Raw genomic sequence first — 144,179 nt, forward strand, 5'->3', positions numbered from 1 at the left:
CTTTGAGGCTGGGGCTGCGCTGCTGCAGCCTGGGAGGCGTGATCCCTGGAGCTGTGCCATGTGGCCCTCTTACTCTTGTTCTTGGAAACTCTGAACAGTCCTCTATCTTCCCTAAAATGTCACTTACGATTTTATACTGACTTTAAATATTCCTAACAACATCAAGTATCGCCTTTCTTCCAGACTTATTTGCACTTTATGGAAACTTGAGGCCCTGAACCAAACAAGTGAGGCTCTTCCTAGGGAGGGTCAACCTCTTACAACGTGTTCTTTTGGCAGAGAGGAACTCCTGTTAGCCAGCCAGCGATCACGGCGAGCATGAAGTGGATGTTAACTTCTCAGAAATCGCTGATCTATTTAGAGTGCATCCAGGGTAATCCTGTTATGAATGGCATCCTTATAAGAGCAGTAACTGATTTGTGCCATGTGGGTTAACCTCCTCTGCCGTGGCCTCCAGGTGTGCTCTGGTTTTGAAGATGTGTTTTATCACTGTCTTAGGAAAACCAAGAGTTGTGTCATGAAGGCAGGAATACATGGAAGCCACGTTTCAGTAAATTTTAAGTACCTAAGATGTGCTATCTGTATAAGAATCAAATCTTATTTTCTGAGGCAGGTAAATACTGAATGTCACATGCTCTTTTTGTGATCTTAGAGTAGAAAGTAATTTTGCACATTCAGTATTGGAAATTCGTAGCTTTCGAATAGGCGTCAGCTATGGTCTGTGGTACCATAAAATATGCATTAAAATATCTCACCAAATATCCTGGCATAAAAAATACATTTTGATTTGCATTTAGATTTAACTAAAACCACAGGGACTCAATACTAGTGGTGTATTACATCATTATTCTTTCATTATTACATCATTATTCTGTTTAAATCTCTATGATAAGAAGAGACAAGTACATGGAATCATATAGCTCATTCCAAAGTTAGATCCTACCAAATATTAAGAAGAAATTTTCTTGATGACTCTCAAACACAATTAATAAGTGGCTAGTGAATGACTTATTAAACGTAACCATTCGAGTGATAAAAGCTTTGGGAAATTCATTGATTTATATTTTAGTTTTAAGTGATTCAAATGAAAGTGAAGACTATTATAGACTACATTGCGAAAAGAATTTCCCATAATACTTACATATGATTTTTTCTTCTTCTCCATCAGTGTTTTTGAGTCATTTTAAATCAGACAAAATATTTGCTTTCTTTCTCAGTGCTTGCACGCTGTGCTATTTTCAGATTCTTCCCCTTGTCACTTAGTCAAGCTATTCCATATTTCAAAACAAATATCAGCCCTACTGGTACATAATTGCTGTTTATCTTGAGTTTGTTTTTCTGTATTTCTCATAATAAGAATGAAATAGTGAGGAAATGGGATTTGAAATAATAAAACCACCCAAGATAACCATCTCAGGGGGAGGTCCTCTGGTCAGCTGATCCAGTGATAGGACCCCATTCTGCTCCCGCTTCCATAATGGCCTCAGCAGGGGGGGCCTGAATGGCCCGGAGTGTGCAGTTGTTTCCTCGGTCACCACGGCAGCAGGGCTTGCTCGGGCGTTAAGTAGAAGGATAAATAAATTCCAAGTCTTCTTTTAAATAGAATAGCAATAAAGATCAGTTTTTGTCACCCAATTATAGTAACATGTAATCCTTTATGAGGGTTCCCTATGTGCGGTGTTCTAAGCGTTTTACATGTCTTATTTCATTTAACCCACTTCCCATCCCCGCCATGGTTTTCTGAGGAGAGCACCATGAATATTCTCAATTTTCAAGAGAGGCTAACAACTTGCCTGAAGTCAAACAACTAGTCTGGAGTGCAGATGGGTTGAATCCATGCAGTCTTTTTTTTTTTTTAATTGCTGCATAAAGGTATATGTTTCTATTTTGTCCACAGTATGGGAGAGGGCTCCAGGGTGGCTAAATGGATGCCTAGTGCTTTCAGGGAGAGGCTGAGGTGGAAGCCAGGCACCAGGGGAATGCCAAGGGGTCCCTCCAAGGTCCCTGGGCTCCAGAGGTTCCTAGTCACGCTAGAGTGATCCTTTCATAGAGATACCGGCCCAGCCCAGCCCGGGAACCGGCCAGCCTGCGGAGGTTAGCCAGGCAGTCGCCCATTTTCCTGATGGGTTTCCCCTCCTCCTCCAGGAAGTGGTTCTCCAGGAGGGCACAGAGATGGGGGTCTGTGCGGCAGAGCCCAGGACTTGCAGATTCAAAGGCCTGGGTCAGGTTCTTCTCTAGGACCATGGCGGCTTCCCTGGCATCCTGAGATTTACCCCACTCATCTTGGGAAGGCTTCTGCACGTCCTGGAAGAGGGCATAGCTGCCTGGCTGGTTTGCATCTTCAAGAGACGCTGGGCTCCCTCTCGCTTCTCTCGCAAGAAGTGCCCCATGCTTTTCAGAGACACATTGTCGAGGTGGAAATACTCATAGAAGCCCACAGAAAGGCAGGTGTAGGAGGCCCGCAGAGGCAGGCCCAACAGGCGCTGGGCAGCAGCCTCCCCTGCGGTGGGATAATTGTGATGAATTTGGGAGCTCGTGGTTGCTTGGCAATAAGGAGTTAAGCTCAAAAAGCGGTGTTGGCTGGTCTCAAGGCTAAGGATGGCTGAGATGGTTCTGAAGGCGGTCACTGAAAAAGAGGTCAGAGGGTGGTTGGAGGCTGGAAAAAGGGGCATTTCTGGGTCTATTCTGTCCAAACACTGAGGAAGAGACAGATTCTCCACTCTGTCTCCAATTCTGCCAAGGGCACTGTCAAATCCCATGCAATCTTGACCAAGAGCCCAGAGTAATGTCCTAGCATCTCGTGTTCTTAAAACTCCCTCCCCAGGAAATTATAATATGAAGCCAGTGTAAGAATCACTGACTGTTTCAGATTCAGGATCGAGGTGCTTCAACTCAAATGCTTTTAGGGCCAGGCAGGTAAAATTAATGAAGCAAGCAGGTACAGGCTCCATACTTTGAACTGCTTCTAAAATAATGGTTCTGAATCTTTTCCCTTAGATAAGTCACCTGAGGAGATTATTAAAAATGCAAATTAATGAGCCTCAGCCCCACACACCATTCAGTCTACATCAGAATTACCTAGGTTTTATTTTGAAGTGCAAATTTCTGGGTCCTGGAAATCATTTTAAGGGCTAATGCCACTTTAGGTGCTCTAACGTCATTTGAAATGCCTACTACGTTCTAGAATTCTGATTTTGAGCCTGGACTCTTAAATATTTTATTCATTCCAGAAATATTACTGAGCACCTATTATATGCCGGGAACTTCCAGGCACTGGGTAAACAGCAGTGAGCAAATCAAACTTCCTGCCTGTAAGGATCTCATGCTCTGCTGGAGAAGGAAACAGTATGAACAAATATAGGTCAGAGGGATAAGTGCAAGGGAGGAAAATATGTCAGGGGTCAGGATAAAGTGTGATGGGGTAGACTGTTTTGGTTTTTTTTTTAAATATGGCCAGTGGTGGCCCTTTTGATGGCGACTTTGGTACACAGGATGTGAAGGAGTGAGCCGGGGAGCTTGGAACAGCTCAACTAAAGCACCATAGAGGACAAAGTCCTTGAAGGGAGAGTTTGCCTGCTGTGTTGAAAAAGGCAAGGACACCAGCGTTTGGAGAGGAGAGGAGAAAAGTCATCATAATAGATGTCAGAGAGGCAGTAGGGAAATGGATCACATTGGGTAGTGAAGGCCGTGGTCTCATTCTATGTGACATCGGAATACATTGAAAAATGACAGTATCCGCCGTCCCTTTGAATGGGTCAGCCTGGCTGCTGTATGGAGGACATACCGCGTGGGCAGTTGCGGAAGCAGGAAGGGCAGCGGGGGCGCTGCGGCTCTGGTGCAGGCAGGAGAAGATGGCAGCGTGGCCAGCGTAGTAGCAGAGGGAGGGGCAAGAAGTAGCCCAATTCTGGAGGTATGTTAAAGAGCAAGCCACGATTTCTCAGGTGGACTATGAATGAAATAAAGGAATCAAGGTTGATGAGATCTAATGTTAGGGCATTCCGAGTTAAGCAAATCTGGTGTCGGTAAAACACTCTCCCAGCAAACTTCCCGGTGTGAACCTTGTTTACTTAGGATAAAGGGACCCCTTCCCTGGAGCACCGAAGGTGAAGGCTGGAGCATGAATCTCCCAAATGACTGTGGCTCATGAAAACCCTCTTTCTGCCTGACATGAAACCCTGAATACATTTTTATTTCATTATCTGTACTAGGAAAGGTAAGAAGAGTTCATTTTCTCAGTGATATTTATATCGGAAGGGAATTGACTTTTTAATTTTCTCTTGTTGTAATTCATTAAGGCTTTTCTAATAATTCCTGCATATGCTTTAATTATTAATAAAATCAAAACAAAAAAAAAGTACTTCAAAGTAAGAGTGAAAGGTGGCAGCCAACTGAAAATTCCCCTGCTCCACTTCTTCCACCTTCTGATCGTCCCTCACAATTTTGGAGCAAGTTTCTGCATTTTCAAATAATTATTAATAATCACAAAAATCATTATTTAGTGTGCTTAATCTAAAAATTCACTTTGTTAATCCTATTATTGAGGTAAATAAAAGGTTTGTATCTTCTAATAACTTTTTTTTATTTAATAAAAAGCAATGTAACCTGTTGGATTTTGCTTCAAAACCTGTAGCTTCCCATAGGTTAGGAAAGTTGAATTGTTTTAACCTTTTTTTTTTTTTTTTTTTAAATTTAGCTCCTGTCTTGTGCTATTTCTAAAGGTTGTATCTTATGTGTCTTTTATTGTAAACCACACCAAATTCTTTTTTGAGAGACACTGTATGAATAAAAAATGCAAATGTATGAGAAGACTTTCAAATACCTATTTTTGTACTCTATGTTCATTTAAGCTTTGATCATTGTACAGAAGTATTTATCAATTATTCCAAAATTTAAGAACAGGTTTCTCATTCTAGAACCTTATCTAATGAGGAATAAGCACATAGAATTTCCTATCCAATCAAATGAAACCACAAGGACGCCTATCGACTGCAAGCTATGTTTTCATCTGACTCCACAAGTTAATAACTTTGATTTTTTTAAAGTGTGTTACCTTTCCTATTAACTGCTACAGAAGTTTGGGACAGAAAGTCATTTAAGAGGTTGAACTAGACAAAAGCTTTTAAATTTTAGAAAGAATTTGTCCTACAATGGAGGACAAAAATCTGCTGAGGAACAGTTCTATGTAAAGACAAATTGGCTTTACCTGGGAATTTGTATTTCAAAGGGGAAAATCATTCTAAAGATATAGAAAAAAGGTATATACACTTGAACTTTAAGATTGTCCATGTAAAGGTACTTGTTTAGATTATGCAACATTTGATGGAATATTTTATGAATAGATAAAAATGTTTTTGATAAACATATACTCCAAATCTTCAAAGTATTATGAATAGATGAAGAAAACTTTTCACACAAGTTAAAAATGTCTTTCTTTGGCAGTTGTGGACTAGACTGCGAAGTAAACTACAATATAGTACCCTGCAAAGTGAACTCAAAGCAGAGAATAAATGCAAGCAACACACACACATACAGACATGCTACCAATGTGACTTTGTGGCCTAGATTTCAAGGAGAACAAACAGAAATTCATTAAGATGTTGCTATCATCTAAAAATAACAGAGGAGTTTCTGAAGTATCTATATTTTACCAACTGGCACATCTGAGAGCTCCCATATACATTGATGCATTACCTTATCATGTAATTGATGCCTAACACTTCTCAACCCATCAAATGCAGTTCTGAATGGATGGGACATTAATCTCCATGTAAGATGATCACCACTTTGAAACCTGAAGTGATCTCAAATTTCCTAACAGCTTAAATGACAATACTGCAGGGAAAAATAATACATAGTGCTACTGATTCATTTCCTGACTGCAAAAAGAAGATAATATCTCACATAACTGAGCACAGTGGAGAGTTCCTACTTAGTGAGTTCCGATACTATTTCCAAGTACCAGAGGGAAGAGATCATCATGTCCAGAGTTCACTAGATGACTAGTTCTCCATTTTCCAGGAGTAGTACGAGGCTTTGGTACTATTCAGAGATTCTGAGGAGACTGTGCAGGAACAGGTATTTTCATTTACCCTAAAATGATGTTCCAGAACTTCAGTGTGACATTATCACCTTCACAGAGCCTGAATTTCATGATAAAAAGTATTACAGAGGCACTTTCCTTTCTTACAGTAACATAATTCTTATCACAATGAGTTCTTTAAAGTATGAAAGAATATTTTGATGTAGCTATGTCATGGCAGATTTTAATCTGTATTAGGAAGTCTGGACAGGCTTTCAAAATTCTCATCACCTGAAAACCTCAGAAAATATTGTGAAACTAGATCCCAGGGGCTCCAGATTTATTTAAAGAGAAAATAACACCAGATAAAATACAGACTAAAATAACAATTATAAAATAGTATTACGAATAGCTATAATGTAACAAAGTTAACAAAAGAGGTAACAGGAATACATTCTTACAAAAATGTATTGGCATAAGAAGAAATAGAATAAAGAAAAAAAAAACATGCTGAGTTCTGGCCAAGATGTAGGCATAGGTAGATATGCTTCACCTCTTTGCACAACCAAAAGGAAACAACCAATTTAAAAACAAAAAACCAGAACTGCCAGGAAATCGAACTGTATGGACATTCGACAACCAAGGAGTTAAAGAAGAAATATTCATCCAGACTGGTAGGAGGGGTGGAGACTAGCTGGGGCAGAGAGGACATGCAGCAGGGTGGCAGCTGAGGACTGGGTGGGTGAGGCAGTGGCTGGTGGACCAGGTGGTCCCACATTTGCATGTGGATAAACTGGGAAGAACAACTGGGGAGCAAGACAGATGGCACAACCCTGGGTTCCAGTGTGGGGAAAATAAAGCCTCAGAACCTCTGGCTGTAAAAACTTGTATGCGTTATGGAGACTGGAGAAACTGCCAGCCTCTTCAAAGCTGGACTAGAGTTGCGCAAGCTGCATTGTTCCCTCTCTGATCCTGCTCCCACATACACAGTGAAGTGGGTTGCCTTGCCCTGGTAAATACCTAAGGCTCCACCCCTTACAGCGTAACAGGTGCACTGACACAAAGAAATATGGCCCATATGAAAGAACAGGTCAAAACTTCAGAAAAGAACTAAGTGATGGAGAGATAGCCTATCAGATGCAGAGTTCATCTGGTAATCTGGATGCTCACAGAAATGATTGAGTCCAGACATAAAATAGAGGAAGAAGTGAAGGCTATGCAAAATGAAATAAAGAAAAATATATAGGGAACCAACAGTGAAGGAAAGGAAACCAAGACTCAAATCAACAATTTGGGGAAGGAAGAAACAAACACTCAACCAGAACAGAATGAAGAAACAGGAATTCAAAAAAGTGAGGAAAGGCTGAGGAACATCTGGGACAACTTTAAATGTTCCAACAACCGAATCATAGATGTGCCAGAGGGAAAAGAGGAAGAGCAAGAAATTGAAAACTTATAAATAATGAAAGCAAACATCCCCAATCTCAAGGAAACAGACATACAAGTCCAGGAAGCTCAGAGAGTCCCAAAGAAGTTGGACCCAAAGCAGAGCAAACCAAGACGCATCATTATTAAATTGCTAAAGATTAAAAGAGATAAGGAGAAAATCTTAAAAGCAGCAAAAGGAGAGAGCTACCTACAAAGGAATTCCCATAAGCTATTAGTTGATTTCTCAGAAGAAAACTTGCAGGTAAGAAGGGGCTGGAAGTAAGCATTCAAAGTCATGAAAAGCAAGGACCTACAACTCAGATTTCTCTATTCAGCAAAGCTATCGTTTAGAATGGAAGGGCAGATAAAGTGCTTCCCAGATAAGGCAAAGCTAAAGGAGTTCATCATCACCAATCCCTTATTATATGATATGTGAAAGGGGCTTATCTAAGGAAAAGATGAGGATCAAAACTATGAATAGTAAATAAATGCAAAACTATCAACAACTGAATCTAAAAAAACCCCCCAAAACTAAGCAAACAGCTAGAACAGGAACAGAATCACAAAAATGGAGATCACATGGAGAGGTTATTAACAGGGAGGGGGAAGGGGAAGAATGGGGAAAAAGGTACAGAGGATAAGAAGCATAATTAGTAGGCATAAAATAGACAGGGGGAGGTTAAGAATAGTGTAGGAAATTGAGAAGCCGAAGAATTTATATGTAAAACCCATGGACATGAACTACGGGAGGGAATGCTGGAGGGAATGGGGGTACCAGGCTCAGGGGAATAAAGGGGAGAATAAAGAATGGGACAACTGTAATAGAATAATCAATAACACATATTTAAAAATACTACAAAAATAGAAAGTGAGATAAAATTCCTCACTAAAAACTTTCTTACACTGAGTAATAACAAGTTTCTCCCTGTTTATTGACATTAAAAATATTTCTATAAAGAGACAAAATCAAGTTGCAGGTATATATTTAATAGTGTGATGCTTTTTAAAAAAAGTATATAAACACATATATTTACATGGCTGTAAGAAAACAGTTTTGTAGTGCAATGCTATTTTTGAAACTTTTTTTTTTTTACAGTGGAAAACTAGACACCAAACTGAAAAGAACATCCTCCTCTGGGGTGCTACTTAGAACAGGCATGAATTCAACTTTACATACGTTGTTGTTTCAAATTCTTATAAATACATGACACAGTTATTAAAATGGAGTCAGACTCACAAGTAGAAAGGGGGATGACAGCTGAGGGCAGTTGGTTAGGGGGCGGAAGGACTGAGCGAAAAGGGAAAAGGACTCATGGACATGGGCAACCGTGGTGACTGCTGAGGGGGAAGGGGTCTAAGGTGATTAAAAGGTAGATCGCTGACAGCTGATAGCTGGAGACAGCTGACATACTCCAAATACCCGAATCAATAAAGCTATTGGTGAAAATGGAAAACTATTCTGGATAATGAAAAAGTTAATGAAACGTATGGTCAAATTCAAGTCATTGAAACAATCAGAAGCTAGCTCTCCCCCCATATACTAAGGAAAGCTTACACAAAGTACAGAATTGGCTGGACTGAGTCACAAGAAGTGACAAACTCATGCTCTGACTTCAGAAATAGAGTAGCGGTCAGCTGGGAAGTGAACAGGGCAAAGATTTTTGCCCATTTCTGTGATCTGCAAGTAGCTACACCACAGGATCTGCACTGATTTGCAAACTGGGCAGCCACTGAGCGCCCTACTGTGTGGAGAATGCTTTCTTAGGTGGCCAGGGATGTGTTAAGCTATTTCAATTCCATCAACACCAGTCCTTCTACATTCACTTAGAAACAACCCCCAATATACAACATAAGTAGCAGTAAAAAATAAAAACTGGGGAATGGCACATTGCATCTGGGCATGCATAGCTCCCTCCAATAAAGCAGTGTAATGAGGGTGGCCACAGAAAGAGCCTGCATGCAGCGCATCACATCTAGAGAGACACATACACGCTTCCACATAAAGAACAGTGCAGGGCCTTTAAGAATACCCAGGAGTGTCTAAAACAGTGCATGCTGCAGAGACTGGAAACTGAGGAAGAGGCTTTACAAACACTACTTTTTTAAATTCATGTAATTTAAAATATGACAGGCTCTAACAGTATTTGCATGGACAACAGAGGGAACAGGGCCCAAATCTGGGCACAATAAACTACCATCGAGTTGTTGCTCCAGAAATAAAATTCTATTCCTCTTGATTCCTGTTTAGGGTAAAGTGCGTACATCACCCATGAATAAACACTAGTGTTGACGGAACTCTTGTTTAAAATTGAAAAGTTAAAAAACAAAACAAATGATGACAATGTAGGGGTTTATAGAAAAAGGAAAACAAAAAGAGAGGTAGCCTATCATCATGAGGAGTTTCACTTTATTATTTTGGAGACAGCGCAGGTTGACACTGTGAGCCCGTGGCCCCTTCTGGCCCCCGCTCTTCCTGACTGGGTGCTTCCGGAAGGAAGAGAAAATCTCTCTCTCCTTTGCGACCCACGCATACCAGCAATGCTGAAACACACCTGTTCAATTTTAGGGTTTTAAAGGTTTTCCTAGAGTATATTTTGAACCAAGAATTTAAATCCCCCAAATATCAGCGTCAGTCTTTTCTCATGGTCTCAAACGAGCTGGTGAATTTGGTGATGGGGAAGGTGCATAGTTAGGTCTGGAGATGTGCTAACATATTTAAGAACTAGAACTTAGTGTTACCACAAGCAGAGGAGTCCGATATTCAATTCTTTTTGCCAACAAGATGTTAAAAGCCTTTAGGTTAGTGTAAGAAATCACATCAGTGACTCTTAACTTCCAACGTTACTTCAGGTATTTAAGGCAGGACTCTTCGCAGAAAGCCCCCTGCTCGCCATTGCTCCAGAATCCTGGAGCGGTGAACAGTGCAACCTCTGAACAGGGAGTGCGGACTAGCAGTTAATAATTATATGAACTTAGACAAGTCAGCTCATCAGTCAAGACTCAAGTAGTTTTCTTATCAGGAAAATGGGTTGTTGTGAAACTCAAATATATGTTAAGTGCTTAGCACAGTACCTAGTGTGTAGACAATCCTAAATATCTACTATCTTGACACACCTGCTTTGATTCTTTTCCTCACGTCATGCCTCAGCTCAAATAGAGCAAACGAGTGAAATGGATGAATTGTGCACATTTATTCACAATTGAACTAGAAAGATCTGTTCCTCTCAGTCTCTAGCAAATAATATGCATAAATCTCCACATATATACAGATATATAGAAGTATTTTTATAAAACTGAATATTCATGATTTTAAATTTGACATATTGTCATGTAAAAAGTGAACTATATACTGAATTACCATCTCATTTAATGTTCCACCTAAAATATATTTTACATAAGACTATTAAAAAAAGGATAATTTTAAGTCACTAACACTGTAAATCTGACCACTTAATTAAATTGAGGTGAAATGGAATAATTTCTAATAATCATGTAGAGAAATAAGCATTCAAAGCATATAATAATTCTGGTCCAAAAAAATGGATTTATCTTAAACTGCTCAATGTCAGCAGCCAAAGAAAGCAATTCTACCACTTCCACTTAAACCATTCTTTAAAAGTAGAGTGTAGCTCATTTGAACAAGCATTTTTTTATTGTAATCCTTTTTCAAAAGATTTTATTTATTTACTTTTAGAAAGAAGGGAAGGGAGACAAAACGAGAGGGAGAGAAGCACTGATGTGAGAGAGAAACATTGATCAGTTACCACTTGTAAGTTCCCTGACCCAGGACCGAACCTGTAATCCAGGCATGTGCCCTGACTAGGAATCAAATGGGCAAACTTTTGCTTTGGGGAACGACTAAGCCACACCAGTTAGGGCTGGAACAAGCATTTCCTTGAAGAGTACCTGTTTCAAGCAGATCCCTTTGTACAAAAACAAAACAAAATGGAACAAAACCACCAGCCACTCTGTACCTTGCACTCAGCCAAAGCTCAGATTTAAGGCAAGGTCATCTTCTAATCCCACAGTCGTAATAAAATCATCAACATTGCTGATATGAAAATCTAGGCAAGTAAAGAAGCTCAACCAGGGATGGTGAATGGCAGAGAAATCAGTGGTAAAACCAACAGGGAAAGAGATTGTAGTGTAGGGTAACAAAATAGCTTCTCTGAAAGGACTACAAAGAGTACACAAAAACAGTCTTCATTTATTCAATGTCTCTCTTTCTTTTAGAACCCTACCAGCCAGCATACCAGATATTTTTGAGCAACAGACCATTTTTAACTTACAAGAAGGTGTTAAGAGAACCCAATGTCTATTAAAAAATTTAAATAGTTAAAATGGAAAATGAACTATTGAACTAAATCTTTTACATGTTTTATGGCAATCACATAGGAAACAGTTACAATATTTACATATGCTAAATTGAATTTCAATACTAGATAACATCATCTGCAACTGTGGTGTCAAAAATCTGATAGCAAATTTGCTGCTCCGTTCCACTTGTGACATTATACGACTTGATGAAGCATTCCAACCATGGATATGTATCTACAAATCCAAAAGAAAATGTTATTTAACCATTAAAATTAAATAAATAACTCTGGTATATCTAAGTATAATACTTAGCTACAAATATTAACATTTACCTTGAAGCTTGAAATGTCAATAAATACACATCAAATATAACATTATCTACTTTTCCAAATTACATACTGGGTTCATGTTATTGTTTCAGAGCAATTCTGACTAATTTGAATTTTTTCTTAACTACAGGAAAAATAAATTAAATGTGGGATTTTCAGAATGTTTGACAGTGAAGGTAGTAAGCTATGTCATTCCCAATTTTTATTTTTTTTCCCCCTGCTAATTGCTTACTGATCTCCCTGTTTTATTTTATTTTTTTCTCTTGGTTGACTGCAAAGAAACTGATCCTGAAGTTCGAATCAGTGGAACCTCTTACTTTTTAAGATAAAACTACTTAAGTACTGAATCAAGGCAAAGATGGCAGCCACAGATGCCATTTCCAAGAGCTGCTTATGACCACAGTAAATCTATTTATAACATCTAGAAAAGTTTCTTAATATTTCTTTTCTTCATGTTTGAGTTTAAAAGACATTTATTCTAGTCCTCAATATTAGCAAGGGTCAAGCAAGACATTCACTCTCCTACACTGCTGGTAGAACTGTAAATAGGTAAAATATTCTTGAAAAGCAATTTTGCAGTATATATCAAAAGTCTACCAGGCCTGTGCTTTGATATGTATGACATTTTCATTTCCAGAAACCTAGCCAAAAGAATCCAAACAGCCAACAAAAATTAAAACTGACATCAAATAAAAGTATGCAAGTTAAACTTTGTTACAGATGTATAAAAACTTTCTTTTTAGAATCGTTATGAAATGCATAGACTGCCCAGAAGAAAATAAAGCCTGATTAAAAATAACCTATAAATGTTAAACTAACTGCAGCTGGTAAAATCTGCTAATGATGAAAAATTTTAGAGGAGTCCAACTCTCTTACTATAATTCAGATCTACAAGTTTCAATGAAAATACAGATCATGGTCACAAAAGGAAAACAGAGCAGCCGCAGGTGTAATCTATACAATTTGACCTAAGGACCTGGTTGATGAATCAAACGTTATATAGAAAACAACTAAAGCTGCTAAAAATAATTAATACAATAAAAAATTGTAAAATCTGAAACTAGTTAATATGGGACAGAAAATTCATCAATGAATTAAACTGGCTAAATGGAGCTTGTTACAGAAAATGTTTCTTATCAGCATTTCATCCCTGTTAATTTCAAACAAAATGCTATTATACATAAACACAGTATCAAATGTGCTTGTGATCAAAACAGTCTCTCCTTTATTATATTTCAAAATATTAATGAAAGTCTTTTCAAGAATTATGATTCATACCCATTTTATTCCTGCTGTTTAAACCAAAAGGTAGATTATACAGTAATCAAGTACTAATTAGCTATTTATTTGGATTCATATTTCAAAGTTTTCATACCTCTAAAAGTCCACAGATTAGACATAAGCTAGGCGCCATTTTTTAAAAAAAGAATGAATGGGATTGTTAAAATATTATTTCCTACCAATTTTTACTCCTGGAGGACAAAACATATTCATGATCACATCCATATTTTCCTGAAGGTAATCATTGGTCAGGATTTCTGATGCTGGAATATGGAAGAATTTGTCCTTAAAAAAATTATAAAAGAAAATATGAATCTTTTATTAAAATTATAATACAAAAGTAAAGAGGTGGGCAGAAGGAGGTTTACAACTGCATGATGACATTCTTTTGAGTTAATAAAGCTACTGTAATAATCATAACCTGCATGTCTCTTTCCATACAAACAACTGTAAACCTACTTTGCCCACCCCTGTATTTTAATACTATCTAATTAAAATTATCTAGGCTACATCACTCTATCGAGACTGCAAAATTCATACACTATAGTGCTAGTTTGAACTTTAATATCTGACTTACTACTTTAATTTAAAAACATTTTTGAGATACAGAGTCAAGTTAAAGTGCTTTGACTTCATGATAATAAAAATAATGATCACAAAACAGTGAGGCTTATCATTCTCTTGGTAACACAGATATTGAGTGCTTACAATGTGTAAAATTTAAAAGTATAACATATAATTTTTTCTCTTCTACTAGATTACAGGGAGAAAAGGGGTTTTGTTTGCTTTGCTCACTGCTACATCTCTATCACAAAAAATAGTATCTGGTACAAAGACGGTGCTCATTAAATATTTACTTAATACACGTAGAGTCCTTGCCTGCCTGGGGATACTGGGTCACACTGGATATTTAACAATGTGACTTAGAGTGTGGAGTTTGCATTGTATGGCATTAGCTTGACCTCTGGGAGGGGCTGGAGACTGAGATCAGTTCCGTGTATATTCAACCATGACTACATGACAGAACTCCAGTAAAAAACCCTGGACACTAAGGCGCAACTGCAGTTCCCTGGTTGGCAATACTTCATGTGTACGGTTACACATTGTTGCCAGGAAAGTAACACCGTCTCCTACTCTACAAAAGAGGAAAAATGAAAGTTCCACATTTGAAACTTTCCTGGGCTCTGCACTCTGTGCCTCTTCCCTTGGATGATTTTAAGTTGTATTCTTTAGCGGTAATAAACCGTAACGATGAATATAATGGCTTTCAGTAAATTCTGTGACACTGTCTAGTGAATGATCAAAACCAAGGGTGGTCTTGGGGACCTCTAAACTTGTGACTAGTGTCAAGATTAAGGATGGTCTTTGGGAACCCCCAAACTGGGAATGGTCAGAAACGAGGGTGGCCTTGTGGAAAGCGCCCTCGCTTCACCCAATGTAAACTATCACCCTCTCAATGTAATTTTGTTCCCTCTAATATGAAATGAGGAGGCTTAACAAGCCTAGTGAAATGCTGACAGATGCCTAGAGTGTGTGGCCATACCTCTGCCTTTGAGCTCCTGGAACAGAATTTCTGTGTGGTATAAAAAATGACTCTCTCTTGAAATTCTTATTTCTCAATTTTTCATTATTTGGATATTAAGATTTACAGTGTAATAGCAAAAGAGACATAAACACATAGAAAATTTAAGATCTATACACTCATATTTTATTTTTCTAAGTTGTCCTCAATCTTAGTAATAAGGTAGGTATGAATAAATATATTAAAATTCAAAAAGTATTTTTAGTTAGAAATATCTTCACTACCTCTGTTACTTACAGAATCCATGAGATAAGCTTCCAATACGCCCGTTCCATCATCAAGGGTAAATGTCATCACAAACACATGTTCAAGGGGTACAATACCCAATACTAGTTTAGAAAAAAAGATTAAACTATATGAATCTTCTATTCCTTGTAATCGAAGTAAAGTAACAGTTGTTTTTGGATAGTATGTACCTGTTAATCATTAATTTTGTTTACTAAAATAATTTGAGAGAAAGAAAAACTTACACATATGCTTTTTTGTTTTCTAATACTAACAGATGAAGCTCATTTTAGCAGGTTCATTTTGGAACATTATACTATACCTATATAGAGGTTAGGACTCATAGACAACTGTATCATCTTTGATTAACTATTAATATATCTTTAAAATAAGTACATCTTGATAGAAAACATAAAAATTGATTTATAGAATACAATCCATTGCATGTTAGTCTTATAAAAGACAAAATTAAAATACCAGAATACTTTAAAAATAGCATGCAGTTCAATACTTATGGTTACAAAATACGTCTCTCCCCTTTGTACTATCAGTATAGGGATCACTTATTTTTTAAAAGATGTCATACAGCTGAATGGACAGAACTGTCAGAATCTGGGATTTCATAATTTGGTAAGATGAGAAAAAAGAGGAAGAATTTATAGAGAATAAATCATTTGAAAATTTATAAGTTGAACATCTTTTTTGTGTTTGGAAATGGAAAACATTCAATGTGTTTACAGAATGGAGTATTTTTTCCACTTGTGGAATCAATATTTAAACAGAACTAATAAGGGAGCAAGTAAGAATAAAGTAGGGCATGAAGACATAACAGGAATTGTTAATACAGAGAAACAGATTTTTAGGATTTAAGGGGTCTCAATAGGTTAAAACTGTGAACTAAAACCAAAAAATATAAACATAACACCTACTCTGAGGGACCACACAGACAGACAGATAGCTGCATTTAGAACAGGATAGGGAGACCGAGGTGGAGAGCAAAAAGCTCATGTGAAAATAACCTGGAATTTTACTGGACCACAAACAAAATGAGATAGCAGTATTACATAGCTGAATTAAAAGAGAAGGAAAGCAAAACCAAGTATACAGATTGATGTCTACATAGTGTTCTTACTTAACATCATCAACAGGCTCTTGAGACTGCAGTGAAACAACATGTAATGAAACCAACTTTACCTGAGTTTAATTGATATTAACAAGAGTTAAGTTCCCAAGTCATCTTATCAATGTTATAACACAATGACATCGAACAAGATGACATTATTCAAGAACCTGCTGTACGACGAAATTTTCAGGCTAGTAGAAGCAGAGTGTCCAGTGTCAGGGAAATAAAAGTTTTGTTCATATTTTGAATTGGCCAGTATCTGCAGCCCTATTTCCAGCTTTGAATGGCAAACTTTGAAGAGATCACTGGGAAAGTCAAATCTTTACTATGGAGGAGAAATAAAATACGTAATAAGGAATGTAGGAAAGTACCAAAAAAGTGAAATAACTGCTTGGAGAAATAAAGATGAAATGCAGGTTCAACAGGTATCTTCAAACGTATAAAATCTGTTGATCTTATAGAAGAGGGAACAGATACACTCTAATAATTCCAGTAAATAGAATATGGCCCAGGTTAAAATTATAGGTACATATATTTTGCCTATTAAAAAATGACTAAAAATTAAGGGAATTTGTTGCTGCAATGTAATGTGTCCCCATCACTGAAAGAGTTTTAAGCCAAGGTGAGGTGACCACAGTTAAGAATGTGACATAAAAAGATTCTTGTTTCAGCTAAAAGACCTGTATTGGGTAAAAAGTTGTAATAGCTATTTCTAAAACTCTGATATCCCACAGTACTATGAACTGGACAGATTTTTCAAAAGTTGTATTTGTGATTGATGATTAATACTAAAATTATTTGAACATTAAAATATGAGTAAAGATTAAAAGATACTGGCAAGTGCTTGAAAGTTTCCAAATATTTTAAACATTTACTTTATATTTTTACCACAATGACTGTGAATGGTTTTACTTAAGGAAAATTAAACTTTTCTATGGTTTTACTATAGGCACAAACATAATAAGTGAAATCACCTTATACAAAGACAGTTAAGATTATAGGACATAGACACTTTAGCCAACCTTCTGCCACAGAAGAAGGAATCCATGACGTTTTATCAACCAGGTTACTTAGATTTTGTATTGGTCTCAAGGTAGAACACTTTTTACATCTGAAATTAATAAAACAAAAACAAATATTTTAAAATAATGTATTATAATTACTTATTATAACTCATTTAGTATTATAACTTATTTTTTGCTGTCCAAGTATGCACTGTTTAACAAGTAAATTAAACAAAATAGTACTGTACCTCCTATATGGTACTGTGTATATTACTAACAGAATTACTTTAAAATATAAGCTTTTTACAATAGAAGCAATAAAAAAAAGTCTAGCTCAGAATAAGCACCACTAAATTGAGAATAAGAAAGAGGTTTCAGGTTCAGATTATTAATTAATTTGGCTGATTCTTATTTGGAAAAATTAAAAAGTTTAAACAGTCTTTAAGAACTTTAATTTTATGGGTCTGTGAACAATAAAGTAATAGCCAAGGTCTTAATTCAATACAGCCAATGTGAGGAAATTATTCTGACTAAAGAAGGCATTACTGGCAATATTTGGGGTAATATATTCAGTAAGCACATATTTAGAAGTTTATAGTGTATGATGCCTATACTATAGTTACTATAGTTACTAAGTAACTATAGTTACTCTTCATAATTTAAATCAATTTAAAACTATACAATATACTAAAATTTTACATTAGTTAGTATATGTATTTTCATTTACTTATATATGAACATATTTTAAGCAATTTTTTCATTACACATCATAATGTTTAAGAGATAATAAAATATATACTTAAATAAATATATAAAAATCAATATTCAAAAGGTTCATGCAGATTCCTTTTCCTTTGCAATCTGGGGAAAAATAGAGGGTAACTATAACAAATAGTACCCCTTCCCAGCCTTCAAATACATCTAAATTTTTTTAACAGAAAAAGATAATTAAAAGACATTGATAACCATCAAGTATACAAATTAAATATTAATATACAAATTAAAAATTAAGGGTAACACATAAATAGGAGAATTCATTACTTCCAAAGTAGTAAAAGAGTATAATACTTAAATATAAATATTAAAAATATACTAAAATTAATTAAGGTAAGTGTTCAATTACAAACATTTGAAAAAGAAAAACCCAATGAAAGTAAAGAAAGAAAATAAAAATAAGAATAAAAAACAGTTGAGAGCAACAACAAAAACAAAAGTTTGTTGCTTTGGCAAGAAAGGCCAAGAAAAAGAAGGTGCAAATAATATTAAGTGGATTTTACAACAGGCGAAGTGGAGATTTAAAAATTACCAGATAGTATTATGAATTACTATATGTAAATTTCAATTTAAAAATAAATGCTTTTCTAGAAAACCTTTATTAATAAAACAGATTCAATAAGAAACAGAAATCCTTAAAGGATACAAAACTATTAAAGAAACTCAAGCATTATTTTAAATTCTTTAAAAAGGCATCAAGTCCAGAAATATAAGCTAAGTTTTATAGACTTTAAGGGTTTTGACAAACATTTTCTTACACATGACTGTATTAATATTCTAAAAATCTGTAAAACAAAAGAAACTAGACCTTAAAAGGTACATGACAGACAAGAAGTTTCTTGAAATATATATTAACTGACAAAAGATTAGTATCTCTCACACAGGAATAATTCTTATATTTAAATATAATCTTTCTTATATATTTTTCCACTACCATTTAGTCCCCTGCAACCCCCTTCCCCCCAGCAATCCCCACACTGTTGTCCGTGTCCAGGCGTCCTTTTTCCTTTCTGCTCACTCCCTCCACCCCATAACTTCCTCCTGCCCCTGCCACTACCTGCCATCTGTTCTTCATCTACGAGTCTGTCTCTGTAGGAATAATTTTTAAAATCAGATTAACACACAAACAAAAACAGAGGTCAATAACTCAACAGAAAAACAGGTAAGATATGTGAACATGGAATTCATAGAATAGAAAACTAAATAGCTAATAAACATGAGGGCTGTTTAAACCCTCTAGTCACTTAGGAGATGCAAACAAAAACACCATGAATACCATTTGATGCTCATCAGTCTTAAAAAAATGATGGTTAGACCAACACTGAGTGTTAGAGAAAACTTGGGAGAAAGTGAACTTTTTATATGCAGTTGATGGGACCATAAAATATTACAATCATTGGAAGAACAATCTGTTATTTTCCAATAAAGCAGAAAATATGCATACCACTAATTCTAATTCTAGGGAAACACCTTACAGTAACTTTCAAATTTTCTGACAAGAACTCACAGTTAGAAATTTACTTTATATCATGACCCACAATACACCACACACACACACACACACACACACACACACAGTTTAGAAAACAATTGTGACCCTTACTATGTACAAAGGTCTCTGTTATCCATTCTGATTCATTCCATTTTACACCATACCACACCATACCATTACGCCACATCACATCATTTAAAAGAAGTCCTGGGCATGATCCAATGAACTGATTTTACAACAAAGGAAATATGCAACAAAATATAAAAGGACTTTACTTATCACTGTGGTAAATGTAATAAATGAAAATAACACATACCTATTACTAGGGAATAGATTAATAAATCATAATATTTTTCATATGAAATAAAATACTATATAAGTATTAAAATAATTACTAAATCTACATGCATAATATGGAAGTATCTTGAAAATAATATTCAGTAGGGAAAAAAAGTTGCAAATGAAGAGGCATAATACAATATGAAACAGTTGACATAAATTTTAAAAACACAGTAATATGCTATATTCCTTCAAAGTTCACACATATATTATACTAAGAGAATACCAACATTGATGAGAAGAACTGACTTCAAGTTTGGGAAAGTAATTACTTCTGGGAAGGAAGTGTGTTCCTTCTGTTCTGCACAGTCTTATTTTTTAAAAAATAGAGACTTGAAAAATATGTTAAGATGTTAACACTGGTTAAATCTAAGTGGAGGATACTTAACTGTTATGATGTAATTTTTGATATTTTTATGTAGTTAAAATTAATTTTTAAAATTCCTAAAAAGAAAAGTCAATAAAAAGATATTCTGGCTTTCCTGATGACAAAGTAATGAAAAATCTTAAAATGCCTTAAAATTTGGAATGTTAGCATCATTTCTGTTTATGCTGAAAATGGGGGAAATGCTGAAAGCCTTATCAGAACTTTTTATTTTAGACTTCTAGTAAATGAAGGATATTCCAGAGCTTAATAACTAATGCTGGCTTTCCTGGTTCTAGACTGGCCAAGGCAACTGATACTAGGAAGGAAAGCAGAGGAGAGGGAGTGGAGAGAGCGAGCAAGTGAATGAGTAGGGGTAAGTAAAGGAGAGAAAGCCCATGTTAGTGGCTTATTAAAAAGAAACAACAGAATGAGAGACCTGTATTTTTGAACTATTGATAATTGTTAGATAAACAAAATAATGTATTTATTCAAATGGAACTTGACTCTGAGGTTAACAGACCAATGAGAGAGATAAAGACAGACACTGCGTACATCATAGTAAAAACAGCTCCAACCCAGGGCTTTGACTCAGTAACACACCAGGTTCCAACTTATACCTAAAGTTTTATGATATTTTGTATATGGAACAGAACCCAAGGCAATCTCCACAGGCCTACCAATTACTTCAGCAGTTACAATCAGAAGTAGTAAGTAGTTTCCAAATGAAATCAAGATTTACACATTATAACAATGAGTAACACTTGCTACAAATATAGGAGTACAAAGGAAGAGAGGTGGTATGACAAGATGCATTCTGCAATTCAAGGTTTCTCAAAACAGGGCACTTCCAAGGTTATTGCTTCATCAAACGGAAGGAAAAGGAGATTTTATCCCCATTGCCTCCTTCCAAACATAAAAATCTGCTTCTAGAACCTAATGTATTCTGATACGTTCCAATTTCTCAGTGGCAACTAATTTGTTAACTTTGTGCCACAGAAATTCTGGAATTCAACTGCTCAATTTTTACTAGGATGCACTCTGAATCTTTTTCTGTAAGTAATAGCTAAATCCTTGTGAAAGAAAACAAATTATAATTAGTCTCTTGGGTAGTCTTATATCTAGCACATTGTAGGTACTCAATATAATGCTATCAAAACAATAAATATATTTATTTAAGTACAGATAAAACCCAAAAATTTGACAGTAAAAATATAAAAATGCTATCAAAATATTTATTTAAATGCAAACATATAAAAATAAAAAATTAAAAATATAAATATATAAATAAATCTAGTATATATAAATTGGTACTAAGCAAGTATCTGTTGACAATACAGTAACAAGTAGGATGAAATAATTAAAGGAAAAAATTACTCTTAAAGAATTTTTAATTCTAAAATTTCCCAGCATTAAAACCATACCCATAGTGATGAATTTTATCTTGTATAAGGAATGGTGCTGAAAGGTCAAAGAGTTCTAGGTCTTCATGGCCGGATCTCACAGGAATTACACTGTGAAACTTGTTTGCAAGTTTGTAGATTTCACTTACTGTACCTCCTATTAAGTGAGAACAAATAAACCCTTCAGATTAGTACAAACATAACGTAGGCAAAATGAAGTACCTATCAAGTAACATATGAGGTGTAGTAAAAGATTAAAGAGATTGACAGAAAAAGACAAAGCCATGAATTTACAGATTAATACATTTATACATTTATTGTAAAAAATAATGATTTGTAAACTCAGGATCCTACACACTGATAAAAGAAACCACTACACAAAAATGCTGAGACTTAAGCAAATTATAAGGCTTGTGAAACTGTAACCATCTTCTTGAATTTATACAAGTTGTTCTTTATGTCAGGAACACTATAATTCAAAGAATCAAAAGAATAAAGTTGCAAGCCAAAGAATGACAGGATTCTCATTAAATTTGCTATATACTACTCATGTCTGGGCAAGGTTAGTCCTGAGTTTGAAATGAATTTTTTAAACTTTCAGGTCAACATTAAAGTTAAATATAAATGCAAACAGTTCATGTACTATGAATTTGTGTATAGTATGTGTTCATTTTTCTGGGGGAAACCAACACGATTACCCCAATTCTCTGACAGGGTGGGCATGAAGACAGTATGCCCAATGGTGCACCATCATTACAAGGTAGCATTACCTAGGATAACTCAAACCTACCGGTACATTTTCTGGTGTACTTTTTACTTATATTGATAATTCTTCCTCTCCAGGCAAAGAGAATACGATTTATAAAATATTTTGGTGTCTTTACCAAAATTTGCATAAAATTGGTAACATAAAATTGAACTGTGAGGCTGGTGCACTTCTAACATAGCAGACCAAAACATCCGAAAATATACTTCTGCAGAAAAGCAAAATGAGCATTGGCAAAAACTCTAATTCAACTTTTTCATACCTCTAGAAATTAACCAGAGGCTCCCAAAAATCCAAAGATAAGCCTTTTTTTCCAAAAAGTGAATAAAGTTTGGTAAGAACAGTGGCTTTGTGGTATTCTAACTTACTTGGTTCTCATCCCTCTTCTGCAGCTCTGTGACAACCGGAATTCTCGGTTCTTCCATGCCACACTGCAGTTAGGTCCTAGCCTCGGATTAGTTAGGGTTATAACAGTCAGAAACAGAGTAAAATAGTACACCAGCAATGAGATAGAAGAAAAAATCAGAAAAAAAAAAAAAACACCATTCGATACAGCAAGAAGAAAAGTAAAGTACCTAGGCATAAATTTAACCAAAGAGGTAAAAGACCTGTACGCAGAAAACTATACATCACTGAAGAAAGAAATTAAGGAAGACACAAATAAATGGAAGCATATACCGTGCTCATGGATTGGAAGAATTAATATCATCAAAATGTCCATACTACCCAAAGCAATTTATAGATTTGACGCAATCTCTATTAAGATACCAATGACATATTTCACAGAAATAGAACAGACATTTCAGAAATTTATACGGAACCATGAACGACCCTGAATAGCCGCAGCAATTTTGAGAAAGAAACGCAAAGTAGGAGGGATCACAATACCAGACATCAAACTCTACTACAAAGCCAATATACTCAAAACAATCTGGTACTGGCACAAGAACAGACCCACAGACCAGTGGAACAGAAGAGAAAGCCCAGAAATAAGCCCAGGTCTCTATGGGCATCTAATATTTGACAAAGGGGGCAGAAGCATAAAATGGAGCAATAACAGCCTCTTCAACAAATGGTGTTGGGAGAGCGGGACGGCTACATGCAAAAAATTGAAATTGGATCATCAGCTGACACCATACACAAAAATAAACTCAAGGTGGATAAAAGACTTAAATATAAGTCGCAACACCATCAAAGTCCTAGAGGAGAATATTGGCAGGAAACTCTCAGATATCCCACGCAGCAATTTTTTCACTGATATGTCTCCTAAAGCAAGGGACAGAAAGGAAAGAATAAACAAGTAGGACCTCATCAAAATAAGAAGCTTCGGCATGGCTAAAGAAAACATCAGCAAAATGAAAAGGGAGCCAACCCTATGGGAAAATATATTCACTAATGATACATCAGATAGAGGTCTGATCTCCAAGATAAATAAAGAACTCACTTGACTTCACTCCAAGAAGACAAATGATCCAATCAAAAAATGGGCAAAGGACCTGAGCAGACGCTTTTCCAAGGAGGAGATACAGAGGGCCCAGAGGCATTTGAAAAGATGCTCAGCATCACTAGCCATCAGAGAAATGCAGATCAAAACCACCATGAGGTACCACCTCACACCCGTCAGAATGGCCATCATAAACAGATCCACAAACAACAGGTGCTGGCAAGGCTGTGGAGAAAAGGGAACCCTAGTCCACTGTTGGTGGGAATGCAGACTGGTGCAGACATTGTGGAAAGCAGTGTGGAATTTCCTCAAAAAGTTGAAAATGGAACTGCCTTTTGATCCAGTGATTCCCCTGCTGGGACTATACCCTAAGAATCCCCAAACGCCAATTCAGAAGAACCTATGCACCCCAATGTTCATAGCAGCACAATTTACAATAGCCAAGTGTTGGAAGCAACCTAAATGCCCATCAATAGATGATTGGATCAAAAAATTATGGTACATTTACACAATGGAATACTACTCAGCAGAAAGAAAAAAAGAACTACTAAACTTTGCGACAGCATGGATGGAACTGGAGAGCATTATGCTAAGCGAAATAAGCCAGAGGGCAAAAGACAAATACCATATGATCTCACCTATAAGTGGAACCTAACCAACAATACAAAGCTGCAAGGAAAATAAGACCAGCAACACTGAAAGGAAAAGAAACCAACAGAGACAAGAGGGAAGGAGGTAGGGGGGCAGGGGAAAAGGAAGGGAAGGGGAAAGTCAAGGAACATGTAGCAAGGACTCATGGACAAAACCAAAGGAGAAGAGTTGAGGGAGGGAGGGAGGGAGGGGGCAAGGGAAAGTGGTGGGGGGTAGGCAGAGACAAATGTATTTGAAAAAATAAATAAATTAATTAAAAAAAAAGAAACAGAATAAAATAAAATACTGCATTTCGAGGAAACCCTGTTAAGTTTTAAAGTGCTTTCACATACACTTTCATTAAAAATCTCTAGGGGAAGTGTTATTACATTGGGGGAACTTAATTATTCAATAAATATTTATTGAGGACTAGTCATATGTCAGGTGCTGAAGATGCATAAATTAAAATAAATGTGTATCCTGTCCTTAGGGAGCTTATATTCTAAAGAAAACAATTCTATAAACAGATAAAAGACAAATATATGCCAAAAAGTCCAAGAAGAGGGAAGACTCCCAAATTCTTTTTATGAGGCCAACATCCTAACCCCACAAGCAGACAAAGAAACAACAAAGAAAGAAAACTACATGCCAATATTGCTGAATAATACAGATGCTAAAATCCTTAACAAAATATTGGCAAACTGCATCCAGCAATACATTAAAAAGATCATACACCATGATCAATTGGGATTCATCCCAGGGATGCAAGGATGGTACAATATTGGCAAATTAATAAACAGAATACATCACATAAACAAAAGGAAAGACTAAAATCACACGATCATATCAATAGATGCTGGAAAAGCATTTGATAAAGTACAGCACCCATTTATGATAAAAATCACTCAGCAAAGTGGGAGGAGAGGGAGCATACCTCAACGTAATAAAGGCTGTGTATGAGAAACCTACAGTCAACATCATCCACAGCGGGCAAAAACTAAAAACTTTCCCACTAAGACTGGGAACAAGACAAGGTTGTCTGCTTTCACCTCTTCTACTCAACATAGTATTGGAAGTTCTAGCTACAGTGATCAGACAAGAAAAAGAAAAAGAAATAAAAGGCATCTAAATTAGAAAGGAGGAAGTAAAATTGCCATTGTTTGCAGATGACATGATAGTATACACAGAAAACCCTACAGAGTCCACCAAAAAACTATTCGACCTAACAAAGGAATTTGGCAAAACGGCGGGATACAAAGTCAATATTCAGAAATCGAAGGCATTTTTGTACAACAATGATGAAATATGAGAAACAGAAATCAGGAAAAAATCCTATTTGCTATAGCAACAAGAAAAATAAAGTACTCAGGAATAAACTTAACCAAGGAGGTAAAAGAGACTTGTACTCAGAAAACTACACAACACTGAAGAAATTACGGAAGATAGAAATAATTGTAAGCATACACTGTGTTCATGGATTGGAAGAATTAACATGATCAAAATGTCCACACTACCCAAAGCAATTTATAGATTCAACGCAATCCCTATTAAAATACCAATGACATATTTCACAGATATAGAACATACATTTCAAAAATTCTTATGGAACCATAAATGACTCCGAATAGCCTCAGCAATTTTGAGTAAGAAAAACAATGTAGGAGGGATCTCCATACCTGATATCAATTTATATTACAAGGCCACTGTGATCAAAACCACCTGCTACTGGCATAAGACCATAGATCAATGGAATAGGACAGAGAGCCCAGAAATAAACATGTCTCTATGGTCAATTAATATTCACCAAAGGGGGCAGGAGCAGAAAATGGAGTAAAAATAACCTCCTCAACAAGTGGTGTTGGGAGATCTGGACAGCTACATGCAAAAAAATGAAACTTGACCACCAACTTACATCACACACAAAAATAAACTTAAGATGGATAAAAGACTTAAATATAAGTCACATCATAAAAGTCCTAGAGGAGAACACAGGCAGGGAACTTTCAGATATTCCACAAAGCAATTATTTTCACCAAATGTCCCCTAGAGCAAGGGATGTAAAGGAAAGAATAAACAAATGGGACTACATCAAAATAAGAAGCTTCTGCATGGTTATAGTTCTGGCTGGTGTGGCTCAGTGGACTGAGCGCCAGCCTGTGAACCGCAGGGTCACTGGTTTGATTCTCATCAGGGCACATGCCTGGCTTGCAGGCCAGGTTCCCAGTAGGAGGCGTTCATGGGGCAACCACACATTGATGTCTCTCTCCCTCTCTCCCTCCCTTGCCCTCTATAGAAATAAAATCTTAATAAGTAAATAAATAAATAAATAAAAAGCTTCTGCATGGCTAAAGAAAACATTAGAAAAATGAAAAGGGAACCAACCATATGGGAAAATATATTTGCCAATGATACCACAAAGAACTCACACAACGCCATGCCAGGAAAACAAACAATAGAATTAAAAAATGGGCAAAGGACCTGAACAGACACTTCTCCAAGTAGGACATACAGAGGGCCCAGAGACATATGAAAGGATGCTCAGCATCACTAGCCATCAGAGAAATGCAAATTAAAACCATAACGAGATATCACTTCACAGTGGTCAGAATGGCCATCATAAATCAACAAACAAGTGCTGGTGAAGTTGTGGAGAAAGGGAATGCTGTTGGTGGGAATGCGGACTGGTGCAGCCACTGTGGAAAACTGTGGAATTTCCTCAAAAAGCTAAAAATGGAACTGCCTTTTGGCCCAGCAATTCCACTGCTGGGATTATATGCTAAGAATCCTGAAACAGCAATTCAAAAGAACCTGTGCACCCCAATCTTCATAGCAGCATAATTTATAATAACCAAATGCCAGAAACAGCCTAAGTGCCCATCAGTAAATGAATGGATCAAAAAACTGTGGTATATTTACAGAATGGAATACTATGCAGCAGAAAAAAGAGAAGGACCTCCTACCCTTTGCAACATTATGGATGGAACTGGAGAGCATTACGCTATGTGACATAAGCCAGTTGGTGAAAGACAAATACCAGATGATCTCGCCTATAAGTGGAACCTAACCAACAGAAGAAACAAGAGAGCAAAAATAGAACCAGAGACACTGAAATAAAGAACTGATAGTAACCAGAAGAAGGGGGGAGAGGGATAACATGGGAAAGAAGGGGAAGGATTGAATGTGGGAAGGGGGGCGGGTAGGGCAGGGGAGAGTAAAGGGGGAAAATGGGGACTGTAATCGAACAACAATAAAAACTATTATGGGGGAGAGACAAACATAATACAAGAAGAAAAGTAGTTAAGAATCACTCAACTCTGCCTGGTGAATAAGAAAAAGTGCTTCTTACATGTAGGTGTTCATTAAATACGCTATGTGAATTGCTAAATAAAGGAAAAATTGATTTTACTTCTGAAGATGTACTGGAGCAGAAATTCTCAAGAGAATAGCAATGAAATGGGAAAAAGGCACTGAGAAATATACAGGGTTTAGGAATTGCCACCAGTTCAGTATGGCTGGAGGGTGGGATGCTGATTGTAGGAGATGAGACTTAATGTTTTGGGGATGAGAGGTAATTGAAGATAGGATCAGGAGCTACAGAGACTTTTTAATTCAAGCATCTTTGCACCCTTGAGGCCAACTTGGCTTCAGCACAGAATTCTGTGGGAGGCAGTATAACACAGGAGGACCCTAAGCCACACATGACATCCTCTTAGCTGGACCTACAAGGACTTAAAAAACCTCATAGGACCACAGGTTTGTTTTATTTTTATAGACTACAATTACCCTTACTCCATTTTTTGTATGCGTGTATGTGTCTATGTGTTTCTGTTTTTAAATCTATCTCCTCGTAGATTAACATATTGTTAATGAAATAAGATACCGCAATTTACTCATCTAAGTGGCCAAATGTTTTCAAGTGCTAATATATGACAAGGGTAGGGGAACAGATAATCTCATATACTGCTAAAGCACATGCAGCCTAGGATAACTAGGAATTGGGCAACATTTACTTAATTTCTTGTGTCCCCATAATTTATACTTCATCCAAAGGGGAGAGATGTTCACCACAGAGTTACAATTCAGTTCCACTACTTAACACCTATATTGGGAAAGACATGGGGAAAAGTCTGTGGTACAATACATATTTTAGATGAAAATAAGACAAAAGCGGGAAAGCAATGGAAAAATAAATATGACTCAAAATTTTATTTTTTAAAAATATGTCAAGTAATCTTGTTTCAAGAGTCCCTTCCTTGATTTAGATATTAATTGATGATATATAGTCCTGGCAGGGTTGCTCCGTTGGTTGGAGCATTGTTCTATAAACCAAAAGGTTATGGGTTCTATTCCTGGTCAGGCCACATACCCTGATTGCAAGTTTCATCCTCAATCTGGTTACTACCAGAGGCAACAGATTAATGTTTCTCTCTCACATCAATGCTGTCTGTCTGTCTCTCCCCTCTCTCCCCTTTCCCCTCTCTATAAAACCAGTAAACATATCCTGAGGTGAGGGTTTAAAAAAATGAAAATAAAAAAAGGTATCTATTTCATTCTACTTTTATGGAATAACAGTGACATCCAGTGGCCAAGATAACAGTAAGTATACATCATAAGAAGTCTCTTATTAATCATTACTCAGTTTGGTAATCACCTTGGATGTGATTAAGATTACATGCAAAAAGCCAACAAAATGAACAAAAGCAAACATCTGAGTGTAATGTACAATTTCAAAATGTCATTCAGATAAATTTATATATGTGCATATGTATATATTTGAATCTAGTTAGAGATAATATATTCCATTTTATAAAACTTAATTTAGTATTTTGTCTTTATATGTCCTATGTTGTCTCTAAAATATATTTAACAATAGTGAGAAAAAGACATAAGCTCTAATCTAATAAAAGAGTAACTTAAATACCTTACCTTCTATCAAAATTAGACAGTCATTTGAAAGTGGGAGAATACCGTTATTTTTCACAAAATGAATAGCTACTTTTCGTTCTCCTTGATCTTTAGTTGTCCAGACTTTTGAATCATATAATAATGTGTTTTGTAGTTTGGTATCTGGAGTTTTAGTTGCACTCTCTTGCAAAATTCGATCCAAATCGCCTTCATGTGGAACTTCTTGCCTAAACCATCATCAATGAAATGACAAAAAACCTTGGAAATCCAATTTTACAGATTACAATTACAAAAATTTATATGCTGATGAGCCAGCTACTTATTTTAAATGGAGATAATTCACTTTGCAGATTAAAGACTCTTATTCAGTAGAAAAATATTTGTATTTCATGATTAAGTAGCTTCCTCTCCCTAGTTACATTAACCATCAGCAACTTACTTTGTTTGGTGATATCAAGGTTACTAATCATAGCTGTTTCCAGCACCTATTTGTCTTCTTCTGTAAGGAACCCTAAACTTCCCAGTGGGATAAGAAAATGCAACAGTCCCTAACCTGTCTTCACTCCAGTTGAATAGCAACTTACCACCTAAGTAATTTCACTGTCACAGAGCATCTAAGTTACAAATCAGTATTTGTTTCAATTCCTTTTAAAAAGTCTTATTGTAAAGCATGATGAGAGTAGCACTGGCATGATCTGAAATCAAAAGGTTTGTCATGAACCAGCTGTGAAACTTTAGGTAACACCTCTAAACCTTTCTGAGGCAATTTCCTTATTTGTTAAAAAAAGAAAAGATTATAGAGGGCAGTTTTGCTTCACAAAGTTATGTGATTTTACAGCATCTGACAAACTGTAATTCGATAATACTTCAAAAATTACCTAAAATATATATTTTTTCTTTCCAACTACCACTGCAAATTCAAATGGGTAAAAGAGAATCCCCCCTTTTATTTAAGGAGATTTGATGATAATCACACAAACAGTAGTATACTTAGATTTTAGAGAGGAAAATACCATGTATTACAGAAACATAAACATAAACACAAAATATAAATACACAAATATAATGGAGATGTGTATATACTGGAGTGGGCAAAAGTAGCTTTCCAGTTGGAGTACATGGGTTTATTTTTATTATTATTTATTTACTATTATTTTATTATTATTATTTATTAATTGTATTATTTTTGTATTACAACTTTTAACCTACTTTTGCCCATGCCTGTATTTATACATTATATATTTAGAGGAATGACTGTGGAGCTAATAAGTACACAATCATTCTACTGTCTTATAAGTTTATATATTTATACATTAATTGAAGTTTAGAATAAAGACTTTGAGGTACTGAGAAATTCTAAATTACTAACAAGAATTTAAATTATATTATATTGTAGTTATTAAGCAGGGCAGAAATACTCATATTTCCAACAAGGCTTTCCTTTATTTTTTCTGAACATGATTTTTATTATATAACTTCTTTTAGGAAGTTAAATAAGTTTCCATTTCTTATTTTATTTACTTTATCTTATTTTTTCCCTCGCCATGTATGCCCTCCCTACATTCTTCTACCTCCTCTCACCCACTTCTTGCCCACAGTCACCACACTGTTTTCCAACAAGGCTTCCTATATCACTTAATTCAAAATTTCAACTAACCAGAAGTCTTTTCTAATTTAAGAATTTTAGTTATTTTGGCTACTCAGGGTAGTTTTTGGTTCCATACAAATCTGATGATTGTTTGCTCTACTTCATCTTTAAAATGCCATTGGGATTCTGATGGGGATTACAGTAAATCTGTACATTCCTTTGGGTAATATGGACATTGTAACTATGTTAATTCTTCCGATTCATGAATATGGATTATCTTTCCAATTCATTGTGTCCTTTTCAATCTATTTTAATAATGTTTTGTAGTTTTCAGCATGTATGTCCTTTACATCATTTGTTAAGTGTATTCCTAGGTATTTTATTCTTTTTTTGTTGCAATTGCAAAAGGAATTGTTTTTTTCATTTCTTTTTCTGAAATTTCACTGTTACTAGCATACAGGAATGCAGTGGAATTCTGTACATTAATTTTTGTATCCTGCAACTTTACTGTATTCGTTTATTGTTTCTACAGTTTTTTGGTGGAGACTTTTGGGTTTTTTATATGAAAAAAATTATGAAATCTACATAATCTTATTAACCAATGTCATCCCATAAATTTAACTTAAAGAATTTTAGTTATTAATGGTTTATTTTTAAGGATATTTTTGTGACAAATGTGCAAGTCTGCCCAAATAGTTTCATAGTTTATTTGTTTGCATTTATCAGAGCTACTAAATTGAATATCATATTTAAAAATATACCCTGCTTTTATTTACTATTACTAAGAAATATCAAAAGATTTACTTTCTAAGATTAAATATTTTTCTCTCAAAAATGTTACCATTTTATCAAAATATAATACATGAAAATCACAATATATTCATTGCTAGGACTTACACTGATGCATATAAAAATATACATAAACATATTATGAAGTGAAAGTTGTCTTATTATAGAAAATACTTACAGGGAATGACATTTAGGACAATGAAGTTTAACTGACTGAAAGAGTCTTCTGGGCTTATATGATCTCAGTTTTGCTCGGATGCGATATTGATGAGGAGCTTTTTGCTTCAGTATCGCACATATTGGGGTGTTCTCCAAATATTGATGATCTGTAAGTACTACAAAGAATTTTTAGATTAAGGTATAATAATCTACAAGAATAATAAGTATATTCGTGACATGAATCCCCTTGAAAATTTATACAATAAGATCCAAAAAGTTGTACTGTCAACCTTGTTAGTATTTTTGTCATATTTATCACTGTCTCCATCTGTCTTTGTCTCCCTCCACATATATATATAAACCTTACAGATATGTAATTCATTTCTGTGTGTGTGTGTGCGCATGTATACATACATACATATATATGAATCATTTGGGAATTATCTCCAGACATCACACCCCTTTATCCCTAAATACTTCAGTGTGTATTTCACAAAAACAAGAAATTGCAGTGACATAATACAGTACAATTTTCAACATCAGAATTTTTAATATTGATGTAATATTATCACTGAATCAGTAGACTTTATTCAAATTTCTCCAACTGACCTCATAATATTCTTATTCAGCATTTTATTTCTGGGTCAAGGATCCAATCCTGAACCATGTATTTCATTTACTTCTCCTGTGTCTTTGGACTTTGTTAATGTAGAATGGTTCCTCAGCTTTTCTTTGTTTTCCATGATATTGATGTACTTGAGAGGCCATTTATTTGGGTGTTCCTGGCTTTCCTCACAAAATGATACAAATTATGCACTTTTGGCAGGAATAGTATATAAATGATACTGTGGCCTTCTCAATGCATCTCATCAAGAGGCATATGATAGTGTTTTCATTCTTGGGGATGTTAACTTTCTTCAGTTGGTTAACATGGCATTCAAGAAATTTCTCCACTATAAACTTATTTTCTCCCCTTTTTAACTAATAAGAGAGTAACTGGGAAAATAGAAATATCCCAATCTTATTAAACATTAAAGATCCCGCTAGTTTCATTGGTGATTCATACAATTAAATCAATTATTATTATTATTATTATTATTATTATTGTTGTGATTATTTTAGAACCCTAGAATCTGCTATTTTTCCTAGCAGTCCCCGATTCCATTTAAGGAGGCATATTATTTATAAAACAGGATCTATGCACTGAGTGTGTTCTTTTCAATGGAATGCCATTGTTTCTATGGCCTTTTGTTGACAGAACTTGATAGAACTAGGACATACATGCATACATGTTCATACCTTTACTTACACACATCATCTGCATAGAATATATGTATGAATATGTATATGAGTGAATATATACAAATATACATCTATATCTATTTCTGTATCTATGAAACCATGAATATATACTGACACCTCAAATTTCAATACAATACCACGAACTTCTTTCTTCTAGCCTTCCCCCATTTCACAGTTACATATCTGTTCTCCAATAATGAGAAACTTGTATTTTATAATAGTACATTATAGAACATTAACGGACTTGTGCTTAAAATTTTTCAAAAACTTTTTAAATCTAAGTGGAATTAACAGAAAGAAGGCATGTGATAAATTAATATCACTGTTTACATTAAATTATAGTTTTTAGGCATATTGTAAGGAGCTATCTTATGGACACTCCTAAATTCATAATGTGAACTGATTAAAATTAATATATTATTTTACATTCTCAAACTAAAAATAAGCCCCACTGTACTATTAAATAGTATATGTTTTATGAATCTTACAGCTCTCTAACTTTAAATACATATTTAATGTAAAAACATGTATCTTTCTGGGTACCATTTTATGTGAGTTAGAATGAGATAAAGGAATAAAAGATAAATACAGGCCTATGAGTATTTTTGCCCTTACAGATATCCGCTCTCAGTATTAGATGGAAACGGATTTGTTGGTATGGGTAAGAACTGGCTTTATATGCTCACTATTATGCCCATATTTCAAAAGTGAAATGTGGTCTTACTTGTAGCTGATAGTTGTTGACATCTTTCTATCTCATATAGTGATACTGATCCAGAACCTATAGGAAATAGAAGGTAAAGGGAATTATACAGTTTTGGAATCTATTAAAAATTCAATGTGGTATGGAAAACTATACAACATTGCTGAGAGAAACTGAAAATGATCTAAACAAATAGTAAAATATGCCATGTTAAGGGACAGGAAGGTTCAATATTGTTCGGATATCAATTCTCCCCCAAATAATCTATAGATTCAATATAACCCTAATCAAAATTGCAAAGAGCTAACTGTAGAAAGAGACAGATTCTATAACTTAGGTGGAAATACAAGAATCTACAATAAATCTTGACAGAACAAAACGGGAAGACTTATAACCCATGACTTAACGACTTAATAAATCAAGCCAATACAGTACTTGTTATTGACCATCTAGCTAAATAATGATGTTCATTCTGAAATGTTTAGGAGGTATACTTATGTCTGCAACTTACGTGAAATGAATCAAAAAGTAAGATACAATAGATTGGTAGAATAAGAGAGATAAATAACAGGGGACATAGAGTAGCAGGTTAATTGGAAAAACAGATGATGAGTATGTAAGTGTTGACTGTACAGTTGTTTCAGCTTTTCTGTATGTTTGAAAATTTTTATCATTTTGGAAAAATAAAATGTGAAGGAACTAAAAGAGGTAGATAAATAAGCTCACTTAATTTAATAGGATGACTTGATAAACACCATAAAATAGAATTTTACTTTAACAAGAAAGCAAAAGTAGTTACGAGTTTTAAACATGCTTTCTAAAATGAAGAATTAAAGACTTTAAAAAATATCTATATTGTAATTACTTTATCTTACATTCTATTATATAGATATATAATAATATATTGTTTTTATAAGTTATGGGGCATGATATACGAACATATGCAAATGTCTTTCTTCCTCAATACAACTAATAAACTCCATAAGAATCCATGGCAAGAGAACAGGAATGAACAAGTTAAGCTGGCAAAGAATAATTCAATGAATCTGATTACTTAATATTTGCCATTCTGCATGAAGTGAAAACAATGGCAAAAACTTTAAAATTAGTCAAATAATGAGAAAATATGTGTAAAATATATACATGGTCTCCCATAAACTGATAAAGAAAAAAGATAAAGAAGAACCTGACAGAAAAGAGCTGACAATTCAAAGGAGTAAGAAGGGCCGATAAATACAATAAACTTTTTAAGTTTCTAAGTTCTTGGGGAAATTAAATATCACTTTATATCTGCCAAAATTCTTAAAAATTACATATATTGTTAACCTCCATTGCTCTCTTACAATGTTATTTGCATATGAATGCTATGACATTTTAGCATATGATTTGGTATAATTTATAAAAATAAAAATGTGCTTACTCTTTTATCCATCAACTTCACTTTTAGGAGTTTATTTTAGAGAAATAAAAGCATGAAAGTATAACTGTTCAAGGATGTTTAGTAAAGCATTATTTGTAAGAACAAAACACTGGAAATAACCTGAATGTCTATCAAGTGGAAAATGGCTGAATTAATAACATCAGATTCATATTACAAAATATAATACAACTGTTAAAAGAATAAGTTTGAACTATTTAAATATCCCAGAAAGAGGTCTATGATAATGCCACTGGTATAGGAGGGTCCCATTTTTGTAAAAATTTTAAACAGACGGAAAAGTCATGTCTGTTTATGTAAGATATATTTGTATAAACATGAAGGCCTGAAGGAATCACACTATACTATTAACTAACTCAGGAAGTAGCCCTAAAGGCACAGGAAAACTACGTAACTTCATATTATGACTTGTATTACTTTTGTAATTTAAAATTAATTTTAAAATCCTTTTAAAAGGAGGAAAGAGATTTCCAAAAGTGTAATTGCTAATTATGCTGTCTCCAAATGACTGTCAACTGAGCTAAACTGGCCCCCTAATGGCTGTTTGAGCAATCACAGCTCAGGGTAAAATGCCATCACCAAGGTGCTAAGAAATGTGGAGAGTTTTGGCAGAAAGAATGAAGAAATAAATTTAAAATATATGCAAAAAAAAAAAAAAAAAATCAGAAAACCTGCATTGGAATCTGACTGGCTGTGCCATCAGTTAAAAGCTAAGTAACCTTCCCTCATTTCACTCACAGCCTCAGTTTCCTTTCTGTAAAAAGTAGAAAATAGTATCAAGCTCATAGGAGTGCTGTTAGGATTAAATAACAATGCATGAAGGCACTTACTAAGTGTCTACCAAGCCATGTATATTAATTTAAATGCTTATCATTACTGTATAGAAAGACAGTAAATACCTATAAAATGATTCTATGGATCATAGCAGAGGAGTTAGATTATAAAATACAATATACATATATATACACACACAAGATAAAAACATGACATAAATTCTGGGTCCCAGAATGTTCAAAGAGCTATTAAGACAAAAGTGGTAAAAAAAAGAAAAATCGTACAAATTGAGTTTTAAAATTTAGAGATTTGAACAGTCACTTATTTGGATAGATAACAACATAAATGCATAATCAAGTGTTGATTAATTTTATAATTAGGTATTTGAGTAACTCCACAAAGTCTGAAAATCATGTATACATCTAAGTTATGATGAAAAAAATTCTTAGGCTGCTTGAAATACAACAGCAAAGACAACTTTTGTTCCTTTTAGATACTAACATGCAAAAAAATAGTTGCCTAAGGAATTAATACAGATTTTTAATTAATGAATAAATACATACATATACACATAAACACATATGCAAAAAATACTATGTATATCACAAATCAAGTAATCCATACTACCCCTATTTGAAAATCTAATTATACAAGTAAGGGCAAAACAATGTTTACTTTTTTTACATAGGACACAAAGATTTAGTGTGTTCTTTTACAATGAATATGGGTTTAACAAAAGACAAGAGACAGAGATAGAAAGATATTAAAATGGAAAATTGATGTTAATAAAACCATCTTACTTGGCAGAAATTAAACTGTCAATGTTAAAAATTGTCCTTACTTGTTGGTACGCTGTCCTCACATTCTGATTGACATATACCATCTGAACACTGATTGGCTGTCAAACTTGCACATTCTAAAACCCTGTAATTGAAAGAATATATGTGCAAATTGCATAAAACAAAGTCAATATGGTCAGTTTAGCTTTACACATAGGAACCAAGAACTCACTAAAATTGCATAAAAAATTCCGTTTGTGTGTATGCATTCCTCAGTAAAAGGTCTATATATTTGGAGTTCCAAGGACCCCCCAAATTAAAAAAACCTGAGTCTAGAAGGATACAAGGTAACAGTGGGATGATGAAATACTGGGAACAAAAACAAGTTGGTAATTTAATGGATAACATTCTCCAAACAATCTCTCTTGATTCAAGAAGTAAAATATTATGCTGCTATATATTACAGTATGAGGAAGTAGTGAAACTGATGTAAGATTATTATAATAGATGTTAAAATAGCCAGTTTAATTGATTTTAAAGTCATTGGTTTCAGTATATTAAAATTTAGAAAACATCTATGTCATTTCAATATACTGAATGGGATATTTTCTGTATTTCTTTGAAAATATGCAGATGTATTTTCCTTTCTCTAGAATACTAATCGCAAAGTTTCTGTACACAGAGACACTAGAAATACATAAGGAGAAAGAGCTGCATGTATAGCAAGATTTAAGGTAATATTCACTTTCTGGAGACATCTAAAAGTTTTAAAAATATGATACCCTGAAACACTTTGGTTACCTATCTTATCAGCAACACACACTTTAGAAAGGCCAACGCATGATCAAGTATGTTTGATCAAGTATGTTTGGAATGGTAGATATATATCACGGCATGATCAAGTATGTTTGGAATGGTAGATATGTATCAAGTTTTCCAAACTTCAGCTAAGCTCCAATTTCCACTCTTTGTTGCTGTCCTTGGAGAATGTGGCAAATGGTAGAACAGCATACACAAGAATAGACCTAAGCACGTTAAGTGGAAACCTTAGACTATATCCCTAGCTCTGCTACTATTTAGGTATTTGAGCCTACAATCACTTGACTTCTGTTTCATTTGGCTGATCTCACTAAAAACAAAATGGATAATGCCACAGAAGGCTATGAGGGTCAATGACAAGGAACCTATCAGATCCCCCTTACCATCTCATAACAATCATCTTGAAAATCAGTTTAATATTTTAATTTACATTTTTTAAAATAGGTATATAGTAAGCTTACTTTTTCAGCTGATCCACATCAGAGTTGCTTTCTGGTAAGACTCTGATTCCCCGACCGTAACTGGTGCCTCCATGGAGATGAAACTCTAGAGCTAACAATGTTGACTGGTTTGCTGAATTCACTGACTGAAGTTTGGTATGGAGGCTATAAATCCTAAGAAAGCTTCCAACCTAAAAAGAGATTATTATCTTTTTTAGAAAATAGAAAAAAATCAAACAGTTGCTGGTACTCAAAACATTTAACAACTATATGGAGTACAGCCCAACAACTAGGGGCGCTGACCAATCAGAAAAGATACTGGTATGCTATACTGGTGGGGTGTATACTGAATATCAACCCCGAAGACACTGTGCCAAAACCAAAATGGCTGTAGGCAGATGAATATATATTAAAAATGGGCCATATTTCTACTTTAGAGATATTAAAGTATGAAATAAGATTCAGCCCTGGCATTGGTTAAAATACAGCAGTTAAGAAACCCATACCCTAAATCAAGTCCAAGCCCTCTATTTGATTAATAAACTATTTGATTAAGGTGTCTGAATATAACTTGTATTAAGTATTTTAAGGCAAGATTTAACTAAGTATGACTACTAAAACACTCTCATTAGGAAAATATTAGAAAATAATTTAAAATCTGCTATATATCAAAACAATACATCCCTATTCTACAAGTTTATGAAAACTTTTACAGTAAACAATGTATCTGTATATCACAACGTGAATCACATTCTGTGATTTCAAATATAGGATTAAACAATAGTTTTGAACGAAATGTTCTATAGTTAATTTCTGTAAAGTTTTGCTAAACTTAATCCTAAAAATACCTTTAGTTATAGAGTACTTAATATGCTTTTAATGTAGAGGACTTAAAATGAGGAAAATGGAGATTGTCAAAGAAACTGACACCTACTCAAAAGAAGTTATATAACCTAAATCATATTTATTTTTATGAGGAGTTACAAACAAAATGAGTTACTAATTAGACATTTTAACTTATTTGCATAAGACAGCACTCTTTACTGCTGATGACTGCGGGAATACAATTCTCTTTTTTCCCTTCAAGGTCAGAACTGAACAACAGTGGTGAGATTCTATGCAACAGCAGCTATACAAGGGGGAACATAACGATGATGAGGTAATAAACCGGCCCCCCACCTCTCTTTATTGCTGTTTCAGTTAATTGCATTTCTGCTCCCCACACTCTGGATTTGATGCAGAGCAATGGGAGAACAAAAGTAAAGGGGAAAAATCCACATTCCCAGATGCTACTCATCTTCATTCCCAAGGGTCTTCATCCCTCCCAACTATGGATTTTGTAAGGTGGAGGTAAGGCAGTTAGTTTTGTCTTCTCTGACTTTTTCCACTAACACCTACATCACGGCAGGGGAGCAGGGCAGAGACGGCATGCGCACATACACACACAAAGAGAAACTGGCTCTCCTCACGGTATCCAAAGTAAGATACTAAAAGAAAATATAAAACAGTCTATTTCTATTTACTTTTATCTGACTTTTCTGAATATTTATTATAATTGGTGATTCTTTTATACTATACAGAATTACATACTATACATTAGTACAGTACATGTAAGTCCCACAAAGGACTTAAAGAAGGGTAAACACGAGGATTATCATATTCATAAATGAAAAGCTTCAAAGTTATGAAGATAATTTCCCCTTAATCTTTAAAAATCAATGGAATTTTGATCAAAATCTTCAGTGTCATAAAATTTGAAATGCTGCTCTGAAAATGTATATGAAAATGAACAGCCAAGACAATTTTGAAGGCTAAACTGGGAGTGCAGCTTTGACTTATGGAATATCCTTTAAAAATAAAGGTATAATAATTAAGACAGTCTAGTATTAAAGCAAATACATGTATAAATATAAATAAAGCCTAAAAATATAATGTCAAAGAGCAAAGCAAGTTACAGAATGACATATACAATGTACATTTTCAGGCAAAAATACATAAAAACATAATATACATGGATTACATACCTACATGTTAGGATATGTAGGAAAAGGAGATTGGGGAGCAAAACATGAGAATAAGCAGTGGTACAAAGAAGGCTCAGCATGTGTAGTTTTATTTTTTAATAATTAAAAGTACCTAAAATAAGCGTGGCAAAAACATTTAGAAATGTTAATTTGAATGCCAAGCACATCAATGTTATTATACTATCTTCTCTACTATTTTATTTCAAAATAAAACAAAATTTAAAGATCAAGAGAGAATTTATTTATATAAACAGGCTATAAAGATGATGGATTGTTATTTCCAGAAATTCCTTTTGGAGGCAGTATTGTATATTTTTTAAGCATGTTAACTATACTTAGGAAATATGCCAGGTGCTCTATTATAATAGACAAATATTGCTTAGCTTGTTAGTAATATAAGATTCCAGAAATTGGAGGGAGTCATAAACAATTATAAAAACTATAAAAATTTGTTACAAAAGCCCATTTCGATGCAGAAACATTAAAAATAGAGCAAGGTAAACAAGGGTATTAAGAAATCACTAGCCCTTTAAAAATAATTTAAAGATTCCACATAAGCTCTCATGAATTTCACTGTTTAAGTTTAATATTTTTAAAGACTCCTATCTATATGTCCGAAAATAAGCAGTCACATTATAGCTCTTGGGTCGCTGAAGGTGAAACATAATTATTACTACATGTATTACAATTATTTTTAAATTGTGCCAGGATAAGATTGGGGAATGAAAATACACTGTTTTAACTTCTAGACAAAAGGTTTAATATGTCTATGAGTGTGTGTGAAATGTTTAGGTAAGGAGATAACTTAAGAGCAAGATTTAGAATAAATGTTATGGGCAACTTAGGCTATAAAATGTGTTATATATATGTCAATTATATTTACTTTATAATTGCTTTAACTGTCCTCTTTATTTTCAAAAAGCACATTTTTTTCCTGTTCTTAGACAATAAAAATGTGTTTCATGTATTTTGGTAAAATAATGCAATTTTAACCAGTTGTCTATCTAAGTGCTGATAAAAATTCATCTGTATCAATGTCATCTGCCTCTGGGATATCTTAAATTAATATGAAATAGTTGAGATAAAGGTTGTCTCAGAAAAATAAAATGTGATGTCAATGTACATTATAAAGCCTACAGTTATATTACTTTTACAGAGAAAAATCCTTTTCATTTTTCTATAATGTTGCAGATAAATGTCATATCTTTAGGAAAAAATTTGGCACTCTGTATTTTAATTGTGTACTCACAGCCCCCTCTAGTGGGTGAGATGAAGCAGACAAAAAGGGAGATGGAAAAAATTTGAAAAATAATCACAGTACTCATTGATTCACTCATTTACCAGGAGGCAGTATTCATCCTTACTACATGGTCAGCACTGTGCTGGCTGCTATGCAGGAGTTGGATAGGGAAATCAGGATGACTGAGGGGAACAAAAAGACATATAGAAGCAGAAAGGGAAGGGCATTAAATAGTGAAAGTAGATGTAAAATGTAAATCTTTTTCACTAATAAAAGGAACCTATACTTTTAAAAGACTTTAGAACTAGCTTCAACATTACAATTTCTCAAAATAATCAGTGTACATAAAATCCGGGAAAAGCATCCAAGGTACATCTTCCACAGTCAATTTTCTCTAACATGTCAGAATTTGTGCTCACACATAGGCATAAAGAAATAAAGTACGGTTATCACCTTCTTAGACCCTGACTTTAAACTAATTTATTGATTTGAGTTTATTTGCAACACAATGTGCAAATGGAAATATTTCCTCCTCCAAGTACATGTATTTACAAAGGAAAACTGGGTACTAAAATTCAGTTCTAAAAACTTGAGAATCACTTTTAGTTTTTCTCCTATAAGTAGGCTGTATAATTTCCTGGAAGCAAGCTGTAAAACTAATTCCCTAAAGGTGGGATGGAAGCTGTTTGCAATAAAGAAAACCATTTCTTTATACTGGTTAAAAGAACTGGCTCTGGAAATACACATTGTAGATTCAAATACCGGCTTCACCGAAGTAGCTGTGAATTCTTGGGCTTAACCTGTCTGTTTTCTCATTTATAAAATGGGAATGATGCTAGTATCTACTGCACAGGATAGTGCGAAATACAGATGAAATGCTTAACAAATGCTATGATTATTATTGTTATTATTAATGATGTAATGCTTTGCTAGAAAGAGTATTTCCAAATAAGATATAATAAAATGAAAAAAACCCTTAAAATATTAAGCAAAAAATTCCATATATAAAGTGTACTTTTACCTAAAACTATATCCCTCAAACAGTGTATAATACATGCACACAAATGAAGACACACAATTTATGACAGACATGGATTAACAATTTCTTAAACTAATAAGTACAAAGGCTAGATTTTTATCAAGCCAAAAGTTAACAAAGCTTAATGTTTAAATTTACAAATATTTTATAAATCCCTTGTCATTTTAAAGCAATATAGCTTACAGAATAAATTATCTTTATTTTCACAGTAAAACTGCATATACATTTAAGATGTTCAGGAAATGTTCTTTACTTTTAAAAAGTTGTTCAAGCCATTATATTTTAATACATTAAAATTTTATTTTGAACATACATTTTCAAATTAAAAAATAAAGAAAATATAAATTTGGAGTTAATTTCTAGACCTCAAACATCATGTATAAATGTGATTTACCCCTCCAATTTACAAAAATAAAAAAAATAGTAAAGAGCTTGCTACTCAAGTTCACCTTCAGAGATTTCGCCACTTGAACATGGTTGTCATATACTAAAATGTCCACTGTCAGATTCTGCAGCCGATGGATGTGACTTAAATCGCCATGAAAAACAAGGTCTTGTATTAAGACTCTCCAGGATGGGTACGGTGGCCGGGTGCCATCCCACACCTGCCAGAGAAGGTAGAGCAAAGTTTAATAACCTTTTTGTAAAACTGTGCAGGTTAAAAGATTTTTATTTGCTGACAATGTAACTTAAAAGTAAATATCTGCTAACCTTTACATATGACATACCCTTTTCTGATTATAAAAAGACCTCATATGGAGAGGTAATATGGAAAATGTAAAGAAAAGAGATCAAACTACTATGACTGTAGAAAAAAATATTAACAAATTGTTGAACTTTATTTTTCTTCTGTGTATTTATGTATTTTTTTTAAACAAACTGGAATTATATTCTGCCTTTTGTTTCTTAGTGTATTGTTGAGCAATTTATCAGGGAATTTAAATATTTTTCTATAATATGATTTTCAATGGTTTCACATTATTTTATGGTATGGATTCAAATTTATTAAACTAATAATCCCTTTATTGGTCATTTGAGTAGTTCCAAATCTCTGTTATTTTAAATAATTTAGTAATTATCATACTGTATATAAACTTTTATAAGTAGTTCTGCTAATATTCTAAAGTATAAATTCCTAGCTTTTAGGAATGTTTGTTCAGTTCATTCTGATTTGGAAAAGGCCTTTAAAAGTACAGATAGGAATATTTTGCTTATGAATATAAATGAATAAACACCATGGGTTCTAGAATGGGAGAAGGTACGTTGAACTGCTATGCAAGCAGTTCAGGAACATGGGCACAAGACAAGTAGGTATGTAACCCCATCCTTAAGACATGAGCCAGCCTGTGCCGTGCTAGGGTTTTAAGATATAACCCAGGCTATGTTATACTATAAAAGTGTATGACAAAGACATCTGGTATGAGGTGGAATGCCTCTGCGTGTCAGAAGTTTGGCTGGACAAAAGTAAACAGGCTATTTGGATAAAAAACAAAAACACTACATTTCTGTAGAGCAGGTGTCTGAAAGTGTCAGATTACGGAGGCAGTGCTGAATAATGGTGACATTGCTAAGTTACAAATAAACAATTATGAGTTTGTGTCACTCATTCTGTTCCCTAAGTAATTCAAAAAACCAGTACAATTACTTTGGGAGCAGTTACATCATACCTCACATTTTTTTCCACTTGGATTTTGTTCTTTGACTGTTTTTGTGACCTTAAAATGGCTTTACAGACCACAATCCACAAGTCTTTTGAGGGAGAGAATGAGAGTACAGTGTTGCTAACTGCTTTTATGCTCCAGTTTTAATTGCCTAGAAATCAGACTTTTATCAAACATTCTTTACCAATTTGAAATGTTACCATGTATTGAATTATTATAGATATAAGACTGTTCCTGAGGTTCCTAATGTTTTCCATTGACCAGTCTTACTATAGCTTTAATTATAATTGCATTGCAGGTTTTAATATCTGATATGGAGCTCCCACTTGGTTTTCTTTGGTAATCCTTTCTCTTTTTATTCCTGATCATTTAATGTTTCTAATAAACTTCAGAATTATAATCAATGTAAAAAATGTGGTTTTAATTAAAATTGCATTTTATTTAAAAACACTAGGAAAAAATAAAAAAATTTTCAACAGGTCAAGTTTTCTTTAAGCTCCTCAGTAAAGTTCTGTAGTTTTCTTCACATTAGTTCAGGTATTTCTTGCATGAACTTTCTTATTTTACAGTCATTGAGACTTTGAAAGTGCTTTTGTTATCTGTTCTATTTATTAGGTAAGTATGAGAGTCATGTTTTATTGTTTTAAACCAGTTAGTTCACTAAACAATTTTATTTATCGAAATAACTTTTCAGTTAATTGTTGGAGTTTTTATATCTTGAGTACTTCTTCCATTTTCTTAATAGTTAAAATTCTCATTTCTTTTTCTTACCTTAGTGAATTCCCCAAGACCTCCTGTACATTTTATTTTATATATTTATTTTTTATATCAGGATGAACAACATTTTATAATAGAGAAATAGTGGGTCTCCTGTCTTGTTTCTGGCACTATTGACTCTAGAATTCAAACACTAAATACTGTTTTTTTTTACCATATGACAGAAATCATTTACCAAGAAGGCACAGTTCTATTTTTTAAAAACCCTTTAATGTGTATGCTATTACGGGCGTCTCACTTTTCCCCCTTTGCCCCCTTGCCCCAGGCCTCTCTTCCCACAGTCAATCCCCACACTGTTGTTCACAACAGTGGATGATGCATAATGTTCTTTGTCTAATCCCTTCACCTTATTTTGACCAGTCCCACCCTCCCCATCCCCTCTTACAGCTGTCAGTCTTTTCCTTGTTTTTGTGTCTCTGATTCTATTTTGCTCATTAGTTTATTTTGTTCCTTAGGTGCCAGTTATAAGTGAGATCACATGGTATTTGTCTTTTACTGCCTGGCCTATTTCACATAGCATAATAGTCTCCAGTTCCATCCAAATTGCTACAAAAGGTAAGAATTCCTTTTTCAAAAAAAAAATTTTCTTTACTGCTGTGTAGTATTCCATTGAAACATACCATGGTTTTTTTTCTCCACTCATATACTGATGAGTGCTTAGGCTGATTCCAAATCTTGGTTATTGTAAATAATGCCACTATGAACACAAGGGTGCATAAATTCTTTTGAAGTGGTGTTTTGTAATTCTTTGGATATGAAAAAGTGCTCAATATCATTAGCAATCAGAGAGATGCACATTAAAACCACAATGAGATACCACCACACACCTGCCAAAATAGCTATCATTAATAAGTTAACAAACTACAAGTGCTGGTGAGGATGTGGAGAAAAGGGAATCCTAGTGCACTACTGGTGGGAATGCAAACTGGGGCAACCACTCTGGAAAACAGTAAGGAATTTCCTCACAAAATTGAAACTAGAACTGCTTTTTGACACAGCTATTCCACTTCCGGGAATACATTAATTCTATTTTGCTAAGCATTTTCATAAATATTTTTTAAAAGTTATATTTATTTTCAGAGAGAGAGGAAGGGAGGGAGAAAGAGAGGGAGAAAAACATTGATATGCGAGAGAAACATTGATCAGATGCCTCTTGCACGCCCCCAAACAGGGACCGGGCCCAAAGCCCAGGCGTGTGTCCTGACTGGGAATCGAACCAGCGACCTTTTGGTTTGCAGAACAATGACCAATCCTCTGAACCACACCAGTCATGGGCATTTTCATAATATTCACTATTATGATAATGTAATTTTTAACATTCATGGAGAAGACTATAAGTTTCCTGAAATTAAGCCATTCCTGATTTCTAAAAATAAACATTTAGGTTTTTATATTTATAAATAAAACTAGGATATGTGTCCTTGTTTTGTGCAATATCTGAGCTCATAATCATTTTAGCAAAGTCAGTAATTTAAAAGTTTTTAATTAGATTTAAATTTTAAAAATAAAAGATAATTTAATGTAGACTCCTATTTATGAACATATATAACATTTTATGAAGTTTAAACTCCCTCAATATATGTAAATATTTCTTTGTATCCCTCCTTAATTTAGAGAATTCTTTCATCTCTTTAAAAATCACAATAACCTGAATTGGTATTTTAACCTTTTTGATTTATCATATTTTTCTGTTTTTTTTAAGAGTCACTAACTATGTTTAATGATTCCTACATATCTTTATTGTTAGGAAACAGGTAATTACTGTTTGGAAATGGGTACTTTCATTCATGAAGGTAAATTTTGCAAGAGCTATCAAAATTTCAAATGTACATATCCTAGAATCAGCAATTCTATTCCTAGCAATTTATGTTCACAACTCCATGAGCACCCATGTGGGATGACAAATGTTTAAATCAACTTCCTAAATCCATCTATAGGATGAAAGTTTTAAAAACATGCCATATCTCCATATGATACAAACAAAGCAAATGAATAGTGGCCCCCCTCAAAAAATTCCTGTCTACCTGGAACCTATGAATGTGATCTTATTTGGAAAGTGTTTCTGCAAATGTAGTTAAGTTAGGATAAGGTCATATTGGATTACAGTGGGTCCTAAATCTAATGTGACTGGTGTCCTTGTAAGAGACATAAGAGGAAAGAAGCCCATTTGACAATGGAGACAGAGACTGGAGTGACACATCTAGCAAGACAAAGAACGCCAGCAACCACCAGAAGCTAGGAAAAGGCAAGGAAGGATTCTTCCTGAGCCTGGTCCTGCCAAAATCTTGATTTTTGATTTCAGGCCTCCAGAACTCTAAAATAATACATTTATGCCATTTTAAACTGTCCAGTTTGTGGTAATTTGTTATGGTAGCCACCAGAAACTAACACAAGGAACCTTTTAGGTGGTTGTGTAGAAAAATCTTTATGATAAAAATACATTGAAAAAGCAAAGGCAGAGTAGTATGTATATAGTATGCTATCATATGTATACAAAAAGAGAAAAAAATATTTACATATGAACTATAACATGTCTGAAAACATATTCAAGCCCTGGCTGGTGTTGCTCAGTGGGTTGAGAGCTGGCCTGAAAAATGGAAGGTCATGAGTTCAATTCCCAGTCAGAGCACATACTTGGGTGGCAGGCCAGGTTCCCAGTTCGGGGCACGTGAGAGGCAACCAATCAATGTTTCTCTCAAATATCAATGTTTTACTCACTCACTTTTTCCCTCCTTTTCCTTCTCTCTTAAAAAAAGAAAAAAAAAAAGATATTCAAGTAATTTGCTTCAGTGATTGCCTAGTTTTTGGAAGAAGAGGCTGAGAAGATATGGTCAAGAGAGAAACTTCTCACTACATATTTAAAAACTTATTAACACTATATTCTTAATAAACTATCATAATTGATTTCTCTTTGAAACGACAGTATGTGGGGGGATATTGTCTTTTTTATTATCCAAGTTTTTGGTTTATAACATGTTTCAATTTATACATTTATTGATTCTAGCCAAAAGAATGTATTCTTTTAATGCCTCTTCTTGAGGAATAAATTTTTGCAGTAATTTTTCCATGGTAAAATTATTACCTTAAAATTCAAACTGTTTTCATTGTTAAATTACAAATATCCTATAGTGATTTCGATTACATTTGAGTTTAAAAAGAAATACACAATTACCAATAAAATAACTTTCACATTTTAACCCACAATTTTATTTCATAATGTGTTTGTTATAATACTGTTGATAAGAATCTAATCAGCTAATTTTAAAAAATGATTTAAACTTATTTGTAACTCCTGAGTTAAGTATTGTATACAAAAAAGAGAAAAGAAAAAAAAACCCCAAAAGGTCTTCACAAAAATTCCCATGTATTAATATAAATTACACAGTAAATTATAGCAGCTTTAAAAACTTATGATAATGAGTGTGATTTTTTAAATATAATATTTAGTCTTATTCTTAGATAAGTTATATCCTCTGTTTCCATACAAATAATTAAGTGATGAAAATAATAACAGTCCCTTTAATGTAATGATTTTCTGGTTTATGTTATTTTTTTGATCTCTAAACACCACTAAAAATTAGATACAAAAATTATCTACCAGCTCTAGCTTCCAAATGATTTCTAGCTGTTCAGAAACAACCAACCGAACAAAAAAAACAAACACTAGAAAGATGAGGCTGTGGATATCCAAGAAATATAAGAACTTAAAGTAAATCTAATTTAAGGGCTTACTGCTCAGAAAGCAAGTTGTGTAAATAGAATAGAAAAAAATGCGGATTAATGTTGGTAGGTCTACAGATATATTAAACCATGATTTTAATGCAAACCATTGGTGTAACATGTCTACTAATTAAAATGAATGTATCAAGGTTACTAACAAAGGGACCAATATTAATATCATATCCAGATTGAGGCAGAAAATAATTAACCTATATTCCATGCTGACCAGGTCTCATTTGTAGAATGTCTGGCTATTTTTCAAAAAATTTTTAAAAATTTTTTTAAACATAATTTTAAAAAATTACTTCTGGTTTGCAATAGGAAAACCAATTTCAGAAGGAAAAAATCACTTAAAATTTAACTTCCCAGAGATAAAGCGAGCACCATATTGCTATATTTTGTCAACATATGTATGCTATGTACATAAAACATTTTTAGTATATAAAAGCTGCCTTAATCACTAAATAGAATAACATGGATATCTATCTTAATAAGTATATGTCTACAATGTCATTTGATAGTCACAGAGTATTCCATAATACATAAATATTTCAAACAATTAATTCCCTATGGTTAGTATCTGAGTTTTTCTAAATTTTTTTCCTGTATGAAATATAAGACTAAATATCTTTTAATGTATTTTTCCACATTTTAAATTACTACTGTAAAATGAATTTATGAAAATAGAGTTGTTGAGTCAGAGAGTATAAAAGACTTGATATTTATTTAAATGGTCCTCGAGAAAGTCTTATTAATGTGATTTCTTACATTTACTTCTCAGTGCTGTATTTTAAAATAACATCTACAGGAAAGCTGTTTTCACTGATCTGAAAAGGCTATCTATAAAAATGGGATGCAACCTAAATTTTCTTGCTTTGGAGAGAAAAATGTAGATTCAGCCAGGTCAGCTAAAAGATGGCTGATTTTACCTCAGAATCTGAGACTTTTCGAATGACACAGTAGTCAAAAGATAGTGCATAGTTTTCTGCACAGCAAAGTCCTTGTTTTTGGAAATATTTCAGTAATTAGTAAATGCTTATTTGTTAAGGGCGTCGCTTTGGGCAGAAATTGTGACTGGTTGACGTAAGTTTCTTTTCTACTTTTGTTAGGATGATTTTATTGTAGCTTTAGCTTCAGCTTTTTCCTACCTGACTTATTTAACTTTCATTATAGCATGCATTACATTTTGAGAGTAATGTGTACATAAACATGCTATTTTCAACCTCAAAAACTTCACATCTTACTCAATGCTTTCTATCTTCAGCATTCCTTAGTATGGGTAAGGTAAGTGATAATACAGCTAAACCCCAGAATTTGTCCAAGCCCCACTGCACTCCATTTCTTGTCCCACTGCTACAAAGAGTCAGAAACTAAAGAAAAAAAACACAGGCGCAAGGCTGAAGCAGTGTTTGTTTAACTGCATCCTCCCTAGAATGAGCAGGTAAGGATAATATCAGACAACTGTCTTCTCCAGAAGCTATTTATAACTCAACTGGGTAGCTGTAAACAAAGATTAGATGGGTCTTACGTCACTTTTTTAATTCTGTTGATTTAAAAACCAAACAAAACATAAGGGCAATAAACACTTCAAAACTATCAATGATCTACCCATGAAGCAGGCAGAGAAATGACATAGGACAAAAACTCAACATCAAATGGCCAAGAAAGGAAATGAGAAAAAAAGCTACCTTGAGAGGGAATCAGAAATATGCATATGTAGAAGTGCAACTAAAAAACAGTAATATTTTTTAGTATTAAAATAAGAAATACATATTTTATTAGTACTAAAATAAGAACACATAAATATTTTATTAGTATTAAATGCATAAATATAACACAAACTATACTACATTTAAAATATAGATCTGATAATCCTATTTTTCTCTAAAAATATAGGATAAAGAAGAGAAATTCAAGAGTAAACTGCATGGATATCCAGGCTTATCAAAAATGGTTAGATTTTAAGTTCTTAATAATAACATGCAGTATGACTAGTTATTCCATCAGAATGCTAAAATATAAGCTCTTCACAGACATGCTGGTGGTGTCAACTTATAACTGCAAGTATCTAAAAATACCTACCTTTAGAAGAAATGATGCTCCATCCACTTCGGCTTTGCCCAAGAGCTGACAAGTCAGGTCAAAGTACTGCATTGGTTGAACATCACACAATTTTACTGATGTCGAAGAAGGTGAAATATGAGTAGATGCCCAAGCACGTAAGGTTTCTACCATCTTGTGGTCCTCAGTTGTAAAGTTAAAATTCTTGTTTGAAGTACGAGGTATGACAGGAGCTCCCAGAGTTCCCTCAAATGTCAAAGATGCAAAGCCAGAGCTGGTGATACCTTGAGTCTCATTTTTATATACTTGGATCTAAGAGAGTGGGACAAAGTGTAAAACAAAACAGAAACACACAAAAGTGCTTGCTGATGCAAAACTTGAGAGATTATAAAATTTTGCCAGTAGAGTTAATAGAGGGAATAATTTTTAAATGTTTCATTTATTTAGCATATGAAATACAAAATCAACTTGTCTCTATCAAGATCCCCAAGCACCATGTAACCTGTAAAACACTATGCAACCATGTAAACTGTAAAACACTATTCCTATTTTTTAAAGAGCTAGGTGTTAGACTCCCTAATTCCATCAAGCTTGTACTTTTACATTTATTAGTTTTAATTTATAGAAGGAAAAATAACAAGAGACAATTACTTAACAACCTAAGAGAAAACTAGAACACCTACAATATGTGTCTGAAGTCAACAGAATGCAGTTGAGGCTAGTTTCATCAGCCTGAAAGAGCTGAGATATGCCATTTTAGCTTTCTAAATTTTGAAGCTCAGTTATCAGATGCACATGCATTTATGATGGCTACATCTTTACAAAGCACCCCTTTTTTTGACCTTTTGACCTTATGAAATGCTCCCTCCTGATCTCTTGTAAATGCTTACATTAATGTAGTTATTTTATTTTCCTAATGCTTGCTGTTTTATCTTTTCTACAGTTTTACTTCCAACTTGTTTGCTTCACTTCTTGCAGAGATATGTTTGATTCTTGCTTTTTAATAAAAAAAGATTTATTTTTAGAAAGAGGGGAAGGGAAGGAGAAAGAGAGGGAGAGAAAACATCAACATGCAGTTGCTTCTCGTACACCCCCAACTGGGGACATGGCCTGTAACCAGGCACATGCCCTGACTGGGAATTGAAACAGCAACCTTTTGGTTTGCAGGCTGGTGCTCCGTCCATTGAGCCACACCAACCAGGTCTGATTCTTGCTCCTTATCAGTCTATTTTTTCCTTGCAAATTATGCAAATTTCCTTAGTCTATTTACATAAATTTAATTATTGAATGGTTATATTTAAGTCTATTATCTTACTTGTTTTCCTTATTTCCTTTAAAAATGTTTTTTTATTCTTTCTTTCCTGCCTTATTTTGAACATATTAGTGTTCCATTTACTTCTTCTTAGCTATGAATGAATCCTGAACATCTCAGTTGACTTGTAATATTATTCTACTACATACCTCCTAGTTTCCATTTTTCACATCCCATGTTACATTTTTTACTGAGAATGTAATAACTTCTTAAAGTCAGAATCTTTCAGTAGTATAATTCCTTTTAACCATCTGACCCATCCTTTGTTCTGTTACTGTCATACTTTTCTACATATTTTATATACCTCACCTTTCAATATTATTGTTTTACTTCTAAATAGCCATTTATCTTTTAGTAAAATTATAATTAGAAATTCAAAACACCGTCTTTCATACTCACTCATTAATTAACAGCTTTTCATCATTTCCTAATGATCAAGTTTCTAATAGCGTTCCTCTTTACCCTGCATACCACCATCCTTTACCATTTTCTTTGTAGTAAAGATATGCTACCTATGGGTCCTCTCATTTTTAATTACATAAAAATGTCTTTATTTTGCCCGAATTTGTAAGGTATTTTCTCTGGATACCAAATTCTAGGTGAATAAATTTTTTATCACCGCCTAAAATCCATCATTACTTTGTTCTTCAGGTGTTGTTATTCATGGTCAAAGATGACTGGTATCACTGTTTCCTAATATGAAATATGTCTTCTCTACAACAGCTGATTTCAAGATTTTATCTTTTTGAATGCCACCATGATTTGTTTAGATGTGCCTTTCTCTCCGGTACTGTGCACAGAGCCTACCTCGTTTCTTGGTTCTATAAGTCAGTATCTTCCATCAATTTCAAAAACAATTCTGGTCCTTATTTCTGTAAATATTTTTTGCATTCCTATTCTCTTCTTCTGTATCTCAAATGACATGTTTTACCACATAAGATTATTCCATAGGTTCCCTAAGGCTCACTCAATTTTCCTTTAATCCTTATTCTTCGAGTTACATAACTTCTACTGATTTATCCTCTTGTAAATGTGTAATATATCCAATCTGCTGTTTAGTCCATCCAGTAAATGTTTCATTTCACTTCATTTGCTGATCTTTCCAGTTACTCAATTTCTATTAGGTTCTTTTTTAGTTTTCACTCCTCTACAGAAATCTCTTATCTTGCATTAACCACAGTTTATTTAATTTACTGAACTTATTTTGCTTAATTCTTTGAAAATATTTATAACTGCTTTAAAGTCTTGTTTTAAAATCTAATATCTGGGCCACTACGAGGCTGGTTTGAAGTATCTAGGATTTTCTTTTTCTTGACTATGGGTAATATTTTCCTATTTCTTTTCATGGCTACTATTTTTTCATCTTTACTAGACATTGTGGATGATGTACTGTAAAGGCTCTGAATTTTGTTATCTTCTCCTGACCAACATTGATTCTTGTTTTTACTGGACTTCAGTTGTTGGATCATCGCCTTGCACACATAAAGGCATAGCTTTATGCTTCATTAGGAAGAATCTGTGGAAAGCTCACAGTGTTTCCCCAAGTCCTTCTGTCTTGGTGGGACTTATCCTGCAATATTATCTTCCCCATAAAACTTGTTTTAGGCTTCGATAAACACATCTAGTAGGCTTTCCTCTAGGATTTGATCCTTTGTGAGGTGACGCCTTTGTGTCTCAGCTGACTAGCCGACACATTAAAGAGATACTAGTAAGTTTATCTCTGACTAGGTTAGACCTCCAGCATCCCACTGCTACACCCAGAGTATCTGTTTCATGTTTAGCCACTACGTGCAACCACAGAGCAGCTCTTCTAATCCTTAGGTAGTCTTATCCTGTCCACGCACAGCCCAGCATTATCCAGGTATTCATGGGCAACAACCCTACCTAGCAGACTTTTGGCTGTCCCCCTTGGTGTAACTCTGTTCTCTCTGGTGAACTGTCTCGAAGATTCCGGCTGCCTTGAACTCTGATCTTGGCTGTGTCAGCTTAGCAGGACCACTATTTTCTGCTTGCACTTCAGTGTGCTGTGCAACGGCTGGAAAACTGACCCCAAGCAGAGCTATGGAGACCATGTGGCTTACCTTATCAGTTTCTCTTTTCTCTCTGATCACAGCTGCCTGTTTGTTGTCCAATGCCTGAAAACAGTTGCCTCATATATTTTGTCCATTTTTGTGGATCTTTATAGCAGTAGGGCTAGTCTAGTACCAGTAATGCCTAAGTGACAGAAGTTCTCTGCAGATTCTAATCATATTTGTCCTATAACTGACCAATTAACTTGTTTTACACATATTTAAATGGGTTTTGTTTGTTGTATATGTATGTGCAGCTCTTTTTTGATTTGGGCTTTACTTAAATTTCCACTGATTCTTGGTTCTGTGTTCATCTTTCTTTGTATCACCAATTCCATGTCCACTAGTCCATACTGTTTACCAAAATCTTCTTCTGCCGACCATTAGGGTAACCACCCTAGTCAAGCCATTCCCATCTCAAGATTGTAAAACTGAAATAACCCCGTAACAGATCTACTTTCATGCCTATTCCTTAAAAATCCATTCACTGCTCACAGAAATGAGTGTTTTTTTCAAGCTATAAATCAAGCCATTCGATTTAAAACAGCCTAATGACTTCTCATTGAATAGAATAAAATCTAAACAGCTTACTTATAACAGGCAATATATGAACTAGCCTCCACCTTCCTCTCCAGTTTCATCTTCTACCACCCTCTCCTACAGTTGTTGACTATGATCCATTATGGCCTTCTTTGTGTTCTTACAATATCAGGCTCATTAACTATCCAAGGTTCTTACTACACATATTTTCTCCCACCTGCCTGGAAAACATTTTTCTTCCTATCTCAACAGAACTGTTCATCCCCATCATTTGGGCTTTGAGTCTTATGCCTCCTCATTAGAAAGACCTTTTCTGATTCTGTTTTACTTCTTTCCTAGCAGCTATCACTGTCTGAACTTACCTTGGCTTACATGTTTACTTTTAAAAGCGTCTATCTCCCTGCATTAAAACTCAAGACTATACAAAACAGGCACTCAAAAAATGTTTGTTGAAAAACACAAACAGAGAGACCGTGATTCTGTTCTATTTATATTTTCACTATTAACCATGATCTCCAAATTGTGATGAGCCAAAAAACCAAAAATAAGCAAACAAAAAGAAACCCAGGGGAAAAAAACAAAGCACACAAAATAGGTATTAAGAAACCCTGACAAGATGAGGGATGTTTGTATTTTTAATGGCCTTGTTCAAGTTAAAAAAAAAACAACAACCCTTTTAGGGCTATTCAAAACTAGATGAGCTATCAAGACAAAGAGCGTGAGACACATTGTTAGATCTAAATAGGAACATTTCACAACAATAAAGAAATCAATCTTATAGGAAAAAGATCTTAATTTAAATCTATATGACAATGCTCAAAATATAAAAAAGCATAAAATGTAGTTAATAAGTGAGCCTAAATCCAAGCAGAAATAGATACATCTGCCAAAGTAAAGTCTTGAAAAGATGCTCTCCAATAACTCACAAAATAAGTATGCACAAAACCAGAAAGAACACAGGTCTGAAAAACACAATTTACAAACATGATCTAATTTATATTTATGAGCATAATACCAAAACAGATTCACTTGAGTGTTCACAGATCATTTACTAAAATTAACTATATGCCAGGAAAGTGATTTTCAACCAGTGATCCCCAAAAGGCACAATGATGTTCAGCAAGAAAGTTAAAACATGCAATACCTGAGTATCTAGTTAGGGTCACTGACCTATTTTCCCTTAGACTGTCCAAAAAAGAAAAAAGAAAAAGAAAAACCTAATAAGACGACAGCCATACAGTGTGAATGACTAAATTATACCTATTCTTTTTGAGATTGGCAAAAAATATATTTTTAGTGTGCTGCAGATTTTAGTTATTAGTTTATGTGTGCCATTGATGAAAAAGACTATAAACATTCACAAATTTCTAAATATTGAACAGTTCAAAGTATGTCCTCTGACCAAAATATGCAGCAATAATAAAAAGCTAACTATAAAATAACCTAAATATTAAAAATGAATTTCTAATAAAAAATAATTTATAATAAATAATTTAAAGTATATTTATAAGTGTATTTTAAGAAGTATGTTGATTTCAGAGTAGCAATCAACTGGAAATTAGAAAATATATTGAACTGAAGGATAATGAAATGAACACATTAAGACTTCTTGACTAAAACTAAAGTAGTACATAGAGAAAAATTTATAAGCATAAGTGAATATTTTACAAATTAAGAAAGGCTGAAGATCAGAGATTCAGACTTCCCCTTCAAGACACTACACAAATATATCTCAAACCCAAGGAAAGTAGAAGGAAAAATTAAGAAAAACAGAAATATACAATAGAGAAAAATCAAAGTGAAAAGCTGGGATTTGGAAAAGGTTAATAAAAATGATAAACCTAGAAAGACTGACTTGGAAAAGAACAAAAGAAACAAATTACAATATCAGGACTGCAAAAAAGGATTTATCATTACAAATCCTAAAACATCTAAAAATAAATGATATTATGACCAACTTTATATCAACAAATTTGACAATTCGGATAAAACAGACACAAACTTTTCCAAAGTTAAGTTTACCAAAGCATTCTAATTGGTTACTAAAAACCTATCAATCAAGAAATCACCAGGCATGGATATCACCACCAGTGCTTTGGCCCAAGCATTTAAGGGAGACAAAACAGAAATCTTGCACAAACTCTTCCAGAAGTGAAAAAGTGGGGACATTTCCTGTTTTCATGAAGTAGCACAGCTTTAATTAACCAGGAAATTTTAAAAGAAGAAAATTACAGATCTAAATATAAGATAGAATAACAATAAATGACTTAAAGGAAAACTTAGGAGCCATCTTCAGAAGATAGAGCAAAGAGTTCTTCAACAGGACATAAAAAGTACTGACCCTAAAGGATGCACTGCATGAAGACAAATATTTCAGTTCTCATCACGTGTGAGAAATAAGCTATTCTGTGAAGTCTGAACAAACCTGTAATAGAAATTAAAAAATTTCTATTGTACTCTTTATGCACATATTCTGTACTATTCATCTATTCTTAGGGAAAAAGGAACTGACAGATCAAGAGAGGTAATTCCCACCATATCTAAGAACAGAACACACATGGAATATTGTGCTCCTTTGTAAGCATGATGTTGACCACGAGGGACACAGACTAACCAAAGTACTAGAAGAAAAAGAAAACCAAGATCAAGAAGGGGTTGCACAGAAGCCCGTGTAAGAAGGGGAAAAGCTAAAGTGACAAAAATGCTTACAATCTAAGGTACTGAAAATAGTAAAATACTGGAAAGCTGAGTTTTAAAAAATCACATACTATTTAATAGATTTACTTTTTCTATTAAGGGTTTTCTTATATTTAATTATTTAACTGCTAGCATACCTTTAAAAAATACCTAAGTCTGTTCATATTTTAATGCATTTCTCATAAATTATGATCAACTTCTTTTGATTTTATATTTAATATCAATGTTTTCATTGTACCTGAATTAATGTATAAGCACACAGGAAAGAAAAAATACTCTCTCCCAATACTTGTACACTTCTGTTGTTGTTGACCTAAGACTTTTTTAAAAAATAAAGTTGGGTGTCAAATTTTACATGGAAAAGATTTAAAACATTATTCTATGTTTAGAAGCAAGAAAACAGAGCACAACCAGTCTGAATCATGGCATCTAATACATTTCTGTGGAAAGTGGGCAGGCAGTTTGTTCAAATGAAGAGATTTCCTAATATAAATTAACTGAAGTCTGATACTACTTACATTTCTTCTTGTCTCTTGTAATGCTTGAAGTCATCTTTTAACAAAGCAACCATGTAATTAGTGCTAACTAGTTTCAGTGAACAATACAGAGTTCTCTTCAAAAAAATAAAAGTTCTAGACAGTATGAATTATACCTTCAGCCTGTGAAAGCGAACAATATCTCCATTTTTATAAATTATTGGAAGGCTTTCATAATTTCCACTAAAGAGCAGGCAGGTTAACTTTACATTTGTCTGGTCCACAATTGTAACAACTGAACAATAATCTGGAAAATACAAAAATATTTTACCTGATTGTTAGTATTTCAAAGGATTTGACAAAAGAAGAATAAGCTCAGTTCAAAATATCAAACAAACTTTATCCCTCCCTTTAATTAAGTCTCCTGAGAATAAGATAAAAACATAGACCTTTTTTTGCTCTCAAAATGCACTACAAAATTATTTTGCAAGTGTTCCACAAAAACTAAATTTTGTCAAACAAAAATTAAAATCTTAATATAAATTATCTAGAATGGCAATAACTCTTTATTACTTCAAAGTTAAAAAATCATGATGCAGGTAAACATATTAAATATAATACCATTTATGAAATAAATAAAAATTTAGAGTGAAAGCAAAAGACTAGAAGATATTTGCAACAAATTTGATGATGAAATCAATATACTGCATAAAGATCTTATAAAAACTGGTTATAAAAGCTAGAATTTCACAGTAAATATGTGATTCAAATGAGCCAACAATTCATTGAAAACTATACATATATGAAAAACAGTAACTTCAAATACTGGTGGTAATAAAACTGTAACATATGCTGCCTTTTAATATGTTTCAGATAATTCCACTCAAAAAAATTGTGCTGACCTCCTATCCTTCCTAGTAGTCTAGTAATTACAACATACTGATAGAAAAGAATAAACCTAGAACAGTGAAGGAATAGAAGGGAAGAGAAAAGTAGAGGACAAAAGATATCAACATATTTCAGGAAGATGGGAAAGTAAATGGTTAAGGAATAAAATGAACAAAGGAGACTGCGAACCAGAAAATATTATAAAATGGCTACCGCCATGATGGGAGCCACTGAGATTAAGAGTGGAAGTGATAAGTAGAGGCAAAATCAATGATAATTATAAGTTTACACATAGAATAGAACCACTGTTTCAGCATCCACCCATTCTGACCTCTACTCCCTGTAAAAATAACTTCATATAAGCAGGCACAGTATCTTAGTCTTTAACCCCATCACTTTCTGGAGCATAGGCTGTTTTCCATGTGTTTCACTGATTTACCGGAAGTGGAACCTTCTAATGTGGGTGCTACCACTCAGAATCCCTCCTTCATTATCATGTAAGTGGATCCACAGCCTGATAGCTCTCTCTCCACTCACCCTGAACTGACACTTTCAAGTACTGTCTCCATCAGATTCCCCATTCAAGGAACAGATCAAGTTGGAAAAGTAAACTTACATACAAAACAAAGGAGATAAATTTCTACAACCCAAAATAAACCTTATTTACATTTTAAAATGTAAAGACAGTAATTACCAAAAACAGGAAAAAAAAGAAAATGGGAAGGAAGGAAACTGGGAACTGGAAGAGAGGGGTGAGTAGATGAGCTCAAGAGTGAAGGGAAAGGGGAAGGAAATGGGAGAAGAGGGAAGAGAAGGAAGGCGGCAAGGAGGGAAAACAGAAACCTGATTCTGTGAGGGGGAAATAACTCGGAGAACATTAAAAAATACTTCAAAATAAAAACAAAATCTTAATAAGCATCTTTAAAAAAAGTTAAAAGATAATATGCTCATCTAGTTTATATATTAACAGGATCCACTGACCCTAACTTTAGTTTTTGAGTTTCATTTTTCAGTAGTGCTAATAATTTTAAGGAGTGTTGTACCATGACTTTTTTTGGTCTTAGAAGTCTTCCAAGATCACTAAAAAAAAATAACAAATTTTACTTTTTTAAATACAATAAAATATTCATATGGCATTGTCATATGGCTCTCACTGTACTTTTTTAAAATTGAAGATACATCATGTGATTTTAGTCATCTATTTCCCTAGTATATCATGAAATATGTTGCTATTTGATTATCTTACTAATTACTTCATCATTACTCATATCTATACTAAAAAAGACAAAACTGATTTTAAAACTGGGAAAATAATGAAATTGACTAGAAGAATGATATAAGAGAAATTAATCATTACTGCACTGCATCACTTAAAGAACTATAACACAATTCAACAAGATATAAAAGGAATTTGAAGACACTGCCTTTGGAGTTTCTTTTTTAGCTTTATTTAAATACAGTTAAGAATTCAGAACTGAAAAAGTTTTGCCAAGTCACAGAGAAGAAAACTGACAGACGAAGTCCTTTAACCACACTGAATGAATAAGAAACCAAATACAAAGACAAGGAATCACTTTAGATTCTACTGATAATGATGAATGTATTTTGAAAAAACCACAACCTCTCTGAAGGTTTTAAGTTATGTAAAAAACAAGAACAAAGAGGAGTTTAGCCTAACAAAGTCCAATTCAGGTACACATCATCAAACTTTGTTTTTACTTTTTTTTGTTTCTTGAGAGCTTCTGCAAAATCACATATCGCAAATTTATTTGTAATTGTGCAAACTCAAATTTCATATTTGTACCAAAAAACTATTTATTACTTATATTTACAATGTTATTTTTATTGCTGGACTTCTACACTAGTCCTCTCATTTTAAATGCTTCAAAATGAGACAGTTTTGTAAGTTGGGAATATAAGGCAACAAAACTGCAAATTTAATAGGCATAAATAATAATTAATAAATTTAAATATCAGCCAGGATGAACTGACTGAGGCAGTAATATAAAATCTCCATGAGATTCGCATAATTTTTAAGAGTATAAAACGCTTGAGAACCACTGATTTAGAGCAGCAACATTACATGTTATGAAAATAAATATTCATGAAGTATATAGATCACCAGAGACAAAGTCTCTTGCAATTTCTATCACAAATTACAAAAAAGTAAATAGTGGCCCTTCCCTCGTCCCAGTTCAGAATAAAAAGCAAATGAGGTTTAAAAAAAAAAAACAACCCATAAATAATGAATTGCTTGAAAGTAAAACTCAATCAGCCTGAACAGGTTCACAATCCCTCAACTTGATTCCATGGAACAACAGTTTCAGCAAATAAGAATCCAAGTGCATTAAAAAGGGTCCCTTGTTCAAGTAATTTCAAATGAAAATATCTTAACCATAAGCAGGTTCCTTTACTGAAATTTTTCAGAGGTTATGTGCAAATATGCATTGTGGTTCTCAAGAGATCAGTAAGTATGCAGAATTTCCCCCTTTTTCACAGAAAGTTTCACAGGACTGGTATTTCCTTTCACTAAAAAGGCTTTGTTAAAAGCTTATGTAGATTAGATCTGTAAGATATTTTAAAAGAAGTATTACTGAGAAAGTTGAATAGTTTAAAGCCTCATAAAGCCTCACTTGAAGAAAAAGGCAGCTACTCAACAGTAGAGTTTACTGCTGTCTTAAGACATTCTCTTAGGGAGTTCTTGCCTCTCCATTACTTACCCTTTTAATAGTCTACAGACACTTGTGTTTCTTTTTTGCCTTTTTATCTCCTTTGTTACTTACAAGAGTGCAAAAAGAAATTAAGAGTAAATTCCCATTTTAGTGCTTCATGAGGGCAAACTAATTTGACTTCTCCTATCCCTCCTGCAGCTGATTAGAAGAGGGATGGCATCCTTATTTGCCCAGAAAATGAGCAGGGGGCAAGTGCCATCTTACAGAATGTTTCCCAATGTGTGTGAACTATAAAATTAAGTACCCAAATAAACTTTGAAGCAACTGGGTGAGATAAAAACCTGGGTAAAATATGTAACCTTATAACTTGTCCTCAGTAATGCAACCTTTGTGGCAGGACCCAAAACTCCCCAAATTATCTTCTGGAGGGCAAGCCTCTTGCAGTACAGGCTTCCCCCGACACGGTAAGTGCTCCAGGAACCCATCTGTATCAGTGTACCAGCTGGAGTTGCTGTGAGAGGCTATGTTCGGCTGTCGTGAATCTTCTTTGAAGGCTCTTTCAACGTATTTGCCTGTTTCATACTGGGGGATTTACGAGCATGCCTGCCCACACCACGCTGAGTGTTCACCAGTCTTTGACCAAAAATGGCATGATCCCTGGGCCCCATCCTCCCTCTTCACCTGATCTTGCCCTGAACAACATTTTTTTGTTACCCTGGATGAAAAATTCCTCCAAGGTAAATGTTTTTCTAATGTGGGAGAGGTGAAACAAAAAATTGCAGAAGCACTAAAAGGCTTCATTTTTGATGAGTTCAAAAATCGTTTTGAGCAGTGGAAAAAAAAATCTCCATGGATGTATTGCATCAGATGGAAAGTACTTTGAAGGTGACTAAAGTTTAAATGTGTAAGAATAAATACACAATTTTTTATAAATATATTCTGTTTTTTGGGGTCCCTCTCATAGCAAAAGCCCAAAGGCAATCAGAAATGTCTAATTTAATTTCCATCTTCTTTATACTAAAGTTTATAGATATGTTTTTACAATTTACTACAAAAATTAGTATTCTGAACCAATAAAATAAAAAAATCAAAGCTTCTAACTTTTAAAGGCTGTAAAAAATATAGTTTTTTATTATCATTATGGACAAATCATATATCCATAAATTTGTACTACACATTGTGAACTTAAGTGAATCAACATGAACAAAATCCCATCCATTTCATTGTATGTTAATATTTTCCTGAAAAAGTTATAAATTTCAAATTCTAGCTATTGATAGTTATGGTGAAGTATTTAGGGATGATATGGACTGATATATTCAACTTACTCTGATGTGTGAAGTGAATCAAAAAAAGAAATGAATTAATGGATCCACTGATGATAGGTATATGGATAGTTGTATAATTCCTTCAAATAGTCTGTATATTTAAATATTTTAATAATAAAATGATTACAAAAACAAGGCTTTATATTTTTAATTAAATAATTTATGTATAAAGTATGAAGTTAAGTAGAACACCTTTATAGAATCTTTTGATCCATTAACTCCTCAAAAAACCCCGAATTAATCCTATCAGAATTTAAAATAAAGGTTCATAAACTTATCTCTAAAGTAGCAAGAAAGAATGTAGCTTACAGTATTATGAAGGATAATAATAAATGAATAAGCCATAGTTTTGATCTTGGTTCTTTTCTCCATGTGGAGTGTTCGATCTGTAACTCTCCATGAATCTTACTTTTAGTGATATAAGGTGGCTGTAGATGATGGTGCCAGTCTTTCCAAAGTATCATACACACTGCAAAACTGGGAGGAGTTATCAGAAGCCTGCTGTATGCTAAAAGCTGAAGAACAGCTGTGAATGTAGTGATGGAGACTGTCGAAGTACACAGTCTGTTTATTATTAGATGATCATAACTATTTCTAGTGTTTACAGAAATTCATTTGGATTTTGCAGTTCTTATTCCATTGCTGATACATGCTCCCCATAATCTTTTGCTTAAGCCTAATTTGTATGACTCATATAAAGGATGAATCTTTCAAATATTTAGCCTAAATTAGTAGCTTTCTTACCATGATGTTTCTGCAAAGCAGAGAATATGTGTTTGGTTTAATTCATTGACTCCACATCAATGAATTAAACTATGCTGCCTTATTTAAGTAATTAGAGCAATGTATACTACGAACATCTGGTAGGGTAACTAAGGAAAATGGAACATAAATTGCACTCAAAAAGAAATACTGCACAATGAAAAGAGAAACTAAAAAACTATAAAATTCTCCTGTACACTTATTTCTCAGATTTGTTTAATATCTCCACTTCTGCAGCTCTAATTTTGGACTACTGTTATAAACCGGAATTATTTTTCCTACCTTCAGGTTTTTTTCTCTCCATAACAAAATACAAACAATTCCATCATGTCACTACTCTTATAAAAGAATTTCTAGTGCTACCACAGTATCTATGGGTATTTCTGAGTTGTAAAAAAAAATGAATATGTAAATACAAAGATGTGTATATAGTTAATTACAGAATTATTAAAATATTATTTCCTTAACATCAAGAACTATAAAAGTATCTCTTATGAAGTTTAATTGTTAGTATATTGAATCTAACTTTATAAGTATTTTCTTTGTAGGTACACATCACGCACACATTAGTTCTATTCAGTTACTGAGCTGAAGGCCCTGACAAGAATTATGATAGCGGTAGTCTTCAAACTATCATCTACCTGCTGCAAAGTAAGCTCTTTAGAATAGCATAACTAAACATAAAGATGTTCTTAGATCTCTTAAGGTTATCTATAAAATAATGAGGTGTTTCAAAATAAAATACCATTTTACATACTTTGTTTTGTACTTAAATATGTATATACTTATAAAAAAAGGAAACAAATTCAGATTCATGAAACGAGTGTCATTTAAAAAGATCTGTCTCATAATTCGCTTTCAAAGACAACAAAGTTAAGGAGCATCTAAATGAAATATTAAATAGCTTTCAGGTGCTTTTACTTAGCATTAGATCCATGACATGATTGGAAAATATGCTATCAATTTTAACAAATACTAAAAATAAAAAGGCAAACTACCAAATATGTTTTACTTAACTACTCTAAGAAGTGAAGTGTTATACCAAATACATACATACATACATACATATAGTGCTTCAATAATGACTACACAAAAGGGAAAATATTTATTTCCCATGACTCATTTTTTAGTTATTCCCAAATAAAGAAAAATAAACTTGTGAAATTAGAGACAACTTACAACTTCATATTTTAATAATAAAGTTAAACCAGTGTGAAAGACACATGATCGAAGCCAAGGTGGGGAAGGACTGAGGCGGGGGGAGGTGGAAGAGGGTGGGGCAGGGGAGAGTGGTGGCCGGTAAATGGAGACAAATGTATTGGAACAATAAAAAAGTTAAAAAAAATTTAAATGAAAGATAAAAAAATAATAAAGTTACAAAGCTAAGAAGTTAATTTGACAGTCTATTTTCTTAATCGCTATCGTCACTAGGGAAGGGAGGGACAGTAAAAAGACCTTTGATAAATCAGTATCCTTACTTTACTTAACGAGTGCATAGTATCTAAAATATATTCAAAGTTTTGATAAAGTATTGACTTTAACCACTTTCATGTACTAGTAAGACTTCATATTTAAACTGTTGGCAAAGTATTTAACTACTTTAACACTTAAGTAATACTTGCTGTAACTTGATATGAATATGGAAAAGTTAACAAATGATAAATTAAGCCCTATGTTCTGCAATCTTGAGCAATTCACCTAATTTCCTCAGTATGATTAATTGTAAATTCCCTTAGAGTTTTATTGTAAGAAAAAAATGGTAGTACATCTAAGCAAGGTCTTTAATCAAAGAAGCATCCATGCATAAATTATATAATCCCCTAAAAAACACCTCCACGAAAGCTGCTTCACCTCCATTTTATCTACCACAGCACTGTTTTAAAAGTAATCAGTATTTCCGCTACTGTTTTCCATTTATATAAAAGTTTATTATTGAAACAAAGACCTTTATACAACAGCACTCCTTTTATTATTCTAGTATGAGGTTGCATAATTTCCCTTCATGTTTTTATTATATTTCAAAAGAACATGGGAAGTTGGGAAGAGCAAAAAGCATAAATACTATAATATAGATCCATACACACACACATACAGGGAGAGATAAATTAAATAAAGAGGTAGATAGGTACACAGATAGGTATTCCATGAGTTCACAGATGTTATTCTGGAATTACGAAGACTAGCAATGTTCTCCACTTTCACAAAGTTTATATTTAAAATAAGGGAGACCAATTAACAAGAATATTTTTTAAAATACCTATAAAAGTATATTGATATTGACTAATAAAAATGGATACCTGCTACATCAATGAACTTCAAAACCATGTGCTAGGTGAAAAAAGGCAGAAGCAAAGAACACATGTTCTATGAGTCTTCTATATGAAATGTCCAGAAAGACAGACAGACAGAAAGTGAATTAGTAGTTGCCTAGAACTGGGGATGGGAATGAAGATTGACTGCAAACAGAATGCAGACTTTTGGGTATGGTGGTTTTGTTCATGCCTTCCCCATGCATCAAAATAAAATTCACTCTTCTTGGTTAAATCAGTTAGCATCAACCATCCAAATGTTAGCCCTGAGATTTTGTTGGTATATCTTAGAAGATACTACATCACACTTAGTATATCCTGTAAAGCATAAACAATCACTGTGAAAGACATAAAAGAACTTAGTAAATAAGAGCTAAAATATTATTTAGAGGGCCATGCCCCTGAAGAATACAGACAATACAAATTTCACAGAACAAAAGGGTAAACACAATTTCAGTTTAGTACCATGGTATGTTTCTAAATTCCTTTTATTCTTAATTTTATATTAAAAAACATATCATTAGCTAGAGATGGAAGTGAAATTAGCCCCTCATAAACAAAGTCGTCTTCATAACTTTAGAGACTTTTATGGTTTAAAAGTATTAACAGGTTAAATCACCCAGAGATCATACCTATTGTGGAAAAAGGACAAGTAATAACATTTTTAGCAGAACTTCAGTATCTTTTGCCTGGATTAGTATTATGAGGACTTCAAAAATTTCCCAATAATTTCATAAACATAAATTAAGCTATGTAGTATCTTATTAGATAGGCAAATCCAATCAGTTGCTAACTTCCATTGGCCCTACTTCCATCTTATTTTACAATCATACCTGTGTCTTTCTTAATGTCACAGCCCAAGTCTAGGTCCATTTTTAAAAAATCTGGTTATTGTAATAATTTAATAGCATTCCTTTATCTCCACCACTTTTCTACAGTACTATCTTACCACCACCACATTGTTTTCCTTCAGTCCTGCACCCTTCTCCTAAAACACCTCCACGTAATTTCTACTGCATACCGAATAAAGTCTTAGGGATTTAGCCAGGAATGAGAATGAACATAATCTGACACTAATCTATCTCTCCAAATATATTCTCCACCATTATTCTTCAAGCAGTTAACATTTCAGACAAAAAGAACTTCAAATTCCTTATATAAATTCTGCAGTGTCCTATGTATATGTTTTCTTAATACACTATGCTGCCTGAATGTTTTCAAGTCAAATCCTAGCTCTGTCACTTCTGTGACCTTAACCAAGCCTCTTAAATCCTGTCTCAGGTTTTTCAACTGTAAATGGGAATAAGTACAAGAATCTAATACACAAAGTTTCTGTGAAGATTAAACAGTACATTAAAAATACTCTGATAAGTGAGATATAATTACATGTAATCTTCAAGGTCTCACACATTCAGAAAGTCCCTTCTCACCAAAGCCTTCTCATATTCCCACAACTATAAGTAATCCTCCTGTTTTGACCACCCTGTTGCAATTATTTGTCCTCTTTCACAGCACTCAACAGATCCGACATCGCCAAGTGGTTGAAAATCTTATCGTGGAATTACCGGAGCCACATACATGTCCTTCACAGAAGAATTTTTCAGTTGCAACTTAAATTTGTTTTTATATGATCACTGACTGATGTCTCTACCACTGCACTGAAAACAAATGATAATGACTAGGTATTGCTCACCATTAATTCTCTAGGGCCTCTTTGGCTCCATCTGGCAGAGAAGGGGAGCTCAACTAATATGAGTGAATATTGGTTAAATGAATGAATGCATGAATGCATGACTGACTGAATGAAGAATAAATGCTATATACTAGAAATGTAGTTTAAATACACAGATACATCAGATCCTTTCTCCCTTAATAGCTCATAGATAGTATTACTCAAATTTCAGTATGTCCTATTTCTTTGAATTTGGAAGTAAAAAGTTATACTGATACAGTCAGAGTTCAAACAGTAGATTTATTTTGGTCCAGAAATTATCACAAATTAAAAACTATTTTGTAAAGGTTAATGTGATTCAATCAGCAGAATGTTCTGATTATTAAACTTATATCCCTAAGAAAGATGGAATATCTGAGTCCCAAAACACAGATTCTGTTTCCAAAATCTTAGGAAGAAATAAAGCAGTAAAAGATAAATCTGCAATTTCTCGGGTAACATTATTTTAAGAGTTTTTCTTAAAATTTTCCAAATCTGAGTTATCCAAATAATTCGAAAAATAGGTGAGTGATAATTTGTTCATACATTAAATAATGAAGGACCTATATATACTAAGGATCGTGCTAGATGTGCTAGATGCTGTAGCAGGCAGAGAAACCAGTGTCAAATAGGTAATTAAATCAGTGTGCCCAGTACAGTAACAGGTACTTTGAGAGCACACATGGGACAGGAGGTATGCTGGGATGGAGTAGGGATGAATACAGTATCCTTAGGAGCAGGATTTCTCAACTTCAACAGTCCTGACAAATTGAACTGGATAATTCAATGGTGGGTGTAGGGAGGCGCTATCCTATGTGTCATAAAGTATGGAGCAGCATATCTGGTCTCTACCCACTAGATTATAGTTTTGCCATCTCAGCTGTGACAATTAAAATTTCTTTAGACATTGCCAAATATCTTCTGGGGGTCAAAATCACTCTGAATTAAGAACCAATGCTTTAGAGAAATATCTGTTCTGAGTTCTAAAGAGTCACCACTTAGCCTGGTAAAGAAGAAATAAAACATTCTAGAAAAAGAGTACACTAAGTATAGGACCTAAATTCAAGAAATCAAAAGTAAGCAAGGCATTTACGCAGAGGCAAGTATTTCACTAGGGCTACTTAAGTCCAATGTGTTGGATACGAGTCTAATAATTTTGATTATAATGATCAGTAAGCTGCTAAAACAGAAGGTATCCTTTTATGATAATGAACAGCAAAGAATGGTCTCCTTATAGAAACACCGCAACATTCCAAACTGCTCAAGTTTAACCAAATTGCTTGTCTAAAACAGAGAATTTTAATGGAGTGTAGGGTAGGAAAGACAAATAATTTAGGAAGGAATATAGAGCATTCAAGAGGTAAGGTAGGGAGCCACAGGTGGTGTGCCCCATTACGTGGCACAAAAAGGTTCAGAACTCAAAATTTAGGGAAAAAACAAAAAAGGAGAGGTAAGTGATGACAGGAAATGATATGCTGACTATTCTCTCCATTTCTCTCAACTCAAATACAGTGGAACCTCAGGTTCTCAATGTCATTCTTTCCAGGAGGCCGTTTGAGAAGTGATTTGTTCGAAAACCAAATTCCTTTTGTTTGTCCCCTGAGAGACACATGACGGGTCATACAGGCATCAGCATGAAAGGGTTGCTGGGTAGAGAACCAAAGTCCTGTTGGACAGCCAGGACACTTTTTCCTTGAAGAGCTTGGTTGAGAACTGAATTGTTTGAAATGGGAGACATTCAAGAGCCAAAGTCTGACTGGAGAACAAGCACAAATGATGTTCCCTTTCCACTTCCTGTTTGCTCACAAAGTGAGCAGGCATGATGACATTAATCAAGTCAGAGCAAACTATATACTATTAACGAACCTGGAAATGTTTTATGCCCTGCACACCTTTATCTTATTTAGCAAGAACAGATGAAAAGAAAAGAGTAAATGTGTCTCAAGCTTAAAAGAATATTAAGCTATTTTTAAAAATCTGAGACAAAGCTAAAATTAAACTTCTTTATATATGTTACCTAAGAAAATACGATGTTATCTGTGCAAGGCCAAAAACTATATATATAACTCTATCTAGACAGCTCTGCAAAAGAAAAGTAAATATGAGGCTTTCAAAGAAGATCATTGTTGTAAAATCTCAAAATCCTATGAAGGCAGCAATGACCTTGTCTTCCTATGTGAAAGAAGCCATAGCATGTATCCCTGATAATTCATTATCAAAATCAATCCTTTTTGAAGATTTTATTTATTTATTTTTAGAAAGCAGGGAAGGGAAGGAGAAAAAGAGGGAGAAAGACATCCATGTGAGAGAGAAACACTGACTGACTGCCTCTCATACACACTCCAACCCAGGGCTGAACCTGCGCTCTGGGCATGTGCTCTCAGCAGGAACCTTTCACTTCATGGAAGGGCGCCCAGCCAACGGAGCGACACTGATCAGGGCATCAAAATCAATTTTAATAATACAATGGCCTTTTATTATATGCTGTTTCCATCACTTTTGAGAAATTCTCAGTTTTCATAATGAATTCCATCACAACAGGACTGACAGAATTCTGCAAAAATAAACTCTACAACTCCTCCAAGACTGCATATAAAGCTTGGGAGATAAAGCAGTATGCTACAGGTCATATGTAATTATTATTACTAAGGATGAGAGAAAAGTCTTTAAAAAAAATTTTGTCTAGAAGGATGTTAAATTGCACCAAATTGTCTCTACCATATTAAATTGAACATTTATAAAATAAATTTTAATAAAAAAATTCTATTTAATAATATATAACAGAATAAACTTTTTCCATCCATCTCAATTCAAATGGCATAAAGGTAATTTTCCTCCCCATAAGTAGTTATATATATCTATATGTAATATTTAGATTTGCATACTCCTAGATTCTCGATATATAGTATAAAAAGGCACAGCTGTGGATTGTTCCTGTACATTTATTCTGGTAGTTCTCAGCAGTAATACTAATAAAGTTGATCCTTTCTTGAACACAACAATCACTGCTATTTGTCTGATTTACTGGCAGTATGTTGAAGGCTGGGTTCTATCAACAAAAATAAAAATATAACGAGTTATAAGGTAGGCAGTTTTAAAGCTTTACCGTCTTGCTAGAATCAAAGACATCTTACTATATCTTAACATACATTTTAGAGTTTCAATGAATATACTCAGATAAAATTGACAACATTTTAATTCAGTGTCTCAGAAGAAATAGAGAAACCATCTTTGTCATAACAGATGGCTTATTATTATTCATGATTTTTTTTAATTTTTATTAAGAGGCTGGATCCAACAAAACATACCTCATAGATGTAGGATAATTATAATATACAAAAAAATACTATAGTTCCCCAGTGCTTTCATTATATATTAATGACTTAATAATCCTGTTAAAGAAAATTATTATACTAGTAACTTAAAAATTAATACTGTTATCAATGTTTTAAAAACAGCTAAAATTTCATTCTATTTTAGAAAATAATATATTTGCTGATTAATTTACTGAAATTTTATCAAGAGATGGATATTATTACCAGAAAAGAGGCTTATTTTTAAATTTGGTAGGCTAATTAAAGCCAGATGGAAGAGAATCAGTAGTGATCACATCTTCACAGTGAATTCCCAGAATAGGCACATGTAAGATTCAGGGGGGCGCAAAAAATTGATACTAAAAAATTACTAAGGTGAAAGGATGCAAAAAGGTATGTGGAATGGTATGATGGGGCAGGGAATGCAGACTTGGAAAAAGTCAAATGAAAATATGTGAGAATTACTTGTGTAAACAAAAATTTCTCTGCCTTGACCTTAATGTTTAATGTTTCTCTTTCTGCTAAAACAGAAATCCTAAAGAGTTTCCATAAAACATCCCTTCGTGGCCTCCAGACTTAGTTACCACCTACATCAAACTTCTCATCTCTCTATTAACAGGATTCACGGGGCCATTCTCACATGGACTAAGTCTTCACATTACACATTAACAAAATAATCTGACGACATGAAAATAAAGATCCCCCAGCAGCCACCCCACAAAAAAGCAGACTTAAAGTTCATTCTACAATAAAATTTTCATATGTATAATTTAATAAATAAAATCTTGTAAAAACATGAATTCGATGAGAACATGTTAGGGTCCCCAGCATGAGCAAGAGCTCTTGGCATGTAGTAAAGACAGTTTTTCATCAACACTACCGCTGCACATTTTTAACATCTCTAAAATATGGCTACATCTCACAAGTGACAGTGAAGCATGGCTTAATTGGAAGCACTCTTCTCTTCTTAATGATACATAAAATAATGCATTTTACAAACGATGTTTCAGATTAAAGAGAGTAATAAATGTTAAATTTAGTTGAACTGAATTAAACCAAAGGGAAAATGTAATGTCTAGTAACTCTCAGAAAACTGAAATTCGTGTCTTTTGAGTCACTCTTTTATGTTAGTCTGTTTAAAAGCTCACATTATTATATAAAACTAATAGTATGCCTTTTGACTGGATTGTTTAATCCTTTTATATTTAAAGTAATTACTGATAGGGAAGCACTAACTATTGACAATTTAATTGCTTATGGTCTGTCTTGTAGCTCATTTGTCCCTTGTTTCCTGTTACAGTCTTCTTTCATGTTTTCCCTGATTCCTTTCTCATTTTCTTTCAAGTATCTTCTATAGGTATTTTTTTTGTGGTTAATAAGGAGTTTATATAAAACCTCTTACAGTTTCAACAATCTATCTTAAGCTGATAAAAAATAAACTGTCACATACAAAAACTTCACACTTTTACTCCCACATATATACTTTATGTTGATACCACAATTTATACATTTGTATATTGTGCATCCATTAATTTATGTTTACAGGTCATTATTTTTTATAGTTTTGACTTTTGAATTCTAGGCCAGAATTAAAAGGGGTTTTCGTATCACTGCTACAGAATAATAGTATTCTGTATTTGTCTATATATTTATGTTTTCTAGGCTTTTTTATGCTTTCATTGTTGTCATGTTGCTATTTGGCATCCTTTTCTTCATTTATTCTTTAGAATCTAAAGACCATACTTGTTTGATAAATAAAAATACCAAAAACATATGTGTGAGTGGTGGCTGGCAATTGTAAATCAGAATTGAGCTCCAAAACAGGGTACTGAAGAAGCTGTGTTCCTGAAACCAATAAAGCAACTCCAGTCCATTAAAATCTTGGCCATTTTTAATACTTACCAGTTCCTCTGCTTAAATATGGAGGCTTGAAGAACTTCACAACACCATAGACATTGACAATCATGCCAGCCTTGAGTTCATTCAGGGGTGTATAGATATAACGTGTTGCTGGAACCTAAAGAAAGACAGTGACTATATCAATATTAAGTATTTACATTTTAGAATCATGTTATGATCAGAGATGAGTCACCTAACAGCATTTTTTTCCTTTTGAGTGGCTAAAAAGAGGCTGAAATCTGAAAAAGGAAATACACAGCTTAAAAGGTTGTATATAAATAAATGAGTATTAATTTTTCAAAAAAATAACTTTGATTAGAAATGGTAAAATTTATAAACAATTCTAAGAAATGCCACTTAAGAGATATTGGTTCTGGGTTTTAACCTTAAGTAGTATCATTTCAGAACTTGAGGGATATTTTTTTTTCTCATACTGCTATAAGGATATTACTTTTAGGACTAAATAAAACCAGGTTTTGATTATATGTGGTATAAAGATTAAAAATGGTAATAAGAAACAAAAATTTTCTGAAATAACTGTATATAAGTTTGGAAAGAAAAGGGAGAGTGATTCACAAGGATATGTCTGCATATTAGTCAAACAATCCATAAAAGGGTTCAGACATCTGGTCCCATCACCCTCTCAATATACTACCTTAATAACTCTCTCCCCAATGTAAAAACAAATGAGGAAGTCCAGCACAGCTCAATGACCATAACCATTATGGTCATCCAAGTAATGTGCTTGTTAATTACTGGCCAAGAAAGAACTCCTTAACTATAATTTAGCTCTCTGTGTAAATAAGCCAGCATATGTGTGCACAGCAGCTAAGTTATACTCTAATGTTTCAGAATACCTAGGCTTTTTGAAAAACCATTTTTGCAAAGTTAAAGGCTCCTTCGTTTACTTCTGCTTTATTTATGGGTTCATGGATGTGTCATATATTTGAAGCTGACTTATTTATAAAGACTCTGAGAAATGCTAATGTCTGGGGTTAATTTTTTTTTAAAGTACATCCATCCTTTAATTGGCTATACTGTCCCTAAATCACAAATTCAAATTATACCATTATAGAATTATTAAGAATTTAAAACCTATATCTAGTAGTCATTGGCAACTAGAGACAAAATCTCTGGATTCTGTTTGTCTATTAGAAACTAGATTTGAGAACACAGCAGAACATGAATATTAAACTTTATCAATATATTAGCTTCTTTCCAGTTTCACTCAGCTACAGTAGCTCACCTGTAAAAATGAGAACCTTCCTATTGCTACAACAAAATTTTACAAAATACTGAAAAAAGTGATTAAAAAAAGAAGAGCAAAATGTGTGACACATATAATAAACCACTTATTATATAATTCAACACATAATAATCTTTTTAAATACAAGCTGATAAAAACAAAAGAAATATATTTGCTGGACGTTTAAAAGTAGAAATTCCAATGTCTTTGCACAATAAAACTTTTTAGTTTTCTTATGCATGTAACTTATGCAAAATAGCAGCAGATATTCCAGACAACAAAACAGCCAGATGCTAATTACTAGGTAAATATATAACTTGAATGTAACATCAGATATCAAAAAGTAGAGATTAGCCGTGGCTGGTGTGGCTCAGTGGATTGAGTGCTGGCCTGTGAAGCAAAGGGTTGACAGTTCGATTCCCAGTCAGGGCACAAGCCTGGGTTGCAAGCCAGGTCCCCAGTAGGGGGCATATGAGAGGCAACCACACATTGATGTTTCTCTCCTCTTTTTCCCTCCCTTCTCCTCTGTCAAAAAAAAAAAAAAAGTAGAGATTATGTTTTCCCATTGTACTGTTTCAAAATCAGACTATGAAGTGGATCAAATACACATATTATATATGTATGTATATCTATATGTATGTATATGTGCAGGGCTGTGTACATATTCTAAATTAAACTAAATGTTGTCTTACCAAAGACATTGACTCTGAAGGAAGATCTATTACAGATTTAACATAAACCTGGAAAATAAAAAGGAAAGGGTTTATTTATATACAAACAAATTCCAATGTGATTACAGACTTTTAATTGTAGTAAAACTACACATGCAATTGTGTATAATATTCAGATTCATCAGAATGCTATAAAGTTATGGCTTAATAAGAGTGACATGTGCAAAGTTATCTCAGCTAAGCTTCAGCCTAATTCATCAATTTTAATATCAGGACAAACCCTGGCCCAATAAAGCTCTTGTGCATTTTAGGAAAAAACAGGCAGACATTGGCCTTAAGCACAGGGCTTGTCCCAGCTCTGCCTCACAGCCTTCCTCACATATGCAGTCTCCAAATGTCTGTGCTGGGGATGGAGGGTTAGGATGGAGAAGGGAAAAGGTAAAGACAAAGAGGATGAGCACCTTCATAAAGAATAAAATAGGAGGAAATCAGTTTAACCTAAAAAGGCATACTTGATCAATTTAAAGTGAAATCAAACAGATCATCAAAAGAGGCTGGTGGTATAATTGTGAAGACTAAGTTCAGGTCTGGAGAGTCTGTGGAGTTTTAAAATGTTCATCAATAACTAACTATCTGTAAGGGAGTTTTCTTTCCTATCTGGAGTCAGACTAAATAGTTTATTTGCAGATTTACAGAAATACTACTTCTATTTCATCATCTTAGCTCATTAAAACCATAACATGAATAGAGAGTAAAGGTTATACACTTACATAAACAGTTGAGTTGAAGTCCTCAAATGCTTTCAAAAATAAGCAATGTTCACCATCTCTGTTTGTAGATGAAGACAAAACAATAAATGCAGCCACTGCAATGGTGTCCTACATTAAAAAAAAAAAAAAGATTTTGATTAACAAAATATCTAATTGTGAATGACATATAAATCCTTATTTTATATTATTTAAAAACAGGAATCATTCTATAAAATGGAAGACTGGTTAGCCTAAACTTGTTTAATGCTTTCTGAATAAAAGGTTGAGCCTACCATCTCCTATAACAGTATCAACAATGCAGCCATAGATGGGAATAAGGTCTTCACTTCAGGGACCAGGAAAACACTGACTAAATCACTTGAAAAAAAATTTTTATTTAGTGGGACTTCAAAAATCAATCTTTATCTCAATTTATGTCAATAAAGTTGCACAAATAAACACAATGAAGGGAAAATAGATGCTCCAACAGTATTAAGAATGGAATTTAAATGAAACAATCTCAGAGTAGAGAGACTACATTGAGAAAGACATCTCTTTAATACAAAAACTCTGCATTGTTACAAAACTAATATATGTGTCTATAAATTCAGGGTATGAGACATAAATAAGAAATTTCCATTTATAAACTAGTAAGAGCAGAGATTTTCCCTTCTACTTAGGTTTACAATAGTAGGAAGAAGCCATTCTCCATTTATTCCTCTCATTCTGTAGCTAAATCTCCTTATTTCCCAAATACTGAACATACCTAAATACTCAATGAGTTCTGTCTTGATATATATATATATATATATATATATATATATATATATGTACATGTCTATATGTTATATAACTATATAATTATATGCATAATTATATAATTATACATAGAGAAGTTTATATGTGTTTATATAAAATTATCTTACTCCTCTAATATTACCACCCAAATCTTAAAATACATAAAAATTCCTGGACTTTAGGCAGCTTCCTTCAATAATCTTAATCTCTTCCTAGTGGAAGTCTTACACACAGAAGACTAGCTTTGCACACGGAGGGGTCTGGTGTCAATTCCCAGGATTCACTATTTAGACCCACTACCTAGGCTGTGAGTACCTTGACGCCAGAGGTCTGATTTGTATTTACAGAGTCTGGCAGGCCCACCATAAACAGGATGTGAGTGAATGGAAGGATCTTACATTGCCTTTCTAAAATCTCTGGCCCTATGCAGATATTTTAGCTCTGCAAATTTCTGCATTCTTTTTTCTTCAGGTGAGACTGTCAATACAATTGTGTCTGTGCTGATAATGCTCAATAACCACAACTCTTCACAGTTAAATGGGAGATGATGTTATTTCTCCCTCTATGTTTCTACCATGTTTCAGGCATGATTTAAATGAAAAAATTAAAATTTTAGTCAAAAATTGAAAGTTGTTTAATCAGACTAACACAGGAAATAGAAGTAGGTGAAGTCACTGGCTTATCAGTTCTAAATTCTCTTAAAAGCACACAAAAAATAATCTATCTTATGTTGTTGTCTCTTTACTTTAAAAAGTCTTAAACATAATTATAAATACATTAAATGCAAATGTTAGAACAGCACATTTTTCTATTTTTATGTATAATCTCAACTTTTTTTAGAGTGTTTCTTTAATGATGGAAAAGACATTTTAAATAAAGGGAATAAATCACTAAAAGCTGAACATCAGCATTCGTAAGAGAAATTTACTGTACTTATAAAAATAAACTTATATTTGACTATACATAAACTTCATTATAGTCCCTCCATTTCATCCCAACCAATCTTACCTGTTTTATCTCCACATACTTCCACTCAATACTATGCATCAGATTCTCTTAAATGCCTACTGCTTTTTCACATATACACTTTGCTTATTCTGAGGCACCATTTATAATAAATAGCATTTTTCTCTTTTGCACATTATCTGACCCTGTCTTTTAAAGACCAGACTAAAAATGCTTTTTCCTTGTGAAGTCTAGCTTAGATTTTTGTCCCTTTTCTGGAAAAATACTTTTTTTCCTGTGAACTCTCCTATCAGCATTTTGATAGTTTTTGTTATTTAAAAACTTTTCTTAATGTTTTTAAAGCCCTTAAAACTCTTTATTAGGAGTAAAAAAAAAAATGTATTATCCATCTGTATATCCCCTTTAAGTGACTGGCAGAGGCTTCTGTTCTGTTTATAGTTAGTGCTCAACAAGTGTCTGTTGAATAATGCAATTATACTGCTAAAAACTGAATTACAGATCTAAACAAAAGAGGAATAAATGACTCTTAGTGGTCAGTTTCCATGAATTTACAAGGCTTTAAAATTAATTCACACAGAGAGGATAAAAAAGACAAATATATGGGCGGGCGCAAAAAAAGAATTTGTTTATAAAAAAATTGTGTATTTATTCTTAAATGTTTAAACTTCAGTCATCTTCAAAGTGCTATCCATTTGATGCCATACACCTATTGAGATACTTTTTTCCATTGCTCAGAAAAGTTTGTGAATTCATCACTTTTGATGCCTTTTAGTGTTCTTGCCATTCTTTGTTTCATCTCTTCCACACTGGCAAAGTATTTCCCTTTGAGAGTGTTTTTCATCCAGGGAAACAAAAAAAAAATTGCTCGGGACAAGATGTGGTAAATAGGGAGGGTGGGGCATGCGGGTCATGACATTTTGGGTCAAAAACTGCTAAACACTCAGCATGGTGTTGGCAGGTGCCCTCATAAACCAACCATGAAATTGGTAAACACATTGGAAGAGTCTTCAAAAGTAATTCACTGAAGCTGAACACAGCCTCTCAACACCAGCTATTGCACTGATATCGATGGGATCCTGGAGCACTCACCTAGTGGGGGAAGCCTGCACTACAAGTGGCTCGACCTCTTGAGATAATTCTGGGGTTTCTTTGGGGGGTCCCCCCTTGAACAATAGGCAGTATTAGTTTTTATAAACACTCATTAGATTTAGTTAAAAATTAGATTTACTATGCATTATTCTAAGTTCTAAACTTCTGAGAAAGCACACTGAAGCCATTAAAATGAGAATGGGAATTACACAATATTCCGCTGTGTCAAAGTAGATGTTTTCTCAATTTGCTAAAAAAAGTATTAGGAAACATGCCTGAAAAGAATACTGTGCTACAAAAAGTAATGAACTGGCTAAAAAGTTAATTACATTTTTTTCTGTACAATGGCTCTAGCAGTGCTTAGTTGTATTTAACTTCATTCAAAACAATTGTTAGATTATATTGTGACAGCTGTCATATCAAAGTGCATTTTAAAAGAACGTAAAAATTGGTGAATTTTTATGCAGTCATTTTAGTATTGAAGATGGAAGATACACAACATTTTCAGCATGTTATGCTTTATTATTTCGAGAAAGGTAAAGACACAACTGAAACACACAAAAAGATTTGTGCAGTGTGTGGAAAAGGTGCTGTGATAGATCAAACGTGTCAAAAGTGGTTTGCGAAGTTTCTTGGTACTATTGAAATTTTGGCCAAATAATTCTTTTCTGTGGGGTTGCCTTATGCACTGGAAAATGTTTAGCAGGACCCCTGGCCTCTGCCCACTAGAAGCCAATAGCGGGATAGAGTCAACATACTCAAAATATTGAAATCAATGAAGTTGATGGTCAAAATGAAAAATGAGTCTTTTATTTTACAAAAAACAAAAACAAAGAACATATACAGGCTTTTCGGCCACCCCCATAATAAGGCTTTACCAATATAAGTGGATGAATATTGTGTGAAAACATTATCTGGTTTAACTGAACTCTGGACTTAGGATACTGAGAGATCAGCAAATGGGTCATTTCCCTTCTGTTCGTGTACTACCTGTCACAGCATCTTAGAAAGTGTAAGCCCTTATCATTAAAAAATTTCGTATTTAGTTTAGGCAATAGGAATATTACTACAGCAAACCAATCTAAGAGAAAATGAATGAAAGCAGTAAAGGGCTTTTTAACATGAATGACTGTTCTTGAAATATCAACAATTAAATGGCAAAAAAAATCATGCAACTGATTTGCACATTAACAAATATGGTTTTTACATGCTATTATCTCCTAATGAAGAACATAGTCAGCAGTAAAATAAAAATACAAATAAATAACAAAAATGTAAACCACAAAACAAGTGTATTAATTTGCTAATTCCTAATAGTCAATATATTAAAAATTCTCAAGTTGAAACTGTTAATGAGCAGGAAAACAGCACAGATAATATGAAACAATTGATAATCCAAAAATAAAAACACTTATCTGAATTTAACAGACATTAAGTAACTGGAACTACAGTGACCTTAGAGATTGTCATAGGTTATTGTGTTTTAAAACACTGCTAAAGAGAGAAATCTGACATCGTTGATAGTGTAATGGTCAACAGAAAATGTGTCTCTAATGTAAAAAATGTGTTTTGTGAATATTAGCATTTTTCTGATCATGTAACACCAGGACATAATTGGAAGTAATATATGTAATATCACAATGACCACAATCTTTAAATGGCCTACAAATCACTATATAATCTGAGGCCCATCCACCTCACCAGCCACAAATTGTGACTCACTGTGGAATCCCATCTTTTCAGTTCCTCAGCCTTCAAGGATCTCACTCAGGGCCTCTAAATATGCTGTTCTTTCTTACTGATCCACTATCCCAGTACCTCTGTGCTCATTTCTTCTGCTACTTTTCTCATTCTGCTATTTAATCTTCTTACTTACGTATTACATCTGGATAAAATAACTTCCTAATAGTTATTTAATTCCATTCTTCTCCATTGAACACTTTCATAATGGCAAGGTCCATAACTGTCTTATTCAGTTAAGATGTCACTGACATTTAGCATAAAGGACAGAAAACATTCACCAAATGTTTAGACATCAAATGAATTACTAAATATATGAATGTAAACATAAATACAGAGAAAGAATACCTTCACTAAATTTACATAAGCTGTACAAATACTACAAAACTTACTTCATAGTACCTTAGCATTGTAGAAATTGAAAATGACATTCATGTTTTTCAGAAAATAAAGGCCAGAGAGGATAAATGAATGGCCTACGGTCACATGCAGGTAATTAATCATATATCAAGAAAAGAATCCAGATCTCCTGACTTCCAAGACAGTCACTACTCTACTTCCACTTTCACAACTAAATCTTACAGGGATGAGAAAAATGAGTGAGTATCTAACTTGATAGATTTGTGATAAAATATTTTTTAAAATTTTCAATATACTTTAGAAAAGTCTTCCCTATTTTATATCTACCTATTAGATGTTAAAACTTACTTTAAATGAAAGCTAAAACTAAAACAAATGTCTTATATTGAGGGAGGTTCAATTAGAACATGGGTAGTCGAGCAAAATATATCATTAGTCCAGCAAAGCAAAACTAAAACTGTTAAAATTTACTTTTTAATGTTTTAGAATTTTTGTTCTATTCAAATACAGAGCTAACCTTAAGGGAATAAGCAAATGACCAGGTGAAGAAATTGAAATAGAAAATTCACTGTTTTATGCAGAAAGTTTTACCTTTGATTTGCAACAATCTTTAACCTTAATACTATAAACTGTAAACAGCCTATTTAGGACCTCCCAAATGATCATCACTTGTGGATTTTAAACCCAAAGAGATTTTAAAGTAAATTGTGAGTCTACTTACCATTGTATCTTAAAAAGGAGAAACCTTGACTTACCACTATTAATATCCTCTATTTTCTGACAAGTATTAATTAGCTAGTATAGTACTATTCTAGTTTAATGAATATCTATTTTAAAAATTTCAATAGAAGAAAACAGTTTTCACTAGTCAGGTAAAATTCTAATAGCTAATATACTGTACATATTCTGCAGATGCACTGTGCATGTTTTGCTAATACCTGTTTCTCAAATAAAAATTTAATAAATATTAGAATCTTAAAGGACAAAGATGAAAATGTATTTAAAATACAAGCAAACAGCCCGGGCTGGTGTGGCTCAGTGGACTGAGAACCCACCTCCAAACTGAAAGGTCACCGGTTTGATTCCCAGTCAGGGCACATGCCTGGGTTGCAGGCCAGGTCCCTGGTTGGGGGCAAGCAAGAGGCAACTGCTTAATATATCTCTCACGCATTGCTGTTTCTTGCCTTCTGTTTTGCCCTTCCTTCCCTTCTCTCTAAAAGTAAATAAATTTTTTTAAAAAAGCAAACAGATCCCTAACATTCAGTAACATGAATTTATTTTTAAAATTCATCTCTAAGATGTCCAATGTACGTTGTGGAAAAAAGCAATTTACAAAATTGGTAAAAGATATACATATACAAGCTTATATATATGTATGTGCATATATAGATATCCACACGTGTACTTAAGTGTACATTTTACATATATTCATAAAAGCTGAAAGGATACAAAAAAAAAGGTAGCAGCAGTTTTATCTAATAATAGGACTAGGCAACGGGAGTACACTCGGGGGAGTGGGACAGCGTCTGCTTTTCCAGCTATTCCCTTCTATATTGCTGGAATGGTTTGAAAACTATGACCACACAAGAACAAAATCTAAGCCAAAAATATTCAAGACCTAATTGAAGTCCACTATACCTCCCTGAAACAGAAAAACAATGTATGTATGGACATGGAGTAGTTTCTCCACTTACATAACAAACTTTGGCTTAGAATGGTTATCCTCAGAACAGTACTAATGACCATCACCAGAGGGTTACTAAAGGTTACTACTGATATGTTTAAATGATAAACATATGGAAGCACTCTCCAACCCATAACATTCCATACAATATTCTTAGAAAAAGATTAGGAAAAAAAATTAATCATATAATATATAAAAGATTAGTAGTAGAATATTTTTTAGGAAAAGATTAGGAAAAAACTGGTTAAACTTTAGAAGTTGGCTGTAAGAAATGTTTGAAAGGGAACAATGTTTTCTATACCTATTCCTTAAGCAGAATCTATCTAATAGCCCATTAAGTATAGCCTTTTTACCACCTGCTATTAAACTATGTAAAACAAAGGATAGAAAACGTTCTCTGATCTACTTAAATTACTAGAAAATAGCATTTGCAATCTCTTTTTATCATTCCACTTCAAAACATCCAAACATGCTAGCCAGAACCTCTGTACAAGTTATAAACCTTCCAAAAAACATACACACGCTTGTGCACACACCGCACAGTCAGACACACCCAGGAATAATGAGAAGGAACTGTAAGAATAGAGAGATCCGTGCACTTAGGTAAAATAAATTTTAAAATATATATGTAATAAGTATAATACACCGATACCTCTCTCATATTGGCGCTACCTAGACTATTTCTCCCAAAGATATTTTCTATTGTTTTTAAGGAAAGTTTCAAAAAATTCTTTAAGACCTTACAATATCATATTCATATTTGCTCTTATGTTCATGAACATAAGATTTTCTAAAACTAATGCAAAATTTTTATAAAATATGAATTTTTATTATGAAATCATTTTTATTTCTGTATAATGTGGGCACAGAGCTATTTACTCTTAGAGTTCAATATTAACTAAACACCAGGATAGAATCACATGAAATTCTGCCCTTAAAAAGCAGGGGTTTTTGTTAATTTTATTAAATTTACTGGGTTGACATACATTAAAAAATTATGTAGGTTTCAAGAGTACAATTCTATAAAAACAGTTGGTGATTGTGGGTTCATGGATCTCTCTGAGAATGAGGTAAGAGTTACAGATGCCCTTCTCAGAGATGAAATTTTTAAAAATACATTTACGTACACTTTTGATTGATTGAAGAATTTTTTCTTACAGATCTAAATACTACTGGGTGTTCACTGGAGATCTCTACACCCTACACTACTCATCTTCATCTACAAAGTGCTTGTCTTTTCCCAAAAGATTAAGTAGGCTTTAGTTGTATAGCTGGTTGACTCCTAAAACAGGCTGCTAGAGGCTCTTCCTGATTAGGCTTTCAAATGGTCTTTTCTTCCTGGTAGGAATTTTAAGCAGATTGTTTAATTCCTTTATTTAAAAGAAGTTACTTACCTACAGGGGAGTTGCCCTAAGACTATTACCAGCTGACTTCTCAAAAGAAACTTTGAGGGCTAGAAGGGACCCACAAGAAATATTCCAAGTCATGAAAAGCAGGGACCTATAGCCAAGATTGCTCTATCAAGCAAAATATCATTTAGAATCAAAGGGCAGGTAAAGAGCTTCCCAGACAAGAAAAAAACTAAAGGAGTTCACCATCACCAAACCATTATTATATGAAATGTTAAAGGGACTTATTTAAGAAAAAGATTAAAACTAAGAACAATAAAATGGCAAAAAAAATACGTATCTGTCAACAATTGAATTTAAAAAACAAACTAAGCAAACAAGAACAGAGATAGGATCATGGATTGGAGAACTTTTTGATGGTTGCCAGATGGGAGGGAGATGAGGGAGAATGGATGAAGAGGTGAGGGGATTAAGAAGTACAAATAACATATTTTGTGAGTATAATGCGCACTTTTTTGCCCAAATTTTTTAGGGATAAATAGGGATGCACATTATACATGTGTATAATGATTACATACTATGGATATAATAATCCCGTGTATAAAGTGCACAAAAACGTGGGTGCCAATTATACACAGGAGCGTATCACACACAGCAAAATACAGTAGGTAGTTAACAGAATAACCATAGGTGTATAAAGTACAGTATAGGAAATGGAGTAGCCAAAGTTACACGCATGACCCATGGACATGAACAATGGTGGGGGGACTGCCTGAAGGAGTGGGGGATGCGGGGTGGAGGGGGGCAAAGAGGGAAAAATCAGGACAACTGGAGTAGCATAATCAATAAAATTTAAAAAAGAATTGGGAGAGAAGAAAAGCAACTTTAATGATCTTAGGAAGTTGGAAGGAAGTAGACTACAATTTCCTGGACTAGGTACTTTAAATCACTATAAATGTTAAAAATGTACTTTATAGAAAGAAAAGAATTCATCTGAAATAAGAACATAAAACTACATTTCATATATATTTAATATATTTTATAATCCATGAAAAGTAAATATTACTAATTCAATATATTAGGGCAAAACTTGCCTATGCATACTTAGTGGCCTGAAGAATGAAGAAGCTATTAATAGCATTTATATGTTTTGCTTGTGTGCGTGGGGAGGGGAAGGGGGGGATAGAAATTCAGAGAAAATGTTTAGCTTAGTATTAACATGTAAATTGGTCAGTAAACTTGTTTTTTCACTTTCCCCTATGGCAACAAAGCGTTTAGTAAAGTTTTCTAGCTCAAAGAAAAAAATGTTATCTTTCTAAATACATGTATCTTTCCGTGAGCCATCTATTACTTATTCTCACTTTCATTCATATTTGCTCCCTCCCTTCTCCATTTCATCATTTCTGAAGAATATCTTCCTTAAAAAATGGCATAATTTTGGGTTTTCTTAAACACTGAATTCTTAATAATTAAAAACTATCATAAATATTAACTATTTGAACTAAACTGAAAAAAGTCACGGCTTCAAGGACAAATATTACATTGTAATAATAGGAACAGGTCTTTACTGGACCCATCCACAAAAGTGCCTCATCAAACTAGTTATATAGAGCTAGTGATTCCTGCCCTACCAAAATGGCCTGAAGCCGACTGCCAAGTAACACTTATTTTTTAGTATTATTTGCTTCTATAATTTCGCTGTGCCATACCAACTAGATTAAAACTACATCTCAAATCAAATTTTTAAAATTGTATCCAAAATTACTCTAGTTACCATTCTGAGAGAAACAGTCTAACTTTTCTAGGAGTTTTGGGACATGAATTACATGGCCACTCTCATTTCCTCAAATTCTAAAGTGAGATTTTAAGATATACCACTGACTTAACAGCAATTTTTCAGAGGGGGACAAATCACTATACTGATTCTCCTTTTCTTTGTTCCTATTATAAATTAGGAAAAAAAAATAATTCACAGCCTCTTCACAGCTTTAGCAAGAAAGATAAAATTTGTGTTTGGCAATCTACTCCCAAAATTCTTGTACAAGAAAAAAATTTTTAAAGGTAGATGTTCTGACAGTTTCCAGGAAATGATCGTTTAGACTCCAGAGACAGGTTTTGCAAAAATAGTACCATTTCTCAAGTCCATCAAATTCTCTGTAAATCATCACAACATCCGAAACTCCAGTATGCTGGAACAATTCAGAAACCTCAGCTAATCCAACCACCTTTGTATTTGATTACATTCAGATCTGGAGATATTTCAATGGTTATTCAAAATCCAACAATTAACGAGAGGAAAAGCAGGGATGAATAACCAAATTCCTAGGCGCACGTCCAGGTGTCCTTCCTCTATCCTACTCTTCCTCATCGGGGCTGTACCTAATTACAGTAAGATAGTAACTGTAACACCAACAATAGTTGCTGTGTACTATTTTCCTACTAAATGCTCAGTAGATAAATCTCTAATCTTCACAACAATTCAGAAAGGTATTATTATCTCCAATATCAAGTTAAAAAAAAAGGTATTTTAAAATTAATTTTTTAATATTTAAAATTAAAAAAAAATAGTTAAAAAGAGGTTAAAGGCTTTGCCCAGGTCACACTTGTAGGGATTAACATTCTGACCACCCTGCTGTGCTTGGAACAAGCACTCATACTCCAGAGCTCTTTTTATTTGCAAATTCCTGGTCTAGAACATTCTTACCCCAAATATCTGAGGGATCGCTTCTTCCAAGTCTGTTCAAAGGTCATCTTATCAGTCTTTCTTTCACCACCAGATAAAAATTTATCTTCCCCTCCCTTCTCATCTAAACACTTCTGTCTTCCGCTTTTTTATTTTCTTCACTGCATTGTGTGCCACTTGAAAAAATAAAATAATTTATCTGGTTGTTTGTCTTTTTCCACTAGAAAGTAAGCTGTATCAGGATAATAACTTTGCCTATTTGGATCACCAGTGCCTACCTCATAAAAGGTGTTCAATAAATTGTTCGAATAAATGTGTAAATGACTAAATGAATACATACTAACTCTTTTACATTCTCTAGAAAACACAGATGAACTCAGGAGTAATATTTAAAATACCACAAATAGAAGATCCAGTTCCTACAAAGCCACAATTCAGAGGACAGATAGGCACAGGTATTTACTCACCAGTATGCCAGGCCCACCAATCTGGCAAGGTCTCCCCCACCGTGGGAGAGGAAGTGGGGTGCAGAGCGAAGTGCTTCTTCACATCAGGGAGCACTAACTAGAAAGCCCAAGTTTTGAAAAGCTCCAAACAGGTATTTGCGCTGTCTACAGAATTGTTTGAATATTTTAACAACCTATACAGCCATATACCTGTACATAATGGTTGAATATCAGTCCTGGACACACTCTTCATACCCACTACTATACAGCACTACTATACAGGTAATTCACCTCCCTGGAAAAATGCCAAACCCATTCAGCCATTACTAGATACTATACAGACCACTAGAATCCTATCAGTTGATAAATGAAGAGAAAAAAAATTTAAAGGGATTACAAGATGGCGTTCAAGCTTGCTTTTTTAAGAGAAATACTAATATTCTGATGCAAGAAAACCAGGTCCCAAGTATTACCATAAATTTCCAAACAATCCATGTATTTATATGCTCATTTGATTACACCAGCAACAAAAAAAGAATTTTGTGATTAAAGCTGACTTTTGGAGGCAACCACTTCACTATAACTTGTATTTTTTGTTATGTAAGCAACCTGCCACGATATTTCCCTAAATAATTTAGAATATAGAATTTAAATGCTTTTTCAAAAAAAATCTTAACAGGTAAGAATACATTTCAGAATATGCTGATAGATTTCCTCCTAAAAGTGACAGTAATTTCCTAGGCAATGTATTTGCATTTCATAGTACCAAATGAATGAATATAAGACACATAGGCTATACCAGGTTAACAAAATTTAGAGGGAACAGGTAATAACCAAGGACAGCTGTTTTTATTTAAATATTTACTTAGTGTACAAAAAGTGGGAAAAGTTAATGTTCAGGTTTTCTGAATATTCAACTTTAGAACTTAAGGAATAATGTTCTTATAGACTTATATGATAAGCATTTTCTCAAAAACTAAAACCTACTTTTTGCCAACCCACAAACACACACATATGCAACTGATCAATTCTATTGCAATTCCACAAATTTAAAACAAACAAGCAAACAAACAAAAACAGCTTTGGTCTTTATATATCCAGGTTAGATTCTGAATTACTATCAAGTTGCCAAACTGATTTCCCTACTTCAATTTCCCCTGATAGAAAAAATAAACAGGAAAATAATTTATAAGATAATCAGGGAAATTGGAAAACTGACGATGTATGATTATATAAAGGAATTACTGTTAAATTATTTTGGGTAAAATAATAAAACTGTATATTTATGTATGTATACAAATAGCGAGGAAGACATAGATATACATAGGTGTGTGTGTATATATACACAACATATTTCATAGTTAAAAAAATTGATGTTAATATTTCAGTAGTATAATTCTGTATGGTATATATTCATTTTTATATATCATGCATACATATAACTGGAGTCTTTCTCTTTTAATACTAAAATTTTTATGGTTTAAATTATATAGTTCCTGATACTTGCCTTAAAATAATCTGTGGCAGTAAAATAAGTAGATGATGGAACAGATCAAATAAGATAGCCCGTATGCCCATAACTACTGAAGATGGATGATGGGCATATGGCCATTCTTTATATGAGTCTCTCCACTATATATAAGTGTGTGTGTGTGTGTGTGTGTGTGTGTGTGTATATATATATAAATAATATGTTTGGAATTTTCCATAATAAAAATCTTAACAATAAATAAAAATGTTCCACTAAGAAACAAAGTTGCATACTACTTAATGTTTTTCCCCAAATCCTCCAGGCAGATTCTGTTGATTGAGGCTGCTTTACATTAGTTAGTTATCACCATTAGTTATCACCATTAAATGATATTTCCATTAGACTAGAGACAGTGCTTGGCCTTAGGCAGTCCTTAGGCCAAGCCCTGTACTCATTTTGGTTGCACCAGAACCTAATACAATGTCTAGCAAAAAGTCAACCCTTAAAAAATGTTTACTGATCTTAAATAAATGTAAATATTTTTTAAAAAGACTGAGTACAGAGAATCTCATTTAACTGTGATTTTACAGAAACCATTATCTTCTATGTTATTTACTTGTTGGTAACCACCACAAATCAAAAAGAATTAAAACTGTATACCTAATATTCCTACATTTCTTTAGAAGTAGTGTTTAGCTCTAAACAACTAATTTGAAGACCCCTTGCGAACTTAAAACATTTAATAGCTACATGCTTCAACATTAGTTAACTGCTGAATCTAGTTTTCCAAATACTAGAGAATTTGCAATCAACATCAAAAATATCATGATTCTTAAAAGAAGTTAATTTTAAATTATTTTAAATACACGTGTGGAAAAAATATGTAAGATTATACACCAAACACCGGCTAATTTCTGGAGATGTGCTGTCCAATATAATAGCAACTAGTCATATGTGGTATTTAAATTAAAATAAAGGAAACAAAATGAAGTTTAAAATTCAGTTCCTCAGCTCTACTAGCCACATTTCAAATGCCCATTAGCCAAATATGATCAGTGGCTACCATATTGCCAATGAAGATCTAGTGTAGTTTCATCATAGCAAACAGTTCTATGAACACTGCTATTCCAGAGGACGCAGATCACAAGGGACTCATTTTCTGTTACATATCTGCATTGCCTAAATACCGTGTAACATGCATGTATTTATTTTTATTGAGGCAAAATATAAATAATGTAAAACTTGCCATTTTAACCATTTTTAAGTTTACAATTCAGTAGCATTGATTACAGTCATGCTTTGCAACCATGACCACTTCCAAAACTTTTTATCATCCCAAACAGAAACTCTTCAACCATTAAGCAATAATTCCTCATTTTATTTACTTTCCATCTCTCTGCAGTTGCTGATTCCATGTATTCATATAATACACTTATATGATTTATATAAGTGGAATCATACAATAGTTCTCCTTTTGTGCCTCGCTTATTTCACTTAGCATGTTTTCAGGTTCATTCATGATGTAGCAGGTATCAAGACTTCATTCCTTTTGATGGTTGAATAAGATTCCATTATATGTATATACTACATTGCTTATCTATTCATTCACTGATCATCAGCTGGGTTGTTTTCACCTTTTGGCTATTGTGAATAATGCTACAATGACTATAAGTGTACAAATACCTGAGTCCCTGTTTTCAATTCTTTGGGGTATATACCTAGTTGTGGGATTACTGGGTTATACCATAATTCTGTTCATCTTTTTGAAGACCCACCAAACTTTTCCACAGTGGCTGTATAATTTCACACTGAATAAACTTGGCACCTTTGTCAAATATCAACTACCCATAGATATGTGTGTTTATTTCTTGACTCTTAATTCTATTCCATTGTTGTATATCTTTATGCTTATGCCATTTCCATATTGATTACAGTATCTTTGTAGGAAGTTTTAAAATCATGAAGCATGAGTCCTCCAACTTTTTAATTTTTTTTCCAAGTTATTTTGGAATTCAAGGACACTTGAAATTCATTATGAATTTGGGAATCAACTTTTCCATTTCTGCAAAAAAGGTCATTGAAATTTTTACAGAAACTGCATTGAATCTATAGATCACTTCAGCTAATATTGATAGCATACTGTTAAGTCTTCCTACCCAGGGAATACATGTCTTTCCATTTATTTAGGTCATATTTAATTTCTTTTAGCAATGTTTTTTTAACATTCAGTGAACAAGTCTTCTGCATTATTGGTTAAATTTATTCCTAGGTATGTTATTCCTATAGATGCTATCATATATGGAATTATTTTCAGTTTCCTTTCCAGATTGTTCATTGTTAGAGGTATAGAAACACTACTGATTTTTGTGTGTTGACTTTACACTCTGCAACACTACTGAATTCATTTATTAGTCTTAATAGCTTTCTTTTGGGTTCTTTAGGATTTTCACATATAAGATCATGTTATCTGAGAATGGAGATGGTTTTACTTCATCCTGTGCAATTTAGATGTCTTTTATTTCTTTTTCTTACTTAATTGCTTTAGCTAGAACTTCCAGTACAATGTTGAACAGCAGCAGTGAAAGCAAGCATCCTGTGTCTTATTCCTAACTGTAGGGAAAAGCTTTCAATCTTTCACCATTGAGCATGTTGGTAGTTGCGGAATTTTCATAATTGCTCTTTATAATGTTAAGGAAGTTCTCTTCTTAGTTTTCTAAGTGTTTTGATTATGAACAGGTATAGGATTTTATGAGTGCCTTTTCTGCATCAATTAAGATGATCATTTCTTTCTTCCCTTTATTTGATTATTATGACGTACTGCAATGATCAATTTTCTTATTTTGCACTCCAAGGATAAATCCTGGTCATGGTATCTACTCCTTTAATATGCTGCTGGGTTAGGTTTAGCATTTTGATGATGATTTAGCAGGCATGCATTATTAAAACAATTATAAAAAATATTACAAGCATACAGACGATTATAGTTCATATTATTTCTTATTAAGAATTTTTTAATTGAGGGTTACACACATTTAAGACATTCTACTGAATGCTAAATTAAAATGAAGTGAGAGGAAAAATTGTCCCTTTTTATGTTAACATTAAGTATTACTGATCTTAGGACTGCTGCAATTTTAAAAATGCTGGTTCTTTAAGTATCATTTCTTACATGCTTGAAAATATATAATGAATCTCTAAAAATAAAAGTCTACAAGATGAATATAGCATCAATAAAAATTCTAAATCTACTACTAAAACAATAAATATGAAAATATTTTACCCCTTCAGAGAAAACTTTTGCACAGTCCTTTGCTAATTTTCCAAAAAATAATACATTTATGGTGTTACTTTCCAAATCTGAATTTTCTTGTTCTAGAAGAGAAACACACATACACACAGAAAAACACTTATTAGATACTGCAGTTTTTTACACACAAGAAAACTGATGGCAACTACATATTCTAAAAATAAGTTACTTCAAAATGTAATTATAACGAATTTAAATGTTTATAATTCACTTTTAGTTTACTATAATATTTTAATTTTAAAAACAATGAACAGAATGCTACTGGGAATAAAAACCAAAATTATAAGTTTCAGCTAAAATACACTTTATAAAGTTCTATAAATATCACATTAACATCACTTAATGACCACTTTCTTTTTATTCCCCATGTTTATAAACAAAAGAACCTGAACCAGGTATTAATTACTCAATTTTATACAACATTTTATCACTCTGCAAATATTTCATCTTTACTGAATTCTAGTAATCTACAATGATTGGTGTATTAAGCTTTAATCTAGGTAACAGAGGTCTTCTCCCCCAGCACCCATATATTGAAGAATAAAAGAGCTGTGCGTAGTTAGAGATCAAGCTATATGTAATTCTAAAAATGAAAATTACTTGGGCATAAGAAATGAACATTTTACAAGTAATCTCATTTGGATCTTCTAGGCTTTGGGAAAGAATCTCCATAATCTTCATTCTCCAAAAGTTACTTCTATAACCACTGCAGGTGGGCTGAATGCTAAGACTCAATTATACCATCGTATAAATAAAATTGTCCTTTTGTGTGCATTTATGTATATGTGTATATTTACATACAAAGTTATCCATTTGTAGATTACAAGCAGAATATTAAATAGAAATGGAATTATATACCTTGCAGTCCGATCTTCAAAATAGGTGTTCTGTTTCCACCATAAGTTAAAGAAGAGATACGTGAAAGTTTTCCCTAAAATAAGAGAATAAGGATTACACAGAAGAACCAAAAGAGCTTATTATAACACCTAGCTATAAGTAAAAACCAAAATCATTTTTTAAGGCAACTGACTTTGATCTTTTAAGAAATTAAAGTACTATGTTCAAATTAGCATTTTTAATACATGAAAATGATTATGTAGAAGAAAATGTGAGGCCAAGAAATACTTCAGGTTCATAATTTAATTTCTTAAGCTTATTAGCTAAATATTATTGATTCCTCATTTTATATATAAAGATGAACTAGCTCAACTTCTGCTTTATTTTAGCCTGTAAAATTGTTCTCTACTAAAGAAAAAAATTAAGAGTTTGCTCCTAGAAAAAAAATTAAAACTTATTAACAAAAAATGTTATAGTACAAAATGATGATCTCATAAATAAGGACAGTGCAGACAAATCAATGGACTAAGGCACAAATACTGTTTAGTCCTTGTTCTGCGTCTGTAACTAACCAACTCTGTCAGCCAAAAAAGTTATTAGAGTCTCAGAAAAAATTAAAGTTTTAACCTGGGCAGTTTCTATAATTTCTTCTGGCTCTAAAATTTAATGATTCTATAAGCAAATATAATATAGGGCTTTTTGAAAACTTCTACACAGATATAAAATTTAATAAAGTTTAAAAATAGATTCTATAATGCATATCTCTCAAACTAATGTTGCAGACTTTGATATAGCTAACAATAAAGATAACAGCTATGTTCATAATCAATTTTACCCAAAAAATGAAAATCAGGAAAAAAATTGAGTATCAGCTGTAAATAATGATTCAGTTGAAAGTAAAGGTAAATAGTTCCACTAAGGAGGTAGGAAGCTGGAAAGAACAAGAAAAAGTTGCACAATGCAGAAATTCAAAATTTTTCTTGACCCAAGTCAGAAAACAATCAAATAACCAAAAATCAGGAAAAGAGAAGTTCCTCCCATGAGAGATGGGAGGCAAGTGATCTGAGGTCATAGGGCAACAACTAGCCAGAAACCTAAAGAAAGAGATTTCCAACGAGAGATGGACAGTAAGCACTTGCTCCCTTGAGGTAAATGGCAAATGTTGCCTGACATCTGTGAGAAAAATTTGTCTCACATTTTAATGAGCTGCTAAAGGCCAAGTATAGGCTAGTAAAAAAAACACGGAAACTCTGGGAGCTGCACACACAAGGGGATTCACACCAACTTTTGAGCTCTTCTCCACAAACTGGACAAACTCCAGGCAGGAGCAGCACAAGAGTGGTGGTAGCAGTTAGTGCAGAAAAGGCCAGAGTCCCCGCCTGGATCTTTTTTCCCTGTCTTTCTTTCAGAACCCAGTCCCCATCTGCTGGCACAAGGTCAACAAACCTATGAATCTTAGAACTTTGGTGAAAACCCAGTGCAGCTGAAAGAGAAAAACAGAAGAAAACTAATACATAAAATGTCATTTCATTTGAAATACCCGGGAAAATGGAAAATATAACAGAAGCATACAAGATAAACAAACGTCTATTAAAGAATATTGATTAGAAGGGCCAGACATAAATGTAGCAGTACTTCTCTTACTTTTGCTCTGGAACTCATTGTACTAATAAGCCTCTCACCTCCCTCCTCTTATTCTCTTAGTCCCTAGCTTAGATGAACAGTAATGAAAATGAAAAATTTACTAAGTATGCATAACAGAATATTGGATATTGCAGAAAAAAGTTCAGTGAACTTAAAGGCAGATCAATATAAACTAATTTAAAAATCTCCACCAAAAAAGAAAACAATAGCGAAAAAAAGGAACAGTACCTCAGAGACCTATAATATAGTAGCAAACAGCCTAACATACAAACATACATGTAATTGACATCTGGGGGAAGAGCAACAATGTGGGCGAGAAAAAATTCCATGGAACATTAGCCAATACTTTCCCTAAATTGGATTAAAAATATTGCCTTATGTATCCAAGTAACTCAATTACCAAAAAGCAGGAGAAATTCAAAGAAAAACCACACCTAAACACATGACTATCTAACTGCTAAAAACAAAAGATACCTATTCTGAGTTATGAAAATTCTTACCTGAATATATTTCTTGCTATAATCACAACCAGGCTGTAGGGATCTGAAGTCTACTTTGTGCAGTTTTTTAAGCGGCTCAATTTCAGGCACCCCATTGACTTCTTTTATTAATTCAAGTGGCATATCAGATCTGCTTTACAAAGCTGTCCAAAGCAAATTCAATCAGAGAAGCTGATATCTTGCTGCTGAAAACAGACGTTGTTTTATACAAAATGTAGTCAATAATTTGCTCTAAGATTCTCTTAGTTTTTTTCCCCCCCTTTAAGTTAGTTATCACTGTTGGGGTTGAGGGCGGGAGAACAGATTACGCTATACTTTTATTACAAGAATCAATATAAGCATTCTCCTAAGGCACTGAAATCTAATATTCCTTTATTTAGTTTTGTATTTTAAAAAAGTACCTCTAAAAGTCAGTTTTAGGATCTGTGAAAACTGCTCTAGGAAAAGGCTTACCACTGTGCTTTAAAACGTACAAGCTACTGGGGAGGGGAAAGGGAGGGCTGTGGAAAGTTTCGGTTTCATATTTTCAATCCCGTTTGCAGTTTTAATATTGTGTACGCAAACTGTACACCAAAAGCAAATTACTCCAAAATATATCTGTTGCCTCCTCCCTTCAGCCGCTATACAATGGGGAAAAAAACTATTAAACTGACGTTTACTTGCGCATTGTAGGTTCAATCTTATTTCTCAAAACTCTTAACTGGGACATGCACTAGGGTCAATACTTAATTTTACGTGTGCGCACCAACCTTTCCCTAGCCGGCAGAGATACGTGAGGGAGGGGATTTAGATTAAATTAAGCAGCTCCCAAAACGCCAAGCAGCGTGCTGAACACAGCTGGCTCACGATAATGACATGCAATAACTATATTTAATACTGTTTTAAACTAAATCAGCGTCTTTATATTACTAGTTCAGGTCCAACCCACGCAGCAAACTCCACACCAGATCAGAAATTTACTCACCGCGCTCTAAACCAAAACTAAGCGTTTAGACGGGCGCGCCTGTGACGTCACAGGCACGCTGGCGGCGCAGTTCCACGCATGCGTACAGGGACGCTAGCGCTGCATTGCGGCTTGCTCCCTTGCCACCAGAAGACAGAGCTAGGCTCTGTGATGTCCTGTGTTAGGGCCACGTTTAAGAATCAACCAATGAATGCATAAATGAATGGAACAGAAAATTGATGTTTCTCTCCTCCATTCATCTCTCAAAATCAGTAATAAGTCAATCTTGTGACCAATTAAAAACTACTCCAAAACCAGGGAAGGATTTGAGATTCTGTTTGATAGACTGGAAGCTCTGGTGGGCAGGGCTGGCACTCCCCAAGCGATGACCCAGATGGACGTTCTACAAAGAAATAGTTCCAGCAATAAGTAATGCTATTTCAGACAGGTTTGGTTAACCTCTTCACTGGTTGGTAGGGATATGATTTGTGGTATAATAAATAAGATACTATTCACTGAAAACACAAAGTGGGCCGGGTATTCCTTCAGCAAAAAGGACTTACTGGGGCGCTGGGCTGGGGCGTCGGGAGAGAGAGGGGCGAGGATTGCAACTCAGGACCTGCATCTATGACAAGCCTCTTGCAAGAAGAGAGCCAGATAATAGGAAGGTCTTTCATATAGGGGAAAAGGAAGTTCAGGGGAGGGTGACCATTACCATTAGTTCTGTTAAAACCATAAAGTTCTTCTGCAGAGCATTCAATACTAAGGTAGGATGTGAGAAGTCCTCCAACGGGCCCTTCACGTTCCTGTCTTGGTTAAGGTCTCTGTGATGAATTTGCACAAGATACTGTACAATGTGAACCGTCTGCTAATTTATAACTCATGGCTCTAATTTTATTTCAGTGAAACCAAGACGGACTAGTAAACCAAGCTAAGCAGAATAGGGAAACTGAGCCAGATTCTTAAACAGCCAAGCAGTATACAGCCATCTAGTAAATCGCCAAATCTTATTTTCTGTAACCAAGGACACTTAAGAGTAAATTTATGCTTCTCCCCAACAAGAGGGTAAATAGCTTAAATCACCCCTCTCAGCCATATAACAGAACGGCAATTAGTGCCATTTTGCCAACCACACCCAAGGACAGATGAAGTTAAGGAAATAAATCCAATTTTGGCACATCAGTATAAAACTGATAAGTATTCTATTGAGATCCTCCCCAAGACCTCTCCTGAACCCCTATACCTTTAAAAACTTTTTTTTTGAGCGGAAAGTATTCAGTGTTAGCCTATCTTCCCTTCCAACCCTGTAATCATATACATTGCATAAACCAGCAGTGACAAAGCTTTTTTTTTTTTTTAAGAAAAACTATGCTAAGGAAGGCTTAAATATTCCTCTTCTGGCCTCACTTGGCTCAGAAATAACTGTTCCTCCACACTGGATCATGATACTTTCACTCCACCATTAATTATGTCTTTTCTCAACATATTTTCAACTGTTTCTTCTTATTCTTTGCCATCAGCATTTATTCTTTTTTTTTTTTATGGCCATATTTTTATTTCAATTTTTTTTTCATTTTTTTTATTTTTTTTAATTTACTTTTTAAATACATTTGTCTCTGCCTCCCCCCCACCTCTTTCCGTTGCCCCCTCCCACCTTCCCTCCCTCACCTCTTCCCCTTTGGTTTTGTCCATGAGTCCTTGCTATATGTTCCTTGACTTTCCCATTCCCTCCCCTTCCCTGCCCCCCCCTTCTCTCTTGTCTCTGTTGATTTCTTTTCCTTTCAATGTTGCTGGTCATATTTTCCTTGCATCTTTGCATTGTTGGTTAGGTTCCGCTTATAGGTGAGATCATATGGTATTTGTCTTTCGCCCCCTGGCTTATTTCGCTTAGCATGATGCTCTCCAGTTCCATCCATGCTCTTGCAAAGTTTAGTACTTCTTTTTTTATTTCTGCTGCGTAGTACTCCATTGTGTATATGTACCATAGTTTTTGGATCCAATCATCTACTAATGGGCATTTAGGTTGCTTCCAAGACTTGGCTATTGTAAATTGTGCTGCTATGAACACAATATTGGGGTGCATAGGTTCTTTTGTATTGGCGTTTTGGTGTTCTCGGGGTATAGTCCCAGCAGGGGAATCGCTGGATCAAAAGGCAGTTCCATTTTCAGCTTTCTGAGGAAATTCCACACTGCTTTTCATAGTGGCTGCACCAGTCTGCATTCCCACCAACAGTGGACTAGGGTTCCCTTTTCTCCACAGCCTCGCCAGCACCTGTTGTTTGTGGATCTGTTTATGATGGCCATTCTGACCGGTGTGAGGTGGTACCTCATGGTGGTTTTGATCTGCATTTCTCTGATGGCTAGTGATGCTGAGCATCCTTTCAAATGCCTCTGGGCCCTCTGTATCTCCTCCTTAGAAAAGCATCTGCCCAGGTCCTTTGCCCATTTTTGGATTGGATCGTTTGTCTTCTTGGAGTGGAGTCGAGTGAGTTCTTTATATATCTTGGAGATCAAACCTCTATCTGATGTATCATTAGCAAATATATTTTCCCCTACAGTTGGCTCCCTTTTCATTTTGCTGATGTTTTCTTTAGCTGTGCAGAAGCTTCTTATTTTGATGAGGTCCCACTTGTTTATTCTTTCCTTTATGTCCCTTGCTTTAGGAGACATATCAGTGAAAAAATTGCTGCGTGGGATATCTGAGAGTTTCCTGCCAATGTTCTCCTCTAGGACTTTGATGGTGTTGCGACTTATATTGAAGTCTTTTATCCATCTTGAGTTTATTTTTGTGTATGGTGTCAGCTGATGATCCAATTTCAATTTTTTGCATGTAGCCATCCAGCTCTCCCAACACCATTTGTTGAAGAGGCTGTTATTGCTCCATTTTATGCTTCTGCCCCCTTTGTCAAATATTAGATGTCCATAGAGACCTGGGCTTATTTCTGGGCTTTCTATTCTGTTCCACTGGTCTATGGGTCTGTTCTTGTGCCAGTACCAGATTGTTTTCAGTATGGTGGCTTTGTAGTAGAGTTTGATGTCTGGTATTATGATCCCTCCTACTTTGTGTTTCTTTCTCAAAATTGCTGCGGCTATTCAGGGTCGTTTATGGTTCCATATAAATTTTTGAAATGTCTGTTCTATTTCTGTGAAATACGTCATTGGTATCTTAATAGGGATTGGGTTGAATCTATAAATTGCTTTGGGTAGTATGGACATTTTGAGGACATTAATTCTTCCAATCCATGAGCACGGTATATGCTTCCATTTATTTGTGTCTTCCTTAATTTCTTTTTTCAATGTTGTATAGTTTTCTGCATACAGGTCTTTTGTGTCTTTGGTTAAATTTATCCCTAGGTACTTTATCTTTTTTCGTGCTATATCGAATGATATATTTTTTCTGATTTCTTCTTCTTCTATTGCACTGCTGGTGTACAAAAACGCCTTTGATTTCTGAATGTTGACTTTGTGTCCTGCTGTTTTGCCAAATTCACTTATTAGGTTGAGGAGTTTTTTGGTAGAGTCTACAGGGTTCTCTATGTACACTATCATGTCATCTGCAAACAATGATAGTTTTACTTCCTCCTTTCCTATTTGGATGCCTTTTATCTCTTTCTCTTGTCTGACCGCTGTGGCTAGGACTTCCAATACGATGTTGAAAAGAAGCGGTGAGAGCGGACATCCTTGTCGTGTTCCCGATCTTAGTGGGAAAGCTTTCAGTTTTTGCCCGTTGAGTATGATATTGGCTGTAGGTTTTTCATATATGGCCTTTATTACGTTGAGGAATGCCCCATTGATTCCCATTTTGCTGAGTGTTTTGATCATAAATGGGTGCTGTACCTTGTCAAATGCTTTTTCTGCATCTATCGAGATGATCATGTGGTTTTTGTCTTGGCTTTTATTGATGTGTTGTATCTCGTTTACTGATTTGCGTATGTTGAACCATCCCTGCATCCCTGGGATGAATCCCACTTGATCGTGGTGGATAATCTTTTGAATGTATTGCTGTATGGGGTTTGCCAATATTTTGTTGAGGATTTTAGCATCTATGTTCATCAGCGAAATTGGCCTGTAGTTTTCTTTCTTTGTAGGGTCTTTATCTGGTTTTGGGATCAGGGTGATGCTGGCCTCATAGAAGGAGTCTGGGAGTCTTCCCTCCTCTTGGATTTTTAGGAATAGTCTGAGAAGGACAGGGGTTAGCTCTTCCTTAAATGTTTTGTAAAATTCTCCTGGGAAACCGTCTGGCCCTGGGCTTTTGTGTGCTGGGAGTTTCTTGATGACTGCTTCAATTTCCCCAGCTGTTATCGGTCTGTTCAAGCTTTCTGTTTATTCCTCCTTCAGTGTTGGAAGATTATACTTTTCTAAAAATTTGTCCATTTCATCCAGATTTTCAAATTTCTTGGCATATAATTGTTCATAATAGTTTCTGATGATCATTTGTATTTCTGTGGTATCAGTTGTTATTTCTCCTCTTTCATTTCTGATATTATTCATTTGGGTCCTCTCCCTTTTTTTCTTGATGAGTTTGCTTAAAGGCTTGTCAACTTTATGAATCTTTTCAAAGAACCAGCTTCTGGATTGGTTGATCCTCTGAATTGTTCTTTTTGTCTCTATGTCATTCAGTTCTGCTCTAATCTTGACTATTTCCTTCCTTCTACTTGCTCTGGGATTTATTTGTTGTTGTTTCTCCAGTTCTTGAAGTTGTAGTGTTAGGTCTTTTATTTGAAATGTTTCTGTCTTTTTAAGGTAAGCCTGTATTGCTATGAACTTCCCCCTCCGGACCGCCTTTGCTGTGTCCCATAGGTTTTGGACAGTTGTCTGTTCATTATCATTTATTTCCAGAAATTTTTTGATTTCTTCTCTTATCTCATTATTGACCGATTCATTGTTTAATAGTGTACTGTTCAGTCTCCATGAGTTTGCAAGTTTTTGAAGTTTCTCTTTGAGGTCGATTTCGAGTTTCAAGACCTTGTGGTCTGAGAAAAAGTTTGGTATTATTTCAATTTTCCTGAATTTACTGAGGCTTGCTTTGTGTCCTATCATGTGGTCTATCTTTGAAAAACTGCCATGAGCATTTGAAAAGAATGTGTATTTTTCTTCTTTGGGATGTAAGGTTCTATATATGTCAGTTAAGTCTCTTTGATTCAGTGTGTCATTCAGTGCCACGATATGTTTATTAATGTTTTGTTTGGAAGATCTGTCCATTTTTGACAGTGGGGTGTTGAAATCCCCTACTATCAGTGTGTTGCTGTCTATATCTTTTTTGAAGTCATCCAACAATTTCCTTATAAACTTGGGGGCTCCTATTTTGGGAGCATATAAGTTTACAATGTTGATGTCTTCTTGATAGATTCTTCCTTTAAGTATGACAAAGTGCCCCTCTGGGTCTCTCTTTATGGCCTTTGCTTTGAAATCTACTTTGTCTGATACAAGTATGGCAACCCCAGCCTTTTTCTCATGTCCATTTGCTTGGAATATTATTTTCCATCCCTTTACTTTCAATCTGTGTAGGTCTTTTGCTCTGAGGTGGGTCTCTTGTAGGCAGCATATATGTGGGTCATGTTTTCTTATCCATTCAGCTACCCTGTGTCTTTTGATTGGGGCATTGAGTCCATTCACATTTAGAGATATTACTGATAGAAACTTACTCATCTTTTCTCTTTGTACTTGTGTTCCTCTCTGTCTCATTCTTTTCCTTCATCTGCCTAAACCAGTCCCCTTAGCATATCTTGGAGTGCTGGTTTGGTAGAGATGTATTCTTTTAGCTTTCTTTTGTCTGGGAAACTCCGTATTTCCCCTTCTATTTTAATGGAGAGCCTAGCTGGGTAGAGCAGCCTTGGCTGTAGGCCCTTGCTTTTCATGGCTTGGAATATTTGTTGCCATTCCCTTCTGGCTTGTAGTGTTTCTGTTGAGAAGTCAGCTCCTAGGCATATCGGGGCCCCCTTGTATGTTACTTTCTCCTTCTCCCTTGCTGCCTTGAGGATTCTCTCTTTGTCTTTGACATTTGCCATTTTAATGATGATGTGTCTTGGAGTCGACCTCCTTGGGTCCCTCTTGAGTGGGGTCCTCTGTGCCTCCTGGATCCATGAGAGCCTTTCTCTCCTCAAATTAGGGAAATTTTCCATCATTACTTTTTCGAGGAGGTTCTCTATTCCTTGCTCCTCTTCTTCTCCTTCTGGTATCCCTATTATACGGATATTATTGCGTTTCAGGTTGTCCTGCATTTCCCTAAATGCTTCTTCATTCTTTTTGAGTCTTTTTTCCATTTCTTGCTCTTTCTGGGAGCTTTTTTCTACCTTGTCCTCCATCTCACTGATTCGATCCTCAGCTTCATCCAGCCTGCTTTGGATTCCTTCTACTGTGTTCTTCAATTCAGAAATGGTATTCTTCATATCCTCTTGTGTCTTCTTGATAGTTTCTATGTCCTTTTCCAGGCTGATATAGTTTGCTGTAAGATCCTCATAGTTTCTCTGCAGTTTCTCATAGTTCTCTTCGAGCTGGCCGAGCTCATGGAGCTTCCTTAGAACCATTGTTTTGAATTCCATATCTGATAATTCCCTTGCCTCTATTTCATTGAGCTCTCTCTGTGGGGAGTCCCCTTTTCCACTCATTGGAGGGGAACTTCTTTTTCTTCCCATTTTTGTGAGAGTCTGTTAAGTATTTTTGTCCTTTACTTTTCTTTCTGGGCTTGCCTCTGATGATGTCAGTTGTTGACCCTATACAGCCTTAGGTTGTTTGAGTCTTTCAGGAGTCTAATGCCTGTGTCTGACTCCTGCTTGGAGCAGCTCTGTGACCCCTTCGGTCAGGGCTGAGCTATTTTTTGGGATCTCTCTGCGCTCTCACGGGGGCTCCTTGAGCGCGTTCCCAGCGGGGCAGAGTCCCCCACCGGCCTGGGCTCGCATGTGCTTGCCCCAGACCAGGGGGCTTATTTGCGACCTCCCGTACTCATCTGGCCTCCCTGGCACGCGAGCTTCGCGGCACTGGTCAGTTTAGGGTCTTCTATTGTGTGTTTTCCCTGCTTTTGGCTCTTTGGGTGCGTTGCTTGCCCTCGCCAAATGGGGACTACGGAAATGGGAGGAAATCAGCTCTAGGACTCTCCAGTTAATCCTGTTTCTGTCTCTCCTCTAGGGACTCTGGGCAGCTCTACTTATTTTGTGGGCTGCTCCGCAATCGTGGCGGGTAGGTCAATTTACGCCTGCCCTTGCCCCTCTGTGCAATCCCTCGCAGGCCGTATGGGTGCCAGTCTGTGTGAGGCCTTGCCGGCAGGTGCAAGCGTTCACCAGCCCGCGTGGGTCACACACACGCTCGCCAACCCACGCCGGTCACGGTCACTCGGCGCAAGTGTGCGCGCCTGCTCTGGGTGTTTTGGGGGTGTCTATGTTTGCTTTTCGGCTTTTGGCTCTTTGGGGGTGTGGCCTCTTCCTGTGCAATGGAGACTTCGGCAAGGAGAAGGAGTCGGGACTCCTGGTTCCTCCTCCCGTTCTTTCCCCAATGCCTCCGTGTCTAGTCTCTTCTCAGGGGCCTCTGGGCAGTTCTGTGACCCCTTCGGCCAGGGATCCAACCCCTGTGCGGACTGCGTTTCAATCGCAGGCAGTCTGGTTCATGCGCGCCCCGCTTCTGCCTCTTTGGGGTCGTGCCTTTCCAGCCCACAATGGAGACTACGGAACGGGGAGGGAGTCGGGACTCCCCGGTTCCTCCTCCCGTTCTTTCCCCAATGCCTCCCTCTCCGGTCTCTCCTCCAGGCTCTCCCAGCCAGTCTGCACTCAGCCCCACAGATCATACCCGTACAAGCTGTGTGCGGAGCGCACAAAAGGCAGGTTAATTGATTCCCTTATGCCTGAGCGAGATGGTAGCTGCAGAGTGGGAAGTGCGTTATCACCCGGGCTCCACCGGCCGCTGTGTCAGTTCTCTTCACAAAGTTTTCCTCACCAGTCTTTTCCCAGGCACCAGCCCACCCTGCTGCCGCCTGTACCCAGCGATCAAGGAGGGTGGCTGCCGCTGCAACTTTTGCGTTTGCCCTTTACATGTCTTTTTGCATCCCCAGCCACCTGTCGCTGGCAGAGAGCGCCCCTAAGCTTTTTGGGGTTGCGTTTTGTCTGTATTTTCTCGGCTTTAGCTGCTGTAGTTTAGGGGTTCCTGTTTATGATTCAGACCCCGTTCTTCTCGGGGGACGCTAACTGGCCGTTTCAATGTCCCTCTGGTGCCAGTGCCCGAGCGCACCCAGCCCACCCTCTCGAGCTTCCGCCGCAATTCTCACCCGTTGGGATGTGTGAGAGTAGAATCCACTCTCCGCGGCACCAAGGCTCCTCTCCCACTATCGCTCCACTGTTTTCCAGGTGATTACTCCATTATTTAGTTGCAATTCCAGTTTGGTTTTGGGAGGAGGTCAGCGTGACTCCCTTTCACTCCTCCGCCATCTTTTCTGATGGCCATATTTTTAGAGAGCATTTATTCTTCCACAGCCTAAGCTTATTAAAGACACAGGGAAATTGTTTTCCATTATTTGCATAGCGCTTCTGCTGTTCCTGGTACATTGTAGAGGCTAAATATTTGGTGAATGAGAAATGTTAAGGAAAAATATTACCCTTTCCTCATCTGTGGCTTAACGTCTCCACCTCATGACACCCCCAGCTCACTGTACTGAAACTTCCTGTCAAGATCAAGGAAGGTCTCTTTGTTACTAAGCCAAAAGGATACTTTCTAGCCTTTCTCACTCATTTTTTTTTTTTTTTTGGTGTTTTCATTTTGTTACCACATGTTCTTACTTTCCCTTTTACTCTCTATCAACGTCGGCTTTTAATGTTTATTCTTCACTTCTATGTGGTTTATAAATCTTCATTTTCTAGTGTAATGAACACTCTAACAGAAGTGTCTATGTTGTCTATTACTGCTTTTATTGTGATTTTTTTCATTTCTCTAGGACCTAAATGCTTCTTACACATTCAAGTAAATCCCAATCTTGTTTCTTCTTCACAATCTCCTAGTTAGTGGCAGAGCCAGCGAAGCATATGGCACAGGAGCCTATACTGCTTTCCCTCGCATTAGCAATTAGTTTTTCCTGCAAATTAAGAAAATTGAACATGAATTGAACAGTACAATTTAAGATAATAGGAGAGGAAAAGAGAGGTTGAATCAACTAGGTAAGGCATTGAAGTCATATATTCTGAAACAATCCATTACTGTTTTTCTATATCTGTTGAAGCAGCATAAAAGCTATTTCAAGACTAACAATTAATGTAATAACTATGACAAGTTGTAATTTTAAAGGTACAATGAAATAAGTTTTGATATAAAATCTACAATATAAAAGTGTTCAGTTTTAAGGAGAGTTAAAATGAGATTCTCACTAATAAATAATGAGCACCAGAAATAAAAAATTTCTGGTTTTTCTCAAATCAAATGCAGCAAAGAGCCCTATCAGAGAGAAATCCCCAGGGACAAACCATACACTAGGGGGAAGGAAGTGGGTGACTAGAAAGAGAAAATAAAAGTCTAAAAGCCAAGTTAGCATAGCAGAGCGTTTAAATGTGTGAAGAAAGGCTTGGACTAAGCAAGAAGGGCCAAGATTTTATTATGGAAAAGAATGGGTTATTCTCCTTATTTGGAACATGCTATTGGGGGTGGAAATTAAGTTCTTCCACAGGATCATGAGAAAAGCATTTCAAGGACCCACACATGGGAGATTGTGTGGCATGGTTTATTCGTGTGGAGATAGAAGATGCCCTTTCGGTTTCCAATGTCCCATTTTCCTCTGTTCCACCATGGAAAAAGTCCAACTGTGTCTTCAGCAAGACCAAGAGCAAGGCCAGTGTTCAGAGTTTCTGCTTCATGGGAAAGTTTAGTCCTTTGGAGCCCACAGGTGGCTGTTCAGCAGTCTCAGTCCCCATTCAGGTAGTTGACCTTGTTCCCACTCCTGGGTGTTCTGGTGTCAGAGTCCACGTAGCTGCTGGCCATGGCTATGGAGGGAGGATGCACTGAGTACACAGGACGAGCACATTACCAAGTGGGAGAGGCAGAGAGAGAGAGAGCAAGAGCGAGGGGGGGAGAGAGAGAGAGAGCGAGCGCGAGCGAGTGAGTGAGCGCTTCTTTGTTCCCCTGGGGTTATAACCAGGAACTTGAGTTTAGGAAGGACCAGGTGCTTTCTCACAGTAACCAATCAACTTTCCAAACTTTTGTGGGCTTTGATAGGTCCACTCCATATTTAGATTGACAGGCCTCTATGGTCCAGCACCTCCTCCTGGGACCCCTAAAAATCCAGTGCCAGAGGAGGCAGGGAAGAGTGTTTATTCCCATGGCAGAGCACAATATGGCAATCCACTGTGGTGTGAAGCTGTAGCTTCTTGACTAGCAAGCAGGCTTATGTTCCCCACTCTATTAAGCTCAATTTCTAGTCCCCTTTGCTCCCCTTTTCTAGCTAAATACTAATGCTAACACTGCCATGTGACACCTAGGTGGCTCATAGTGTGTAAAAGGCACAGGCTTCATATAGGCTGTCCCAACAGAGATAACCTTTCATTAAGTTACACCAAAAATGTAAGTTGAGTTGGAAAAAAACTGCACTCAAACATGAGTGTTAATTCCTAAAAAGTTTCTCTGATAAGCATATAGGAAAACACCAACACCCCTATGGTGAGAAACACGTTGCCTAAGGTTCTTCAGGTTTCTCTGTAGAAGTGAGGAAGAGATAAAAATTTAGGAGAAATCATCACAAAAACCAAAGAATATGCCTGATTCTCAGAAAGAGATGTCAGTCTTTGATGCCTGTGCTGTCTTCTATTCACCCATTCCAAAGAGAGAAAATATTTAGCAATTAAAGTTGTTGCTCACAGTAAAATTGTTGCTCTCATAGTACAGTTGCTGCTCTCACAATGGTTTATGTTCAGATTGATACAAGAATAATTGAGGCAACACAAACACAGAGAAATGAAGAAAACTAAGAGGAAAAGACTTGCTAGATGAAAGAGGGTCTTTCAGTTTCTAAAAACTGTAGAAGTAGGGCTTTATATCTTAAGTTTAGAGTCCCTTTTTTCTATTTGACCTACATTTTATACCATGAGAATATGTCCTGAAAAATCCCACAATAACACTCATATAAAGAACCTAATTTCTATGTAATCCTAGACTAAAAAATGGTGTTGATGTTTCTTTGTTTTGTAAAGACAATGGTCCAGATCTAAAAGGTAGAGGGCAAAGAAACACATAGCAATTTGTTAGTATGGTATTTTTCTCTTTCTTTCTCTTCTTTTTGTATGAGAGCTTAAAAATAGACACAGTTTAAAACCTTTACAATGAATAGTTTTAAATAATGGAAAAGAGATTAGGAGGTTGCATGTTTTTAAAATTTGTCATCATTATTTGGAATATTTGAGATGATTTACTTTAGGTTCAAAATGCATTTTTTAACACAGGAAGACATTTTGTAACTTTGTTGGATGTTTCCACTATTAGTTCAAGTAGAATCTGCATTTATTCATTATGTTCATACATCTTTTTTCAGGAAATAGAAAAGTCAACATCACAGAGTTCTTTTGATGAAAACTGGAAGGTTGTATACATTTTTCAAATATGTATGATAACAGTGAAATTTTCTGTTTAAATGACAGTTTGTCTTTTCTCTCCCCAATTGCCCATCAAAGGTTTTGTGTTGTTAGAATGATAGGGTTATAACTACTGTATTAATTAAAATTAAAGGAAATGGTGAAAAGAACATTTATTCTTGTTTTTCCTGACATTTATACCTGAGCATCAAGAGGTTATCATGTATGCCAAATAATCTGCTAATTTTACTCAGATTTAGAAATACTACCAATATTAACATTGATCAATCTCCTCCCTAATTTTTCCTTATATTAGAAATGTCTCTTTTCTTTCCATTTCTCCCAGGTCTTCTTTATGTCAAATAATCTATTTCTCCATCAGAAAATCCTATCTTCTTTGCTACAGTTACAGATTCAAGAATGAGGAAGTAACCCAATGCAAACTGATGAGAGGTGAAGAGTTATTTCCTGGATCTTCTGAGAGAGATTTTTTTCCCTCTCTCTCTCTGTAGAGATATCATGACAAATCTGCCTCTGCTCTTCCTAATATTAAGGGAAAAAAAAAACAGATTTAAGGGACTTCTGGTCAAGATGGGGGCATAGGTAAACACATCTTGTCTTCTTGCACAACCACAACAAATTACAGATAAAACATAAAACAACCATCACTCAGAACGGTCATAAAATTGAGCTGTATGGAAGTCCAACAACTAAGGAATTAAAGAAACCACATTCATCCAAATTGGTACAAGGGATGAAGGGGTGGAGATATGGAGACACAGAATCAGGTGGTCCCAAATCCACATGCAGTGGATATAAAATGGAGGAATATCTCGGGAGCAAGGGATACCACCGCCACACTAGACCAACCAGCCCAGGGTTCCAGTGCCAGGAAGATCTATCCCCATAACTTCTAGCTGTAAAAATCATTGGGGGTTGGGCTGCTGGAAGAAATGGCAGGATTCTTAGGCCTCTCTTCTTAAAGGGACTTGCACTGTACACAGACTTACTCAAACTCACTCCCTCTGGAAGGAGTGAGTCTTAGTTGTTGTATGTAACAATTTCTTAGTTGTTGGACCTCAATACAGTTCAATTTTCTGGGGCAGCAGCTTGAAGGGCACCAGTGGCTTACAGAGAGAGACTGAAGTGTGTGTCATCAGGGGGATAGCTGGGGGACAGCCTCCTCCCAGACAGAATGGCAGACAGTGGTCATTGTACCTCTTCTGAACCCTCCCCCACACAGAGCCACAGTGTGATGACACCACATCTGACTCTCCATCAACCTGGCTCACATGGTAAACCCTGCGCTGATGGTTACCTAAGGTTCTGCCCATTCAACTTAAGGGCCTACCCAAGGAATCCTCCCACCCTAGTAACAGTGGTTTTTCCACATGAAGGGATGGGCTAGGCACAACCTTCCTAAATATGCTCAAACAAGCAACAGCTGAGCCCAGCCCCTGTACCTCTCCTTGAGTGGCCCCAGGCCCAGAACTAGTAGCAGCCAGGCTACTAGTAGCAGATTGCTTTATACCTTATGCCTGGGGTGGGTCGCAGACAGAACACAGGTGGAAGCTGACCTTGGCCTGCACCACTGAGGAAACCCCTAGAGGCTGCACATACAGTGGACAGTTACAGACCATGTTGGAGCACCACCCAGCCTCCTCCACAAGCCAAGAAGGGAGGTGGTTACTGGCCGAGGGTCACAGCCAGTTCTACCTGCTGTCTGGAATGGGAAATCTCACTCATTGATGTGCTGACAGCAATCAGAACTCATCTACAAGAGGAAGGAGTATGCAGCCCACATGGAGGGAGCATCTCAAGTACACATATTGGGAGACAGAGGAGACTGTGCTCCTGGACCCTACAGGACACCTACTATATTAGGCCACATTAGTAAGACACAGAGTCAAAGCAGCTCTACCTAATACATAGAAACAAACACAGGGAGGCTGCCAAAATGAGGAGACAAAGAAATATGGCCCAAATGAAAGAACAGAACAAAACTCCAGAAAAAGAACTAAACAAAATGGAAGGGACTTCCGGCCAAGATGGAGGCTTCAGTAGATATGCTTTACTTCCTCACACACCAAAAGAAGGGCAACAACCAATTTAAAAACAAAAAACAACCAAACTGCCAAGAAATCAAATTGTATGGAAGTCTGACAACCAAGGAGTTAAAGAAGAACATTCATCCAGCCTGGTTAGAGAGGCGGAGAGCAGCAGCTGGAGTGGAGAGGACGTGCAGTAAAGCAGGGGAGGGAGGACCAGATGGCCAAGATTGGATATGGCAGTCCCACATTTGCATGTGGGTAAGCCAGGAGGAACAACTGGGGAGCAAGACAGATGGCACAACCCAGGGTTCCAGCACAGAAAACTAAAGCCTCAAAGCCTCTGGCTGTAAAAATCTGTGAGGGTTGCAGCAGTGGGAGAAACTCTCAGCCTCATGTGAGAGACTGTTGGAGAGAACCACAGGGTCCTAGAACGTACAACAACCCAACAAGGGAAACAGCACCAGAAAGGCCCAATTTGCTCATAGGTAGCAGAAGAAGTAACTGAAAACAAGGCGAGAGCTGAGCAAGCATCATTGTTCCCTCTCTGATCCCTCTGCCTCATGCAGCACCACAACGCAGCAAAGTGGGTTGCCTCGGCTTGGCAAATACCTAAGGCTCCACCCCTTACAATGTAACAGGTGCACCGAGACAAAGATATATAGCCCAAATGAAAGAACAGATCAAAATTCCAGGAAAAGAACTAAGCAACAAGGGGATAGACATCTTATCAGATGCAGAGTTCAAAACACTGGTAATCAGGATGCTCACAGAAATGATTGCATATGGCCGCAAAATAGAGGAAAAAGTGAAGGCTATGCAAAGTGAAATAAAGAAAAATATACAGTAACCAATAGTGAAGGGAAGGAAACCAGGACTCAAAACAGTGATTTGGAACAGAAGGAAGAAATAAACATTCAACTGGAACAAAGTGAAGAAAAATGAATTAAAAAAAAATGAGGAGAGACTTAGAAGCCTGTGGGACAACTTTAAACATTCCAACATCTGAATCATTGGGGTGCCAGAAGGAGAAGAGGAAGAGCAAGAAATTGAAAACTTACTTGAAAAAAAAAATGAAGGAAAACTTCCCCCATCTGGGGAAGGAAATAGACTTCCAGGGAGTATAGGAAGCTCAGAAAATTCCAAAGAAATTAGACCCAAGGAGAAACACACCAAGACATCATAATTACATTACCCAAGGTTAAAGACAAGGAGAGAATCCTAAAAGCAGTAAGAGAAAAGGAGATAGTTATCTACAAAGGAGTTATCATAAGACTACCAGCTGATTTAGTAAAAGAAAGCTTACAGGGAAAAAGGGACTGGAAAGAAGTATTCAAAGTCCTGAAAGGCAAGGACCTACAGCCAAGATTACTCTATGCAGCAAAGCTCTCATTTAGAATGGAAGGGCAGATAAAGTGCTTCCCAGACAAGGTCAAGTTAAAGGAGTTCATCATCACCAAGCCCTTATATGAAATGTTAAAGGGGTTTATCTAAGAAAAAGATCAAAACTGTGAACAGTAAAATGACAACAAACTTACAGCTATCAACAACTCAGTCTAAAAATCAAAAACAAACTAAGCAAACAACCAGAACAGGAACAGAACCACAGAAATGGAGATCACATGGGGGGTTATCATCGGGGAGAGGGAGGGGGTTGAATGGGAGAAAACATACAGGGAATAAAACGCATAAAAGGACTTATTTCAGAAATAGAAGATCAAAACTGTGAACATTAAAGTAGCAATAAATACATAACTATCAACAATTGAATCTAAAAAAAAAAACTAAGCAAACAAGCAGAATGGAAATAGAATCATAGGTGCGGAGAACATTGGGATGGTGACCAGTGGGGAGGCGGGTCTGGAGGAATGTGGGGAAAGATGAAGGGATTAAGAAGTACAAATAGGTAGTTACAGAATAGGCAGTAGGATGTTAAGAGAAAGTATACAAAATGGAGAACCCAAAGAACTTATATGCATGTCCCATGGACATGAACAAAGGAAGGGAAAATAACTGGAGGAAGAAGGGGGTGCTGTGTGAAGGGGGGTAAAAAGGGTGAAATTGGGACAACTGTGATAGCATAATCAATAAAAAACATAAAAAGAAAAAAAAACATATTTAAGATGAAGCCAGTGTGTGGTGCCTGCACAGAAAGTCAAATTAAAAAAAAAAAATCTTACAGTCTTTATGGTAATGTTAAGCCTTTGTGTAAACTAACTCTGAAATCTCATGTTTCCAAATAACTAGTTATATGAGCTAGCAAATTTTCTTATTGTCATTTTGAATTTTCTGTCTTCTGTTATTGTCAACTGTCACCTTCTTTAGGGCAAACACCAGGGAATTCATAGGTACAAGACATTTGACATCTTGTACCTAATCTTCATTTGGCAAATCTGATACTAGATGGGAGAATAAAAGAAAATAGCCTCTAAGAATTCTGATTTTAACTTTTTGTTCATCCTTGACATCCTTTTGGCCAGTCACTGCCTTCCCATTTTTACTGCAGTTATATACCCATGTTTTTTAATTTGTACCTTCAGCTCTAGACATTGATATCTAATATTTGTTTATTTGATGAATTGCAGACTTGTAGTATAACTGCGTACTAGGTACCTTCACTTAGATATCTTGAACATATTGCCAACTTTCAAACCATAGCAGGCCTAAAAGATAACTCATTGTTTCAAAACAACAGCCTTCTATAATGTTTTTCTAACTTCCATTCTTATCCTCTTACATCTAATTCTTCATATAGGACCCAAAAGGATTCTTTTAAAATATAATCAGAATATGACACCTATTCATACAGTATCTTTCAATAGTTTCTTATCACATTGAAAAAAAAATAAACCCACACCAATCAAGCGTCTTACCTCCTTCAGCACTTTTGTATTCAAGTATCTTCCCTCTGTCCCTCTGCGAAAGAGCATTAACACTCATGCTGTTCTTGAAGCAACCTAAACACATTAAACATGCTGAAATTCTCTTTTTCAAATGTCCATGAAACTCACTCTTTTCAATTCTCTCCTCAAAATCACCTTATCAGAGATCTTGTATTTGTTTTAAAGCAAGTAGGCGACTATATGTTCCTAGTCCAAATGACAATATTTGAGTTCCAGATCTGTTGATATCTGATCATGTGTCCTTAGACTTTTCCATTATAAGAGCTAATCCGTTTTTGCTTAAGACATTTTTGACAATAGGTTTCTTTCATTCACAATAAAATGATTAATACAAGATAACCCTTCCCATTAACCGAAAACTAAGCTTTGCCTCACTATTTGAACTTCACTTTTGAAGCTATTATCATCTTTTACTTGCTGATGTGATTACTTTTCCCTTCGTGAGACTTGAGAGCAGCCTTGTCAACATGAAAGTAAGGCTGTAGACCACTTACACATCAACAGCAAGGAAAGGGAGCAGTTCCTGGATCTTATAGTCCTATAGAGAAGACTGCCTTGAGCAGAGGTGGGACCTTCAGTGTAGTGATGCAGCTGGCTCAGGCCACCCCACAGATCCATGCCCCCTAAGAGCTATTGCCAGGGCTCTCATTCTCCAAAGCCAACCAGAAGCCACAGGGCATGGTGTTGCAATGATGTGGGCTGTCCATGGCAGGTCCCTCTGGCAGAGGGAGGCAAAGGAAAATGGCGAGATCTGGAAAGGCAAAGAGTTATTCTACTTTTTGAAGACTAATTTATAATTACCTATTTAATTAGAAAATAAAACATTTGCTCCTTAGAGATTACTGAATTAAAAAAAAATAATAAGTTCAGACAGTGAGTTCCTCAGGGCAAAACAAACCTCATTTAAACTATTGATTTTTTTGAGAATAAATAAAGCAATATGAGAGAAAACAGTAACAAAGACACTTTTTAGGACATTCAGAAATCTGTTACAAATTTTTAATCCAATTCCAGTTGTCAGAGGCCCTTTGGTAAATATAATTACCTATTACCCTAATTTAGCACTACTGTAAATCCCAGAGCCCTGTAAAAAAGTCATAAAATATTAGTATAAAGGTCAAATATTAAAATTATAAGACTTCCTGAAAATTTATGGAATATTTTTTAAAGCCTATGTAAACTTCACAATTTTTTGGCTTTTCCGAGAAACAAATAATAAAGTACATACTACAGCTAGACTCATATTTGTAGATTGATAATTTGAGCATATTCTAATTATAATTATCTAGTTTAATTACATTCAGATAACTCCAAGTTTTAATATGACTTTCCAAGTTATCTTTGACATATCCTCCATTTTTAAGGAAATTGAACATAAGAACAATGGCCTTTTATGTGGCAGTTGCAAAGATCCACATTTTTGCAGAGATTCCTCTGTGCCATGCCTGTATCCTGATGGTTGTGTTCTACCACAGAGATAAAAAACATGGGCATGATTATATATCTAAAACCTCCAAGATAACCTAAATCACAAGTTTAAAAAGGCTCCTTTTAATTAGGATCACTAGATAAGAAAATATCTAATGATAGCCCTCAGATCTTTGCACTACCAGTTATTGTTTTAATGCATAAGTTATCATTTGGCCATTTTTCTACCATTATGGCGCATATAAGCTGCCTCTTCCCTTAAACACATATAGAAAAACATTCTACAAGTGACAAAATCCCTCACAAAAAATACCACTAAAATAACACCCTAAAATTCCTAGAAGAGATGAATCCATCCATACACACGCCACATTACCTTCTTAGAAATGTTTAACACAGGCCAGAGGAAAAAAACGCATTTCAGATCAGTAATTAAGAAGTGCTGAACAAGGGCATTGGATGATGATGGCTAACAAAATATAAAAAAACCTCTCCAACCCAAATCACCTTAAATAGCAATATACCTTCTACAAAATAACAAGTCTGAAGTGGTGATGGAAAACCAGAATATCTTTTTACCAGTTAGCCATATCACTGGAGAAATTTGTTAAACACAGAAAACAGAAAAGAGGTTCATGTAAACCACAGCCCAAAAGGCATACAGGAGAAGATTAGGAGACAGATGTGAAGGGTCATAAAGGAATTCGCAAACTCAGAGCAACGCATTCAATCAGTTGGGGAGGTCCCCAGGGAAGGGATTATTTGGGTGAGTGCACGTGGAATAACTAGTGTTCTCTCCTTCCTTGGCCATCAGCTGCATTTGCTTTCAAAGCAAAATTGCAAGGATTAGTGCTTGCATCCTTGAAGCCAGACATAATCAGACAGAAATTTCTGGCTTAACCTACTACCATTGTGCTCCCATACTCTCCTGAGGCCAGCTCTGATGTCAGGACATACATCGCAGCCAGGCGAACAAAAAGTACCAAACAAAAATATGAGGAGCTGGCAAAAATATCACCAAAACTTTGAAGAAATTATGCTTTATTGACATGTCACCAAATGCAATTTGACAAGAAATTAAGCTCAAGTTTTATAGGACAACGAGAAAACTTTAAACCTTCAGAGTGAGTGAAGATGACATATTATAGATGTAGAATATTAAATGAGATATAGATGTGATGTTAAATAAGTATGAAGTAATTGGTGCAAAATTTACACCAGTAAGATTTAAAGGTAAATGAAATGGATACTTTTATAGAGAAATATAAATTACCTAAATTGACTCTAAAGTGATAGGAACTGTACATCAATGAGTAATGATAGGTAAAATGGGAATGGCAGTAAAAAAAAATCTACTAAAAAATGCACAATGGAGACATTCACTCTTAAACTGGAGGGGGAACAAAATCTCTGCCCAATTTTAACAAAGAAAATGAGAAGTAGAAAATAAGAAATAGAAATTTTATCTTAGATATTAGCACCAAGAATCCAAAACTTAAAAACATATTAACAAAGAATACTCAATGAATTGAACATTGGATCACTTTGAGAAAATTGAGAGAGATCGCCAACTACTTCCGATCATGAGCAAATCTGTCAGTACTGCGGTTTCCAAAGTGGTTGGTACCACTCAAGGGAAAAATGATCTCTTTGTTAGATATAAGGATTGAGTATATGGGCTGAAGAAGCCTAGTGACAAGGAAATTGGAGCTGAAGAAAAAAATATCTACATATATTCCATTTTTTCCAACAAGGCAGTTTAACACACTCCTTTTCACCTTAGCCTAAAGTATTGTTCTGGTCTTTGTCCACATTAAATTCTGTAAATATCTGGTGTCAGGAAGAACTTCTCACATTCAGAACTGTGCAGCAATGGAAATGAACATACAGGGAAAAAAGTCATAAAAGAATATTAAAAGGTATAAACTAAGATGGCAAACAAAATACTTAACATGGAGTAGATAAAATTTTGGTGAAGTATTTTCCTATGAGATTAAATAGCTTGGTTAAAAAATGCTTAAAGGTTTCAAGACAAAGATATAGGAACCTAGAGGAGAACTAATAATGCAATAAAAAAAAATTAAGCCCTGACAGGCATGGCTCAGTTGGCTGAACATCATCCCTCAAAGGGAAAGGTTGCTGCTTCAATTCCCCGTCAGGGCACATGGCTGGGGTGCAGGCCTGGTCCCGCACTGGGGCACGTTCGAGAGGCAACAGATCAATAGTTCTTTTACACATTGATATTTCTCTCACATGTCTACGGCCATACCACCCTGAATGCGCTTGATCTTGCTTGATATTTCTCTCACGTCGATGTTTCTCTGTCTCTTTCTCCCTTCCTTCCCCACTCTCTAATAATAAATAAGTAAATCTTTAAAATATAAAAATAATTAAAAGAAGTGGAACAAATATAAAACCACAGCTGAAGCATCCATATCACTGGAGATAAATCTTCCTAAATGGACAAATGTTTAACATATTGAATTAAATATAAAAAAGAAACATTTAAATAATTAGAAAGATATAGATGTGGAAGTTTGTCAAAATACATACATTATACATATATTTGGGGTGCATGTAGAACAAAATAAAACCATTATAACAGAAAAATACACTTAAAGATAGATATTACTCAAGAAAAAAAATCCTGAAATAAAAAAACACTTGACTCAATTAGTTGAAGGTAAATTTGGATTCTAATTAAAATGGACTCAGACTTATTGATACTGTGCATAACATTTGTGCATACATTTTCTGGACTTAAAACTAAAAGAAGATTTCGGTGGTGTACTGCCCAGGTAGTTCAGTTGGTGAGTGTCATCACAATTTGCCAAGGTTACAGGTTTATTGCCTGGGTCAGGGCACATACGAGAAGCAACCAGTGAATGCATAAATGGATAGAAAAACAAATAGATGTTTCTCTCTCTCTCTTTCTCTTTCTTTCTCTCCGCCTTCTTCTCTCTCTTTCAGATCAATAAATACATTAAAAAAAAAAGATTTCAGTGGCAAGCCAACCACCAAAACTAAATAAAATAAAATATCTACTCATCTTAAGAGGCATGTATCAGATTCATTTTAACATTCCTTACAGCATTTTCAATAAGAGATGGAAGTAAAGTAATTCTAGGAAGTCCTCAAGTGACTCAAATATTTTGCAGAGTTCTAAGTCTCTGTTCATATAGAGGCAACAGGTAAGTAATAGTGGCTGACTCTTTTGCTATAGCCAACTCTGAAAAAATAGGCTGTTCTCATTTGGGTAGTCTATGTTATTTACACAAAAATTAAGAGGATTTCTTAAAAGTTGGACTTCACAGCAGCAGAAATACAGAAATGTGCCTTGTGAATCTACAACACTGGAAGGTAAATGAAATGTTTCTCAAACTTATTCTAACATATATTCTTTTTTTCTGAGAGATATTCCAGGAAATTGTCATTTGCCAATTTTGTACAAGTTTCCCCAGTACAATTCTTTTTAACTTGTGATTTACCTTCCTGGAACAATAAATAATAGAACATGGATACAAATGAAGGTTTCTCTCTCTCTCTCTCTCTCTCTCTCTCTCTCTCTCTCTTTCTCTCTCTCTCTCTTCTTTTCACATTTGTAAGCATAATTTTATTGGGCTGAGCTTTTATTAGATGTAAATACTAAATATTTCTTAAAATTCTAAATTATATTTATTTTTTTCTTAATTAAAACTGCCTACCTTAATATCACTCATTTATTAGTACAGGCTTACCCGGAATAGGTTGTGGGTTCAGTTTCAGACCAGCACAATGAAGCAAATGTAACAATAAAGTGAGTCACACAAAGTTTTAGTTTCCAGTGCATATAATAATTATGTTTATACTATACTGTAGTCTATTAGGTATATAATAACATTGCTATTGGTGCGGTGCCAGAAACAGAAAGAAGCAGGAGGAGGAGTTTGCCTGAGGCAATGGTAAACCAACTAGCACATATTTGACTGATCTCCCTACCCCTGGGGCAGAAGACCCTGCAGGAAGTTACTGCCGTCTGGAGAGGGTGATTGACAGTGGAAAAATCCCTCCTACCTCCTTCTGGAAGGTGGCAGCAGCGGGAGGTGAAGACCTGTTAGTCTCACCTGGCAAAAGGACAGATTAGCTGGAAAATTGGATGCTTCTGGAGCTCTAGGAATTTTGGGCTAGGAGATTTAAATGGAGGGAGGGCAGAGATTTGGCCTTTTTTCCTTCCTCATGGATCCACTTTGATGATTGTGCAGAGGCCTCCTGAGGTCCCCCAAAGAGCAGTATTTTTAAATGAGAGAAGGAACTCTGGATGCAGCCTTGAATTGATTTGGCAGAGGGTGGAAGAATTTTTCTCTTGGTGTTCTAGAAAGGATGGGCTCTGAGGCAGAAGCCTGTCATTCTTCCCAAATTGTGTAGCCTTTGAGTAAAAGAACCTTTCACCAAACCTTTGCCTCCAGAATTTGCCTATGGGCTGTGGGCAGCAGTACCACATCTCTGTTCAGTAACAGAATTATGTCTAAAATATGTACATACCTTAATTAAAAATACTTTATTGCTAAAAAATCCTAATCATTATCTGAGCCATCAGGGAGTGGTAATCTCTTTGTTACTAGAGTATTTTACCTTCTATTTGTAAAACTTTCAATATGTGCAAAAGGCAATAAAACAATGTATGCCTGTAGTTAAAAAACAAATATCCTTGATTTCTCTTTTTGGCCACTTGCATTTTCTGCATCTTATGTCTGATGGTAATGAGACTCCCTTTTTGCTTTCTACTTTTCATATCCAATTTCTTCCTTCTATTTCATTAACAAATATAAATAAAAATAAGAGATAGTTCTCCACATTGATAAGAGAGAAAGACACTCCCGGTCACCCTTTGTTTAGAGAATTTACTTTAAAAATGTTAAGTTCTTTTTATACCACTTTGATATGCATGTACATCTTTTTAGAAGCTAAATAATCTTTTTACCAGCTTCCTGAAATGGGTATTTCTCAAGTACTTGGGAGTCATCTCTTTTACATATAATCATCAAGAAATACAGCATCCCTATAGCCCTGTCTCTGTGGGGTGGGGTGGGGGTTGAAGTTTACTCAGGTGGAGGCCTTCCTTCAACTTGCAAAACCACCTCAAGTCAGCAATATATGAGAGGTTTGTTTTTCCTTTAAATATAGTCAATTAACTAACTGAAATAGTCATGTCAATTATCAGAAAAATTTAGATGTGTGACAAGTGGTGCTGTCAAGTTCTTTTTCTTGAGTGCTAGTTATTGTCTGTCTTGAGAACATGTATATAACGAATTATATCTGCTTGTCTTTAAAAAGGGTGAGATTTTGTTGTGTCTTTGCAGCCTTTAGTGCATTGCTTGCAGTCCTATCACATTCTCATAATGCTTTTTCCTTAATAAAACTGTTTTTTTTTCTTCTTTTCCTTTGTGGAGAGGTTTACTGGGTTAGAAGATTTTGTTATTAATTACAAGTTCTGTCCAGAAAGTATCAAGCATGTACTATGAACAATAGAGACTTTATTGAAGAAGATACAAGAAACATACATAGGACAAATAATACCTTAGTTCCCTTCAAAGTAGCACCTGGGACTTCACAGTTCTCCCAATTGCCATTGGCTGTCCTGTCATATTTTCCTGATTCTCATTGATGGTTTGAAATCTCTTCCTTTTCAAAGGTGATTTTAGGTTTTGGAAAAACGAGAAGTCATAGGGCACAAAATCTGGGCTGTACCGGGGCTGAGTCACCTGGGTGATTTGCTATTTCACTAAAAAACCCTTCACACAAGGTGATGCAAGAGTGGGCGCACTGTTACGATGAAGCTGCCAATCATCAGTTGCCCATAGCTATGGCCTTCTGAGTCATCTGAATAGTTTCCACAGAGGAATGTTCAAGCTTAACACACCATTTGATGCAGATTCATTGTTTACTCGCTCAGTCCTTTTGAATGTGTGGCCATGCAGAACACATATTCACTCAACAGTATTTACCATCTCCACTGACTAGTACAATGAAGTCATGATTGTTCACGCATGCACATTCCAGTCTACTCTCCTTGGCTGCCAAGTTACATCAATGTTCCACAAGCTGTTCTCATTATTTTATTTATTAAATATTTTATTTATTTATTTTTAGAGAGGGAAAGGGAGGGAGAAATAGTGGGAGAGAAACATCAATGTGTGGTTGCCTCTCATGCGCCCCTGCTGGGGACCTGGCCAGCAACCCAAGCATGTGCCCTGACTGGGAATCGAACTGGTGACCCTTTGGTTCACAGGCTGGCACTCAATCCACTGAGCCACACTAGCCAGAGCTATTCTCGTTATATTAATAATGGCTGAAGTTTTTCCAGACATACCTTATATTTCCTTAGCATTATGTTTACCTGAAATGGTGTTCCTAAGTGGCTTAGGTGATGCTGGAAACTTTGGGTTACCAGACTGTAGATTATTACATCTAGCGGTAGGGCTGTAGAGATTAATGGTGGTATCATTTAAAAAAAATTGACAGATGTTGCCTGAGAATCTGTGGGAGAGAGTAAAAGGACAGTTTCAGTTGTATGTTTACAGATGTAAGAGCATAGTTATGGATGAGAGTACATACAGAGAAAACAGAGAGAACTTTCTGAACTCCTAGGAGAATAGAGGAAAGAAGAAGAGTCTGACAAGGAGGAAGCAAAAACATGAAGATGCTAGGTACTGGAGAAAAGACAGGAGAGAGCTTTAAAACAGAAGAGTTTTAAATGCTGTCAAGAGGGTGGGAAGAGGAGTCTTGAGAATCTGCCACTGGGTATGTCAAGTGCAGGACAGGAAAAATAATTTTCCCTACACCCTTCTGGTGTCTTGGCTAAGACACCCCATTAATAAAAGACAAATCAAACAGGAAAAAAAACAAGCAGAAGTTTAATAATTTACCAAACTAAAGGGTTTTGTTTGCTTCTGCACACCAAAGCCCAACACAATTTGAAAAGGAGTGTTCAGAAAATAAATAAATAAATAAATAAATAAATAAATAAATAAATAAATAAAGGTTTATTTAAGGAAATTGTGCCAAGCTAGAAGACACAAGTTAGCAAATGTTCTAAAATCTGGCTCCTCAATGGCTCTTACGGGATGGATTATATATGGCAGAAATAGCTAATCACAGTGATTATTGTAGGTGGAATCGTGGCCTCTATGGATTGGTTGGGGCCAGGATAGGGAGTAGTTGATTATTTGTTTCAGGCCCTGATGTCAGCTATGGAGTCATTCTGTCTAGTTTTATGAGGCTGTGGTAGGTAGAGTCGTTCCAGCTTGATAGGCCTGGGGCTGAAACAGAACTGAGGTCAAGATGTTATTTTTAGTTGGACTGGAACTATGTTCTCTTGATCAATGGACCTGAGGTTTTATTCTTAAGACAGTTTGACTCTAATTATAACCAGATGTGCTAAGAGCTTAATGATAAGGGAGTGGATATGCAGTATGTGAAAAAGTAGAAGCATCTGGTTAAAGAGAGGCAAATGAGTCATGATGCTATTAGACTGGACAGATTTGGCTTGAATTAGGAAAAACTCATATTAAACAAATAAACCTCAAATAGCCACAGCAATTTTGAGAAAGAGAAACAAAGTAGGAGGCATCACAATACTGGACATCAAACTATATTACAAAGCTACTATACTCAAAACAATCTGGTACTGGCACAAGAACAGACCCATAGACCAGTGGAACAGAATAGAAAGCCCAGAAATAAGCCCAGGTCTCTTTGGGCATCTAATATTTGACAAAGGGGGCAGAAGCATAAAATGGAGCAATAATAGCCTCTTCAACAAATGGTGTTGGGAGAGCTGGACGGCTACATGCAAAAAATTGAAATTGGATCGTCAGCTGACACCATACATAAAAATAAACTCAAGATGGATAAAAGACTTAAATATAAGTCACAACACTATAAAAGTCCTAGAGGAGAACATTGGCAGGAAACTCTCAGATATCCCACGCAGCAGTTTTTTCACCGATATGTCTTCTACAGCAAGGGACATAAAGGAAAGAAGAAACAAGTGGGACCTCATCAAAATAAGAAGCTTCTGCACGGCTAAAGAAAACATCAGCAAAATGAAAAGGGAGCCAACCATATGGGAAAATATATTTGCTAATGATACATCAAACAGAGGCTTGATCTCCAAAATATATGAAGAACTCACTCAACACCACTCCAAGAAGACAAATGATCCAATCAAAAAATGGGCAAAGGACCTGGGCAGACACTTTTCCGAGGAAGAGATACAGAGGGCCCAGAGACGTTTGAAAAGATGCTCAGAATCACGAGCCATCAAAGAAATGCAGATCAAAACCACAATGAGATACCACCTCACACCAGTCAGAATGGCCATCATAAACAGATCCACAAACAACAGGTGCTGGAGAGGTTGTGGAGAAAAGGGAACACTAGTACACTGTTGGTGGGAATGCAGATTGGTGCAGCCATTGTGGAAAGCAGTGTGGAATTTCCTCAAAAAGCTGAAAATGGAACTGCCTTTTGATCCAGTGATTCCCCTGCTAGGACTATACCCTAAGAATCTCAAAACGTCAATACAAAAGAACCTATGCACCCCAATGTTCATAGCAGCACAATTTACAATAGCTAAGTGCTGGAATCAGCCTAAATGCCCATCAGTAGATGACTGGATCAAAAAATTATGGTACATTTACACAACAGAATACTATGCAGCAGAAAGAAAAAAAAACTACTAAACTTCGTGACAGCATGGATCGTACTAGAGAGCATTATGCCAAGCGAAATAAGCCAGGGGGCGAAATACAAATACCATATGATCTCACCTATAAGCAGAACCTAAACAACAATACAAAGATGCAAGGAAAATAAGACCAGCAACACTGAAAAGAAAAGAAACCAACAGAGACAGAAGGGAAGGAGGAAGGGTGGGCACGGGAAAAGGAAGGGAAGGGGAAAGTCAAGGAACATGTAGCAAGGACTCATGGACAAAACGAAAGTGGGGAAAGATTGAGGGAGGGAGGGGGGAAGGGAGGAGGGGAAAGTGATGGGGGGAAGACAGAGACAAAGGTATTTGAAAAAATAAATTAATTAATTAAAAAAAAACAAATGAAATTCCTGTGCAGTTACAATAAATATATAACTCCTTAACACATGGGAGATACCAGAAAAACTGAACAATTCTTCAAAATGGCTCAAGCCATAACTTTAAATACCAATTTCAGCTAAAGACAAAAGATGTGTGTATGTGTATTGGGGATGGGGAGGGTAACCAGTTAAGTGAAAGTACCATAAAAGAGTGTATGGTTGTTATGCACACTTAACTCCCTGTCTTCTCCATTGATAAGAGTTTCTAAAGATTTAGCCATCCTCTACTTCCTGGTACAGAGAGGGAGACAGCCTTAAAAATGGAAATTATCTTTATAAATTTAAGTTTCTCTTACTAAAAAGTAATTCTTGCTTGGGTTTACAAAGCTTCTTCTGTGCCTGCTGTTTCTTAAAAGCGAGCAATCAAAATAATAGTTATCTCAAAGAGACATATTCTGGGGTGGCAAATTCTGTTCTACTTCACAAGAAAAAATATTTAAGTAGAGAAAAATTTTGTCAAAATAGTAGGTGTTTAAGCATTTTGAAACTACTTCTGTTCTTAAAGTTAACAGGATCAAGGAAAAATTTTCTTTAAAAATGTTATGGGTCTTAGGATATTGAAGACAACTTTGATATACTGTTGTATTCTTCTTTTTAGACCAAACTGACTTATTTACTTCAATTGTTCCATCATTACTTAGGTTCCATTCTCTAATTGTCCTGACTCCTTCAAAACATACTTCAGTTAATGCCAACCTTAAAATATACTCTCTGGTGCTTTTGATATTACAGAAATACTTAGATCTGTCCATATTACAGTGTGAATTTTCTTTTTATGAAACAGAAATTACATAGTTATTAGTTTAGTCTAAGAGAAGGGGAAACTCCAAAGCTTATTTTATGAGTCCATTATCCTATTTCCAAAACTAGATAAAGACAATACAAAGAAAGGAAACTATAGGTCAATATCTCTTGTGAATATAATTGTTAAAATCCTCAACAAAATATTAGCAAACCGAATACAGCAACACATCCAAAAGATCATACAGTATGACCAAGTGGAAATGCAAGGTTGGTACAACATTCACAAATCAATAAATATGTTATACCACATAAACAAAATTAAAGATAAAGACCACATGATCATATCAATAGATGCAGAAAAAGCATTTGATAAAATCCCATACCTAATTATGATGAAAACTCTCAGCAAAGTGGGAACACAGGGAAAATACATAAACATAATAAAGGACATAGATAACAAACCCACTGCCAGCATCATACTCAATGAGTAAAGACTGTAAGAACTCCCTTTAAGATCAGGAACGGAACAGGAATGTGGGCTTTCACCACTCTTACTCAACACAGAACTACCAAACAGTAATGTGGGTTCTGCTTCCTGCTGCCACTCTCTAGGCAACAATCCAGAAGCAGAGTTTTGGTAAAAAAGGAAAGAAGTAATAGAGTTAAAAGGTACACAATCTTGGGAAAATGGTAGACTTCTGTCATGAAGCCTATTCCCTCTAAAACACCCAAAGAAAAATAACCCTGCTTACCCTTTGCCATATTAATTTAGGGCTGTGCTTGGAATTCTGTCTCCCATTTGAAATACCGTCCTTGGGAAATTCAGGTGACTTACCATGTTCCTGGTTGCCGTTCAGCTTCAGGCATCTTTCTGGAGTCTGCATGTGTGTGCCTGTGTAGCCACACCACTGCCGCAGCTTTCGGCTCCCAGACCAGAGCCGTGGCCAGATCACGTCCTCTCCGGGGCCTGCCAGTCTGTGAACACTCTGACCCCAACAGATAACCACAGGGAAGGAGAAGGGCCAAGTCTCTGCCTTCACTCCATTTAAAAATCCGGTCCCCAAATTCCAAGCACTGTGGAAGTGTCCAGCTTACCTTGCCAATCCGTCCTTTCTCCAGGCTAGCACTGCAGGTCTGCACCTCCCACTCTTGCCACGTTCTGGAAGGGAGCGGGGAGTTTTTCCTCCATCAACCCCCCTTGCCATTCTTGGGCAGACTCCATGCCAAGTGTCCTCCTGCCACATCTCCACCAGGGGTAGGTAATCTGTTATCATGCAGTGCTCTAGTTTGGTTGCCAGGGCAATGCAACACTGCTGCACTGGTTTATTTACCCAGGGAAATTAGCCTCTCACACGCTGCTTCAGCCAGAGGATAGGGAAATCTGTCACGTATGACTTCTGTGCCACCACCTCTGGTGTTTCCTGTGACCCTTCCCTCTATCAGCCCTCCGCTGCCCTGTGGTCTAGGCAGACTTACCCATATATAGCAATCAGGCTTAAAGCCATTATAATCAAAACAGCATGGTCCTGGCAGAAAAAGCAACATATAGATCAATGACCAGAGTAGAGAGCCCACAAATAAATCCACACTTTTATAGTCAATTAATATTTGACAGATGAAGCAAGCACTTACAATGGGCTTAAGATAGTTAAGTTAATAAATGGTGTTGGGAAAATTGAACAGGTACGTGCAGAAAAATGAAACTAGACCACATTCTTACACTGCATACAAGAATAAATTAAAATGGATTAAAGACTTAAATGTTAGTCCGAAAACCATAAAAATCCTAGGAAAAAACATGGATAGTAAAATCTTGGATATTACTTATAGCAATATTTTTTCTGATATCTTTCCTCAGGCAAGGAAAACAAAAGAAAAAATAAACAAATGGGATTACATCAAACTAAAAAGATTTTGTACAGCAAAGGAAAACATCAACAAAGTAAAAAGACAACCCACTGAATGGGAGAACATATTCACAGATACATGTGATAAAGGGTTAATATTGAAAATTTACAAATATCTTATAAAACTCAACATGAAAAATCAAACAATCCAATAATAAAATGGGCAAAGGACTTCAGTAGACACTTCTCCAAACAAGACATACAGATGGCCAATAGATGTAAGGAAAGATGCTCATCACTAATCATCAGAGAAATGCAAATTAAAACCACAATGATATGTCACACCTGTCAGAGTGGCTATCACCAATAAGTTAACAAACAACAAGTTCTGGTGAGGATGTGGAGAAAGGGGAATACTTTTGCATTATTGGTGGAAATGCAGATTGGTACAGTCAATGTGGAAAGCAGTTTGGAGATACTTCAAAAAATTAAAAATGTAACTGCTGTATGACCCAGTAATTTCACTTCTGGATATTTATCTGAAGAAACCCAAAACACTAATTTGAAAATTCATAAGCACTCCTATATTCATTGCAGTGTTATTTATAATCACCAAGATCTAGAAGCAGCGCAAGTGTTCATCAGTAGATGAGTAGATAAAACGACTGTGGTGCATATACAAAATGGAATACTATTTGGCCATAAGAAAGAACGTTTTATCCTTTGTGACAGTATGGATGGACCTACAGAACATTCCACTAAATGAAATAAGCCCATTAGAAAGACAAATACCATATGATTTCACTTGTATTGAAATCTAATGAACAAACTGAACTAACAAGCAAAATATAAACAGACCCCTAGATAGAGAGCAGGGTGACAGCTCTGGGGTGGGGGTGAGGGAGTGGAGGAATCAAACAAAAACGGAAAAGGACTCAGGGACATTGGATAACAGTGTGGTGATTGCTGGGTGTCAGGGGATATAAGGGAAATAGATGGTAATGAAAAAATGCAGTAAAAATTAAAAATAAGCTTAATAGTTATTTTGGGGAATTATAACACGGCTGGTAAATTTTGAGCCTACCACTTACCAACATTAAACATAAAACCACAGGCCCAAAACAGCATCACTTATACTAAAGCCCATGCTACCAACCTAGATGTAAAACCTGACTGACTTACTGCTTCACCCTCTTTCAGAAACAAAATCTTTGTTAACAAGTCTGGAATTTCCAGTAAATACCAGTAAAGTAATCTGTCTCCAACACCACCTCAATCTTTCCCTGCCCTTATTGAAAGAAGGTACAATATGCAATATGCACATTAAAAACCTTTGCCACCTTCTTCTCCACAAAAGATGTCCTGATCTAAAAAAGAATTTCTTCTTTCTTTTCTCTTTCTTTCCTTTCATCTTTATTTTTTGTTAATAGCTTTTTTCCTCTCCTTTCTTCTTAGAAAAACCTTACATTTTATACAGCCCCTCAAGGAGTCTTTCTAGTTGCTAGACAGGATGCTGCCCAATTCATGAATCACTTAATAAAGCCAATTAGATCTTCAAATTTACTCAGCTGAGGTTTGTTTTTTACAGTAGATCATAGAAACTCTGCTAAACCAAATTCCTCCATTCTAACTACACTTGACATTTTAATTTAAAATATGTAAGCATATAAATTTATTTTTCCTGATTTAATTTTATGTGGCTAGCATAAGCTCATTTTTTTTCTAGCAGGTCTTCTTTATAAAGATGTGCTAGCAAAACTATTAGCTATGCTCTCAGTTCTACATTTTTAACAAATTTGATAAGTATGTCTTTTATTTTCCCTCTGGATGAGAGAGTGACTTATGGTAGTTATTATCTAGAACAATCCAATTTCCAGAAAGATGGCTGACATCACACAATTGAAATTGATTTTTATGCAATCCGTGATATAATAATACATTATTAGATCAAGTATTTCTTGAACTCATATAGACTATATGTTAAAGCCAAGAAAATGAGCCAAAAAATGGAGTTGCTTATGCTAAGCTCCAAGTCACCAAACCAAGACTTAATTACAATTTTGTTCTCTCAGCAACTAAATGTGTTCTTAAATCAGTCAATCAGAAATTATCTGATCAGCACTAGTTAGGTAATCTGCCTGATAGACCTCTCCCACCCCCTGGCAGGGGTATCCAACCTTTTGGCATCTCTGGGCCACACTGGAAGAATAAGGGTTGTCTTGGGCCACACATTACATACACTGTGATACATAATCACACACACACACACACACACACAAAATATCTCATAATGTTTTCAATAAATTTACGATTTCGTGTTGGGCTATAATCGTAGCCATCCTGAGCCACATGTGGCCCATGGGCCGCAGGTTGAACACCCCTGCAAGGAAAGTAATTGCAATAACCAACCCACTCGTTTGCCTAGCATAGCTTCCTTCTCTCTGCTCTTCTGCCTAGAGATGTCTTCTATTCTATATAGCTCTGTCACAGGTGGGCACAGGTAACAAGGTTCTTGGTGATTGCGGACAAAAAATTGGACTGAACACACCGAGTTTATAGCAGAGAGTGAGAAAAAGCAGATTTATTTAGCCACACAGAACATGGGAGCAGGCCAACGCAGAGCAGAGAAGAGCAGAGCAGAGCCTAACAGCACTAGCAGCCCCGAACTCAGGGGCTAGAGGGCTTTTGTTCCTTAGGGTGGGTTTTCCCATGACTTCCTTGATTGGCTACTGGGAAGGGGGTCCCACAATGCTAATTTATTATAATACTATTATAATGAAGCAGGGGTCAGGTAGCATCCGCACAGGTGCATTCCTGATCCACTAGGATTCAATGCTTTTCCAGATGCAGAAACTATCAGTCTTAGAGCAGGGTCTCTGCCCTTTATCCATGTTCTTTATCTTAGTCCTGGGGCACCTCTGGAGTTTCCTGCTTCCTGACTAGCTCCTGCCTCAGCTTCTCAGAGCTTTTTTCTATCTGCTAGGTGGAATGCTGTCCAATTCATATTGATTTTTGCTCAAATACACTCAAAAGTTTAATTTTTCTTAGTCTATATTTTAACAAGTATTTACATGTCCCAGGCGCTGTTTTAAATGGAAATATCAACCCAGTTAACATTTATCATAGCTCTATGATGTAGTACCATTATCATTCCCTTTACAGGTAACTGAGCTGAGGTACCAAATGGTTACATAATTTCTCCCCCAATAGTCCTCTTTTAATAGTAAATAGTACAGCTAAGATTTCAACCTAGAATATTTCATACTAGACTCAGTGTTTTATAACCAAGCCAAATCCTGGTCTATCCCAATGTATAGACTTTGCAGTAACATTGTAGTTTTATTACATGGTAGACAAATTCAAAGATTATTGTTATTACTGATAAAATTTTTATCAGTATTGTAAAATATTTTTTGAGTTTATGCTCAGGAATTTATTATGCTAATGATTTTTATTAATTCTAGAGAATCTTTTTTTCAAATACATTAGTTAAATAGTAGAATCTGAGATTCTGAGAAATGAAAAGTGATGTGATTAAGTTCCATAACTGAATCCGAGCATTTTTATTTTGGAATAAAATTGCAAGCGCTTAACTGTTTTGAAGTTAACAGTTTATTAAGATAAATAGAGGAAATTCACACCCTTCTCAGTGTTTAATTGTTCCAGGCTCTCTGGCTTCAGAACAGCTTACAAGAGGCTGGTGCACAGACATTTAGCAGGAAGGCAGTCTCTGCACCCACAGAGGCTGGCTGTTCCATAGTATTTGGTTGGATCTTAAAATGTGAAAACAGCAAAATCAACAGTTAAAATAGCATTCCCTCACAATCTAATGGGAAATTTAAAGTAAATCAGCTGAGAAATAAAATGTTTTTAAATAAAAATGTCATATTTATAGCCCTGGCTGATGTGGCTCAGTGGATTGAGTGTCGGCCTATGAACCAAAGGCAACCACACATTGATGTTTCTCACCCTCTCTTACTCCCTCCCTTCCCCTCTTTCTAAAAATAAATAAAATCTTTTTAAAGATGTCATATTTATTCTCAAGTCTTATGTTCAGTCATTATGTAATACTGAACTTTAAAATTATTCTGTGAACATACATATTTCAGAAAAACTGCTATGTGTACTGTAGTATCGATGAGAATCTCCATAGAAAGTTGAAATATAACAAGTGACAAAAACATACATTGTATTTGTATTTGACATTATTCTTGGAGTTGTGCTAATTTATTAAAAATAATTTAAAGAATTATTTTAGGACTAATTTATAATTCTTTTCTTAAAATCAAATTTTATTTTTCTTTTTTAAAGATTTTATTTATTTTTAGAGAGGAGAAGAGAGGGAGAAAGAGAGGGAAACATCAATGTGTGGTTGCATTTCACATGCCCCCTGCTAGGGACCTGGCCTGCAACCCAGGCATGCACCTAGACTGGGAATCGAACTAGCGATCTTTTGGTTCACAGGGCGGTGTTCAGTTCACTTAGCCACACCAGCCAGGGCTATAATTCTTGATGTCTAGGAAATTGTCAACATTTTCAAAATCTCTATTGGGATGGACAAGATAACTTTGAATTTTTAGCTCTAAAATATGAGGAATACAGGTAGTTATACCTTTTCCCTTATCTTAACAAAAAAGTTCTGAATACATATAGTGAAGATTTTTTCTGTTATTTAGGGGAGAATGACATTTTTTAGTTAACGTAACTGAGACACTATTGTATCTTATATATCTTTAATGAAAGCCCTTATATTTATTTTATGGCATCATGTTTACTCAACATCAAACAAGTCAAAGGAAACTCTTAAATAATGAATGATATGAAAGCAAATGAGCCACAGAAACGGATAGGCTAAAAATAAAAACTTTTACACTTCCATCTAAATGTGACAATGAGTAGATTATTTCCACAGGGGGAAAATCATTCTTTGGAAGTTAATTAACATAACAATAAAACACCCCTTCTAAAGATTTTAAACGGTTTAATTCTGAGGAAACTGACATCAATCTAGACATGCAACAGAGCAAAACAATTCTTTATCAAATAAACTCATACAACCTAGGCATCCGTGTAAAGCTTCATTTCACAATTATCGAACTTACAGAATTACGATTGGGAGAGCAGTTTGCCATCCAAATATGCCTCTTTTGGATATTGATTATTTTAAGCTGGTTACTTTTAAGAAATGAAAACTTTGATCTTTCTGTTAACTTCCTAAGAGAATTTATTGTAGATAGAGGATCTGCTCCAGGAAGGGAGCTATCATCATAGATAACTACAGTTTAGTATAAATTATGTGTGATAGGAAGAAACCTAGCAAGGTCTAGTTGATCCAAGTCCTCTCAGTGTCCCATTGCTAAAGATGGCCCAGCAAACATTTGTTTACCACACATTTGCTCTAGATCTCCATGTGAATTGCCTTCCTGCCCTTTGAGGTCTCAAAACACAATCCTCCTTTCTTCTTAGCTCAAGATAGCAAGTAAGTCACAACTGCCCTGTGGTCCTCACATTCTTATGGAACCCCTCCATGTCCATATGTTATTAAATGTGGTTCACAGTGAAAGACAAATGCTATATGATCTTCTCTATAAGTGGAGCCTAATCAACCAAATAAATGAGCAAAATAGAACCAGAGACTTGGAAATAAAGAACAAACTGACAGTGACCAGAGGGGAGAAAAGAGGAGAATAACAGAAAAAAAAAGAAGAGGCAAGGAAAGGCCCTCGAATAGGGGATTCATGGGCATGGACAATAGGGCGGACTGACTGTTGGATTGGGGTGAGCAATGGGGGAAAATGTGGGACAACTGTAACTGAACAACAATAAAAAATAATGTGGTTATTTTCTCCAGCTAATCTGTCTCATGTCACTTTAATCATTAGACCAGGCAGAAAAACTTTGAAGGGTGAATGAAAATGATTTTTCCTCCTCTACAATGCAGAACCAAGTATCTATTTTGATAAGTTGGAAGTACAATTAAATTAGATCAATTCTCACACAAAACACAAATTAAAAGAAATATAAAATAAAAGTTTTACATTCTATAGACATATTAATCTGCTCCTGTCAAAGTATGGTACCTACAGTTATGAGGTGTGTATCTTAGCAATTGTTCTATTTGATGGAATAAACCATACTTACAAATTTGCACATATACCAAGCACATTATATATCTTGGTTTTTGCATGTGTTCTTTCCTGAATAACCCCCATAGACATTTAATATATACCCAACTTGTTAGTTCCCTAGCCAGGTAAAATGCAGGTAACCAAAGCGATGTGGTTAGATATTATAGATAGTTTGGATCTATATGAAATCATTAATCTTTTGATCTATGATATAAACTTTGTTGAAATACTTATTTGAAAAGAATCAGTTTTGGTGTTAAAATACTGATTTATCCCTTCTCAAAATGTATTTGATAGTATATAACCCAAGAAAAAGCTTCTTAGAAACAAAGACATTTGACAAGAAAAATTTTAAGTGTTTAAAATTTTAGTTTAAAAATATATTTTACACTTGAAATTTTAAATTAACATTATCATCACTGTGAATAAAATCAACTTTAAAATACCTTAAAATTAAAATATTAGGATTAATTGTTTATTTTATTTCTCCTTCATTCAATAGAAGAGAGAAGATGGATGGTCCATCTCAAGAATTAAAGGTAAGTGTTCCCAAGAATATTGTGGTTTGAATCATCTCTGTGCATTAATAATTAAAGTTCATGAGTTCCCCATAGCTAATTATTTTTTTCTGTAAAGTTGTTAAAATTTTCTCTAAAACCTTTTTTTCTGAGACCTTAACAGTCAAATAATTAAATCATGCATTTCCATAAAAGTTTCATTGCAGTGACGGAGTGAGAGCATTTAGAAAGTGCTTGCTTCACTACAACATATCCTGACTTTATATTTGAATAAATGGTTTTGACTTCAAGTAAATATAGCCTCATACTTAATATAAAATGATGACACTAATTTCTCTTTATTTCAAAATCCATTTGTAAATTAGTTATTTGGAACTTTAAGTGTATTTTGTTTCTATGAAAATAGTAACATTATAGTGAGCATTAAGTAACTCACAAGGTAAATCACACATACATGTAATCCAATGTATAACTGAGTAATAACAATATTAATATAATACTTTCAATTATTAAGTGGCTGCTAATGTATTCTAATTACTAATACCCTTGTTTGGACTATTTCATTTAATCCTCATAATGACTTTGTACATTCAATTATATAAAAAATTTAATGTGTTCCTATTAATAGAGTTTAGGACACTCATGCTATTGTTTCTGTAGGAAATTATATTTCATATTTGTACTTTCCAACTGTATTTGAATTTTTACTTCAGACTTTTAAAGTTGTTAAACAAAAACCAATCAATATAATTGAATTCTGTTTCCAGCAAAGATTGTAACAAAATATGTCTATCCTCATAAATACTTAGAAAAGATGGATACACAGGAGCTCAGAATAATCTATATGTGTAAATATATCTATATATATGTTTACAATGAACAAAATTTAAAGTGTTAAAAATAAAGAAAAAGACAAATTAGAATACAAATTGATGCTGTACACCTAGGAGGTGATTATCAAATTCAGAGATGGAGTACCATGCTCAAAGACTTGAGTTTTAATGCTAGGCAGAGACAAAAGGTGAGACATTTGGGGCAAGTAAGACACGAGTTGGAAGTAAGGCACCTGTACAAATCTGGGGTCCTCTGGTTTTTCACCTTAGGTGATAAACGGGTTACAAAAGGCTTCCAGTGATCTAATCTAAATCAAGTTATCGTGTGTCTGCTAAGTTTTCTGGGTAGAAAGCAGATATATTTCATGAGAATTCAAAACTAAGTGTGTGCCACGCATGGGTTTGAAGCCTGGTCCTAGACTATTTGTGTATACATGTGACTCTTGTATGTGTGAATCCTGAAATAGAAACATAAGTATTAATACTGGTACTTGAGTTAAAAAGATCGACATATAGATAAATGGAATAAAAGGAATATAATCAGAAGTTTATGGGAATAAACCCATAAAATTAAGACTAGTAATTTTTGGTGATGGTTAGGATTCTCTAGAGAAACAGAATCAATAAAGTGTGTGTGTGCGTGCGCGCGCGCACACAAATATATGGGGAGTGGGGAGAGGGTGAAGGAGAAAGAGAGAGATACTCAAAGTTTACTGATTTAAAGGTTGATTTTTTTAAATTAATTAATTTATTTTTTCAAATACATTTGTCTCTGCCTACCCCCCACCACTTTCCCTTGCCCCTTACTCCCTCCCTTCTTTCCCTCCCTCAACTCTTCCCCTTTGGTTTTGTCCATGAGTCCTTGCTATATTTTGTTTGCTATATAATGAGATTAAAGGTTAATCTCATCCAAAGACTCCTTCACAAAAAAATCCATAATAATGTTTTACCAAATATCCTGGATGTTGAGGCCAAACCAAGTTTGACACATAAAATTAAACATCATAGGTGTCAAGGCAATTCAATGAGCAATGAAGAGTATAAAGATATTGATTAATATTAGATTTGTCAGGTTAAACTACACATATTAGAAATTTAAGGGGAAGTACTAAAATACAGAAAAATATATACCTTCTAATAATTTAGAGAAGAAAAATAGAATAAAGCACTTGTTCAATCCAATTGAAGATAGTAAAGAAGAAAAATGAACACAAAACCACAAAGTGAGATAGCACAAATAAAATGCTAAAAGGCACAATAAAGAGAAATGTAATAAACTTGACCATTAAAAAAAGGAAATTATGACTGTATTACAATTTTCCATCTAGGAACTATTATAAAAGGCACATAATGATGTGGTAAATTTGAAAGGGGAAGAAAAATGACAGATCTGACAAATATGAATAAAAATAAGCTGGTGTAGCTATATAACTCTCAGGGAACACAGTTTAAGTCAGAAAACAATAAGGTTAAAAATGGTCATTTTAAGATGATAAATTAAGAAATGATTTACTAGGGAGATATGATAGGAAAACATCTAGAAATCTATTTTCTAAGCATTTATGCATGTATAATTCTCAAAAAGTTTAAAACTAGATTAGTCCTACTTCAGCAAACTTCCTTTTATTATTCCTTGACATCTCTCCCTAACAGTTTAGGACACATTTCTTTCACTAAGCCTTCAGTATTGACTTTTTCCAATACTTTCTACCTCTCCTTTTGCTTTTATGCCGTGTATTGCATATTGAATTTGATGTAAAACCTCACTGGAGCTTTGTCCTTTATGTGTTTGTAAGTGCCACGTATCCTTGTAACTATTATAAATAAACAATAATCATTATCTTGGGATGAAAATAAAACATAAAAGTGTCAATCTTTCAGACAAAAATGAGTTACCTTCCTCTCTTTACTATACCTTAGAGATGCATTCTTGTAAAATTCTAGACATTCTTTCAAATATATGTTTAAGAAAGAAAAAATAATAATGGTGTATCATTCTAGGGTGAACAGAATCCTGGTTTGCTTGAATTTAGCACTGAAAGTCCTGTTTCGCAGGAAACCCTGCAGTTCCAGGCAAACTGGGATAGTTGGTGGCCCAATAATATTAAACTACTGTTAAGAAATCTAAAGCACATACATATTATATCTTTTATTGAATATTTTATCTAGGTAAAGTTTTAAGCAAAAGGTCAGAAGTTAATATCCATAATGAGAAAAATAGTAATTTTCCCCAATCAGAGTTTAAAAAAAATTTCTATTGCTAAAAAAGGGAAAATACCTAGACTTTTATAGCCTAAATATTTCTATTTTGATTGAACATAGGGCATCTTATTAAGTAAAAAATTTGTAAAATGGTGAAAAATGACTTTTCCCTTAGACTAATATCTGTTGTCAAGTAATCTCTGGTTTTGTGAAATTTGTATTAATCATTCTAGAGAAATACATACTCACTTTTAGGTATTACAAAGTTTGATATGTTAAAGGTGAAGGAGTTATGAAACCAGTCACCAATTCTTAAAAAGAATATATGAAAATGTTGAATAGCCTTAAATTTGCTTATATTAAATAGCTAACTTTTGGCTGGAAGGAAGTGATTAAAATAGACTATGGAATTTATAATAAAGAGAAAATTTGTGGTTACAACAGGATATATTTCCATAAGGAAATAATATAAATTTCTCTGCTATCTGAATTATAAAGAAATATATTTTTCATATTTGATGACTTGCAAAATTGAATTTTCTCATGTAGTCAAAATGTTTCTGGAATCCTAATAATATTTTCTCAAAAATGTTCATCCACTCACAAAACTCCATACTAAATGTCTGGCATTCCAAAGAGGAATATTGCATGACCCAACCTTTAAGGGATTCATGTTCTATATGAACTCACAAATAAATAAATTAATTTATTAAAGTTTTTAATATAATATAGTTGTATATAAAAGGTGCCATCACTATAACAAGGAATAAATTACTAAGTCATATAGCAAAAACTTCACAAATGATTTGATGCTTGAATTAGATTTGAATTCATTCATTCATTTATGAATGTATTTATCAAAATTTCTAAGCAACAGTTTTGTGCCAGAAACTGCTTAGTGTTGACTATAAATTATAAAAAGGAAGGAGAGAATCTTAACCTCATGCAGTATACACTCTACTAGAAAGAGAGACAATAAACATATTCACAAATAAATGAAATACACACTATTACAGATGGTGACAAATGTTATCAAATAAAAAAGCAGGAGATATGAGAAAGACAATTTGAGAGAGCTGAGGAATAAATAGTTGTTCAGGCAGGTGGGGTAGGAATAGAGAATATCATTCCACCGAACAGATCCCTTTAAGCTGTCTGGCTCCCTCTACAACACACAGTTGGCACTTCACAAAATTGTTTAGCAACCTTCTTGAATTTTTCTTGGTGACCATCTTAAAGAGTAAATCCTAACATTACATCCACCACATTCTAATTTGTTTCTAATCTTTAACCATTTTGACTTCATGTTCTTTTTTCCTGTTTATTTATTGTTTTGCCAGGCTTGTGATTTAATACCATTTTCCTGACAGCAACTTTTCCTTGATTCTGATTTCTATTCATTTCCTGATATGACTAGAAGTAAAGGGAGTCAGAGAATAAGTGATGAATTTCAAACCAAAAAGTCAAATCTGCTATAACTTTCACAGTAAAACATATAGGAGTAGGAAAAGTTAAATACAATAAAAAACAGATCTGGAGAGAAACGAACTGATGTCAGAAGGAGAGGAGGAAGAAGAAGAGATGAAGGAGGAGGAGGAAGAGTCCTCGGTGGAGAAGGAGGAAAAGAATAGGAAAAAGAAAGAAAACAAGATGGAGAAAAAGAAAGAAAAAAGATCAGAGCAATAATAGAAGATCCAGATACTTTGACAAAAACAGGGACAAGACAATGAAAGTGCTACCTATTAGATACAAATATGGAAGTGAGTCAGCCTCACATAAAGCACCAATTTTCAGAATCCCAGTAACCCTTTGGCACCAACAATACTGCTGTGAACTTGGGATTCAGTTTCTGGCTTTATATGGGATGTAGAAATGATGAGCTTAAGCAACTTTTACGACAAGAATGGTCTATCAATGTAGCTCTGTGCTTTCTCCGTGCTTCCTTGTTATATTAAGTCCAGCCCTCTGAGATGTCTACCAAACACATTTATGATTCATTCCAACACAGACAGAGAGGTAGCATGCGCAAAATATAAGGGCTTATGTTCCTGCTGTCATAAATGTCTGCTTTATAACCAAGATGTAAAGAGAATGATCGTCTTTTACCTGTACCCGGCTTGGGCAACTTCCATTTATAGCAGTTGCTTTGACAGAAAGTTTGGTAGGTTTTGACAATAATTTCAAAATTATTATATTCCAAGGTGTTATCATGTTAACTCTTGTAAAACATGGACTTAAAATGAAAAAAAAGGCTACTTAAATGGCAGTGCTAAATGATCCATAATCCCATTGATGCTTGTACTGCTTTTTACCTTCTTTGCTGTTAGTGTCTTAATTTATGGGGTTGGTGAAAGATTTTGAGATCGTCATTTCTTTCACATGCTTTAAAAAAAGCAGAGAGAGTCTGTTCAAAATGAGATACCTTGATTTTGCACCCAATTATCCCTTCCTTTCATTTAGTGTTAAACTAATTAGTTCAGTACTATTATTTACTGCCACATTATATTTAATTTAATTAATTTTATCCCCACCCAACACCTTTCCATAAAAGTGAATAATAGCTTATTGTTTGTTTTCATTAATAATTTGTCATAGTGACTGCTCTTTTAGGCAGGTGTAGCATTCCTCACCTTGAAAGATAAAAAAGAAAAAACTACACATACAGAGACATGTGAACACCAGTTTGCTGATAAATTCTACTAAAAATTGCTTTCTTTTCACTAACAAATTTTTATTTTTTTAAAGATTTGATTTATTTACTTTTAGAGAGGGGAGAAGGGAGGGAGAAAGAGATAGAGAGAGAGAAACATCAATGTGTAAGGGATACATCTATCTTTTGCCTCTCACACACGGCAAACTGGGGACACGGCCCACAATCCAGGCACGTGCCCTGACTGGGTCAAACTGGTGTCCTTTTTGGTTCACAGGCCAGCGCTCAATCCACTGAGCCACACCAGCCAGGGCTCACTAACAAATTATTTTATAAACAAGTTTTTATTACATAACTTTTTCTGTGTCTTCAAGGATATTTTATTTCGACTTATTAAATGAAGGAAAACTATGGGTACAGGAGATTTTTTTCAATACAAACCTAAAATTATTTTAATACATTTTCACTGAGCAGTTAGCAATATAAATATTTACCTTGATTATTTATTTATATAAATTTAAAAACAATATGTGACTATACAACCTGTGACAGGACAGTTCAGTAGCCAATTGAATTTTGAAAATTAGTGTTCTTTTAAAAGTGAGATGAAGAGACATGGGAAATGCATTCTGTACTGAGCAATATGTCGGGGATGTTTGTAAGAATACAGAGTTATTTTTGTGAGTGCAATTTTCTTTGCAAGTGCTGCCAGAAATATTACTGTATCTGTGTAAAGTGAAATTCATATATGAAAATATTCTAAAAGTTTTCCCTGTTTGGTATGGATTTGTTCCCACATGTGTCTTGATTCTCTCAGTGCATCTGGATAAAGGCATTTGCCAAGAAGATAAACAGACATGATTCCTAAGACAACTAATTTTTGGGGTCCAGAGAGGAATAAGGTTTGCTAATCTCTCAACCACTCACTCTCTTTGTTTGGAGAATTCTTGGCTCTCCTTGGTTAATATAGACATGCACTCGGGATTGGCTTAATGTAAGGGGAATGTAGAAGTCTCCTTAGTTTGCATGGCTTTAAGATATTAATTCTGGTCTAGGTGTAAATCTCAAAGACTGAGAGAACAGTTTTTTGTGTCTCAGTTGGAATAAAGGCAAAGACCACGATAGTGGGATTAAAGAGATGGAGTCACTTGGAGATGGAGAGCGTCCAGGCACCTGAAATGAGGAGGCAGTTTGACCATAAATGGTGAACTTCACATTTGCTATTTTTATTCAGACTTTATTTTTAGAGTTAATGTTTAACTTTGACAATTTGGAGATAGAAAATTAATTAAGGTGACACATATCCATAAAGAATACTCTAGATCTTAATGCCAGAAAAAGTACATCTTGTCTTAAAATATAACTTTTGAAAGATAAATTGCAGTTTTGGCTTTGAACGACTTACCATGTCCTATTCCAATATAATCTGATTGTTATGAAGGATGGCAAAAAAAAAGTGATTAGCACTTTGGGCAGGTAGGAAAAACAACTTTATGGTGAATATTATTAAGCATTTCCAATATTCATAGTTTATGGCTGAATTGTTCACAATAGAAAAAAATAGAAATAACCCAAATATTCCACTGTTGCAATACAAGTTATCTATCAGGCATTAATAAATACACAATCCTTTGGAAAATGTTCATAATATATTAAGTGAAAAAATCAAGTTGTAAAAGAGTAATGTGTAGATATCTTAAATACATAATGTAGGTGAAATGGGGATGATGTTAACCTACGTAATGTATTTCACAGATTCCGCCTTCAAGGACAGAGTTGTTGCTCCCTGCGGTTAGCAGAGAGCCTCCAGCAGTTACTTCTTTCATGGTCAGCCCAGTTTGAGAGAGCTGCTTCACCTGACTTCACTCCCTGCCTGGGGCAGCCCCCATACAGTATCTGATGTAGATCAGGGAATAAGGGACCTGACATAAAAACACTATAAAAAGTAATGCTTGCTTTAGAGATTCTTTTTGGGTTGGCTGAGGTTTTGTCAGATCTGACAAAGTTTTACTTCTGTTACCTAACCAGTTTTTCTCTTCCCTTTCACAGGTGATGCCCTGAAAAACATCTTGCATCCCAAACTTAATCTCAGCATCTGCTTCTGAAGAACCCAACGTCAGTAGAATCTCCTACCCTCCCCCCCACACCCCACAGAGATATCCATGTTGTACTCCCAGAGACTTGTGAATATGCTTCCTCATATGGCAAAAGGGGCTTTGCAGATGTGATTAAATTAGGGACCTTAAGAAGATAATTTGGTGGGCTCAATTTCATCACAACGGTCCTTATTTGAGGGAAGGAGAAATATCAGAGTCAGAGGAGAAGATAAGACATCAAAACAAAATTAAAAAGAGGGGTCAAAGCCAGAGAGAGATTTGAAGATGCTAATCTGCTGGCTTTAAAGGTAGAGGATGGGACAATGAGCCAAGGAAACCAGACAGCCTGTGAAGGCTGGGAAAGGTGAGGAAACGGGCCCTTTTCTAGTGCCTCTAGAGGGAGCATGGCCCTGAAAACAATTTGATTTCAGCCCACTGAAATCTTTGAGTATTCCAGAACTGTGAAATTATAGATTTGTCATGTTTGAAGCACTGTGTGAGAATTTGTTACAGCATCAATAGGAAACTAAGTCACCATCTAACATCTTTTTTTCAATATGATATCATTTTGGTGAAAAATTATTTTTCTCAGGAAAAAATACTGGGAAAATATAAGCTATACAGTATTTACTAATGAGTAAATTTTTCCTTATTTCTGCTTATATAATTTTTTAGATTTTCTACAATACATATTTATTCTATAATATGTAAATTTTTAAAGAAGGGATGGGTTTCATGATTTTAGTCAAAATACTCAAAAGTAATGATAATATGTGTACATTTCACGTATTTAATAAAGGAAAATTGAGAAAGGACACTATTGTTTATAGTAATAGAGTAATCCTTTGCCAACAGAATAATGGATTAAATAAAAGCTTAATACATGCTAAGTTGAATTATTAATACATTTTGTTTCATTCAAGTATCCTCTATTGATAATACTTAATTATCTAGGGTTTTTTTTCTTCCTTCCTTTGCCATCATCAAAAATGTTATCATAAATATCCTTGTATCTGGATTCTTACCTACTAGATCTTTATAGCTTTTAGGATAGATTTTCAGAGGGGAATTTCTGAGTAGGTAATTTATATATTTTCATTTCTAATAGATGTTGTAAGGTTGCTAGTGAAGTGGTGTTACAATTCAAATTTCTAAGAGCAATGCATAGGACTACCTATTCCCCATGGTGCTATTTTAGATTTTTATAGATTCAGACACAAATGACATGACAGGAGCTTAGGGACCAGGCAGAACTTGCAGTAAAGGTCACTGAAAACTTAACTCAAGATTGAGACTGTTGGGTACTAGCTTGGTCTTACATTGTGACACTTTCCCAATCCCATCTCCAGTTGATTCCTTTAGGCTTAATCCAGTCACAGAAGGATATGCTCTCCTTCCCCTTCTTTAATTATCCACAGTTTGATTTTTTTCTCCTTTGTTATTATCTACTTTCATATTTGTGAGAAGATGAAATCACAGAATAAAAATTTGGGGCATGGGTATACAACCTTCCTCCTAATCCAGAATTCATTGCTATTCTTACCTATCTTTTAAGATCTAAGCTTAAACTATTTTCTGGAAAGTCCTCACATTTTCAGCTGATGTCATTTTCACCTCTACTGGAATCTTTAATGTTTCATTTGTATCTTTTTATCCTAAGGTACAGTAAGCACCTTACAATTTAGTCTTTGTCTAAATTAAATTTTCTGAAGGAATAAGTTGTCTTTATATATTTTTATAAACCCCTGTTAATTCTAAAACCGTATTTTTCTTTCTTTTTTTTTTCAGCAGCCAGAGTAGGTTTATTAAACATAAATCATATTGTTATTCCAATCTAAACTTTTTTTTAATTTATTTTTTCAAATACCTTTGTCTCTGCCTACCCCTCACCACTTTCCCTTGCCCCCTCCCTCCTTCTGTCCCTCAGCTTTCCCCCTTTGGTTTTGTCCATGAGTCCTTGCTATATGTTCCTTGACTTTCCCCTTCCCTTCCTTTTCCCCGCCCCCCTTCCCTTTTGTCTCTGTTGATTTCTTTTCCTTTCAGTGTTGCTGGTCTTATTTTCCTTGCATCTTTGTATTGTTGGTTAGGTTCCACTTATAGGTGAGATCATATGGTATTTGTCTTTCGCCCCCTGGCTTATTTCGCTTAGCATAATGCTCTCCAGTTCCATCCATGCTGTCGCGAAGTTTAGTAGTTCTTTATTTCTTTCTGCTGCATAATATTCTGTTGTGTAAATGTACCATAATTTTTTGATCCAGTCATCTACTGATGGGCATTTAGGTTGCTTCCAACACTTGGCTATTGTAAATTGTGCTGCTATGAACATTGGGGTGCATAGGTTCTTTTGTATTGGCGTTTTGAGATTCTTAGGGTATAGTCCTAGCAGGGGAATCACTGGATCAAAAGGCAGTTCCATTTTCAGCTTTTTGAGGCAATTCCACACTGCTTTCCACAATGACTGCACCAGTCTGCATTCCCACCAACAGTGTACTAGTGTTCCCTTTTCTTCATAGCCTCGCCAGCACCTGTTTGTTGATCTGTTTATGATGGCCATTCTGACCGGTGTGAGGCGGTACCTCAGGGTGGTTTTGACCTGCATTTCTCTAAAACAGTATTTTTCTAATGCAAAAATTAATCACTGAATAAAATGTAAGCTTGTTTAGACTATAAATATATAACTATTTGCAATATAGAAAATAAATAAAACAACTATATTCCATATATGTATACATGACATTATGGTTTTAAGGGTTTCGTTTCTTTTTTTGTTTTTTGTTTTGATGGAAACAAAGACGGAGAAAGCCAACATATCTGAAGTCAAAAATTCTAATAATTTTAATAGTCCTAAATTTCTACTCAAACTTGACTGGTCAGCCTGTAACTCTTTGTTATGGATTTAATTGTGTTCTCCAAAAATATATGTTGAATCTCTAATCTGCAGTACTTTAGAATGTGACTCTTTATAGGGTTGTTACAGATATAATTAGTTAATATGTTGTCATTCTGGAGTAGAGAAAGTTCTTAATCCAATATACAAATTATCCTTATAAGAAGAGAGGAGACAGAGACACACCAGGAGAACACCGTATGATGATGGAAACAGGCATTGGAGTGATGTATCTTTGTAAAGGGGGGCCATCTCCAGAAATGGGAGAGGGGTTGGGAAGCATCAAAAACAGCGCAAGACCCACATCTGCAGGGCAGCTGTTGAACCACTGTATGTTGCACTGGCTACGCTGCCTTAGCAATTAGGGCAATGCCTGCATGACTATTTCCCCCCGCAGGGGATTCTGGGGCGATAGTTAAAAAGCAGAGCTCATGCGCACTTAGCAGCCCATTCCCCTAGCTGGTGCAGTTGACCCCTAGGGGGTTCGAGTTCCTGGGCCAGCAAGGGACTACGTGATCTGGGGAGGGTGCTAGTGCCCCTCCCCCAGCGCTCCAGTGCCTGCCCGGAGCACAGTGGGGCTAGGAAGAGACAGTAGGAGAAGGTCTGGGCTGGTGGAAACACAGCCAAATGGCAAGCATCGCGCCCTTCCCGTGCACAGGAAGCCTCAGCGGCAGCCACCTGCCCACCACTGCATGTGCTCCACCAGTTCCAGCACAGGCAGGACCTTGGACCCACCACATGGATGTATGGAATGGTTAGAGCTTTGCACCCCAGACGGCCCCTGGGGCTGGGTGGCTGGTGCTGGGCCCTGTGGCCTGCATGACGGAGCCACCGCACGTCTGCCACGGCAGTCAGCAGCCGCACGGGCCGGTCCTGGAAGCCGCCCGGCTAGGAGCACCGTTGCACTGGGGAGATAACGCGGAAGAGTCGGGGAACAAGGGCTGGATTGATAAGCAGAAGCTGAAGAAGGTACAGCACACGTGGACTCCAAGGGGTGCCTGGAGCAGACCATGACCAGAAAGCTGGTATAAGGTGATGGTGATTTGGCACCAGAGAGAGAGAAAGCCTGGAGCTGGAGAGATGGAGACCCGTTTGAATAACAACCTTGGGCTACAGATAAACAATAATGAGGAACTTCTGGGCATGGATTTTGTCATCACTCTTCCTGGGGGTGGCTGGTTTTCTATGTTCTGCAGTTGAAGCCGGCTTGGAGCCGGGAATACTCCCAGTCCCCTCAAAATGGGCACCCTGTTAATAAAAACCTGTTTCTTCCCCACAAATCTTTGTGTTAGGTGTGTACATGATGACCATAGGCCAGAACCCAGACTGCCTGATTATATCTACAGGCCACGAAACATCAAGGACTGCCAGCAACCACCAGAGCTGAGAGAGAAGCACAGGACCAAGGACTTCCTGGGGGTCACCTGGAGGAACCAATGCTGTTTACTCCTTGGTTTTGGACTGCTAACCTTCAGAAATGTGAAAGAATACATTTGTTTTACAAAGTTCCTCAGTTTGTGGTACTTTTTTGTGGTGCAGCCTTGGGAAATTAATATATCATTCTTCTCCCTTGTCCATTTTTCACAATAAAATTTAAATTCAGTGATTTTAATAAGTGGAATGATAACCGGTATTTGGGAAAAGTTGAGAAGGAGGAAGCCATTGTTTGTGATTGCCTGATTAGGTAGTGTGAACAGAAGCCCCTGGAAAAACTATAATGAGGGAAGCAGAGCACAGGTAAACAGGGTGCAGTCCAGGCAAGAGAAGTTTCTAACATTGGGTCAGCAGGTAAAAGAGATGCAACAAAGCAGAAATCTACGTCCATGTAAGTAATCAACAATGGGGTGATCTGAAAAAAATGAAGCAGCAGGAGATGGATTGGTTAAAACATGGTGAATCAGAAATCTTCATCAATCGAACGTATAAAGATAGTGTGACCTGAGAACAGTGACTCAGAGCCAGAGTAATGAAGAAAGGGAAGAAAGAAAAATCCTGAAGCTCAGGCTGTTAACCCACACGTCAGGCGTGTTC

General features: G+C 35.2%; 2 protein-coding genes across 2 annotated transcripts; both read right to left on the reverse strand.

The window, feature by feature from the left end:
- Positions 1-2,025: 2,025 nt before the first annotated feature.
- LOC129063222 (ferritin light chain-like) lies at positions 2,026-2,759 on the reverse strand. The gene is given in 2 exon segments (XM_054564214.1): positions 2,026-2,336; positions 2,339-2,759. Coding segments are annotated over 2 exon segments (732 nt in total).
- Positions 2,760-11,673: 8,914 nt separating this feature from the next.
- On the reverse strand, positions 11,674-95,274 carry POT1 (protection of telomeres 1). The gene is made up of 20 exons (XM_054563893.1): positions 95,220-95,274; positions 94,256-94,440; positions 92,133-92,205; positions 91,248-91,339; positions 75,403-75,510; positions 74,654-74,701; positions 72,719-72,833; positions 58,009-58,139; positions 50,760-51,050; positions 42,969-43,124; positions 38,238-38,407; positions 37,020-37,102; positions 33,988-34,044; positions 31,981-32,137; positions 29,447-29,652; positions 21,702-21,837; positions 17,327-17,415; positions 15,194-15,285; positions 13,554-13,659; positions 11,674-11,998 (listed from the first exon to the last, which is right to left on the reverse strand). Exons 2-20 carry the CDS (start codon positions 94,376-94,378, stop codon positions 11,886-11,888), a joined length of 2,346 nt encoding a protein of 781 aa, XP_054419868.1. The 5' UTR covers positions 94,379-94,440; positions 95,220-95,274; the 3' UTR covers positions 11,674-11,885.
- Between the last annotated feature and the right edge of the window lie 48,905 nt (positions 95,275-144,179).

This window comes from Pteronotus mesoamericanus, unplaced genomic scaffold (genome assembly GCF_021234165.1).
Source record: "Pteronotus mesoamericanus isolate MK-2021 breed Mesoamerican mustached bat unplaced genomic scaffold, CSHL_Meso_final scaffold_85, whole genome shotgun sequence".
Lineage (NCBI taxonomy): Eukaryota > Metazoa > Chordata > Mammalia > Chiroptera > Mormoopidae > Pteronotus > Pteronotus mesoamericanus.

Coding starts and splice junctions, on each gene's coding strand:
- POT1 (XM_054563893.1), bottom strand. CDS start 94,378: ATGCCACTTGAATTAATAAAAGAAGTCAATGGGGTGCCTGAAATTGAG. Junction 43,125..50,759: donor GAGCATCATTTCTTCTAAAG/GTAGGTATTTTT, acceptor CTTCTCTGGCAG/GTGTGGGATGGCACCCGGCC. Junction 13,660..15,193: donor AAGCTTATCTCATGGATTCT/GTAAGTAACAGA, acceptor AATTTTTTTAAG/GACAAATTCTTCCATATTCC.